Source organism: Mobula birostris, chromosome 25 (genome assembly GCF_030028105.1).
Source record: "Mobula birostris isolate sMobBir1 chromosome 25, sMobBir1.hap1, whole genome shotgun sequence".
In the NCBI taxonomy this organism is placed as follows: domain Eukaryota; kingdom Metazoa; phylum Chordata; class Chondrichthyes; order Myliobatiformes; family Myliobatidae; genus Mobula; species Mobula birostris.
This window is the reverse complement of record NC_092394.1, coordinates 1,285,176-1,429,354: the sequence shown is the minus strand read 5'-3', so window position 1 is coordinate 1,429,354 and position 144,179 is coordinate 1,285,176. Positions and strand designations below refer to the sequence as shown.

At 53.0% G+C, this 144,179-nt stretch overlaps 2 protein-coding genes and 1 long non-coding RNA gene across 5 annotated transcripts; 1 reads left to right on the top strand and 2 right to left on the bottom strand.

Annotated features, from left to right (window-relative positions):
* Window positions 1-25,051: 25,051 nt before the first annotated feature.
* Window positions 25,052-114,496, bottom strand: abr (ABR activator of RhoGEF and GTPase). Of its 3 annotated transcripts, XM_072243657.1 has the most exons (23): window positions 113,568-114,493; window positions 76,615-76,778; window positions 71,729-71,833; window positions 59,597-59,782; window positions 58,677-58,784; window positions 58,496-58,556; window positions 57,971-58,023; window positions 57,471-57,611; window positions 53,177-53,298; window positions 51,996-52,164; window positions 50,584-50,706; window positions 50,266-50,341; window positions 49,735-49,839; window positions 49,290-49,364; window positions 48,962-49,059; window positions 43,162-43,293; window positions 42,088-42,147; window positions 39,803-39,912; window positions 38,075-38,214; window positions 33,490-33,624; window positions 26,429-26,534; window positions 26,051-26,186; window positions 25,052-25,719 (listed from the first exon to the last, which is right to left on the bottom strand). In XM_072243657.1, exons 1-23 carry the CDS (start codon window positions 114,403-114,405, stop codon window positions 25,630-25,632), a joined length of 3,333 nt encoding a protein of 1,110 aa, XP_072099758.1. In that variant the 5' UTR covers window positions 114,406-114,493; the 3' UTR covers window positions 25,052-25,629. The 3 variants fall into 3 exon arrangements, with proteins under 3 accessions (XP_072099758.1, XP_072099761.1, XP_072099760.1); XM_072243660.1 differs by lacking the exons at window positions 76,615-76,778; window positions 113,568-114,493 and adding an exon at window positions 72,233-72,731; XM_072243659.1 differs by lacking the exons at window positions 25,052-25,719; window positions 26,051-26,186; window positions 26,429-26,534; window positions 38,075-38,214 and having other exon boundaries at window positions 33,496-33,624; window positions 113,568-114,496.
* LOC140187865 (uncharacterized) lies at window positions 75,787-112,101 on the top strand. Its single transcript, XR_011883163.1, has 3 exons — window positions 75,787-76,796; window positions 90,380-90,587; window positions 111,501-112,101. It is a non-coding gene; the product is annotated as an uncharacterized lncRNA (long non-coding RNA).
* Window positions 114,497-119,888: 5,392 nt separating the features above from the next.
* On the bottom strand, window positions 119,889-122,262 carry timm22 (translocase of inner mitochondrial membrane 22 homolog (yeast)). Its single transcript, XM_072243196.1, has 4 exons — window positions 121,981-122,262; window positions 120,975-121,171; window positions 120,482-120,554; window positions 119,889-120,225 (listed from the first exon to the last, which is right to left on the bottom strand). Exons 1-4 carry the CDS (start codon window positions 122,204-122,206, stop codon window positions 120,149-120,151), a joined length of 573 nt encoding a protein of 190 aa, XP_072099297.1. The 5' UTR covers window positions 122,207-122,262; the 3' UTR covers window positions 119,889-120,148.
* Window positions 122,263-144,179: the final 21,917 nt, after the last annotated feature.

Below are 144,179 nucleotides of genomic sequence, written 5' to 3'. Positions count from 1 at the left end.
AATCACCCCATCTCTATCACCATGTCCCCCATTCACCCATCTCTTTCACCATGTCCCCATTCACCCCATCTCTGTCACCATGTCTCCCATTCACCCCATCTCTATCAACATGTCCCCCAATCACCCATCTCTATCACCATGTCCCCCATTCACCTCATCGCTATCACCATGTCCCCATTCACCCCATCTCTATCACCATGTCCCCCAATCACCCCATCTCTGTCAGCACATCCCCATTCAACCATCTCTGTCACCATGTCCCCATTTCCCCATCTCTATCATGTCCCCCAATCACCCCAACTCTATCACCATGTACCCAATTCACCCCATCTCTATCTATCAAAATGTTTCCCATTCACACATCTCTATCACCATGTCCCCCATTCACCCCATCGCTATCACCATGTCATTATTCACCCCATCTCTATCACCATGTCCCCCATTCACCACATCTCTATCACCATGTCCCCCAGTCACCCCATCTCTATCACCATGTCCCCCATTCACCCCATCTCTATTACCATGTCCCCAATCACCCCATCTTTACTTCATCTGTCCCCCAATCACCCCATCTCTATCACCATGTCCCAATTCACCCCATCTCTATCTATCACCATGTTCCCCATTCACCCCATCTCTATTACCATGTCCCCCACTCACCCCATCGCTATCACCATGTCCCCATCCACCCCATCTCTGTCACCATGTCCTCCAATCACCCCATCTCTATCACCATGTCCCCCATTCCCCCCATCTCTATCATTATGTTCCCCATTCACCTCATCGCTATCACCATGTCCCCATTCACCCCATCTCTATAACCATGTCCCCCAATCACCCCATCTCTATCATGTCCCCATTCACCCCATCTCTATCACCATGTCCCCCATTTACCCCATCGCTATCACCATGTCATTATTCACCCCATCTCTATCACCATGTCCCCCATTCACCACATCTCTATCACCATGTCCCCCAGTCACCCCATCTCTATCACCATGTCCCCCAGTCACCCCATCTCTATCACCATGTCCCCAATCACCCCATCTCTATTACCATGTCCCCAATCACCCCATCTTTACTTCATCTGTCCCCCAATCACCCCATCTCTATCACCATGTCCCAATTCACCCCATCTCTATCTATCACCATGTTCCCCATTCACCCATCTCTATCACCATGTCCCCAATCACCCCATATCTATCACAATGTCCCCCATTCACCCCATCTCTATCACCAGGTCCCCCATTCACTCCATCGCTATCACCATGTCCCCCAATCACACCATCTCTATCACCCTGTCCCACAATCACCCCATCTTTACTTCATCTATCCCTCAAATACCCCATATCTATCACCATGTCCCCCATTCAAACCATCTCTATCACCGTACCCCAATCACCCCATATCTAACTATCAGCATGTCCCCATTCACCCATCTCTATCACTCTATTCCCCATTCACCCCATCTCTATCACCATGTCCCCATTCACCCGATCTTATCACCATGTCCCCCATTCACCGCTTACTTATCACCATGTTCCCCATTCACCCATCTCTATCCCCATGACCCCATTCACCCCATCTCTATCACCATATTCCCCATTCACCCCATCTCTATCACCATGTCCCCATTCACCCCATCTCTATCACCATGTCCCCCAATCACCCATCTCTATCATCATGTCCCCCAATCACCCATCTCTATCACCATGTCCCCATTCACCCCATCTCTGTCACCATGTCCCTCAGTAACCCATCTCTATCACCATGTCTCCCATTCATCCCACCTCTATCACCATGTCCCCAATCACCCATCTATCACCATGTCCCCATTCACCCCATCTCTGTCACCATGTCCCCCAATCACCCCATCTCTATCACCATGTCCCCATTCACCACATCTCTATCACCATGTCCCCCATTCACCCCATCGCTATCACCATGTCCCCCATTCACCCCATCTCTATCACCATGTCCCCATTCATCCCATCTCTATCACCATGTCTCCATTCACCCCCCATCTCTGTCACCATGTCCCCCAATCACCCCATCTCTATTACCATGTCCCCCATTCACCCCATCTCTATCACCATGTCCCCATTCACCCCATCGCTATCACCATGTCCCCATTCACTCCATCTCTATCACCATGTCGCCATTCACCCCATCTCTATCACCATGTCCCCCATTCACGCCATCTCTATCACCATGTCCCCCATTCATCCCACCTCTATCACCATGTCCCCCAATCACCCTTCTATCACCATGTCCGCATTCACCCCATCTCTGTCACCATGTCCCCCAATCACCCCATCTCTATTATCATGTCCCCCCATTCACTCCATCGCTATCATCATGTCCCCATTCACCGCATCGCTATCACCATGTCCCCAATCACCCCATCTCTATCACCATGTCCCCATTCACCCCATCGCTATCACCATGTCCCCATTCACTCCATCTCTATCACCATGTCGCCATTCACCCCATCTCTATCACCATGTCGCCCAATCACCCCATCTCTATCACCATGTCCCCCAATCACCCCATCTTTACTTCATCTGTCCCCCAATCACCCCATCTCCATCACCATGTTCCCCAATCACCCCATCTCATCACCTTGTCCCAATCACCCCATCTCTAACTATCACCCATGTCCCCCATTCACCCCATCTCTATCACCATGTCCCCCCATTCAACCCATCATTACTTCATCTGTCCCCATTCACTCCATCTCTATCACCATGTCCCCATTCATCCCGTCATTATTTCATCTGTCGCCATTCATCCCATCTCTATCACCATGTCCCCCATTCACCCCTATCTCTGTCACCATGTCCCCCAATCACCCCATCTCTATCACCATGTCCCCCATTCTCCCCATCTCTGTCACCATGTCCCCCAATCACCCCATCTCTATCACCACATCCCCATTCACCCCATCTCTGTCACCATGTCACCCATTCACCCCAGCTCTATCATGTCCCTCAATCACCCCATATCTAACACCATGTCCCCCATTCACCCCATCTCTATCACCGTACCCCAATCACCCCATCTCTAACTATCAGCATGTCCCCATTCACCACATCTCTATCACCATGTTCCCCATTCACCCATCTCTATCACCATGTCCCCCATTCACCCCATCTCTATCACTATATTCCCCATTCACCCCATCTCTATCACCATGTCCCCATTCACCCCATCTTATCACCATGTCCCCCAATCACCCATCTCTATCATCATGTCCCCCAATCACCCATCTCTATCACCATGTCCCCATTCACCCCATCTCTATCACCATGTCCCTCAATCACCCATCTCTATCATCATGTCCCCCAATCACCCATCTCTATCACCATGTCCCCTTCACCCATCTCTATCACCATGTCCCCAATCACCCAACTATCATCATGTCCCCATTCACCCCATCTCTGTCACCATGTCCCTCAATCACCCATCTCTATCACCATGTCTCCCATTCATCCCACCTCTATCACCATGTCCCCAATCACCCATCTATCACCATGTCCCCATTCACCCCATCTCTGTCACCATGTCCCCCAATCACCCCATCTCTATCACCATGTCCCCCATTCACCCCATCGCTATCACCATGTCCCCATTCACCCCATCTCTATCAGCATGTCCCCATTCATCCCATCTCTATCACCGTGTTCCCCAAACACCCATCTCTATCACCATGTCCCCATTCACCCCATCTCTGTCACCATGTCCCCCAATCACCCCATCTCTATTACCATGTCCCCCATTCACCCCATCTCTATCACCATGTCCCCATTCACCCCATCGCTATCACCATGTCCCCATTCACTCCATCTCTATCACCATGACGCCATTCACCCCATCTCTATCACCATATCCCCCATTCACGCCATCTCTATCACCATGTCCCCATTCATCCCACCTCTATCACCATGTCCCCCAATCACCCTTCTATCACCATGTCCCCATTCACCCCATCTCTGTCACCATGTCCCCCAATCACCCCATCTCTATTACCATGTCCCCCACTCACCCCATCGCTATCACCATGTCCCCATTCACCCCATCGCTATCACCATGTCCCCATCCACCCCATCTCTGTCACCATGTCCCCCAATCACCCCATCTCTATCACCATGTCCCCCATTCACCCCATCTCTATCACCATGTCCCCAATCACCCCATCTCTATCACCATGTCCCCCATTCACCACATCTCTATCACCATGTCCCCCAGTCACCCCATCTCTATCACCATGTCCCCCATTCACCCCATCTCTATCACCATGTCCCCAATCACCCCATCTTTACTTCATCTGTCTCCCAATCACCCCATCTCTATCACCATGTCCCAATTCACCCCATCTCTATCTATCACCATGTCCCCCAATCACCCCATCTCTATCACTATGTCCCCCAATCACCCCATCGCTATCACCATGTCCCCCATTCACCCCATCTCTATCTATCACCATGTTCCCCATTCACCCATCTCTATCACCATGTCCCCAATCACCCCATATCTATCACAATGTCCCCCATTCACCCCATCTCTATCACCATGTCCCCCATTCACTCCATCGCTATCACCATGTCCCCCAATCACACCATCTCTATCACCCTGTCCCACAATCACCCCATCTTTACTTCATCTATCCCTCAATCACCCCATATCTAACACCATGTCCCCCATTCACCCCATCTCTATCACCGTACCCCAATCACCCCATCTCTAACTATCAGCATGTCCCCATTCACCACATCTCTATCACCATGTTCCCCATTCACCCATCTCTATCACCATGTCCCCCATTCACCCCATCTCTATCACTATATTCCCCATTCACCCCATCTCTATCACCATGTCCCCATTAACCCCATCTTATCACCATGTCCCCCAATCACCCATCTCTATCATCATGTCCCCCAATCACCCATCTCTATCACCATGTCCCCATTCACCCCATCTCTATCACCATGTCCCTCAATCACCCATCTCTATCATCATGTCCCCCAATCACCCATCTCTATCACCATGTCCCCTTCACTCATCTCTATCACCATGTCCCCAATCACCCAACTATCATCATGTCCCCATTTACCCCATCTCTGTCACCATGTCCCTCAATCACCCATCTCTATCACCATGTCTCCCATTCATCCCACCTCTATCACCATGTCCCCAATCACCCATCTATCACCATGTCCCCATTCACCCCATCTCTGTCACCATGTCCCCCAATCACCCCATCTCTATCACCATGTCCCCCCATTCACCCCATCGCTATCACCATGTCCCCATTCACCCCATCTCTATCAGCATGTCCCCATTCATCCCATCTCTATCACCGTGTTCCCCAAACACCCATCTCTATCACCATGTCCCCATTCACCCCATCTCTGTCACCATGTCCCCCAATCACCCCATCTCTATTACCATGTCCCCCATTCACCCCATCTCTATCACCATGTCCCCATTCACCCCATCGCTATCACCATGTCCCCATTCACTCCATCTCTATCACCATGACGCCATTCACCCCATCTCTATCACCATATCCCCCATTCACGCCATCTCTATCACCATGTCCCCATTCATCCCACCTCTATCACCATGTCCCCCAATCACCCTTCTATCACCATGTCCCCATTCACCCCATCTCTGTCACCATGTCCCCCAATCACCCCATCTCTATTACCATGTCCCCCACTCACCCCATCGCTATCACCATGTCCCCATTCACCCCATCGCTATCACCATGTCCCCATCCACCCCATCTCTGTCACCATGTCCCCCAATCACCCCATCTCTATCACCATGTCCCCCATTCACCCCATCTCCATCATCATGTTCCCCATTCACCTCATCGCTATCACCATGTCCCCATTCACCCCATCTCTATAACCATGTCCCCCAATCACCCCATCTCTATCATGTCCCCATTCACCCCATCTCTGTCAGCATGTCCCCCATTCACCCCATCTCTATCAACATGTCCCCCAATCACCCATCTCTATCACCATGTCCCCATTCACCCCATCTCTATCACCATGTCCCCCAGTCACCCCATCTCTATCACCATGTTCCCATTCAGCCCATCTCTATCACCATGTCCCCATTCATCCATCTCTATCACCATGTCCCCCAGTCACCCCATCCCTATCACCATGTCCCCCATTCACCCCATCTCTATCACTATGTCCCCCAATCAACCCATCGCTATCACTATGTCCCCCTTTCACCCCATCTCTATCACCATGTCCCCCAATCACCCCATCTCTATCACCATGTCCCCATTCACCCCATCTCTATCACCATGTCCCCCAAACAACCATCTCTATCACCATGTCCCCCAATCACCCCATCTCATCACCATGTCCCAATCACCCCATCTCTAACTATCACCATGTCCCCCATTCACCCTATCTCTATCACCATGTCCCCCATTCACCCCATCTCTATCACCATGTCCGCATTCACCCCATCATTACTTCATCTGTCCCCATTCACCCTATCTCTGTCACCATGTCCCCCAATTACCCCATCTCTATCCCCATGTCCCCCATTCTCCCCATCTCTGTCACCTTGTCCCCCAATCACCCCATCTCTATCACCACATCCCCATTCACCCCATCTCTGTCACCATGTCACCCATTCACCCCATCTCTATCATGTCACCCATTCACCCCATCACTATCACCATGTCCCCCATTCACCCCATCTCTATCACCATGTCACCCAATCACCCCATCTCTATCACCATGTCCCCCATTCACCCCATCTCTGTCACCATGTCCCCCATTCACCCCATCTCTATCACCATGTCCCCATTCGCCCCATCTCTAACTATCAGCATGTCCCCATTCACCCCATCTCTATCACCGTACCCCAATCACCCCATCTCTAACTATCAGCATGTCCCCATTCACCACATCTCTATCACCATGTTCCCCATTCACCCATCTCTATCACCATGTCCCCCATTCATCCCATCTCTATCACTATATTCCCCATTCACCCCATCTCTATCACCATGTCCCCATTCACCCCATCTTATCACCATGTCCCCCAATCACCCATCTCTATAATCATGTCCCCCAATCACCCATCTCTATCACCATGTCCCCATTCACCCCATCTCTATCACCATGTCCCTCAATCACCCATCTCTATCACCATGTCTCCCATTCATCCAGCTCTATCACCATGTCCCCAATCACCCATCTATCACCATGTCCCCATTCACCCCATCTCTGTCACCATGTCCCCCAATCACCCCATCTCCATCACCATGTCCCCCATTCACCCCATCGCTATCTCCATGTCCCCATTCACCCCATCTCTATCACCATGTCCCCCATTCACCCCATCGCTATCACCATGTCCCCATTCACCCCATCTCTATGACCATGTCCCCCATTCACCCCATCTCTATCACCATGTCCCCCAATCACCCATCTCTATCACCATGTCCCCATCAACCCATCTCTATCACCATGTCCCCCAAACACCCATTTCTATCATCATGTCCCCCAATCACCCATCTCTATCACCATGTCCCCTTCACCCATCTCTATCACCATGTCTCCAATCACCCAACTATCATCATGTCCCCATTCACCCCATCTCTGTCACCATGTCCCCCAATCACCCCATATCTATCACCATGTCCCCCATTCACCCCATCGCTATCACCATGTCCCCATTCACCCCATCTCTATCACCATGTCCCCCATTCACCCCATCCTTATCTCCATGTTCCCCATTCACCCATCTCTATCCCCATGTCCCCCATTCACCCCATCTCTATCACCATATTCCCCATTCACCCCATCTCTATCACCATGTCCCCATTCACCCCATCTCTATCACCATGTCCCCCAATCACCCATCTCTATCATCATGTCCCCCAATCACCCATCTCTATCACCATGTCCCCATTCACCCCATCTCTATCACTTTGTCCCCCATTCACCCCATCGCTATCACCATGTCCCCATTCACCCCATCTCTATCACCACGTCCCCATTCATCCCATCTCTATCACCGTGTTCCCCAAACACCCATCTCTATCACCATGTCCCCATTCACCCCATCTCTGTCACCATGTCCCCCAATCACCCCATCTCTATTACCATGTCCCCCATTCACCCCATCTCTATCACCATGTCCCCATTCACCCCATCGCTATCACCATGTCCCCATTCACTCCATCTCTATCACCATGTCGCCATTCACCCCATCTCTATCACCATGTCCCCCATTCACGCCATCTCTATCACCATGTCCCCCATTCCTCCCACCTCTATCACCATGTCCCCCAATCACCCTTCTATCACCATGTCCCCATTCACCCCATCTCTGTCACCATGTCCCCCAATCACCCCATCTCTATTATCATGTCCCCCATTCACCCCATCGCTATCATCATGTCCCCATTCACCGCATCGCTATCACCATGTCCCCATTCACCCCATCTCTGTCACCATGTCCCCCAATCACCCCATCTCTATCACCGTGTCCCCCATTCACCCCATCTCTATCATCATGTTCCCCATTCACCCCATCGCTATCACCATGTCCCTATTCACCCCATCTCTATAACCATGTCCCCCAATCACCCCATCTCTATCATCATGTCCCCATTCACCCCATCTCTGTCAGCATGTCCCCCATTCACCCCATCTCTATCAACATGTCCCCCAATCACCCATCTCTATCACCATGTCCCCATTAACCCCATCTCTATCACCATTCCCCAATCACCCCATCTCTATCACCATGTCCTCCAATCACCCCATCTCTGTCACCATGTTCCCCATTCACCCCATCTCTATCACCATGTCCCCCATTCACCCCATCTCTATCAACATGTTCCCCATTCACCCCATCACTATCACCATGTCCCGATTCACCCCATCTCTATCACCATGTCCCCATTCACCCCATGTCTATCACCATGTCCCCATTCATCCCATCTCTATCACCATGTCCCCCAGTCACCCCATCTCTATCACCATGTCCCCCAGTCACCCCATCTCTATCACCATGTCCCCCATTCACCCATCTCTATCACCATGTCCCCATTCACTCCATCATTACTTCATCTGTCCCCATTCACCCCATCTCTATCACCATGTCCCCATTCACCCCGTCATTATTTCATCTGTCCCCATTCACCCCATCTCTATCACCACGTCCCCCATTCACCCTATCTCTGTCACCATGTCCCCCAATCACCCCATCTCTATCACCATGTCCCCCATTTTCCCCATCTCTGTCACCATGTCCCCCAATCACCCCATCTCTATCACCACATCCCCATTCACGCCATCTCTGTCACCATGTCACCCGTTCACCCCATCTCTATCATGTCCCCCAATCACCCCATTTCTATCACCATGTACCCCATTCACCCCATCCTTATCACCATGTTCCCCATTCACCCATCTCTATCAGCATGTCCCCTTTCACTCCATCTCTATCACCATGTCCCCAATCACCCCATCTCTATCACCCTGTCCCACAATCACCCCATCTTTACTTCATCTGTCCCTCAATCACCCCATCTCTATCACCATGTCCCCCATTCACCCCATCGCTATCACCATGTCCCCATTCACCCCATCTCTATCACCATGTCCCCCAATCACCCCATCTCTATCACCCTGTCCCACAATCACCCCATCTTTACTTCATCTGTCCCTCAATCACCCCATCTCTATCACCATGTCCCCCATTCACCCCATCGCTATCACCATGTCCCCATTCACCCCATCTCTATCACCATGTCCCCCATTCACCCCATCGCTATCACCATGTCCCCATTCACCCCATCTCTATCACCATGTCCCCCATTCACCCCATCTCTATCACCATGTCCCCCAATCACCCATCTCTATCACCATGTCCCCATCAACCCATCTCTATCACCATGTCCCCCAAACACCCATTTCTATCATCATGTCCCGCAATCACCCATCTCAATCACCATGTCCCCTTCACCCATCTCTATCACCATGTCTCCAATCACCCAACAATCATCATGTCCCCATTCACCCCATCTCTGTCACCACGTCCCCCAATCACCCCATATCTATCACCATGTCCCCCATTCACCCCATCGCTATCACCATGTCCCCATTCACCCCATCTCTATCACCATGTCCCCCATTCACCCCATCCTTATCTCCATGTTCCCCATTCACCCATCTCTATCCCCATGTCCCCATTCACCCCATCTCTATCACCATATTCCCCATTCACCCCATCTCTATCACCATGTCCCCATTCACCCCATCTCTATCACCATGTCCCCCAATCACCCATCTCTATCATCATGTCCCCCAATCACCCATCTCTATCACCATGTCCCCATTCACCCCATCTCTGTCACCATGTCCCTCAGTCACCCATCTCTATCACCATATCTCCCATTCATCCCACCTCTATCACCATGTCCCCAATCACCCATCTATCACCATGTCCCCATTCACCCCATCTCTGTCACCATGTCCCCCAATCACCCCATCTCTATCACCATGTCCCCATTCACCCCATCTCTATCACTTTGTCCCCCATTCACCCCATCGCTATCACCATGTCCCCATTCACCCCATCTCTATCACCATGTCCCCATTCATCCCATCTCTATCACCGTGTTCCCCAAACACCCATCTCTATCACCATGTCCCCATTCACCCTATCTCTGTCACCATGTCCCCCAATCACCCCATCTCTATTACCATGTCCCCCATTCACCCCATCTCTATCACCATGTCCCCATTCACCCCATCGCTATCACCATGTCCCCATTCACTCCATCTCTATCACCATGTCGCCATTCACCCCATCTCTATCACCATGTCCCCCATTCACGCCATCTCTATCACCATGTCCCCCATTCCTCCCACCTCTATCACCATGTCCCCCAATCACCCTTCTATCACCATGTCCGCATTCACCCCATCTCTGTCACCATGTCCCCCAATCACCCCATCTCTATTATCATGTCCCCCATTCACCCCATCGCTATCATCATGTCGCCATTCACCGCATCGCTATCACCATGTCCCCATTCACCCCATCTCTGTCACCATGTCCCCCAATCACCCCATCTCTATCACCGTGTCCCCCATTCACCCCATCTCAATCATCATGTTCCCCATTCACCCCATCGCTATCACCATGTCCCTATTCACCCCATCGCTATCACCATGTCCCTATTCACCCCATCTCTATAACCATGTCCCCCAATCACCCCATCTCTATCATCATGTCCCCATTCACCCCATCTCTGTCAGCATGTCCCCCATTCACCCCATCTCTATCAACATGTCCCACAATCACCCATCTCTATCACCATGTCCCCATTAACCCCATCTCTATCACCATTCCCCAATCACCCCATCTCTATCACCATGTCCTCCAATCACCCCATCTCTGTCACCATGTTCCCCATTCACCCCATCTCTATCACCATGTCCCCCATTCACCCCATCTCTATCAACATGTTCCCCATTCACCCCATCACTATCACCATGTCCCCATTCACCCCATCTCTATCACCATGTCCCCATTCACCCCATGTCTATCACCATGTCCCCATTCATCCCATCTCTATCACCATGTCCCCCAGTCACCCCATCTCTATCACCATGTCCCCCAGTCACCCCATCTCTATCACCATGTCCCCCATTCACCCATCTCTATCACCATGTCCCCATTCACTCCATCATTACTTCATCTGTCCCCATTCACCCCATCTCTATCACCATGTCCCCATTCACCCCGTCATTATTTCATCTGTCCCCATTCACCCCATCTCTATCACCATGTCCCCCATTCACCCTATCTCTGTCACCATGTCCCCCAATCACCCCATCTCTATCACCATGTCCCCCATTTTCCCCATCTCTGTCACCATGTCCCCCAATCACCCCATCTCTATCACCACATCCCCATTCACGCCATCTCTGTCACCATGTCACCCATTCACCCCATCTCTATCATGTCCCCCAATCACCCCATCTATATCACCATGTCCCCCATTCACCCCATCTCTGTCACCATGTCCCCCATTCACCCCATCTCTATCACCATGTCCCCCAATCACCCATCTCTATCACCATGTCCCCCAAACACCCATTTCTATCATCATGTCCCCCAATCACCCATCTCTATCACCATGTCCCCCAATCACCCCATATCTATCACCATGTCCCCCATTCACCCCATCGCTATCACCATGTCCCCATTCACCCCATCTCTATCACCATGTCCCCCATTCACCCCATCCTTATCTCCATGTTCCCCATTCACCCATCTCTATCCCCATGTCCCCCATTCACCCCATCTCTATCACCATATTCCCCATTCACCCCATCTCTATCACCATGTCCCCATTCACCCCATCTCTATCACCATGTCCCCCAATCACCCATCTCTATCATCATGTCCCCCAATCACCCATCTCTATCACCATGTCCCCATTCACCCCATCTCTATCACTTTGTCCCCCATTCACCCCATCGCTATCACCATGTCCCCATTCACCCCATCTCTATCACCACGTCCCCATTCATCCCATCTCTATCACCGTGTTCCCCAAACACCGATCTCTATCACCATGTCCCCATTCACCCCATCTCTGTCACCATGTCCCCCAATCACCCCATCTCTATTACCATGTCCCCCATTCACCCCATCTCTATCACCATGTCCCCATTCACCCCATCGCTATCACCATGTCCCCATTCACTCCATCTCTATCACCATGTCGCCATTCACCCCATCTCTATCACCATGTCCCCCATTCACGCCATCTCTATCACCATGTCCCCCATTCCTCCCACCTCTATCACCATGTCCCCCAATCACCCTTCTATCACCATGTCCCCATTCACCCCATCTCTGTCACCATGTCCCCCAATCACCCCATCTCTATTATCATGTCCCCCATTCACCCCATCGCTATCATCATGTCCCCATTCACCGCATCGCTATCACCATGTCCCCATTCACCCCATCTCTGTCACCATGTCCCCCAATCACCCCATCTCTATCACCGTGTCCCCCATTCACCCCATCTCTATCATCATGTTCCCCATTCACCCCATCGCTATCACCATGTCCCTATTCACCCCATCTCTATAACCATGTCCCCCAATCACCCCATCTCTATCATCATGTCCCCATTCACCCCATCTCTGTCAGCATGTCCCCCATTCACCCCATCTCTATCAACATGTCCCACAATCACCCATCTCTATCACCATGTCCCCATTAACCCCATCTCTATCACCATTCCCCAATCACCCCATCTCTATCACCATGTCCTCCAATCACCCCATCTCTGTCACCATGTTCCCCATTCACCCCATCTCTATCACCATGTCCCCCATTCACCCCATCTCTATCAACATGTTCCCCATTCACCCCATCACTATCACCATGTCCCGATTCACCCCATCTCTATCACCATGTCCCCATTCACCCCATGTCTATCACCATGTCCCCATTCATCCCATCTCTATCACCATGTCCTCCATTCACCCATCTCTATCACCATGTCCCCAATCACACATCTCTATCACCATGTCCCCATCCACCCCATCTCTATCACCAGGTCCCAATCACTCCATCTCTAACTATCACCATGTCCCCCATTCACCCCATCTCTATCACCATGTCCTCATTCACCCCATCATTACTTCATCTGTCCCCATTCACCCCATCTCTATCACCATGTCCCCATTCACCCCATCATTACTTCATCTGTCCCCATTCACCCCATCTCTATCACCATGTCCCCCATTCACCCTATCTCTGTCACCATGTCCCCCAATCACCCCATCTCTATCACCATGTTCCCTATTCACCCATCTCTATCAGCATGTCCCCTTTCACTCCATCGCTATCACCATGTCCCCCAATCACCCCATCTCTATCACCCTGTCCCACAATCACCCCATCTTTACTTCATCTGTCCCTCAATCACCCCATCTCTATCACCATGTCCCCCATTCACCCCATCGCTATCACTATGTCCCCATTCACCCCATCTCTATCACCATGTCCCCCAATCACCCCATCTCTATCACCCTGTCCCACAATCACCCCATCTTTACTTCATCTGTCCCTCAATCACCCCATCTCTATCACCATGTCCCCCATTCACCCCATCGCTATCACCATGTCCCCATTCACCCCATCTCTATCACCATGTCCCCCATTCACCCCATCGCTATCACCATGTCCCCATTCACCCCATCTCTATCACCATGTCCCCCATTCACCCCATCTCTATCACCATGTCCCCCAATCACCCATCTCTATCACCATGTCCCCATCAACCCATCTCTATCACCATGTCCCCCAAACACCCATTTCTATCATCATGTCCCGCAATCACCCATCTCAATCACCATGTCCCCTTCACCCATCTCTATCACCATGTCTCCAATCACCCAACAATCATCATGTCCCCATTCACCCCATCTCTGTCACCACGTCCCCCAATCACCCCATATCTATCACCATGTCCCCCATTCACCCCATCGCTATCACCATGTCCCCATTCACCCCATCTCTATCACCATGTCCCCCATTCACCCCATCCTTATCTCCATGTTCCCCATTCACCCATCTCTATCCCCATGTCCCCATTCACCCCATCTCTATCACCATATTCCCCATTCACCCCATCTCTATCACCATGTCCCCATTCACCCCATCTCTATCACCATGTCCCCCAATCACCCATCTCTATCATCATGTCCCCCAATCACCCATCTCTATCACCATGTCCCCATTCACCCCATCTCTGTCACCATGTCCCTCAGTCACCCATCTCTATCACCATGTCTCCCATTCATCCCACCTCTATCACCATGTCCCCAATCACCCATCTATCACCATGTCCCCATTCACCCCATCTCTGTCACCATGTCCCCATTCACCCCATCTCTATCACTTTGTCCCCCATTCACCCCATCGCTATCACCATGTCCCCATTCACCCCATCTCTATCACCATGTCCCCATTCATCCCATCTCTATCACCGTGTTCCCCAAACACCCATCTCTATCACCATGACCCCATTCACCCTATCTCTGTCACCATGTCCCCCAATCACCCCATCTCTATTACCATGTCCCCCATTCACCCCATCTCTATCACCATGTCCCCATTCACCCCATCGCTATCACCATGTCCCCATTCACTCCATCTCTATCACCATGTCGCCATTCACCCCATCTCTATCACCATGTCCCCCATTCACGCCATCTCTATCACCATGTCCCCCATTCCTCCCACCTCTATCACCATGTCCCCCAATCACCCTTCTATCACCATGTCCGCATTCACCCCATCTCTGTCACCATGTCCCCCAATCACCCCATCTCTATTATCATGTCCCCCATTCACCCCATCGCTATCATCATGTCCCCATTCACCGCATCGCTATCACCATGTCCCCATTCACCCCATCTCTGTCACCATGTCCCCCAATCACCCCATCTCTATCACCGTGTCCCCCATTCACCCCATCTCTATCATCATGTTCCCCATTCACCCCATCGCTATCACCATGTCCCTATTCACCCCATCGCTATCACCATGTCCCTATTCACCCCATCTCTATAACCATGTCCCCCAATCACCCCATCTCTATCATCATGTCCCCATTCACCCCATCTCTGTCAGCATGTCCCCCATTCACCCCATCTCTATCAACATGTCCCACAATCACCCATCTCTATCACCATGTCCCCATTAACCCCATCTCTATCACCATTCCCCAATCACCCCATCTCTATCACCATGTCCTCCAATCACCCCATCTCTATCACCATGTTCCCCATTCACCCCATCTCTATCACCATGTCCCCCATTCACCGCATCTCTATCAACATGTTCCCCATTCACCCCATCACTATCACCATGTCCCCATTCACCCCATCTCTATCACCATGTCCCCATTCACCCCATGTCTATCACCATGTCCCCATTCATCCCATCTCTATCACCATGTCCCCCAGTCACCCCATCTCTATCACCATGTCCCCCAGTCACCCCATCTCTATCACCATGTCCCCCATTCACCCATCTCTATCACCATGTCCCCATTCACTCCATCATTACTTCATCTGTCCCCATTCACCCCATCTCTATCACCATGTCCCCATTCACCCCGTCATTATTTCATCTGTCCCCATTCACCCCATCTCTATCACCATGTCCCCCATTCACCCTATCTCTGTCACCATGTCCCCCAATCACCCCATCTCTATCACCATGTCCCCCATTTTCCCCATCTCTGTCACCATGTCCCCCAATCACCCCATCTCTATCACCACATCCCCATTCACGCCATCTCTGTCACCATGTCACCCATTCACCCCATCTCTATCATGTCCCCCAATCACCCCATTTCTATCACCATGTCCCCCATTCACCCCATCTCTGTCACCATGTCCCCCATTCACCCCATCTCTATCAACATGTCCCCCAATCACCCATCTCTATCACCATGTCCCCCATTCACCTCATCGCTATCACCATGTCCCCATTCACCCCATCTCTATCACCATGTCCCCCAACCACCCCATCTCTATTACCACATCCCCATTCACCCCATCTCTGTCACCATGTTCCCCATTCACCCATCTCTATCACCATGTCCCCCAGTCACCCCATCTCTATCACCATGTCACCCAATCACCCCATCTCTATCAGCATGTTCCCCATTCACCCCATCGCTATCACCATGTCCACATTCACCCCATCTCTATCAACATGTCCCCCAATCACCCATCTCTATCACCATGTCCCCCATTCACCTCATCGCTATCACCATGTGCCCATTCACCCCATCTTTATCACCATGTCCCCCAATCACCCCATCTCTGTCACCACATCCCCATTCACCCCAACTCTATCACCATGTACCGAATTCACCCCATCTCTATCTATCAAAATGTTTCCCATATACCCATCTCTATCACCATGTCCCCCATTCACCCCATCGCTATCACCATGTCCCCCATTCACCCCATCGCTATCACCATGTCCCCCATTCACCACATCTCTATCACCATGTCCCCCAGTCACCCCATCTCTATCACCATGTCCCCCATTCACCCCATCTCTATGACCATGTCCCCCATTCACCACATCTCTATCACCATGTCCCCCAGTCACCCCATCTCTATCACCATGTCCCCCATTCACCCCATCTCTATCACCATGTCCCCAGTCACCCCATCTTTACTTCATCTGTCCCCTAATCACCCCATCTCTATCACCATGTCCCAATTCACCCCATCTCTATCTATCACCATGTTCCCCATTCACCCATCTCTATCACTATGTCCCCCAATCACCCCATCGCTATCACCATGTCCCCCATTCACCCATCTCTATCTATCACCATGTTCCCCATTCACCCATCTCTATCACCATGTCCCCAATCACCCCATATCTATCACAATGTCCCCCATTCACCCCATCTCTATCTATCACCATGTTCCCCATTCACCCATCTCTATCACTATGTCCCCCTTTCACCCCATCGCTATCATCATGTCACCATTCACCACATCTCTATCACCATGTCCCCCAGTCACCCCATCTCTATCACCATGTCCCCCAATCACCCCATCTTATCACCATGTCCCCCATTCACCCCATCTCTATCACTATGTCCCCAATCACCCCATCGCTATCACTATGTCCCCCAGTCACCCCATCTCTATCACCATGTCCCCCATTCACCCCATCTCTATCTATCACCATGTTCCCCATTCATCCATCTCTATCACCATGTCCCCAATCACCCCATATCTATCACCATGTCCCCCATTCACTCCATCGCTATCACCATGTCCCCCAATCACACCATCTCTATCACCCTGTCCCACAATCACCCCATCTTTACTTCATCTATCCCTCAATCACCCCATATCTATCACCATGTCCCCCATTCACCCCATCTCTATCACCGTACCCCAATCACCCCATCTCTATCAGCATGTCCCCATTCACCACATCTCTATCACCATGTTCCCCATTCACCCATCTCTATCACCATGTCCCCCATTCACCCCATCTCTATCACTATATTCCCCATTCACCCCATCTCTATCACCATGTCCCCATTCACCCCATCTTATCACCATGTCCCCCAATCACCCATCTCTATCATCATGTCCCCCAATCACCCATCTCTATCACCATGTCCCCCAATCACCCCATCTCTATCATGTCCCCATTCACCCCATCTCTGTCAGCATGTCCCCCATTCACCCCATCTCTATCAACATATCCCCCAATCACCCATCTCTATCACCATGTCCCCATTAACCCCATCTCTATCACCATTCCCCAGTCACCCCATCTCTATCACCATATCCCCATTCACCCGATCTCTGTCACCATGTCCCCCATTCACCCCATCTCTATCACCATGTCCCCATTCACCCCATCTCTATAACCATGTCCCCCAATCACCCCATCTCTATCATGTCCCCATTCACCCCATCTCTGTCAGCATGTCCCCCATTCACCCCATCTCTATCAACATGTCCCCCAATCACCCATCTCTATCACCATGTCCCCATTAACCCCATCTCTATCACCATTCCCCAGTCACCCCATCTCTATCACCATATCCCCATTCACCCGATCTCTGTCACCATGTCCCCCATTCACCCCATCTCTATCACCATTTCCCCATTCACGCCATCTCTGTTACCATGTCCCCCAATCACCCCATCTCTATCAGCAGGTCCCCCCTTCACCCCATCTCTGTCCCCATGTCCCCATTCACTCCATCTCTGTCATCATGTCCCCCAATCGCCCCATCTCTATCACCATGTCCCCCAATCACCCCATCTCTGTCACCATGTTCCCCATTCACCCCATCTCTATCACCATGTCCCCCATTCACCCCATCTCTATCAACATGTTCCCTATTCACCCCATCACTATCACCCAGTCCCCATTCACCCCATCTCTATCACCATGTCCGCATTCGCCCCATCATTACTTCATCTGTCCCCATTCACCCCATCTCTATCACCATGTCCGCATTCGCCCCATCATTACTTCATCTGTCCCCATTCACCCCATCTCTATCACCATGTCCCCATTCACCCCATCTCTATCACCATGTCCCCCAAACACCCATCTCTATCACCATGTCCCCCAATCACCCCATCTCATCACCATGTCCCAATCACCCCATCTCTAACTATCACCATGTCCCCCATTCACCCTATCTCTATCACCATGTCCCCCATTCACCCCATCTCTATCACCATGTCCGCATTCGCCCCATCATTACTTCATCTGTCCCCATTCACCCCATCTCTATCACCATTTCCCCATTCACCCCGTCATTACTTCATCTGTCCCCATTCACCCTATCTCTGTCACCATGTCCCCCAATTACCCCATCTCTATCACCATGTCCCCCATTCTCCCCATCTCTGTCACCATGTCCCTCAATCACCCCATCTCTATCACCACATCCCCATTCACCCCATCTCTGTCACCATGTCACCCATTCACTCCATCTCTATCATGTCCCCCAATCACCCCATTTCCATCACCATGTCCCCCATTCACCCCATCTCTATCACCATGTCACCCAATCACCCCATCTCTATCACCATGTCCCCCATTCACCCCATCTCTGTCACCATGTCCCCATTCACCCCATCTCTATCAACATGTCCCCCAATCACCCATCTCTATCACCATGTCCCCCATTCACCTCATCGCTATCACCATGTCCCCATTCACCCCGTCTCTATCACCATGTCACCCAATCACCCCATCTCTATCACCATGTCCCCCATTCACCCCATCTCTGTCACCATGTCCCCATTCACCCCATCTCTATCAACATGTCCCCCAATCACCCATCTCTATCACCATGTCCCCCATTCACCTCATCGCTATCACCATGTCCCCATTCACCCCGTCTCTATCACCATGTCCCCCAACCACCCCATCTCTATCACCACATCCCCATTCACCCCATCTCTGTCACCATGTTCCCCATTCACCCATCTCTATCACCATGTCCCCCATTCACCCCATCTCTATCACCATGTCACCCAATCACCCCATCTCTATCACCATGTTCCCCATTCACCCCCTCGCTATCACCATGTCCACATTCACCCCATCTCTATCACCATGTCCCCCAATCACCCCATCGCTATCACCATGTCCCCATTCACCCCATCTCTATCACCATGTCCCCAATCACCCCATCTCTATCACCATGTCCCCAATCACCCCATCTCTATCACCACATCACCATTCACCCCATCTCTGTCACCATGTTCCCCATTCACCCATCTCTATCACCATGTCCCCCATTCACCCCATCTCTATCACCATGTCACCCAATCACCCCATCTCTATCACCATGTTCCCCATTCACCCCCTCGCTATCACCATGTCCACATTCACCCCATCTCTATCACCATGTCCCCCAATCACCCCATCGCTATCACCATGTCCCCATTCACCCCATCTCTATCACCATGTCCCCAATCACCCCATCTCTATCACCATGTCCCCAATCACCCCATCTCTATCACCACATCACCATTCACCCCATCTCTGTCACCATGTTCCCCATTCACCCATCTTTATCACCATGTCCCCCATTCACCCCATCTCTATCACCATGTCACCCAATCACCCCATCTCTATCACCATGTTCCCCATTCACCCCATCGCTATCACCATGTCCACATTCACCCCATCTCTATCACCATGTCCCCCAATCACCCTATCGCTATCACCATGTCCCCATTTACCCCATCTCTATCACCATGTCCCCAATCACCCCATCTCTATCACCATGTCCCCATTCACCCCATCTCTGTCACCATGTCCCCCAATTACCCCATCTCTATCACCATGTCCCCCATTCACCCATCTCTTTCACCATGTCCCCATTCACCCCATCTCTGTCACCATGTCTCCCATTCACCCCATCTCTATCAACATGTCCCCCAATCACCCATCTCTATCACCATGTCCCCCATTCACCTCATCGCTATCACCATGTCCCCATTCACCCCATCTCTATCACCATGTCCCCCAATCACCCCATCTCTCTCACCACATCCCCATTCAACCATCTCTGTCACCATGTCCCCATTTCCCCATCTCTATCATGTCCCCCAATCACCCCAACTCTATCACCATGTACCAAATTCACCCCATCTCTATCTATCAAAATGTTTCCCATTCACCCATCTCTATCACCATGTCCCCCATTCACCCCATCGCTATCACCATGTCCCCCAGTCACCCCATCTCTATCACCATGTCCCCCATTCACCACATCTCTATCACCATGTCCCCCAGTCACCCCATCTCTATCACCATGTCCCCCATTCACCCCATCTCTATCACCATGTCCCCAATCACCCCATCTCTATCACCATGTCCCCAATCACCCCATCTTTACTTCATCTGTCCCCCAATCACCCCATCTCTATCACCATGTCCCAATTCACCCCATCTCTATCACCATGTCCCCAATCACCCCATCTCTATCACCATGTCCCAATTCACCCCATCTCTATCACCATGTCCCCCATTCACGCCATCGCTATCACCATGTCACCATTCACCACATCTCTATCACCATGTCCCCCAGTCACCCCATGTCTATCACCATGTCCCCCATTCACCCCATCTCTATCACTATGTCCCCCAATCACCCCATCGCTATCACTATGTCCCCCATTCACCCCATCTCTATCACCATGTCCCCCATTCACCCCATCTCTATCACTATGTCCCCCAATCACCCCATCGCTATCACTATGTCCCCCATTCACCCCATCTCTATCACCATGTCCCCCATTCACCCCATCTCTATCTATCACCATGTTCCCCATTCACCCATCTCTATCACCATGTCCCCAATCACCCCATATCTATCACAATGTCCCCCATTCACCCCATCTCTATCACCATGTCCCCCATTCACTCCATCGCTATCACCATGTCCCCCAATCACACCATCTCTATCACCCTGTCCCACAATCACCCCATCTTTACTTCATCTATCCCTCAATCATCCCATATCTATCACCATGTCCCCCATTCACCCCATCTCTATCACCGTACCCCAATCACCCCATCTCTAACTATCAGCATGTCCCCATTCACCACATCTCTATCACCATGTTCCCCATTCACCCATCTCTATCACCATGTCCGCCATTCACCCCATCTCTATCACTATATTCCCCATTCACCCCATCTCTATCAGCATGTCCCCATTCACCCCATCTTATCACCATGTCCCCCAATCACCCATCTCTATCATCATGTCCCCCAATCACCCATCTCTATCACCACGTCCCCATTCACCCCATCTCTATCACCATGTCCCTCAATCACCCATCTCTATCACCATGTCTCCCATTCATCCCACCTCTATCACCATGTCCCCAATCACCCATCTCTATCACCATGTCCCCATTAACCCATCTCTATCACCATGTCCCCCATTCATCCCACCTCTATCACCATGTCCCCCAATCACCCTTCTATCACCATGTCCCCATTCATCCCATCTCTATCACCATATCCCCCATTCACCCCATCTCTATCACCATGTCCCCCATTCACCCCATCGCTATCACCATGCCCCCATTCACCCCATCTCTATCACCATGTCCCCCATTCACCCCATCTCTATCACCATGTCCCCCAATCACCCATCTCTATCACCATGTCCCCATTCACCCCATCTCTATCACCATGTCCCCCAAACACCCATCTCTATCACCATGTCCCCCAATCACCCTTCTACCACCATGTCCCCATTCATCCCATCTCTATCACCATATCCCCCATTCACCCCATCTCTATCACCATGTCCCCCATTCACCCCATCGCTATCACCATGCCCCCATTCACCCTATCTCTATCACCATGTCCCCCATTCACCCCATCTCTATCACCATGTCCCCCAATCACCCATCTCTATCACCATGTCCCCATTCACCCCATCTCTATCACCATGTCCCCCAAACACCCATCTCTATCACCATGTCCCCCAATCATCCTTCTATCACCATGTCCCCATTCACCCCATCTCTGTCACCATGTCCCCCAATTACCCCATCTCTATCACCATGTCCCCCATTCACCCATCTCTTTCACCATGTCCCCTTTCACCCCATCTCTGTCACCATGTCTCCCATTCACCCCATCTCTATCAACATGTCCCCCAATCACCCATGTCTATCACCATGTCCCCCATTCACTTCATCGCTATCACCATGTCCCCATTCACCCCATCTCTATCACCATGTCCCCCAATCACCCCATCTCTATCACCATGTCCCCATTCAACCATCTCTGTCACCATGTCCCCCAAACACCCATCTCTATCACCATGTCCCCCAATCATCCTTCTATCACCATGTCCCCATTCACCCCATCTCTGTCACCATGTCCCCCAATCACCCCATCTCTATCACCATGTCCCCCAGTCACCCCATCTCTATCACCATGTCCCCATTCACCCCATCTCTATCACCATGTCCCCCAATCACCCCATCTCTGTCACCACATCCCCATTCAACCATCTCTGTCACCATGTCCCCCATTCACCCCATCTCTATCACCATGTCCCCCAATCACCCATCTCTATCACCATGTCCCCATTCACCCCATCTCTATCACCATGTCCCCCAAACACCCATCTCTATCACCATGTCCCCCAATCATCCTTCTATCACCATGTCCCCATTCACCCCATCTCTGTCACCATGTCCCCCAATCACCCCATCTCTATCACCATGTCCCCCAGTCACCCCATCTCTATCACCATGTCCCCCATTCACCCCATCTCTACCTATCACCGTGTTCCCAATCACCCTATCTCTATCTCCAATCAACCCATCACCGCACCTCCATCTGCCCTCAATTACCCCATCTCCATCTATCCACATCACCCCATCTTCATCTGCCCCTGAATCACCTCATCTCCATCTGCCCTGATCATCCCATAACCAGCTGCCACTGATCACCCCATCTACATCAAACCCCAATCACCACCTGCCCCATCACCTCATCCCACCACGTTCATCTTCCCCCAATCACCCCATCTCCATTTGTCCCTGATAACCCATCTCTATTGGCAACTGATCACCCCATCTTTATTCATCCCCAATCCATCAGTCCTTCCCATTAACCCATCTCCATCACCACCCAAATGTCATCTGTCCATCATCCCACCTCCATGTCTTACATCAACCCAACTCTGTTCCCCATCGCCCCATCTGCCTCCAATCCAGCTGCTTGTCCCCTAACCCTTCATCATTTTGCCCTGATCATTCCCTCAATTTGTACCCCCATCATCCCAGCTCCATCTGCCCCAGTCACACCATCTCTATGTGCTCTATCTCCATCTTCCCACACCCCCCGATCCACCCAGATCCATTTGTACCCCAATCACCCCATCTCCATCTCCCTGCCCTCCAATCACCCAACCCTCATCTGCCCCCATCACCCCACCCCACCCCAGATTAGTTGAGTTATCCCCTTTGGTTCAAAAGCCTGAAGGTTGAAGGGTGACTGTTCCTGGAACTGGTGGTGTGAGACCTGAGACTCTTATACATTGTTCCAGTGAGAAGAGAGCATGATGTGGGTCGTGCTTTCCTGTGTCCGTGCTTTGTGTCAATGTGCCCCACTAGTGGGGGTGGGGGGGGGGCTATGTCTGTTTATCTGTTCCTCTCCCTCTCCATAGGCACTGTTCAACATGTTTATTGCAGCAGTGTTTCGCTTGGTCTCGGTCTCAGACCAACTCTCCTCGTTCACCCTGAACCCCCTCCTCATTCAGTACTGTAATGATCATTTCCTCTCTTTCCAATTCTTTGCTGCATCTGTAAACCAATCCTTTGTGTTTTATATGGGCGTGAGGGAGGAGGTGGGGTGGATTGTGAGGAATTGTATACAAGAGGTGAAACAAACTGAATGGTTCATCTTTGTGCAAATATTTAATTTTTATTTAATTGAGGGTGGAGAGATGTACAGGCTGAAAACATTCATTCAGAAAAGTCACGATTAACCCGGGAAAAAGATGGAATGTTAAATACAGTTGACTGTTGCTGATTCACCCGACACGTCCAGCAGATTGGTGGCTCCTGTTGGGATTTCCACAGTAAGGGAGGGGGAGGGGAGTGGGAGGTGGGGGAGGGGGAGGGGCGGGGGATGAGTGGAGGGGGAGGGAAGTGGGAGGTGGGGAGGGAGGGGAGTGGGAGGAGGGGGAGGGGAGTGGGAGGAGGGGGAGGGGAGGGATGGGAGTGGGAGGTGGGGAGGGGATGAGTGGATGGGGAGGGAAGTGGGAGGTGGGGAGGGGTGAAGGGGTTCCTCTCAGGTCTGGGATCACACAATAAGGGAGGGGAGGGAGCAAAGAGAGGATGAAATGGGTGGGGAGGGGCTAGGTATTGGGGTCAGACACTCAGCTCTCTGACAGGGTGGAACAGAGTGATGGGGTTTGTTTGCTCTGTGGTGAGCAGACAAACATCTGTCCATGACGGGGAGCGAGTGTGCGTGCCAGATCTACATGTCGGGCGAACAGTAGATGGAGTCGCGATGCAGGTCGCTGCTGGAGATGGGGTGATGCTGCAGGTAATAGAGCAGCACCTGGACCTGAGGGAGAGAGACAATCAGACCTGAGGCACCAGCACCATCTCCATACACCGCAAACATCCCCCACCCTCACATTGACCCCAAACATAACCACAACCCCTCCCCCACAGACCTCAAACATCCCCAACTCCTCCCCCATAAACCCCAGACATCCTCCAATCCCTCCCCCACAGGCTCTTAACATCCCCAACCCATCCCCCATTGACCCCAAACATCCCCCAACCTCTCCATTCCTCCCTCCCACAGAACCCTACACATCCCAGAGATCCCACCCACAGCCTCCCCACAGAACTGCCCACCCCGCCGGAGGCCCTCTCTCCACTCCCTCTACCTGTGACATGACCTCCTGAGACCAGGACTGGTTGTTGCTGGGGGTGGTGCTCTCAGATGGCCGCAGTAGGGTGGGTCCAAACACCATCGCCAAGTTGTGCACCGACATCCGGTTCACCGGCTCCTTTGCTGCCACCCTGGGGGGAGCACAAGGGTGGGGGTTGCACAGGTCAGTTGGGGCACAGAGGGAACAGGGTGCAAGAAGCCAACACGGGGCAAGGGGGCACAAGTTCACTTGGGGATGGTGAGCAGAAGGGTCACTGGCAGGAGGGCCAGGAGAAAGGGGGGACCTGCGATTTGTCTTGGGGGTACCGTTTGAAGTGAGGGGAGAACATACGGTTTAACTTGGGGGAACGTACCATTGGAAGGGGGTACATACCGTCTGAGGTGGTCCAGCAGGAAGAGGAAGGTGCAGGAATTGGCCTCGGGCAGCGAGCGCAGCAGGTGCAGCATGCAAGTCTCCCTCGCTGCAGGGTCAGACAGCGCTGCAACGGTGCAGGGTAGAGTTACTCTGAGCAGTAGCACTCCTTCAAACCCCAGCCTCCCCCCACCTCCCTCATGTCAAAGACCTGTCCTCCCCCATTCCCAAGCTCACTCCTGACCTCCCTGCTCAGTACCCCACCCCAGTGATGGGCAAACGATCGGAAATTATTCTTAGAGATGGGATTTGAAGAAGCATAGTCTGATTACCGATAGTTAGCATGGCTCTGTGAGGGACAGGTGCCTTATTGGATTATTTTAGGATGTGACAAAACATTAATTCATGAAGGCAGAGCAGTTTATCTGGTGTATTAGTAAGGCCTTTGACAAGGTTCTCCATGGTAGGTTTTCAGGAAGTCAGGAAGCATGGGACCAGGAAAACTTGGATTCGGAATTGGCTTGCCCATCGAAGACAGAGTGGTTGTAGCTGGAGAGTGTTCTGCCTGGAGGTCAGTGACTAGTGGTGTTCCAGAGGGATCTCTTCTGTAACCCCTATTCGTGATTTTTATAAATGACTTGGATGAGGAAGAGGAAGGCTGGGTTAGTAAGTTTGCAAAGGATACAAAGTTTGGTGGAGATGTGGACTGTGTAGAACAGTGGTCCCCAACCTCCGGGCCGTGGACCGATACTGAGCCGCGAAGCATGCAGGGGTGCTGGGGTAGCCGGAACGCACCCAGCACATCTTTAAGAGAAAAGCCGAAATAAACAAGCTAATTAATTAGGTGCCGCCCGGCACGTAAATGTCAGCCCACCTCCTTGTAGGAAGGACATGGAGGCTTCAGAGAGGGAGCGGAGGAGATTTAGCAGGATGTTGGCTGGATTAGAGAGTATGTCTTATGAGGGCATGTTGAACTTTTCCTTTTGGAGTGAAGGAGGATGAGAGGTGATTTGATAGAGGTGTACAAGATAGTAAGAGGCATCAATCAAGTGGACAGCCAGAGATTTTTCCCAGGGTGGAAATGGCTAATACCAGGTGATTAGAAGAAAGTATGGGGATAATGTCAGAATTTGGATGTTTGCCCCCCACAGAGAACAGAACACACTGCCGGGGCGGCAGTGGAGGAGTAGAACACACTGCCGGGGTGGCGGTGGAGGAGCACAGGACACTGCCGGGGCGGGGGTGGAGGAGCACAGGACACTGCCGGGGTGGAGGTGGAGGAGTGGAGGACACTGCCGGGGCAGCGGTGCAGGAGCACAGGACACTGCCGGGGCGGCGGTGCAGGAGCACAGGACACTGCCGGGGCGGCGGTGGAGGAGCAGAGGACACTGCCGGGGCGGCGGTGGAGGAGTAGAGGACACTGCCGGGGTGGTGGTGGAGGAGCAGAGGACACTGCCGGGGCGGCGGTGGAGGAGTAGAGGACACTGCCGGGGTGGTGGTGGAGGAGTAGAGGACACTGCCGGGGTGGCGGTGGAGGAGTAGAACACACTGCCGGGGCGGCGGTGGAGGAGCAGAGGACACTGCCGGGGTGGCGGTGCAGGAGTAGAGGACACTGCCGGGGCGGCGGTGGAGGAGCAGAGGACACTGCCGGGGCGGCGGTGGAGGAGCAGAGGACACTGCCGGGGTGGCGGTGCAGGAGTAGAGGACACTGCCGGGGCGGCGGTGGAGGAGCAGAGGACACTGCCGGGGCGGCGGTGGAGGAGCAGAGGACACTGCCGGGGCGGCGGTGGAGGAGCAGAGGACACTGCCGGGGCGGCGGTGGAGGAGCAGAGGACACTGCCGGGGCGGCGGTGGAGGAGTAGAGGACACTGCCGGGGCGGCGGTGGAGGAGTGGAGGACACTGCCGGGGCGGCGGTGGAGGAGTGGAGGACACTGCCGGGGCGGCGGTGGAGGAGTGGAGGACACTGCCGGGGCGGCGGTGGAGGAGTGAAGGACACTGCCGGGGTGGAGGTGGAGGAGGAGAGGACACTGCCGGGGCGGCGGTGGAGGAGGAGAGGACACTGCCGGGGCGGCGGTGGAGGAGTAGAGGAAACTGCGGGGGCGGCGGTGGAGGAGTAGAGGACACTGCTGGGGCGGCGGTGGAGGAGTAGAGGACACTGCCGGGGCGGCGGTGGAGTAGAACACACAGTCGGGGCGGCGGTGGAGGAGTAGAGGACACTGCCGGGGTGGCGGTGCAGTAGAACACACTGTCTGGGTGGCGGTGGAGGAGTAGAGGACACTGCCAGGGCGGCGGTGGAGGAGTAGAGGACACTGCCGGGGCGGCGGTGGAGGAGTAGAGGACACTGCCGGGGCGGCGGTGGAGGAGTAGAGGACACTGCCGGGGCGGCGGTGGAGGAGTAGAGGACACTGCCGGGGCGGCGGTGGAGGAGTAGAGGACACTGCCGTGGCGGCGGTGGAGGAGTAGAGGACACTGCCGTGGCGGCGGTGGAGTAGAACACACTGCCGGGGCGGCGGTGGAGGAGGAGAGGACACTGCCGGGGCGGCGGTGGAGGAGCACAGGACACTACTGGGGCGGCGGTGCAGGAGTAGAGGACACTGCCGGGGCGGCGGTGGAAGAGTAGAGGACACTGCCGGGGCGGCGGTGGAGGAGCAGAGGACACTGCCGGGGCGGCGGTGGAGGAGCAGAGGACACTGCCGGGATGGCGGTGGAGGAGCAGAGGACACTGCCGGGGCGGCGGTGGAGTAGAACACACTGTCGGGGCGGCGGTGGAGGAGTAGAGGACACTGCCGGGGTGGCGGTGCAGTAGAACACACTGTCTGGGTGGCGGTGGAGGAGTAGAGGACACTGCCGGGGCGGCGGTGGAGGAGCAGAGGACACTGCCGGGGCGGCGGTGGAGGAGCGGAGGACACTGCCGGGGCGGCGATGGAGGAGTAGAGGACACTGACGGGACGGCGATGGAGGAGTAGAGGACACTGCCAGTGCAGCGGTGGAAGAGGAGAGGACACTGCCGGGGTGGTGGTGGAGGAGCAGAGGACACTGCGGGGTGGCGGTGGAGGAGCAGAGGACACTGCCGGGGTGGTGGTGGAGGAGTAGAGGACACTGCCGGGGTGGCGGTGGAGGAGTAGAGGACACTGCCGGAGCGGCGGTGGAGGAGCAGAGGACACTGCCGGGGTGGCGGTGGAGGAGTAGAGGACACTGCCGGGGCGGCGGTGGAAGAGTGGAGGACACTACCGGGGTGGCGGTGGAGGAGTAGAACACACTGCCGGGGGCGGCGGTGGAGGAGTAGAGGACACTGCTGCGGTGGCGGTGGAGGAGTGGTGGACACTGCCGGGGTGGCGGTGGAGGAGTGGAGGACACTGCCGGGGCGGCGGTGGAGGAGTAGAACACACTGCCGGGGCGGCGGTGGAGGAGTAGAGGACACTGCCGGGACGGCGGTGGAGGAGGAGAGGACACTGCTGGGGCGGCGGTGGAGGAGCAGAGGACACTGCCGGGGCGGCGGTGGAGGAGTAGAGGACACTGCCGGGGTGGCGGTGGAGGAGTAGAACATACTGCCGGGGTGGCGGTGGAGGAGCAGAGGACACTGCCGGGGTGGCGGTGGAGGAGCAGAGGACACTGCCGGGGCGGTGGTGGAGGAGTGGAGGACACTGCCGGGGCGGCGGTGGAGGAGTAGAGGACACTGTCGGGGCGGCGGTGGAGTAGAACACACTGCCGGGGCGGCGGTGGAGGAGGAGAGGACACTGCCGGGGCGGCGGTGGAGGAGGAGAGGACACTTCCGGGGCGGCGGTGGAGGAGTAGAGGACACTGCCGGGGCGGCGGTGGAGGAGCAGAGGACACTGCCGGGGCGGCGGTGGAGGAGCAGAGGACACTGCCGGGGCGGCGGTGGAGGAGCAGAGGACACTGCCGGGGTGGCGGTGGAGGAGTAGAACATACTGCCGGGGTGGCGGTGGAGGAGCAGAGGACACTGCCGGGGTGGCGGTGGAGGAGCAGAGGACACTGCCGGGGCGGTGGTGGAGGAGTGGAGGACACTGCCGGGGCGGCGGTGGAGGAGTAGAGGACACTGTCGGGGCGGCGGTGGAGTAGAACACACTGCCGGGGCGGCGGTGGAGGAGGAGAGGACACTGCCGGGGCGGCGGTGGAGGAGGAGAGGACACTTCCGGGGCGGCGGTGGAGGAGTAGAGGACACTGCCGGGGCGGCGGTGGAGGAGCAGAGGACACTGCCGGGGCGGCGGTGGAGGAGCAGAGGACACTGCCGGGGCGGCAGTGGAGGAGCAGAGGACACTGCCGGGGTGGCGGTGGAGGAGTAGAACATACTGCCGGGGTGGCGGTGGAGGAGCAGAGGACACTGCCGGGGTGGCGGTGGAGGAGCAGAGGACACTGCCGGGGCAGCGGTGGAGGAGTGGAGGACACTGCCGGGGTGGCGGTGGAGGAGCACAGGACACTGCCGGGGCGGCGGTGGAGGAGCAGAGGACACTGCCGGGGTGGCGGTGGAGGAGTAGAGGACACTGCCGGGGCGGCGGTGGAGGAGTAGAGGACACTGTCGGGGCGGCGGTGGAGTAGAACACACTGCCGGGGCGGCGGTGGAGGAGGAGAGGACACTGCCGGGGCGGCGGTGGAGGAGGAGAGGACACTTCCGGGGCGGCGGTGGAGGAGTAGAGGACACTGCCGGGGCGGCGGTGGAGGAGCAGAGGACACTGCCGGGGCGGCGGTGGAGGAGCAGAGGACACTGCCGGGGCGGCAGTGGAGGAGCAGAGGACACTGCCGAGGCGGCTGTGGAGGAGCAGAGGACACTGCCGGGGTGGCGGTGGAGGAGCAGAGGACACTACCGGGGTGGCAGTGGAGGAGTAGAACACACTGCCGGGGTGGCGCTGGAGGAGTAGAACATACTGCCGGGGCGGCGGTGGAGGAGCGGAGGACACTGCCGGGGTGGCGGTGGAGGAGCAGAGGACACTGCCGGGGTGGCGCTGGAGGAGGGGAGGACACTGCCGGGGCGGCGGTGGAGGAGGAGAGGACACTGCCGGGGCGGCGGTGGAGGAGGAGAGGACACTGCCGGGGCGGCAGTGGAGGAGGAGAGGACACTGCCCAGGTGGCGGTGGAGGAGTAGAGGACACTGCCGGGGCGGCGGTGGAGGAGCAGAGGACACTGCCGGGGCGGCGGTGGAGGAGGAGAGGACACTGCCCGGGTGGCGGTGGAGGAGTAGAGGACACTGCCGGGGCGGCGGTGGAGGAGCAGAGGACACTGCCGGGGCGGCGGTGGAGGAGCAGAGGACACTGCCGGGGCGGCGGTGGAGTAGAACACACTGCCAGGGTGGCGGTGGAGGAGTAGAGGACACTGCTGGGGTGGCAGTGGAGGAGTGGAGGACACTGCCGGGGCGGCGGTGGAGGAGCGGTGGACACTGCCGGGGTGGCGGTGGAGGAGCGGTGGACACTGCCGAGGCGGCGGTGGAGGAGCGGAGGACACTGGCGTGGTGGCGGTGGAGGAGAGGAGGACACTGCCAGGGCGGCGGTGGACACTGCCAGGGCGGCGGTGGAGGAGCGGAGGACACTGCCGGGGCGGCAGTGGAGGAGCGGAGGACACTGCCGGGGCGGCGGTGGTGGAGCGGAGGACACTGCCGGGACGGCGGTGGAGGAGCAGAGGACACTGCCGGGGTGGCAGTAGAGGAGTAGGACACATTGCCGGGCTGGCGGTGGAGGAGTGTTTAAGAGACTCTAGATGAGCATATGGATGATAGAAAAATGAAGGGCTATGTAGGAGGGAAGAGTTAGACTGATGTTAGAGTGCTATACTATCCCATCTTATATGTATTCCCCACTTTGAGCCTCCCCCCATCACACCACCCTGCACCACAGCCCCACCCTGTGGTTTTGGAATAGGCTGGATCTCCTGCAGTTCCAGCTTCACCCACCATCTCCCACTCTCCCTGGCACCTTCAGCCCACACACAGACTGGATTCTGACAGCTCCACACCTCCATAAAATCATAAGATATAGGAAAAGAATTAGGCCATTTGGCCCTTTGAGGCTGCTCCACCTTTTCATCACGGCTAATCCGATTTTCCTCTCAGCTCCAATCTCCTGCTTTCCCCTCCATATCCTTTCATACCCTGACCAATCAAGAATCTATCAACCTCTGCCTTAAATGTACGTAATGACTTGGCCTGCACTGCTGCCTGTGGCAAAGAATTCCACAGATTGACCACTCTTTTCCTCATCTGCATTCCAAAAGAATGTCCCTTCGTTCTGAGTCTGTGTTCCCCGGTCTTAGACTCTCCCACCATAGGAAACATCCTCTCCACATCCATTCTATCAAGGCCTTTCACCATTCGATAGGTTTCAATGACATCACCCACCCCCCAGTCTTCTGAATTCCAGTGAAGACAGGCCCAGAGGCATCAAATGCTCTTCATATGACAAGCCATTCAATCCTGGGGTCATGGGGAACAGGACTGACACACACTCCCTGGGGGAGTGATTGGGAGAGTGCATTAATGTGTTCTACTGCAGACTCCTGCAATATTCATGGACAGAGTCTCCGATTTTTTTTGTGTGTGACTGAATTATACTGATATCTGATGTGTGCCTTGTGCTGTGTGTGACTGTTGGTACTGTGTTTTGCACCCTGGCTCTTTCCTTTCGCTGTATTCATGGGTAATCATATATGGTTGAATGAGAATTAAACTTCAATTTGAACGGGAGCAGGTGGGAGTGTGAGGCTCCAATGTTGGTGTGAATACTGGTGGGCATGAGGGCTCTTCGCCCCCCCCCCCCCCCCACTCATTGGGGGCTGCATTCCTTTACGGTGAGCTAAAACACCCAGCACCTATTGGTCAGCTGACAATCAATCCCGGCTGGTGATTGTTCTCATGGAAACTACTTAAATAGTCCCGTTTTGGGATGTACGGTTAAGTTTTGAGATTTTTGCAGTGGCATGATTTTACTCAGCAAATATTTATTTACAGTTGCCGCTTGGTTCGATCTCCTGGCTTTGCATCTCATCAGCAGCTATAAGCAAGTAAACATAACACATCTGTCAGGGGGTGAGGTACCCTCATGGGGGGGCTTCCTTGTAGAAGGAGGGTACTCACCAATGCCCTCGAGGAAGGCGGGGTAGAAGCGGTCGGTGAGCAGGGGCTCTGGCAGTTGCCTGAAGTAGAGTTTAAGGGTCCCGGCGATTGCATTAATGTCCAGGTCTGACAGCAACACCAACACATCTTTCGCATCTGAAGGCAGAGGGTAGAGGGCAGGGGTCAGGGGTCAGGCAGATGATGGTGAGACATGGCGGGACAGGTGGGTGTGGAAGGGGGTCACTCACAGGAGTTGAAGTGGCCCGCAGGGAGTGGATATTTGTGGGAGCGATATGATTTGGGGATGAGGGGGTACGGGAGGGGTGGGGGGGATGTACAGACTGGGTAGGGGGTTACATTGCTGTTGAAGGCGGCCCGCAGGGAATGGACATCTGTGGGAGGGGATAGGGAGCGATGTGGTTCGGAGATGGGGGTACAGGAAGGGTGGATATACAGACGAGGTAGGGGGTGAGGGTCACTCATTGGTGTCGAAAGAAGCCTGTGGGAGGGGACGAGGGTATGGAAGGGGTATTCAGGGGTGGGTGGGTATATAGATTTCTCCGTGGATTGTCAACCTTGTCGTGGTGGAGAGGCTTGTGTGGTCCTGAGATCCCGAGAGCAATGCCGTCTGGAGCTATGCTCCTAGTAGGGTCACCCATGGCGGCAAGGTCGAGGGTGAGGTCCCTGACAAAGAACAATCCAACCAAGACCTCAACGGTGGAACAGGCGGATGAAGTTACTTCGAACTCAATGGTTGTGAAGGCGGATGAAGGCTGCGACAACCATCAGCTCCAATCGTCGTGGTTTCCATGCCATTGGAATCAGTTGGTTGATTTGTGAAGTATCATGTGTTTCTTGGAGTGCAACATCAAGTACACGTTAAACAAATACACACAGGCGTCTTCACTCTGTGGGCCACTTCTTCAAGTCTTTCAGCAATCGGGGGAGGGCGATGGGAGCAGGCGATGTGATGGCTGGAAACTCCTAGTCAATAACCGGCACGAAAGCGGTGAATACTTGATTCAGTCACTCAACTTTTGGACAGAAGCAGGGAAGTTGTTGGGCAGCAGTATTCACATCTGAGCAGCCCTATTTAGGATCCAGTCTGCTCACCCTGAACTGGGAAGGGGCTAGAAAAGGTGCCCTAAAAATAGTCTGCTTCACCCTATCCTGTCTGGAAAGCCACGTCCAGAGGGATCACCATCATGAGATCCAAAAACATCGAGAAGTGAAACTATGAAATTTGGAACCTGGAATATACGAACTCTGATGGATAACCCAAACTCGGACCGACCAGAGAGGAGAACTGCCTTTGTTGCCCAGGAACTCCAAAAATTCAGCTTTGACATTGTTGCTCTGAGTGAGACCCGCAGAGCTGGAGAAGGGCAACTAAAGGAAGAGCAAGGTCAATACACCTTTTTCTGGAAAGGACTTGATCCTGAACAACCGAGGATCCATGGAGTAGGTTTTGCCATCCGAAACAGCCTACTTCAGAAGCTGACAGAGCAACCACTGGGAATCAACGAATGTCTCATGACTCTGCGAATCCAGCTTGTCAAGAACCAACACGTTACCATCATCAGTGCCTATGCTCCAACTCTGGATGCTGAAGATGAAGTAAAGATGAAATTCTACGCCCAACTTGACCACGTCCTTTCTTCTGTTCCCAACAATGACAAGATCATTCTCTTGGGAGACTTCAATGCCAGAATCGGGAAAGATCATAGGCTCTGGACTGGAATAATAAGCAAGGAAGGAGTTGGCAGGGTCAATGCCAATGGAACACTCCTCCTCACCAAATGTGCTGAACACAACCTGGTGATTACAAACACCCAATTTCGCCAGAAAAACAGGCACAAAGTCTCCTGGCAGCATCCACGCTCCAAACACTGGCACCTCATCAACTACATCATCGTACGATCTCGGGACCAACAAGATGTACTGATAACAAGAGCTGTTACCGGTGCCAATGAGTGCTGGACAGACCATCGACTCATCTCGTCCACCATGAGAATGAAGATTCAGCCCAAAAGGAAACACCAAAATCAGAACACTATTAAGAAGTTTAATGTTGACATCCTTCAAGACATCAGCCATGTACAGAAGTTCCAACAAAATCTTCAAGAACAACTGCCTCAACAAATCCCACCATCTGTAGAAGAACACTGGAATCAATTGAAGAACACTATCATCACCTCCTGCAAAGAAACAATTGGGTTCAAGACGAAAAAACATCAGGATTGGTTTGATGATAACGACAAACTACTCCAACAACTCATCAACGAAAAGAGAAAAGCTTTCATTATCTTACAAAATGACCAACAATCGGCTACCAAAAAGAAACACTATCAGGAATGCAAGGCTGCAGTCCAGAAGAGCACCTGAAACCTGAAAAACCAATGGTGGAGGAAGAAAGCTCAGGAAATCCAACAACTAGCAGACACCAACGACACCCGAGGCTTTTTCAACACAACTAAAGCTATTTTTGGCCCATCCACTCACGGTCAAGCCCCTCTCAAAAGCAAAGATGGTTCAACCATCCTGAAGAGCAATGCTGACATCAATTCTGGATGGAGGGAGCTCTTTGAAGATCTTCTAAATCAAACTGTCTCATTTGACAGGAATGTGATTAACAACATTCCAAAACAGCCCATTGACGACTCCTTAAGCAAAATACCAACATTTGAGGAAGTCAAGGAAGCCATCAAAACCTTGAAAAACAACAAGGCCGCTGGACTTGATGGAATACCAGCCAAGGTCTACAAAATTGGAGGTAACCTGCTTCATTATCAACTGCATCAACTTCTCATCAAGATCTGGATAAATGAAGACGTACCAGCAGACTTTAGAGACTCAGCAATCGTTACCATCTACAAAAGGAAAGGCGATCGATCCGAATGTGGAAACTATCATGGAATTTCCCTGTTAGCAACAGCAGGAAAGATCCTCACCCGCATCATGAACACTGGCTCAAGCCTTTAGCTGAGAAGATCCTTTTGGAGACACAAGCTGGTTTTAGACCATCACGTGGAGCAATCGACATGATCTTCATAATGTGACAACTACAAGAAAAATGTCGTGAACAACTTCAACCTTTGTACATGGCATTTATTGACCTCACCAAAGCCTTTGACTCAGTATCAAGGGAACTCCTATGGGATGTCCTATCCATCTACAGATGCCCTGAAAAGTACATTAGAATCCTGAGACTCCTCCATAATGGCATGCTTGCCACAGTCATGGTCAGCAACAGTAACTGTGAGTCTTTTCAAGTTAGATCAGGAGTAAAACAAGGATGCGTGATTGCCCAACTTTGTTCACCATCTTCATTGCGACAATCATCCACATTATCAAGGACGACCTACCCCCAGGAATTGAAATTGTCCATAGAACAGATGGCAGACTTTTCAACCTTGCCCATCTCAAGTCCAAAACGAAGACATCCATGAGCTCCGTCATCGTGTTCCAATACACAGATGACAACAGTGTTGCAGCTCTCTCAGAAAACCACCTACAGCAGATTCTGACTGCCTTCAACCGTGCGTACATGAAACTTGGACTTACCATCAATTCCAAGAAGACTCAGATCATCTATCAACCGTCACCAACTGAGACAAATTGGATAGAACCATCAATTCCTTGGCGAAACAACTCTGGAAAACGTGGACCACTTTCTGTATCTTGGAAATCACTTCTCCTCCAATGTCGACCTTAATGACGAGAACCAACATCGTCTTAAATGCGCTGGAACAGCTTTTGGACGTCTCCGAACAAGAGTTTTTCATGATCGTGACATCCGAACAGACACCAAAATGTTAGTGTACAAAGCAGTGGTAATCCCAATGCTCCTGTATGCATCAGAAACCTGGACAACACACGGACGACATCTGAAGCCACTTGAAAAGTTCCATCAACGCTGTCTTCGAAACACCTTAAATATCAGCTGGGAAGATAGAAAAACCAACGTCAGAGTGCTAAATGAAGCAAAAACAACAAGCATTGAAGCCTACATCATCAAGAACCAACTAAGATGGAGCGGTCATGTTGTTTGGATGAAAGATGAACGTCTGCCGAAACAAATCTTCTACTCCCAGATTAAAGAAGGCAAATGTAAAAGAGGCGGACAACAGAAGAGATTCAAAGACGTCTTAAAAGCTAACATGAAGAAATGTAACATTGACATCAACAATTGGAAACTCTGGCAAACCATCATCCGAGAAGGAACAGCAACTTTCGAAGCCAACAGATGTGCAGAATTAGAAGAAAAGAGAAGAAAATGGAAAGAGAGGCAGCAACAACCAAAGCCCGATCTGCCATCTGGAACTACCTGTCCTGAATGCGGAAGAACTTTCAAAGCCAAGATTGGACCCATAAGCCACTTGAGAGCCCATAAATAGATCAGCAGAACAAAGATCATCATCGTCGACCTCGAGGGATCGCCACGACGACAACGAGGGGTATATAGACCAAGTGGGGGCGGTCACTCACTGGTGTGGAAGTCCACCCGGAGGGATTGGATGTCTGTGGGAGGATATGGAGAACGGTATGATTATGAAATGGGTATTCGGGGTGGGTGGGTATACAGACTAATGGGGGGGTCACTCACTGGTGTCGAAGGCCGCCCGGAGGGACTGGATGTCCGTGGCCACACCAGAGATGCGGTAAATTCCAACCTCGTCAATGCCGCGTTTCTCTACCTCCTCCACACACTGACGCACGACATACGGAACCTTAGAGCGCTCTCTCCTGTAACACAGACAGTAGCAGCATGGGGGGGGGGGCGAGAGAGAGAGGCTGGAGAGTGTAAGGGAGAGGGGTGTGAGAGGGGCGAGAGGGAGGGAGAGGGGTGTGGGTGAGTGAGGGAGAGGGGTGCGAGTGGGCGAGGGAGAGGGGTGTGGGTGAGTGAGGGAGAGGGGTGTGGGTGAGTGAGGGAGAGGGGTGTGGGTGAGGGAGAGGGGTGTGAGTGAGTGAGGGAGAGGGGTGTGGGTGGGTGAGGGAGAGGGGTGTGAGTGAGTGAGGGAGAGGGGTGTGAGTGAGCGAGGGAGAGGGGTATGGGTGGGCGAGGGAGAGGGGTGTGGGTGAGGGAGAGGGGTGTGGGTGAGTGAGGGAGAGGGGTGTGGGTGAGTGAGGGAGAGGGGTGTGGGTGAGTGAGGGAGAGGGCTGTGGGTGGGTGAGGAAGAGGGGTGTGGGTGAGTGAGGGAGAGGGGTGTGGGTGGGCGAGGGAGAGGGGTGTGAGTGGGCGAGGGAGAGGGGTGTGAGTGGGCGAGGGAGAGGGGTGTGAGTGGGCGAGGGAGAGGGGTGTGGGTGAGGGAGGGAGAGGAGTGTGGGTGAGGGAGAGGGGTGTGAGTGGGTGAGGGAGAGGGGTGTGAGTGGGCGAGGGAGAGGGGTGTCAGTGAGTGAGGGAGAGGGGTGTGAGTGGGCGAGGGAGAGGGGTGTGAGTGGGCAAGGGAGAGGGGTGTGGGTGAGGGAGAGGGGTGTGGGTGAGTGAGGGAGAGGGGTGTGGGTGAGGGAGAGGGGTGTGGGTGAGGGAGAGGAAGGGGAGGGTGAAGGGGAACAGGAGCTGGCATGGGTGAGTGGGGGGGATGAGGGAGAGGGATGGAGACAGAGGGTGAAGGAGATTGGAAGGTGAGGAGGAGGGTTGGGGGGAAAGGACCTGGGGGAAGGGGAAGGGGGTTAAGAGGGCAGGGGCAGAAGGGCATGGGGGTTAAGAGGGCAGGGGCAGAAGGGCATGGGGGATGAAGGGCAGGGAAGAAGTGAGGTTAAGGGGGAGAGATTGAGGGGTGAGACATTGAGGGGTGAGGGGTGAGACATTGAGGGGTGAGGGGAGAGGCAATGGGGAGTGGCAAGGGCTGAGGGAGAGTGAGAGAGGGAGAGGGAGAGGTGGGTGGAGTGTAGAGGAAAGGTGGGGTGAGAGGAAAGGTGGGGTGAGGGGAAGGTGGGGTGAGGGGAAGGTGGGGTGAGGGGAAGGTGGGGTGAGGGGACGGTGGGAGGAGGGGAGGGGACAGTGAAGGGAGGGAGGGTAGAGGGTGGAGGAGGGGAGGGAAGGCATGGGGGAAGGTGAGGGGAGGGGTAGGGGAAGGTGGGGTAGGGGGACGGTGGTGGGAGGGGAGGGGGACGGTAGGGAGAAGGGAGAGCGATGGTGGGAGGAGGGGAGGGGGACAGTAAGGAGAGGGGAGAGAGACGGTGGGAGGAGGGGACAGGAGTGAGGGGACAGGGGTGAGGGGACAGGGGTGAGGGGACAGGGGTGAGGGGACAGGGTGAAGGTGAGGAAAGGATTGCGAAAGGGGGTGGGGACCTCAATGGATGGGGTCAGGCTTCTGGCTGTCGGACTTACTTGGTGACGATGCCGATCTTGACACCGAAAACTCCGTGTTGCCGGCGCGACGGGGTTCGCCGGAGACTCAGGTCCCGGCTGCTGAACTTGAGCGAAAGCAGCACCTCCACCTGCCGTCACCAGGGAGTGGGGTGAGGACCTGGAACCCGATCCCCTCACACCCCATACTGATCTGACCCCAACCCAACCCCCCAACCCTTGACCCTTCACCCCACCCCAACTGCTGACCTCTTCCTAAACCAACCCACCCCAATACATGGCAAATTGAGCATGGTTTTCTTCAGGGAAAATCCTGCCTGACGAACCTGTCGGAATTCTTTGAGGAGATTACAAGTAGGATAGATAAAGAGGATGAAATGGATGTTGTACATTTGGACTTTCAGAAGGCCTTTGACAAGATTACACACGTGAGGTTACTTACCAAGTTAAGAGCCCATGGTATTACAGGAAAGTTACTAACATGGTTAGAGCATTAGCTGATTAGTAGGAGGCAGTGAGTGGGAATAAAGGGATCCTTATCTGGTTGGCTGCCAGTAGCTAGTGGTGTTCCGCAGGGGTCAGTGTTGGGACTGCTTTTTATGCTGTATATCAGTGACTTTTGGAGAAGAGGAGTTCGGTGGGTAATACCGTTCCGCCTGACCGGAAGTGCACCGAGAGCGGTAAGCGTAAAGGAGTGGGGTGCTTACTGATCTGGTTAACAACGGATGGTGCAATCTGGGGTATATTACGATTGAGGAACGTGTTTGCAGACTGGATATTGAACTTTTTACTGTTGAACTTCGGCCACATTCCACCGAGATACAACACTTGGCAGCACGGGAGGTCGTTCCTGCCTGTGGCCATCGAACGTGCAGCTCCTCCTGTGGAGGGTCAGACACCCTGAGCCAATAGACTGGTCCTGGACCTATTTTCCATCTGGCATAGTTTGCATTTTGTTGTTTGATTGTTTGTGGGTTTTGTATTGCTATATTTATGCTCTATTCTTGGTTGGTGCGGCTGTAACGAAACCAAATTTCCCTCGGGATTAATAAAGTATATCTATCTATTTATCTATATCTATCTATCTATTTAGATGATGGAATAAGTGGCTTTGTTGCCAAGTTTGCAGATGATACAAAGATTGGTGGAGGGGCAGGTAGTGTTGAGGAAACAGGTAGGCTGCAGTGGAGCTTAGACAGATTAGGAGAATGGGCAAGAAAGCAGCAAATGAAATATAGTGTTGGAAAATGCATGGTTGTGCACTTTGGTAGTAGAAATATATGTAAAGACTACTTTCTAAACAGGGAGAAAATCCAAAAATCTGAGATGCAAAGGGACTTGGGAGTCCTTGTGCAGAACACCCTAAAGGTTAACTTGCAGGTTGAGGTGGTGGTGAGGAAGGCAAATGCCATGTTAGCATTCATTTCAAGAGGTCTAGAATACAAGAGCAAGGATGTGATGCTGAGGCTTTATAAGGCACTGGTGAGGCCTCACCTTGAGCATTGTGAACAGTTTTGGGCCCCTCATTTTAGAAAGATGTGCTGGCATTGGAGAGGGTCCAGAGGAGGTTCACAGGGATGATTCTGGGAATGAAAGGGTTATCGTACGAGGAACGTTTGATAGCTCTGGGTCAGAAGGATGGCGGGGAGGGGATCTCATTGAAACCTTTCGAATGTAGAAAGATTAGACAGAGTAGACGTGGAAAGGATGTTTCCCATGGTGGGGGAGTCTAGGACAAGAGGGCACAGCCTCAGGATAGAGGGGTGCCCTTTCAAAACAGAGAGGTGGAGAAATTTCTTTAGCCAAAGGCCGGTGAATTTGTGGAATTTGTTGCCACATGCAGCTGTGGAGGCCAGGTCGTTGGGTGTATTTGACAGGTTCTTGACTGGACATGGCATCAAAGGTTATGGGGAGAAGGCCGGGAACCGGGGTTGAGGAGAAGATTAAAAAGAGAGGATCAGCCATGATTGAGTGGCAGAGCAGACTTGATGGGCCAGATGGCCTAATTTTGCTCGTGTCTTATGGTCTAATTTCTGATTCCATCCCGAACTGAACCCGGTCTGACCCATATCTAACATCACCTCAACCTGACTCCCTCCCGACCACTGTCCCGACCTGACCCCTGACCCACAGCCCGACCTGACCCAGATCCAGCCTGACCACTTCCTAAAACTCACCTCCAACCCGAGGCTGACCCTGATCCCTCAACCTGCCCTGCGACCCCAGCAGAAACCTCAACCTGACCACAGACACAGCCACTGTCCCCACTCCCTTCCTCACCCCACTATCTCTAGTGTCAGACTCACCCCATTCATCTCCAGGGTTGCCGGCTGCCAGTTGCGACTCTGGGCCAATGTGGCGTCCAACTGTGAGCAACAGGGTGGGTCAGACAGGGAGCATCAGAGAACAGTCTCAACCTCCGACACTGACACACAGACACTCACACACCCTCTTGTACACTCACTCACACACACACACTCATACTCACACTAACACACACTCACTTATACTCACACTGATATAGACACACACACGTGCACTGACAGACACACTCATACTCACGGGTGTGAGGTGTCGGGTGACACTGTGGAGGCGACGGGTGACGCCCGGGGGGGGAGAATGAATGCTGGGGGGGACAGATGACGCTGGGGGGGGGGAAACGGATGTGGGATGACGGGTGAAGCTGGGGGGGGACGGGTGACGCTGGGGAGGGATGGATGACGCTGGGGGGGGACGGATGGATGACGCTGGGGGGGACGGATGGATGACGCTGGGGGGGACGGATGGATGACGCTGGGGGGACGGATGTGACGCTGGGGGGGACGGATGACGCTGGGGGGGACGGATGTGGGATGATGGGTGACGCTGGGGTGGGACGGATGACGCTGGGGGGGACGGATGACGCTGGGGAGGGACGGATGACGCTGGGGGGGGACGGATGATGCTGGGGGGGGACGGATGACGCTGGGGGGGGGACATGGGATGATGGGTGACGCTGGGGAGGGATGGATGACGCTGGGGGGGACGGATGACGCTGGGGGGGACGGATGTGGGATGACGGGTGACGCTGGGGGGGACGGGTGACGCTGGGGGGGACGGGTGACGCTTGGGGGGGACGGGTGACGCTGGGGGGGGACGGGTGACGCTGGGGGGGGAACGGGTGACGCTGGGGGGAACGGGTGACGCTGGGGGGGACGGGTGACGCTGGGGAGGGATGGATGACGCTGGGGGGAGACGGATGACGCTGGGGAGGGACGGATGAGGGATGACGGGGAGGGACGGATGAGGGATGACGGGGAGGGACGGATGAGGGATGACGGGTGTGGCGGGTGAGTGGTGAGGGTTGGGGAGACCCTGGGGGGTGCAGGGCTGTAACTCACCTGCACCTGCCCTTTACCCATGATGGTGTCGACGATTTCGTTGTCGCCCTTGTTGAGCTTCAGTTTGTCGAGGGATTTCTCGTAACAGAGAACGCGGAGCCACTGTGAACCTTCCAGCTCGATCTCAAACTCCTGCAGGGGGATGAGGGAAAGTCACATCCACACCCCCATCCCTCAAACTACCCCACCCCTCCTCCTGCCCCTCACCTCCACCCCTCCTCCCTCCCCGCAACCCTCACTCCCCCCGACTCCCCGACCCTCACTCCTCCCAACTGTCTGACCCTCACTCCTCCCAACACCCCGACCCTCACTCCCCCGACTGCCCGAACCTCACTCCTCCCAACACCCCAACCCTCACTCCCCCGACTCCCCGACCCCCACTCCCCCGACTCCCCGACCCTCACTCCTCCCAACACCCCGACCCTCACTCCCCCGACTCCCCGACCCTCACTCCCCCCGATTCCCTGACCCTCACTCCCCCCGATTCCCCGACCCTCACTCCTCCCAACACCCCGACCCTCACTCCTCCCAACACCCTGACCCTCACTCCCCCGACTCCCCGACCCTCACTCCTCCCAACTGTCTGACCCTCACTCCCCCAACACCCCGACCCTCACTCCCCCGACTCCCCGACCCTCACTCCCCCGACTCCCCAACCCTCACTCCTCCCAACACCCCGACCCTCACTCCCCCGACTCCCCGACCCTCACTCCTCCCCGACTCCCGACCCTCACTCCCCCGACTCCCCGACCCTCACTCCTCCCAACACCCCGACCCTCACTCCCCCGACTCCCCGACCCTCACTCCCCCCCGATTCCCCGACCCTCACTCCTCCCAACACCCCGACCCTCACTCCTCCCAACACCCTGACCCTCACTCCTCCCCGACCCTCACTCCCCGACTCCCCGACCCTCACTCCTCCCAACTGGTCTGACCCTCACTCCTCCCAACACCCCGACCCTCACTCCTCCCCGACTCCCTGACCCTCACTCCTCCCAACACCCCGACCCTCACTCCCCCGACTGCCCGACCCTCACTCCTCCCAACACCCCAACCCTCACTCCCCCGACTCCCCGACCCCCACTCCCCCGACTCCCCGACCCTCACTCCTCCCAACACCCCGACCCTCACTCCCCCGACTCCCCGACCCTCACTCCCCCCCGATTCCCTGACCCTCACTCCCCCCCGATTCCCCGACCCTCACTCCTCCCAACACCCCGACCCTCACTCCTCCCAACACCCTGACCCTCACTCCCCCGACTCCCCGACCCTCACTCCTCCCAACTGTCTGACCCTCACTCCCCCAACACCCCGACCCTCACTCCCCCGACTCCCCGACCCTCACTCCTCCCAACACCCCGACCCTCACTCCTCCCCGACTCCCCAACCCTCACTCCTCCCAACACCCCGACCCTCACTCCCCCGACTCCCCGACCCTCACTCCTCCCCGACTCCCGACCCTCACTCCCCCGACTCCCCGACCCTCACTCCTCCCAACACCCCGAACCTCACTCCCCCGACTCCCCGACCCTCACTCCCCCGACTCCCCGACCCTCACTCCTCCCAACACCCCGACCCTCACTCCCCCGACTCCCCGACCCTCACTCCCCCCCGATTCCCCAACCCTCACTCCTCCCAACACCCCGACCTTCACTCCTCCCAACACCCTGACCCTCACTCCTCCCCGACTCCCCGACCCTCACTCCCCCGACTCCCCGACCCTCACTCCTCCCAACTGTCTGACCCTCACTCCCCCGACACCCCGACCCTCACTCCCCCGACTCCCCGACCCTCACTCCTCCCAACACCCCGACCCTCACTCCTCCCCGACTCCCCAACCCTCACTCCTCCCAACACCCCGACCCTCACTCCCCCGACTCCCCGACCCTCACTCCTCCCCGACTCCCGACCCTCACTCCCCCGACTCCCCGACCCTCACTCCTCCCAACACCCCGAACCTCACTCCCCCGACTCCCCGACCCTCACTCCCCCGACTCCCCGACCCTCACTCCTCCCAACACCCCGACCCTCACTCCCCCGACTCCCCGACCCTCACTCCCCCCCGATTCCCCAACCCTCACTCCTCCCAACACCCCGACCTTCACTCCTCCCAACACCCTGACCCTCACTCCTCCCCGACTCCCCGACCCTCACTCCCCCGACTCCCCGACCCTCACTCCTCCCAACTGTCTGACCCTCACTCCCCCGACACCCCGACCCTCACTCCCCCGACTCCCCGACCCTCACTCCTCCCAACACCCCGACCCTCACTCCCCCGACTCCCCGACCCTCACTCCTCCCAACACCCCGACCCTCACTCCCACGACTCCCCGACCCTCACTCCTCCCTGACTCCCCGACCCTCACTCCTCCCCGACCCTCACTCCTCCCAACACCCCGACCCTCACTCCCCCCCAACTCCCCGACCCTCACTCTCCCGACTCCCCGACCCTCACTCCCCCCCAACTCCCCGACCCTCACTCTCCCGACTCCCCGACCCTCACTCCTCCCAACACCCCGACCCTCACTCCTCCCTGACCCTCACTCCTCCCAACACCCCGACCCTCACTCCTCCCCGACACCCCGACGCTCACTCCCCCCAACACCTCGACCCTCACTCCCCCCGACTCCCCGACCCTCACGCCTCCCAACACCCCGACCCTCACTCCCCCCCGACTCTCACTCCCCCCCGACTCCCCGACCCTCACTCCCCCCCGACTCCCCAACCCTCACTCCTCCCAACTCCCCGACCCTCACTCCTCCCCGACACCCTGACCCTCACTCCTCCCAACTGTCTGACCCTCACTCCCCCCAACAACTCGACCCTCACTCCCCCCAACACCTCGACCCTCACTCCTCCCAACACCCCGACCCTCACTCCCCCCGACTCCCCGACCCTCACTCCTCCCAACACCCCGACCCTCACTCCCCCGACTCCCCGACCCTCACTCCTCCTAACACCCCGACCCTCACTCCCCCGACTCCCCGACCCTCACTCCTCCCAACACCCCGACCCTCACTCCCCCGACTCCCCGATCCTCACTCCTCCCTGACTCCCCGACCCTCACTCCCCCGACTCCCCGACCCTCACTCCTCCCAACACCCCGACCCTCACTCCCCCGACTCCCCGACCCTCACTCCTCCCAACACCCCGACCCTCACTCCCCCCGACTCCCTGACCCTCACTCCTCCCAACACCCCGACCCTCACTCCCCCGACTCCCCGACCCTCACTCCTCCTAACACCCCGACCCTCACTCCCCCGACTCCCCGACCCTCACTCCTCCCAACACCCCGACCCTCACTCCGACTCCCCGACCCTCACTCCTCCCCGACTCCCCGACCCTCACTCCTCCCAACACCCCGACCCTCACTCCGACTCCCCGACCCTCACTCCTCCCCGACTCCCCGACCCTCACTCCCCCGACTCCCCGACCCTCACTCCTCCCAACACCCCGACCCTCACTCCCCCGACTCCCCGACCCTCACTCCCCCCCGATTCCCCGACCCTCACTCCTCCCAACACCCCGACCCTCACTCCTCCCAACACCCTGACCCTCACTCCCCCGACTCCCCGACCCTCACTCCTCCCAACTGTCTGACCCTCACTCCCCCGACACCCCGACCCTCACTCCCCCGACTCCCCGACCCTCACTCCCCCGACTCCCCGACCCTCACTCCTCCCAACACCCCAACCCTCACTCCTCCCAACACCCTGACCTTCACTCCCCCCCGACTCCCCGACCCTCACTCTTCCCAACACCCCGACCCTCACTCCCCCCCGACTCCCCGACCCTCACTCCTCCCAACACCCCAACCCTCACTCCCCCGACTCCCCGACCCTCACTCCTCCCAACACCCCGACCCTCACTCCGACTCCCCGACCCTCACTCCTCCCCGACTCCCCGACCCTCACTCCTCCCAACACCCCGACCCTCACTCCGACTCCCCGACCCTCACTCCTCCCCGACTCCCCGACCCTCACTCCTCCCAACACCCCGACCCTCACTCCCCCCGACTCCCCGACCCTCACTCCTCCCAACACCCCGACCCTCACTCCCCCCGACTCCCCGACCCTCACTCCTCCCAACACCCCGACCCTCACTCCCCCGACTCCCCGACCCTCACTCCTCCTAACACCCCGACCCTCACTCCCCCGACTCCCCGACCCTCACTCCTCCCAACACCCCGACCCTCACTCCCCCGACTCCCCGATCCTCACTCCTCCCTGACTCCCCGACCCTCACTCCCCCGACTCCCCGACCCTCACTCCTCCCAACACCCCGACCCTCACTCCCCCGACTCCCCGACCCTCACTCCTCCCAACACCCCGACCGTCACTCCTCCCAACTGTCTGACCCTCACTCCCCCCAACACCCCGACCCTCACTCCCCCAACACCTCGACCCTCACTCCCCCCGACTCCCCGAACCTCACTCTTCCCAACACCTCGACCCTCACTCCCCCGACTCCCCAACCCTCACTCCTCCCAACACCCCTACCCTCACTCCCCCGACTCCCCGACCCTCACTCCTCCCAACACCCCAACCCTCACTCCTCCCTGACTCCCCGACCCTCACTCCTCCCAACACCCCTACCCTCACTCCCCCGACTCCCCGACCCTCACTACCCCCCGACTCCCCGACCCTCACTCCCCCCCGACTCCTCGACCCTCACTCCTCCCAACACCCCGACCCTCACTCCTCCCCGACTCCCCGACCCTCACTCCTCCCAACACCCCTACCCTCACTCCCCCGACTCCCCGACCCTCACTACCCCCCGACTCCCCGACCCTCACTCCCCCCCGACTCCTCGACCCTCACTCCTCCTAACACCCCGACCCTCACTCCTCCCCGACTCCCCGACCCTCACTCCTCCCAACACCCCTACCCTCACTCCCCCGACTCCCCGACCCTCACTACCCCCCGACTCCCCGACCCTCACTCCCCCCCGACTCCTCGACCCTCACTCCTCCCAACACCCCGACCCTCACTCCTCCCAACACCTCGACCCTCACTCCTCCCAACACCCCGACCTTCACTCCCCCCCGACTCCCCGACCCTCACTCCTCCCAACACCCCGACCCTCACTCCTCCCAACACCTCGACCCTCACTCCTCCCAACACCCCGACCTTCACTCCCCCAACACCTCGACCCTCACTCCCCCCGACTCCCCGACCCTCACTCCTCCTGACACCCCGACCCTCACTCCCCCGACTCCCCAACCCTCACTCCTCCCAACACCCCGACCCTCACTCCCCCCGACTCCCCGACCCTCACTCCTCCCAACACCTCGACCCTCACTCCCCCCCGACTTCCCGACCCTCACTCCTCCCAACACCCCGACCCTCACTCCCCTGACTCCCCGACCCTCACTCCTCCCAACTGTCTGACCCTCACTCCCCCGACACCCCGACCCTCACTCCCCCGACTCCCCGACCCTCACTCCTCCCATCTGACCCTCACTCCACCCCGACTCCCCGACCCTCACTCCTCCCCAACGCCCCGACCCCCACTCCTCCCCGACGCCCCGACCCTCACTCCTCCCAACACCTCGACCCTCACTCCTCCCAACATCTCGACCCTCACTCCCCCCCGACTCTCACTCCTCCCAACACCCCAACCCTCACTCCTCCCCGACTCCTCGACCCTCACTCCTCCCAACACCCCGACCCTCACTCCTCCCAACTCCCCGACCCTCACTCCTCCCAACTCCACTCCATCCACCCATCAAGCCTCTCCACTGTCCTTCTCCAAACACACCTCAACCCTCCATCTACCTCGCTCTGCCCCGGCCACACACCTCATTCCATTGAGGCTCGGTCGTGTCCCGGAATACCCTCGTCTTCGCTTTACTAACAAAGTAGCCAAAGGAATCAACTTCCAGAGTGCAATACAGACCTACAGGCAGAGAGTGTGGAGAGACAGAGAGGATGTGTGAGAGCGAGGGTGGGGAGAGCGAGGGTGTGGATACCGAGGGCTCAGGGAGAGAGCACACGGGGAGAGTGAGAGTGGGGGAATGAATGGGTGTAGTGTGTGAGTCTCGGGAGTGGGGACAGGTAACCGGGATGAATCAGGTGGAGTAGGGGGATTTGTGGGGAGCGGCTGGGGAAAGAGGACTTCACACTCACTGGCTGAGCTCTTGAATCCTTTTGCTGATCGAACGATGACGTGAAGAAACCCGTACAGGCCCGTGGGTTCATCACCTGAGCAGTGAGGGAGGTGGTAGGAGGGTGAGGGTGGGTGTGGTAGGAGGAGGGTGAGGGTGTGTGTGGTAGGGAGGGTGAGGGTGTGTGTGGGTGGGGAGGGGAGATGTGGGAGGGGAGGGGATGAGTGGGTGGGGGGGAGGTGTGGGAGGGGAGGGGAGGAGTGGGTGGGGAGGGGAGGAATGGTAGAGAATAAATTATTTTTCAGCTGTTCTGTGAACAAAGTTCCCCTCTTCCCCTCTGCCTCCCCCCATATCCAACACGCAAGTAAACACCCCACCAACTCCGTTACAAAGTCAGTGACCCCGCCAAGTACTCAAACATCCAACTGCCCATCGCCCAGCCCCAGTGCAGACCCTGGGGGACTTACCCTCCTTGTGGCTGGTGACAGGAAGGCTGTGGACGGTTCTCAGCTTCACACACGAACCCATCAGCATCTGCAGTTCCAGAGAACTCAGCACAAAACCCTGTAGATCTGCGGAGGTGTGAAGACATGACTGACTGAGGAGCTGGTTGACCGTAGCAGGGGAGGTGTTTGACTGTAGCGGTGGAGTTGTTGACTAGCGGGAGCAGACAAGTTGTTGACTGTAGCAGGGGGAGGGGTTTCATTGACTGTAGCAGGGGCAGGATTTAGTTGACTGTAGCGGGGAGCAGGGTATGGTTGACTGTAGCAGGGGTGGGGGCTGGTGGATTGTAGCAGGGGTGGGGGCTGGTGGATTGCAGCAGGGGTAACAATAGTGGGGACAACTGTAGAAGTGAGGGTGAGACTGAGACAGTTATGTGGTGCCTGCCGAACTGAGAGAACAAGCCAACAACTGTTTGGAGACAGTGGTTGATGGGTCGGTGTGTAGTGTTTCAGAGTTCAGAACGTGGGGTTTCAAAGGCTGGGGCAAGAGCATACCTTTCCTCTGCAGCTTCTCAATGGCCTCTCTCCACTCACAGCGCTCATAGTCGGACGACAGCAGGAACTGGAAGCTCTGGACCGGAGGGACACAGTCAGACATCAATCCCAACCTCCCAAGCCCCCTCCCTCTCATCCTTGAGCCCTGATCCTTAACTCTGACCTTTGACCCATCATCAGACATCCTCCCCCTCGCCCCTGAACATTGACTGCTGTCCTTGCACATCATCCTTCTGACTCCTGATCACTGAAATTTTCCATGGAAACCCCCCCATTAACCCCTCCCCAAATGCCCTGAGTGTTGCCCAAGGCACTGACCTTGCCGTTCTTGTTGTGGATGCGGAAGGGGATGTTGGGTGAATGCATCAGCAGCCAGGACTCTAACTCAAACACCTTCCTCCTCAGACGCTCCACCGCTCGGTTCTGTGCCTTCGGCAGTTTCTGCAATGTTGGAGGATAGGTCAGTCCTGGCCACCGCAGGTCGGCGTTGGCCGGTCCTGGCCGCCGCAGGACGGTGTTGGCCGGTCCTGGCCGCCGCAGGATGGCATTGGCCAGTCCTGGTGAATGCCCCTGCCCCCAATACTGTCAACCAGCCCACCCCCCCCCCCCCACCCCCACTACTGGTAAACAGTCAATGTTTCAGGCTGAGACCCTTCAGAATCCTGCTGAAGAGTCTTGGCCCAAAACATCGACTGTACTTTTTTCCGTAAATGCTGCCTGGCCTGCTGAGTTCCTCCAGCATTTTGCGTGTGCTGCCAGCATTGGTCAGTGCTGGTCAACGCCGGTCTGTACTAGTTGATACTGATCAACACAAGTCGGTATTGGTCAGTGCAAGTCAGTATTAGTTAATGCTGGTCAAACCAGCTTGGTAGTGGTCACTGCTGATCAACACAGTTTAGTATTGGTGAGAACTGGTCAACACAGGTCAGTATTGGTCAATGTTGATCAAGGCAAGTCTGTAGTGGTCACTAATGGTCAATGCAGGTCAGAATAGGTCCACATTGATAAATACTGGTAAGTACTAGTGAGTATTTGTCAGTACTACTCTCTGCAGGTCACTGCTGGTCAGTACTGATCTGTGCAGGTCAATATTGGTCAATGTTAGTCAGAGCAGGTCTGTATTGGTTAATATTGGTCAGTGCAGGTCAGTATTGGTCAGTGCTGGTCAGTACTGGTAAATACTGTTACCCCAATGGTCATCGAATAGGTCTGTGTTGATCAATACTAGTCAATGAAGATCAAAATTTGTTAGTATTGGTCAACGCAGGTTGGTATTTGACAGTACTAGTCAACATAGGTTGGTATTGTTCAGGACTGGTCAATGCAGGTCAATTTTGGAAAGCTCTGGTCAGAACAGGTTAGTATTGATCAACCCAGGTAGGTACTGGCAAATGCTGTCCCCCCCACTGGTCATTGAACATCGATATTGATTAATACTGGTCAACACAGATCTGTGTTGGTCAATACTCGTCAATGCAGATCAGAATTGGTTAATACTGGTCAGTACTGGTTAACGCTGTTCCCTCCACCGGGAGACCATGGGAACACGCGATGATCCTTCACCAACAGAGGGGACACTCAGTTATCCCTCACTGAAGGAGAGACCCAGCAGTCTGTCTGAAAGGCCGCTGATGGAATCTGGGGGGAGTGAGTGTGGTGGAGCTGAGGCCTTGGGTCAGCACTGGGAGTGATGGGGGGTAAGGGGTCCAGGGATTGCCACACACACTGACCTTCTCTCGCTGGATCTCGTTCCTGGCGTGGGAGATCTTCACCTTGGCCTCGTCGAGCTCGCGGTCTGGGATGGGTGGGAGCTGGGGTCCCGTCTCGCGGTCCTCGGCTGACACCAGCACCAGCTCCCACAGCGGCACGTACCATTTACACTCATACTGTGGCACCTTCCTGCCCACACACACCCTGTCAGGCTTTTTGGACTATTTCTCCAAACCCAAACTCCACCCAAATGCCCCCCCTACACCACCCCATCAGGCCTTTTGGCTTGCTGCCCCCCACCCAAGCCCACTGGCATGTGCTGGGACCATTTCATCCAAAGATCATCCACCCACTGCCCCTCAGACTGTCTAATTGGGGAGTAACCGAGGTGATACGCTGCCCCCGTACTCCCCAACCCCAAACCTCCCCAAACCCACCTGGAGAAAAGCCCACTCACACCACCCAGTCTCTTTCTTTGTTACCCGGTGACCCCCCCACCCAAATTTTCCTTAGCCACCCCGGGGTTGGGGCGGAGGGCTGGTGTGACGGACCTTTCCACACACAGGCCAACCACTCCATCCAAAACATCCCCTTTCCCACAACAGCCTGAAGAGTGAAGGAGGGGGAGGGGAGAGTGAGGGGTGGGAGGGGAGAACGAGGGGTGGGAGGGGAGAACGAGGGGAGGGAGGGGAGAGCGATGGGATGGGAGAGTGAGGGGACGGGAGAGCGAGGGGACGGGAGGGGAGAGCGAGGGGGAGGGGAGGGGAGAGAGAGGGGAGGGGAGGGGAGAGAGAGGGGAGGGGAGAGTGAGGGGAGGGAGGGGAGAGCGAGGGGACGGGAGAGCGAGGGGACGGGAGGGGAGAGCGAGGGGGAGGAGAGGGGAGGGGAGAGTGAGGGGTAGAGTGAGGGAAGAGGGCAGAATGAAGTAGGGAGGACAGACAGTAAGTGAGGGAGGAGGGATGAGAGAGAGAGGGAGGACAAACAGGATTTGGGGAGAGGAGTAATTGCTGAAGGAAGTAGTGAAGGATTGAGGAGTGAGGTGTGAGAGGTTAGGGGTGAGAGATGTGGGGGTGACGGGGTCAGAGTTGGGAGAGGTGGGGGTCAGTGGATAGGGGTTGAGGCAAGTGAATCAGGACGTGTGAGCGAGTGAAGACATGGGGAAATGTGGCGTCAGGGACGGGGGTGAGTGTTGATAACTTACACGGCGATGGGTTTCTTCAGCTTGGCGCACAGCAGCAGGTCAGTGAAGAGGAAGAGATGTCTCAGCTTCCTCACCCCCTCCGACACCTCGACCAGGAACCCGTCCTTCACCAGCTGCCGGTTCTGGGACCAAAGGGGTGGATTCACTGACAGGAGACTGACCCACCGGACGACCACCCCTGCCCCACCGCAAAATACCGACTGTCCAGTTCCCTCCAGCCATTCCTGTGTTCACATCCTCACAAATATTAATTCACCAGTCGGGTTTCAGATCACGTGAACCATTATTAGTGTTAACTGAACACAAGGTTTCAAAAGCAAGCGCAGCCTGTTGGGACCTCCAGCAAAGCCTGAAATGATTGGGTAATTCAGCACTTGGCAAGGACCAATAAAACGTTGCGTTAAAGTAGAGGTGCCATTGCTGGAGTGGGCCAAGGTTAGAATGGGGGAGCTTGAGACTTCGGCTCAAGATGATTCGGCGAGAAGAGGCAGAGGGTAAGGTTCATTCTTTCTATCTTTCATTCTCATTGCATAGTTAGAGTAGAGGAAATACAGGGAGACCTCCATGACCCTGATGACTTCACCTGCAAGAAGTGCATCCAGCTGCAGCTTCTCACACTCCACGTTGACTCCCAGAAGGTTAATTTACAGGTTGAGTCTATGGTAATGAAGGCAAATGCAATGTCGGCTTTTATTTCAAGGAGGATAGAATATAAAAGCACTTGGAGTGTTGCCAATAGTTCTGGGCCCCCTATCTCAGAATAGATGTGTTGTTCTTGGAGAGAGGTTCACGAGGATGGTTCCAGGAATGAAAGGGTTAACATATGAGGAGCATTTGGCAGCTTTGAGCCTGTACTCACTGGAATTTAGAAGAATATGGGGGATGGGGTGGATCTCATTGAAACCTACTGAATGTTGAAAGGACTAGACAGGGTGGATGTGGAGAGGATGTTTCCTACGCTGGGGGTATCCAGAACTAGGGAGCGCAGAGTCAGAATTGAGGGACAACCTTTTAGGACAGAGGTAAAGAGGATTTTTTTAGCCAGAGAGTCGTGAATCTGTGGAATGCTCTGCCACAAACTGAGGCCACGTCCATGGGTATATTTAAGGTGGAAATTGATCGTTTCCTGCCCTGTCAGGACATCAAAGGATATGGCGAGAAGGCAGATGTATAGGGTTGGGTGAGATCTGGGATCAGTCATGATGAAATGTCAGAGCAGACTCGATGGGCTGAATGGCCTAATTCTGCTCCTGTGTCGTACTGGCTCATGCTGCAAGAGTTGGACCTTGAACTTGATGAACAGCAGGGCTTTCTGGAGGGCGAGGGGGTGAAAGGCAAGACATTCAGAGAGGGAGATACACCCAAGGTGCGGGACACAGGTAACTGGGTGACCATCGGGAAGGGGCAAGGCGAGAGGCAGCCAGTGCAGAACACCCCTGTGGCCATTCCCCTCAACAACAGGTATACTTGGATACTGTTGGGGGGGGGGAGGGGTTAGTAGAAATGACCGAGCTGTCTGGAGGAAAATTAGAATATAAGAAATAGGAGCAGGAGTAGGCCATCTGGCCTGTCGTGCCTGCTCCGCCATTCAGGAAAACTGTCAGAGGATTGCAGCAGGATCTGGACCAGCTGGAAAAATAAGCTGAAAAATAGTAGATGGAATTTAAAACAGACAAGTGCGAGGTGTTGCACTTTGGTATGTCAAACCAGGGTAGGACTTGCAGGCTGAGCGAAAGGGCACGGAGGAGCGTGGCAGAACGGAGGGACCAGGGAATACAGGTCCATAATTTCTTGAAAGTGGTGCCGCAGGTAAACAGGATTATCAGAAAAGATTTTGGCTCATTGGCTTCATAGATCAAAGTTTGAGTACTGCCCAGAAGTTAGGGCGTTACGTTGAAGTTGTATAGGATGTTGGTGAAGGCTAATATGGAGTTTTGGTCACCTAACTACAGGAAAGATGTAAATAAGATTGAAAGAGTGCAGAGAAAATCTACGAGGATGTTGTTGGGACTTGAGGACCTGAGTTACAGGGAAAGGTTGACCAGGTTAGGACTTAATTCCCTAAGTAGGAGAATGAGGGGAGATCTCAAAGTTCAAAGTACAGTTATTATCACTGTGTGTACACTATTTACAACTGTGATATTCATCTCCTTACAGGCAGCCACAAAGAAACCCAATAGAACTCCTCCATCCTGATCAAAAAGGTGCAACAGCGCCTTTATTTCCTGCAGAACATCAAAAAAGCTCACCTCTGTCCCAGGATACTGACGGACTTTTACCGCTGTACCACTGAGAGCATACTCACCAACTGCATCTCAGTGTGGTATGGCAATTGTCCCGTATCGGACCGCAAAGCACTCCAGCATGTGGTGAAAACTACCCAGCGGATTATCGGCACCCAATTGCCCACCATTGAGAATATCTACCATAAACACTGCCTGGGCAGGGTGAAAAGCATTATCAAGGATGCATCTCACCCTAACCATGGACCTTTTAACTCTCCTCCCATCCGGTAGGCGCTACAGGAGCCTCCGCTCCCGCACCAGCAGGCACAGGAAGAGCTTCTTCCCTGAGGCTGTGACCCTGCTGAACCTCACATCACAGCGCTAAGCAGTATTGCACCCATATTGTACTGTCTCAGTACTTTTATATTTGTGTGCTGTAGCACTTACTTTTTATTCTCAATTATTTTGTAAATACCACTACTCTTTGCATTTCTGGTCAGATGCTAAATGCATTTCATTGGCTTTGTAACTGTACTCAGCACAATGACAATAAAGTTGAATCTAATCTAATCTGATCTAAAAAAGACCCATCATACACCTAATGTGCAGAAAAAAAAAAAATTGTGTTAACAATAAAAGTAAGCAAATAACATTTAGAACTGAAGTTCACGAGAGTGAGTCCACAGCCAATCCAGGAGACCATTAGTTGCAGGCCACAGCCTCAGTTCAGCGCAGCGATGAGCAAACCTTGGAGGGAACAGGCCCATCCCTTGCCTCTGGCCTGGTGGTTAAATCATCCAAATGTTGGGTCTTCCCTTGCTCTCAGACCCAGGGCCTGCCCTTTCAATACGTGTTTGGGCCTGGACCTCATACCCAACCTTCCCAATTTGTCCCGACATTTAGATCAGGCAAAGCTCAGGTCTTCCCTTGGCCTGGTACTCGGGCCTGGGCCCAGCGCCTCAGCTTGGCGTCACCTCGCCTCAGTTCTGCCGCATCGAATTGGGTCCAAGTCTGCTTCAGCAACAGCCAAACATTGGCTCATTTCCTGCTCTCAGGCCCAGGGCCTGCTGTCTTGGTTTGGTCCATACACGCCACACCACAACCATTCTGCACCTCCAAGACTTCAGTTCACACCTCAAAAATGGCAGGTCGTAGAGGCGGTTCAACAGCTCAACTCCAAAAGAGAATTTACAGGCTATTGATAGCAGTGATTGTATCCGTAAGACCATAAGATATACAAGAGCAGAAGTAGGCCATTCGGCCCATTGAGTCTCCACCATTCAATCATGGGCTGATCCAATTCTTCCAGTCATCCCCACCCACCTCGCCTTCGCCCCATACCCTTTGATGCCCTGGCTAATCAAGAACCTGTCTATCTCTGCCTTAAATGCACCCAATGACTTGGTCTCCCCAGCCACTCATGGCAAAAAATTCCACAGATTTACCACCCTCTGACTAAAGTGATTTCTCCGTATGTCTATTCTAAATCGACATCCTTCAATCCTAGACTCCCCTACCATCCCATAAAAGTGTGATTAACACAGTCAGTTGTTTGTTACCAGAAAGTCATCGCTGTGCCGTCTTAAACTAGAAGGGGTATACAGAATGATAAGGGGTATAGGTGGGGTAAAAGCAAGCAGGCTTTTTCCACTGAAGTTGGGTGAGACTACCACTGGAGGTCATGGGTTAAGGGTGAAAAATAAAATGTTTAAAGGTAACATGAGGGGAAACTTCACTCCGAGGAAGATGAGAGTGTGGAATGAGCCACCAGCACAAGTGGTGATGGGGGTTTGATTTCAGCATTTCGGAGAACTTTGGATAGGTACGTGAATGGAGGCCTATAGTCCGAGTGCAAGTCGATGGGGCTATTTACAATAATAGTTTGGTACAGACTAGATGGGCTGAAGGGTCTGTTTCTATGCTGTAGTGTTTAATGGCCCTCTGACCCCTGCATCCATCTGCTGAGACCCCTTTTCCAACACCAAACCTCTCGCCCTTCTTCCGTCACCCATACTTCCACCTCATCCCTTCAGCCTTCCCACTCCACTTCTCCGGCCCCTCGCCCTCACCTCGCCCTTGGCCAGTCCAACCGGTGTGGGTCGCTCTGCGATTTCCTGGTTGATGCTGGACAGGAGATTGTGGGAGATACGAAGAGCGTCCTCCAGCAGCGGGTAGTCAGGGTGATCAGCCGGGGTGTGTTTCAGAAGGTCCTGCAACACACAGCAGAGACAGATCACGGAGTGGTTCTGGGGGGGCAAGGGTCAGGAGGGGTCACAGATTGGTTCTGGGGGGGCAAGGGTCAGGACAGGTCACAGAGTGGTTTGGGGGGGCAAGGGTCAGGAGGGGTCACAGAGTGGTTCTGGGGGGCAAGGGTCAGGACAGGTCACAGAGTGGTTCTAGGGGGGCAAGGGTCAGGAGGAAAGGAAATAATGGGTTGGGGGGCCACATTCACCCACCTGGTCGGGAGGTGTGGTATTGAGGGATTCACAGGGGTGGGGAGTGGGGAGCGGATTCAGGGGCGGGGGGAGGTAGGTCAGTTATGTCTGTGCCACTTGGTCCCTCTACTCACGTGCAACACCAGCGTACTTCGGGTGACACGGTCAATGGGCTTGTAGAGAAGGGCTGGAACACAGAAGAGAATTGTGTCTGAGACCGAGACTCACCGCACTACACACACACACACCACAGTCTGCCTGTCCCAAACCCAATCACTCCACCATCCCCCACCACCGCGGGAGAGTAATGACCTCAACTCACCCCCTCTTCACACACGGTTCCCGTTCTGGTGGGCAGATCTGAACCCCTCTCCAGCCCTCCCATGCAGTAGCACACAGAGATACACGCCAGCCCCTGGCCCAGGGAGCAGAGATTCAACATGCAGCGGGGACGGGTGGAGAGCGGGATCAGCGTTGAGGTGTGCAGGTGAGGCGGGGGGGGGTCATGGGATGAGAGGGGTCGAGGGTGAGGGGTGTGTCAGGGACGGGGGCAGGGGAGGTCCGGAACGAGGGTGGGGGCAATTGGGGACAAGAGCAAGAGTGATTGGGGACAAGGGAGAGGGCGAGAGGGGCCGAGGTCTGGGTCAGAACTATCCTACCTTCCAGTGTGACGGAGGTGGAGGTTTCCTTCGAATCTTTGCAGCTTTTGACCTTGATGTCCTGGGGGGACACAGGGAGACTTTCAGCACCAGACGACACCCCCAACCCCTCGTGAGGTAGCACCCCTCACCAACCCCCACCCACCCAAACCGCTCCAAGCTTCGAAAGCTGAACTCTGACCTCAGAGATCTTCCTGAAGTTGTTGTTGGCTGAACTGCAGTGCTCCACCATCTCGATGGCCAACTTGTAATTGTCGACAAACTCCTTGTACACACCCAGACTCTCCGCCTGGGGCGGTGGGACCAGACAGAGGTGGGGGTGAGGAGGGAGTGAGGAGGGGCGAGGTATGGGGTGAGGTAGGGGGTGAGGAGGGGCAAGGTAGGGGGTGAGGAAGGGTGAGGAAGGGGGGTGAGGGGGGGAGGTGTGAGGGGGAGGGGGGGAGGTGTGAGGGGGAGGGGTGGGGTGAGGTAGAGGGGTGAGGAGGGGGGTGTGTGGGGTGGGGGGGTGAGGAGGGGAGTGAGGAGGGGCAAAGAGAGGTGAGGTAGGGGTGAGGAGGGGTGAGGTAGGGGTGAGGTAGGGGTGAGGAGGGGCAAGGTAGGGGGTGAGGGGGCAAGGTGGGGGTTGAGGAGGGGCAAGGAGGGGATGGGGGGGTGAGGTGAGGGTGAGGAGGGGGTGTGGTGTGGGGTGGAGGGGTGAGGAGGGACATTAGTTACACCAGATAACATAAACCTGAATCCATCCCCGACCCCCATTGATACAGGTCTGATTCTTGAGCTCTCACTGTAGCCTTCCCTCACACACCCACCCTCCTCACTGCCCACACACTTTCCACCTTCCTCTCACCCCACCCAGTGTCTCCACGCCCCTCTCTCTGTCCTCCCTACTCCTCCGTCCCCTCCCCTACATCGCAACTTCCCTCTTCCTCAGTCTCCTCCCCTTATTGCCCTATCTCTCCCTGTCAATTCCCCCAGCTCCTATCCGCCACTCCCACCTCCTCCTCCCCCTTGCCTCTCCTCCTACCCCCGCCTCTCCGTCCCCCCCACCTCTCTCCCCACAGCCCTTGCCTCTTTGTCCCGCTGCCAGCTGTGGGTCAGACTCACCAGTGTGTGGAAGAGGTGTCCCACGGTGGGGTGGGCATCGCAGTGCTGGATGTGAGCTCTCAGTCCGTCAGTGAATTGTTGGTGGACCTGGTGGATCTCGGTGACCCTATAGAAAATGGTGTCGATCTGCTGGTGGGTCAGGACAGGTTGTGACGTGGTGGCCGCTGCCTTCAGTGGCTTCAGTGGCTACACAGGGTCCAGAGCGCTGTGGGTTAGATGGCCTGAAGTCTCCCTCCTACCCAGCTCCCACCCACCTCCGCCAAGTGCTCATCCCCATTCCTCTCCTGTCCGGCTCCCACCCACCTCCGCCAAGTGCTCATCCCCATTCCTCTCCTGTCCGGCACCCACCCACCTCCGCCGAGTGCTCACCCCCTACCCAGCCCCCACCCCCTACCCAGCCCCCACCCCCTCCCCCGCATGCCCACTCCCAACCCCCTACCCGGCTCCCACCCACCTCCCCCGAGTGCCCACCCCCAACCCCTCCCTACCAGGCAGTAGTGGGTAAGGGTATCAGGAAAGATCTGGACATGGGTCAAGAATGGAAGTAGGGCTTGAAAGGTTAGTGAGGGGAGATGGGGAGACAAGAAGGGGGAAATGGGGAGAAGGGCAAGGGTGAAGGGGGGGTCAGAGGGATGGGTGTAATGCCCTGGTAAAGATTTTACTGCTAATATTGTAGGGTATTTCATTTCATGGTTTTCTGTATAAGCTGTGCGTTCTGCTGGTAGTGTTTGGGTTACTGTTAAAGATAAGGGAATTTAGGAATGTTGTGTCATCCAATCAGGATGGTGGAACTGGGAGAAGGTTCTAGAGAATGCTGGAGGAGAGGTTTTGTGACAGACATTGAGGTGGGTTGAAGGTCTTTTTCGGGGATGGAGGTGCAATGGAGAGAGAAGATGCTTGAGAGAACTGGCTGTTGGATTCGATCTGGCAGGAATGTGCAATTTGATGGAGCCCGAGGGGATCGGTGACTAGGCGTTGGTGCCGTGATTACATTGGAGATTTGAGCTCCAACCTGCACACGTTTGACTCTTTGACTATGATGGGCCTTTTGTTTTTTTTTTTTCCTTTCTTTTCTTTAATAACTGCTTGGTTAAGCTAACATTCATAAATATGCTTTCCTTATAATTGTATGCAGATTAAAAGAGGAGTTGAGTATAGGATCAAAGAGGTCCTTCTGCAGTTGTACGGGCCCTGGTGATACCACACCTGGAGTACTGTGTGCAGTTTTGGTCTCCAAATTTGAGGAAGGACATTCTTGCTAGTGAGGGAGTGCAGCGTAGGTTCATGAGGTTAATTCCCGGGATGGCGGGACTGTCATATGTTGAAAGATTGGAGCGACTGGGCTTGTATACTCTGGAACTTAGAAGGATGAGAGGGGATCTGATTGAAACATATAAGATTATTAAGGGATTGGACACGCTAGAGGCAGGAAACATGTTCTCAATGTTGGGGGAGTCCAGAACCAGAGGCCACAGTTTAAGAATAACAGGTAGACCATTTAGAATGGAGTTGAGGAAAAACTTTTTCACACAGAGGGTTGTGGATCTGTGGAATGCTCTGCCTCAGAAGGCAGTGGAGGCCAATTCTCTGGATTCTTTCAAGAAAGAGTTAGATAGAGCTCTTAAAGATAGTGGAGTGAAGGGATATGGGGAGAAGGCAGGAACAGGGTACTGATTGTGGATGATCAGCCATGATCACAGTGAATGGTGGTGCTGGCTCAAAGGGCTGAATGGCCTACTCCTGCACCTATTGTCTATTACGGTCTGTTATGTCTTGCCACAGGGCAATTAGATGGGAGCAGTACGTTACACAGTATTCACACAAAGCGAGGTTTGGATGGGCAAGACATTGCAACCTCATGGATTTGGTGGGACCCAAGTCACACCCTAGACATACTAAGTCTGATAAAGGTTTTCTTATCACTGAGTCTGGTGGCTGTTAGTGAGGGACCAACGATCCACATCTTTAGAGATGCCCAGTAACCGTTCTAGATTGAGTTTGTTGAATACTGTGTAATTTCTCTAAGAACTGATTAAGTGGGTTTCTGTTTAAGCCTGTGTTAAACTTTTGACCAAGTGTTGGCACGTGGCCAAGTGGTTAAGGCGCTGGTCTAGTGATCTGAAGGTCACTAGTTCGAGCCTTGGCTGAGGCAGCATGTTGTGTCCTTGAGCAAGGCACTTAACCACATATTGCTCTGCGATGACATCGGTGCCAAGCTGTATTGGCCCTAGTGCCCTTCCCTTGGACAACATCGGTGGCGTGGCGAGGGGAGACTTGCAGCATGGGCAACTGCCGGTCTTCCATACAACCTTGCCCAGGCCTGCGCCCTGGAAACCTTCCAAGGCGCAAATCCATGGTGTCATGAGGCTAACGGATGCCTATTTTAAACTTTTGACCAAGAAAGTGATAAAGATATGTGGTTACGGACGCTGCAAGGATTAGGCGTTGGTGTGATTCAAAGAGATCATCTGTAATGATTGCTTGTGTTCTGAGCGGGGTGGATGTCTGCAGCCCAGATGAACGGCTATTTCGGGTTTTAAGTATCGTTGAAGAACTAGGGGAAGTTGTCATCACAGAATGACAGTTTGACCAAATGGAGGGCAAAGATGTTGTTTTAGTTCAGACCAGCGACGGCGTAACAGGAATGGATCTGCCTGTTACCTCTGGGGTCCTGGGAGAGGCCACGGGCCATCCATACTTTCAGAGAAGAGAGGAGTGTAGGCAAGATGATGAATTGCAAGCTGAGTTTCCCGTAGCTGAGGGTGGAAACTTTAAAGACAAGTTATTCTCATTTCTGCGGAGTGAGAGGAAGGAGTTGTCTGACGTGTAAGGTCTAATGAGTGCTCCAGCAAGGGGTAAAAATTCTGTAGTGGTATTGCCAATTACGTCCCTGGTGCATAAATGGCAAAGTGCACTGATAGAGTCGAAGTTATCTTAGGCTGAGAATGTTGTCGGGAGTGAAGCCAGCCCCCGACTGGGAGAAGGAAAATGAGACTTGGGTGGAGCAGACCTCTCAGACGCTGGATGATGTGAAAGGACAGTGCTGGTAGAGAGCCTAAAATGTCCAGTTGCTGAGGCAGTGACATCCTCAAAGACAGAGAACCCCTTTGCTGCTTCTACAGGCTAAATGCAAGAGCTGTTAGCAGGGGACCAACAACCCACATCTTTGCATTTTTGGCGATGGAGCTTATGGTGGGGTTTAGAAACATGTTTCAGGAGAAGGGGAGAAACGTTCTGCCTACATTTTTCAGCTAAAGAGACAGCTGCTTTGCTTATGGCGTAAAGGGGCCATTCCACAGGCCGATATGAGTCAATTAAGGATGAACCAAGTGGCGAAGGGTACACAGTCACGTGACATGATTGCCTTAAGCCTCCCAGTGTCTTGTAAGATCGTCCCTCTCCCTAGCTTTATACTTCATTGTCGCCAAACAGTTGATACTAGAATGTACAATCATCACAGCGATATTTGATTCTGCGCTTCCTGCTCCCTGGATTACAAATATTAAATATTAAAAATAAAATTAGTAAATATTAAAAATTTAAATTATAAATCATACATAGAAAATAGAAAAATGGAAAGTAAGGTAGAGCAAAAAAACCGAGAGGCAGGTCCGGATATTTGGAGGGTACGGCCCAGATCTGGGTCAGGATCCGTTCAGCAGTCTTATCACAGTTGGAAAGAAGCTGTTCCCAAATCTGGTCGTACAAGTCTTCAAGCTCCTGAGCCTTCTCCCGGAGGGAAGAGGGACTAAAAGTCTGTTGGCTGGGTGGGTCGTGTCCTTGATTATTCTGGCAGCACTGCTCCGACAGCGTGCGGTGTAAAGTGAGTCCACGGACGGAAGATTGGTTTGTGTGATGTGCTGCGCCGTGTTCACGATCTTGTTGAGCTGATCAGAGAAGTAAGAGGAGGAAAAAGCGATGGAGGAGTGGGAGGCCTCCGTCAGCAGGGCACAGTCCTCAGTCGTTGCCTCTGTTGCTGAAGGGACCCCCGATGTCACACAGGCGGGGGTTTTACAGGATTTTGTGAAAGAATTGAGAGTCGAGATATCTCTGTTGATATCGACTAGCACTGTCACCGAGCATGACAAGGTCGATAGGTAGTCAGACCCACTGGTAGGACACGCTAAGCAGGCCCTCTGGATTGCTCCCCTCACCACAGTTGTAACAGACAATACTGGTCTCATAGTAAAGGGCTGCTGTTAAACGGGGAGCGACCGGTATTGATGGTTACAACTGTGGTGAGGAGAGACATTTCAGACAGGACTGAGAAGGACATGAAAACCTTTGGAAAGTGAACCAACAGTTATTTAAATAGGAGGGGAAGTCAGGAAACCTCGGAGAGACCCAGCGACGGGACAGACTGGCATTTCAGAGGGAACACATCCCAATCAATGTATCAAGGAAAACACCAGAGAGCAAAGCACTATTCCTGAAGGCTTGGCAGGGCCAAGCTCCAAGCTCCATGGATCGGGGTGTTTATGCTAGAGCCATACTTGATAGAGGTTCTCAGGTTACTCTGCTGTACGGATCCTTCTGCAACCGGTATCTGACGCATTTACCATTGATGTCAATCAGTGCGCTAAGGATCTGGGTGATGACTACCCGTACGATGATTACTTGTCGTTGAAGCTGGAGGTTTCGGAGGCAGATGTGGGAGCATCTGAGGCCCTTGATATGTTAATGTTGGTCCATTCATCCTGTCTTTAGAGTTGCTTTTCAGAAAGTGCAAGCCCATCCTGGACTGGATGATGAGCACAAACAAGGAACTGTGTGGTACACCCCATCCAAATCTATTGTGTTACAGCCTGGGGAAGTAGCAAGAGTGACGGGAAATCCCAAATTTCCCGGAATGCCTGATGCCAAGGCCTCCCGGTGGATGTTCCTGAGGACAACAAAGAGGAGTCATGCTTACCTGCTGGGGTACTGGTGAGGCCCAAACTGCAGAAGCCTTTGGTAGTACACGTAAACAGGGCGACAGTGAGTGTCAGGAACATCTCAGAGAGGGAGGTCACCCACAGGCAGGGGGTGCCGATGGCACATCTTTCTCTAGTGACTGTAATGTCTAGTTTTCCTGTGTGAAAAGCAGGAGAGAGAGACCATCTCCTGGATCAGGACAGTTGACAGTCAAGTCATTCAACTTTGGTGACTCCCTTGGTACCTGGAGGTTGGAAAAGAAGACTGACAGAAGCTCTCAGGATGAGGCTTTTCATTCCAGAATGAAGGAGATGTCTTTCTTCAAAGAAAGGGTTTCCGTTCCTCCACCATCAACACTACCCTCAACCGCATCTCTTCCATTTCATGCACATCTGCTCTCATCTCATCCTTCCATCACCCTACCAGGGATAGGGTTCCTCTTGTCCTCACCGACCACCCCACAAGCCTCTGCATCCAGCACACAAGTCTCCTCAACTTCTGTCATCTCCAATGGGATCCCACTACCAAGCACATCTTTCTCTCCCCCCACTTTCTGCTTACCACAGGGATCATACCCTACACGACTCCTTGTCCATTCATCCCTCCCCACTGATCTCCCTCCTGGCACATACCCTTGCAAGCAGAACAAGTGCTACACCTGCCCCTACACCTCCTCCCTCACTACCATTCAGGGCTCCAAACAGTCCTTCCAGGTGAGGTGACACTTCACCTGTGAGTCTGTTGGGGTCATATATTGTGTCTAGTTTTCCCGGCGTGGCCTCCTGTATTTCGGCAAGACCCACCGTAGATTGGGAGACCACACTGCCGAGCACCTATGCTCTGTCTACCAGGAAAAGCGGGATCTCCCACTGGCCTCCCATTTTAATCCCTCTTCCCATTCCCATTCTGATCCTTGGCCTCCTTACTATCATGATGAGGCCACACTCAGGGTGGAGGAACAACTAATTATTTTCTGTCTGAGCAGCCTCCAACCTGATGACGTGAACATCGATTTCTTGAACTTTCGGTAGTTGCCCCCTCCCCCCTTCACCAGTCCTCATCCCCCTTTCCCTTTCTCACTTTATCTCCTTGCCTGACCATCACCTTTCGATAGTGTTCCTCCCCCCTTTTCTTTTTTCCATGACGTTCTGTCCTCTCCTATTAGATACCTCTTTCTCCAGCCTGTATCTCTTAGAAACATAGAAATAATACAGCATAATACAGGCCCTTCGGCCCACAAAGCTGTGCCGAACATGTCCTTACCTTAGAACTACCTAGGCTTTACCCACAGCCCTCTATTTTTCCAAGCTCCATGCAGCCATCCAGGAGTCTCCTAAAAGACCCTATCGTTTCCGCCTCCACCACCACCGCCAGCAGCACATTTCACACACTCACTACCCTCTGAGTAAAAAACTTACCCCTGACATCTCCTCTGTACCTACTTCCAAGCACCTTAAAACTGTGTCCTCTCATGCTAGCCATTTCAGCCCTGGGAAAAAGACTCTGACTATCCACATGATCAATGCCTCACATTATCTTGTATACCTTTATCAAGTCACCTCTCACCTCCATTGCTCCAAGGAGAAAAGGCCAAGTTCACTCAACCAATTCTGATAAGGCATGCTCCCCAATCCAGGCAACATCCTTGTAAATCTCCTCTGCACCCTTTCTATGGTTTCCACATCCTTCCTGTAGTGAGGCGACCAGAACTGAGCACAGTACTCCAAGTGGGGTCTGACTAGGGTCCTATATAGCTGCAACATTACCTCTCAGCTCCTAAACTCAATTCCATGATTGATGAAGGCCAATACACCGTATGCCTTCTTAACCACAGAGTCAACCTGTGCAGCAGCTTTGAGTGTCCTATGGACTCAGACCCCAAGATCCCTCTGATCCTCCACACTGCCAAGAGACTTACCATCAATTCTATATTCTGCCATCATATTTGACCTACCAAAATGAACCACCTCACACTTATCTGGGTTGAACTCCATCTGCCACTTCTCAGCCCAGTTTTGCATCCTATCAATGTCCCACTGTAACTTGACAGCCCTCCACGCTATCCACAACACACCCAACCCTCCACTTCCTCAACCAGGTCATTTATAAAAATCATGAAGAGTAGTGTCCCAGAACAGATCCCTGAGGCACACCACTGGTCACCGGCCTCCATGTAGAATATGACCTGTCTACAACCACTCTTTGCCTTCTGTGGGCAAGCCAGTTCTGGATCCACAAAGCAATGTCCCCTTGGATCCCATGCCTCCTTACTTTCTCAGTAAGCCTTGCATGGGGTACCTTATCAAATGCCTTGCTGAAATCCATATACACTACATCTACTGCTCTACCTTCATCAACGTGCTTAGTCACATCCTCAAGAAATTCAATCAGGCTCCTAAGGCACAACCTGTCTCTGACAAAGCCACGCTGACTATTCCTAATCATATTATGATTCTCCAAATGTTGATAAATCCTGCCTACAGGATCTTCTCCATCAACTTACCAATCACTGAAGTCTTTCACCAACCAACTTCCCAGCTCTTTAGTCCACCCATCCCCCTACCAGTTTCACCTATCACCTTGCCTTTCTCCCTCCCCTCCCCTCACTTTCTTACTCTGGCGTCTCATCTTTTTTTCTCCAGCCCTGTTGAAGGGTCTCGGCCTGAAATATCGACTGTACGCTTTTCCATAGATGCTGCCTGGCCTGCTGAGTTCCTCAAGCATTTTGTGTGTGTTGCATGTGTTTTCTACTGACGAATTTAACGTGGGTTGTTCCAAGAGTACTCAGCACACAATCTGAGAGAAAGAAGACACCCCTTTCAGAGAGAGGTCTCGGTGAATAGCACCTGCTGATGTGGAGGAAGTTTGGCAGCATCTGTTGAAGCTGAAGGAAGCTGGGATTATCACTGAGTCACCGAGTCCCTTATGCGTTTCTCATAGGGGTGGGGAGGAAGAAGAATGGGAAGGAACGGATGTGTGTTGACTATGAGACACTGAACCGACGTACGGTCCCTGACCATGAATTGAGGTCACGCTAGCCTGCCTGAGTGCAGTGAAATGCTTCAGTGTGCTGGGCCTAAGGAGTGGGTATTATCAGACCCCCATGAGTGAGACTAACAAGGAGAAGACGGCATTCACAAGTCCACTTGGATTCTTTCAGTTTGAAAGGAGGCCCCAGGGCATCTCAGGAGCACTGGCTACCTTCCAGCATGTCATGGAGACTGTTGGGGATATTAACTTGCTTGAGGTACTGGTGTACCTGGATGATCTCACAGTGTTTAGGTCCACCCTGGAAGATCATGAGATGGGGCAACTGAAGGTGCTAAACTGCCTGAAAGCTGAAGGGTTAAAACTGTCTCTGGACAAGTGCCAGTTCTGCAAGATGTCTGTCACCCGACGTTGACACATAGTCTCATGGGATGAAGTAACTACAGATCCAAAGATAGAGGCAGTGACCATGTGGCCAAGGCCCAAGAATGTGAGTACTCTATGCTCGTGCCTTGGGCTCTGTAGGTACTATCAGAGGTTCGTGAAGGACTACTCCAACGTGAGTCACCCTTTGAATCAGGCTCTGTGCAGTTACTCTTCTTTGGGGAAGAAAGGGAGGAGGTCGAAAGGAGACGATGGTAAAGTTTATTGTAGCCCTTCAGAGCCCTTTGGAGCAAGATGGGATGCAAAATATGAAGAAACCTTTCAGTTGCTAAAGGAGCTGCTGAAGAAAATACCTGTGTTGGCTTTTACAGACCCCCAGTTGCCATACGTACTGCATACAGTTGCCAGCCGAGAGGGCTTAGGGGGCGTTCTGTATGAGGATCAGGGCAAGGGTTGAAGCCCGTCACTTTTGTCAGCCGGAGTCTGAGCAAAACTACCCCAATAACAAATTGGAGCTTTGGCATTGAAATGGGCTGTAGTGGGTAGTGATTATCTATATGGTGCCACGTTCAAAGTGAGGACTGACAACAATCCATTATCCAGACCTCGATGAAAACGGATGCCACAGGCCATCAGTAGTTGGCAGTGTTGTCTGCCTAAGTGCTGGCCGGGCAGCCGGTACACTGAGCCGACGCATTGTCCCGGCATGTGCACAAAGGGCCAGAAATGGACAGAGTGGGAGAGCATTCCTGCACTTGGAGTTAAAGCAATGTGCCTGTTTTCTGCCACGGGGAAATCAGAGCGAGGCAAGGGCAGAATAGAGCTGGGGATCGTGTGGGAGCTTCTGGTTGCGCCATTCCACAAGTTTATTGCAACTTGACCGTTCTGAATACAAAGCAGTTGCCTGCACTGGGTCCTGGGGCAGTGGACGCTGCTCAGCGAGATGACCCCTCTATAGCTACCATTTGGTCAGCCATTGCAAGAGGGGATATGGCACAAATTGAAAAGATGAAACACCTTGCCATACCTCTGTACTGCTGAGAGAATGGAAGAAAATGGAGTTGAGGAACCAGGTTCTATACTGGGTCCAGATGGGCCTCGGCGGTCCCAGTTGTTTCTGCCAGAGAAGTATCAGAGGATTGCATTGAAATCACTGCATGATCACTCGGGTCATTTGGGGTTTGACAAGACCTGTGGATTGGTCCGAATTTGGTTCTACTGGTCCCAAATGAAGCCTGAGGTCAAACAGTACTGTAAGTTGTGCATTCAGTGTATTCAGGAGATGCTGCCTACGAAGGCTGCTCCTTTATCCCATTTGGAGAGTGCAGGCCACTTGATCTAGTATGTATGGATTTCCTCTCCATAGAGCCTGATTCCAGCAACACTGCAAATGTCTTGGTTATTATTGATCACGACACCTGATATGCTCAAGCCTTCTCTACAAAGGATCAGAGGGCATCCACCATGGCCAAAGTGTGATGTGAAAAGCATTTAGTTCATTATGGCCTTCCAAGACAGCGATCAGGGAAGGGATTTTGAGAGTATGCTAATACATGAGTTACTAGGCATGCTTGGAGTTGAGAAATTGAGGACTACACCTTATCAGTCTCAGGGTGATCTCCAGCCTGAGAGGTTCAACTGGACATTGCTAGGCATGCTCAGAACCCTGGATATCAGCAAGAAGAACAAATGGAGTCAGCATATTGGGCATTTGGTCCGCTGTTACAACTGTACACAGAATGAAACTACTAGATACTCACCATATTATTCGATGTTTGGACACAAAGTGAGATTGCCTGTTTTGGGACCGGTGGGGAAGACTTGAAACAGAAGACCTATCTCAAGTATGTGTCTGACATGAGGAAGGAATTGCAAGTCGCTTACAAACTAGCAGAGCTCTCTGATATCAAGCAGAATTAAGGAAATGAGGAGATATGATCAAAAGATAAGGTTCTCCAAACTGATGGCTGCAGACAGAGTTCTAATAAAGAATTTGGACCTACCAGGGAAGCACAAGTTGGGTGACCGATGGGTGGTTATGCCTTAGGTAGTGGAGAGTCAGATGCCAAATGTGCTAGTTTTTTGGGTGAAGCCAAAAGAGGGAAATGGGTCTGTCAAAGTTCTCCATCAGAACCACCTTTTACCTCTAGAACAAGAGGTACGTGTTGACCCAGAGCTCGACATGGCCCCTACACCTAGAAGAAGGACTCAGTGCTGAAGTGGGAGAACAGAAAGACAATCAGTGGAGAGACCTGAAAGAGGCATAACTGCTGAGAGCTGTACGGATTCAGAGAACGAGGAAATGGTGGTGTGGTATACATTACCTTATGCGAACTCCCCAATAATTGATGAAGAAATTCCTGAACCTCCCCACGCTGATGTGGGGGTAACTAGGCTCAAAGTAACTGGGAATGAAGCTGAGCTCAGTCAAGTGATAGAGGGACCTGAGTTGCTGGAAGGGATGAATAATGGACAGAGGGAGACTTCACCAAGTAGACAGGAAAGACCCCACCAAGAAGTGTCTGAGACTGAAGAAGTGAATGAGAGGATAAGGAGGTTTCAAAGAGTGAGGAAACCCCTAAGTATGCTGGCCTACGTGGCACTGGGGAACAGAGTGTTGCACCTATCCCTCTAGTGAGATACGTCACTACCATTTACAAGTGGATTGGAGGTTCTGATATCATGAACTTCCTTTGAAAACTGTGTTATTAATGATGAGGACATGACTATTTTTGGTGGGGGGAAGAACATAATGCCCTGGTAAAGATTTTACTGCTAATGTTGTAGGATATTTCATGTAATGGTTTTCTGTAGAAGCTGTGTGTTCTGCTGGTAGTATTTGGTTTACCATTAAAGATAGGGATGCTTAGGGATGTTGTGTCATCCAATCAGGAGGGTGGAATTGGGAGAAGGTTCTAGAGAATGCTGGGGTGAGGTTTTGTGACAGACACTGAGGTGAGTCGAGGTCTTTTTCAGCTGAGGATGGAGAAAGAAGCTCGAGAGGACCGGCTGTATGATTTGATCCGGCAGGAATGCACAATCCAAAGGAACCCAAAAAGGGGAATTTCTACTACGGATCGGTGAATAGGAGCTGGCGCCATGAGTACATTGGATACATTGAGCTCCAATCTCTGCACATGTGACTGTTTAATTATGATGAGCCCTTTGGTTTTTATCTTTCTTTACTTTAATACTGTTTGGTTAAGCTAACATTCATAAATATGCTTTCTTCAAAATTGTATGCAGTGTACGGTCTGTTATTCTTGCTGACGGCTGATTACATGGGAGCAGTAAGTTACACAGTGTTCACACAAACCGAGGCTTGGGTGGATGAGACATCCCAACCTCACGGGTTTGGTAAGACCCAAGTCATATCTACCCTAGACATACGGAGATGAGAATGGTGGTTTTCTCACGGCTGAGTCCAGTGCCTGTCAGCGAGTGGTCAACGAGCCGCAGCCCTAGAGATGCCCAGTAAAGAAGGGGTTCACAGGGAATGGGGGAGATGGGGGTGGGGGAGATGGGGGGGATGGGGGTTGGGGAGATGGGGAGATGGGGGGATGGGGGGGAGATGGGGGGATGGCGGGGGGGGGAGATGGGGGGATGGCAGTGGGCGGAGATGGGGGGATGGCAGTGGGGAGATGGGGGGAGATGGGGATGGGGGAGATGGGGGGAGGGAGATGAGCAAGGTGACTTTGGGACAGGGGTAGGAGAAGGTGGACCACACCCAGTGAGAACACAGCCCTTACCAACTCCTGCCCGTGAGAATACAGTCCCGTGAGAGAACAACAAACCTCACTTGAGACCCAGTAACCAGAGTGAGACAGCCACACCCTCCATCCATACCAGTAGCAGGGCCTCCAGCTGGTTGAGATAGAGCTCTTCACTGGTCAGGATGCCCGACAGAACCAAACTCCTCATCTCCAGTCGCTTCTCCGGCCTCGACACACCCTGGGGAGACAGTCACACCGGTCAGTCTCAACGTCCCCACACCCTGGGGACACAGTCACACCGGTCAGTCTCAATGTCACCACACCCTGGGGAAACAGTCACACCGGTCAGTCTCACAGTCCCCACACCCTGGGGACTCAGACACACCGTGCACGCAGCCTGGGGAGACAGTCACACCGGTCAGTCTCACAGTCCCCACACCCTGGGGAGACAGACACACCGTGCACGCAGCCTGGGTAGTCAACAGTCATCCCGCTGCCATTTCTGCACTCCAGGGGAAACACGACCTCTTGTGTCTCCCTTGCCACATCGTGGTCACAGCTGCATCCACCCCCACTGACCCTCCCTCACCCTCACCTTCTGCAGCCCCAGATCAGAGTCGAGGTCTGCATCATGTACCTCACATTCGTCCTGGTCCGAGACGTCCGCTCCCTCCAACACCTCATCCAAGAACGAAAGCACCTCCTCCTCTCCCATTGCTGCGAGCGGCGGCCGATACTTCTGCGAGAAGACCCCTCCCTCCAAGACCAAACTGAACCTTCCCTCCTCTTGCTTCTCCTGAGAGTCGTCCGAGGGTACGATCTCTCCTTTTCCCTTACCCCCGAAAGGGGTTCGAGGGTGCGTGCTCTCCCCACTTCCGAGGGGAGACTGAGGGTGCAATTGTCCCTCTGCTCTGCGTGCGAGATTTCCCAATCTCTCCCTGCTCCTTCGAGATCAGACCCAGGGTGGGATCTCTCCCCCTCCGCTTCAGTCTCCACCAACCTCTCCCTTCCTCCTCTGAGAGCAGGGTGAGGGAGGGACCTCTCAATCTATCCCAGCCTCTCCCCTCCTCCTCCTCCTCCTCCGACAGCAGACCGATTGTGGGATCTCTCCCAGCCCAACTCTGGGATGACACCAGTCTCTGCCCTCACCCCCCTTCCCCCACCCTCTGGCTCTCTCTGGGAAGTCACCTTGCACCTCTCCCACTCACCTCCACCCTGCCCAACTCACTCCTCTCTGGATAAGAGCCTCGACTTGTCCCTCTTCCCCTCTCCCTCCACCTACCTTCTCATCCCTCCCTCCCTCCTCTTGTCCTCCCTGCCACTCTCCTCTCCTCTTCCTGTCCTACTTCCCCTCCCCCGCTCTCTCCTCCCTCCCTCGCTGAGATACTCCTTCCACTCCTTCCCTCTCCACCCTCGCTGCCCCTCTCCCTCTCCTCCTCGCCCTCCCCACCTCTCCCTCCCCGTCCTTCTCCCCCCCTGCCTCTCCCCTTCGTGGGACAAAACCTGCCCCTGGGTCTTGCAAGTCACAACTTCCTTGTTGAGGCTCGTCCTCCCCGGCTTCCCGCTGCAGGAAGGCAGGCTTTGCCTGGAACGCTGAGCGAGCAGGAACGCGGCAACACAGCAGGTAGGGGTGAGGGGGGACAGTGAGGCCCCCACACTGCACCTCCCTGGGGTCCGAGGAGCTGATGCAGGGAACAGCCCGAGGCATAAACAACAGGCCCGACACTCCCCCACTGAGTCAGCAAGTGGTCACAGTAACCACAAAGCTGTGACTCGCGTAGCAGGGCCCAGAAACAGCGGTATCGTCACCTGGTGTTACACAGTGACAGACCCGTCCCCACCGGTACCGTACCCCGGTGTTACGCACTGACAGACCCGTCCCCACCGGTACCGTACCCCGGTGTTACGCATTGACAGACCCGTCCCCACCGGTACCCTACTCCGGCGTTACACAGTGACAGACCTGTCCCCACCGGTACCGTACCCTGGTGTTACGCACTGACAGACCCGTCCCCACTGGTACCGTACCCCGGTGTTACACAGTGACAGACCCGTCCCCACTGGTACCGTACCCCGGTGTTACACAGTGACAGACCCATCCCCACCGGTACCGTACCCCGGTGTTGTACAGTGACAGACCCGTCCCCACCGGTACCGTACCCCGGTGTTGTACAGTGACGGATCTGTCCCCACCGGTACCGTACCCCGGTGTTGTACAGTGACGGATCTGTCCCCACCGGTACCGTACCCCGGTGTTGTACAGTGACAGACCCGTCCCCACCGGTACCGTACCCCGGTGTTGTACAGTGACAGACCCGTCCCCACCAGTACCGTACCCCGGTGTTGTACAGTGACAGACCCGTCCCCACCGGTACCGTACCGTGGTGTTCTACACTGACAGAGCTGAATCCCGTTTTGGCACATGCCCTCCAGTCCCATCGGCATCCTGGTGTACATATTCTGCACCACCTCCCTATAACTGGGCAATCGGACTGTCAGCCACACTCCAGAATCAGCCTGACTCGAGTTTTATAAAGCTGTAATGTAACTTCCTACCCTTTCAACTCAAAGCTTTGAGTAATAAACACCAGCATGCCCCATGCCTCTTTGCCCACCCGAGCAACCCCTGTAGCCATGTTCAGTCAACGCTGCATCTTCAAGATGCCTCCGTGCATCCACATTGTTAAAGGTGTTTCACTGACATGCTTTTGCATTTGATCTAGCAGAGTGCAACAGCTCACACTTGGCCCAGTGCTGGAATTGTACTCCCACACTCTCACCAGGGACCTTACAAACTGCTCCTGTCCAGAGGAGTCCATCACATCAAGCAAACTCACTGACATCCACAGAGTCTCCAGTCCACCCTGGAAACACGACTTCCCTTCCCACAGTCAATACCAGCTTTCCCCCAGCCTCCCGTTCACTCCTTCCCTCACCCTCCTCCCTCCCTGTTCACTCACTCCCTCACCCTCCTGTTCACTCCCTCCCTCACCTTCCTCCCTCCCTGTTCACCCCCTCCCTCACCCTCCTCCCTCCCTGTTCACTCCCTCCCTCTCCCTCCCATTCACTCACTGCCTCACCCTCCTCCCTCCCTGTTCACTCACTCCCTCACCCTCCTGTTCACTCCCTCCCTCACCCTCCCATTCACTCACTCCCTCACCCTCCTCCCTCCCTGTTCACTCACTCCTTCACCCTCCTCCCTCCCTGTTCACTCACTGCCTCACCCTCCCGTTCACTCACTGCCTCACCCTCTTGTTCACTCACTCTCTCACCCTCCTCCCTCCCTGTTCACTCACTCCCTCACCCTCCCTGCTCACTCACTCCCTCACCCTCCCGTTCACTCACTCCCTCACCCTCCTCCCTCCCTGTTCACTCACTCCCTCACCCTCTCGTTCACTCCCTTCCTCACCCTCCTCCCTCCCTGTTCACTCACTCCCTCACCCTCTCGTTCACTCCCTCCCTCACCCTCCTCCCTCACTGTTCACTCACTCCCCCACCCTCCCGTTCACTCACTCCCTCACCCTCCTCCCTCCCTGTTCACTCACTCCCTCACCCTCCCATTCACTCACAGCCTCACCCTCCCTGTTCACTCACTCCCTCACCCTCCCCATTCACTCACTGCCTCACCCTCCCGTTCACTCCCTCCCTCACCCTCTTCCCTCCCGTTCACTCACTCCCCACCCTCCTGTTCACTCACTGCCTCACCCTCTTGTTCACTCCCTCCCTCACCGTTCACTCACTCCCCCACCCTCCCGTTCACTCACTCCCTCACCCTCCTCCCTCCCTGTTCACTCACTCCCTCACCCTCCCGTTCACTCACAGCCTCACCCTCCCGTTCACTCACTCCCCACCCTCCTGTTCACTCACTGCCTCACCCTCCCATTCACTCCCTCCCTCACCCTCCTCCCTCCCGTTCACTCACTCCCCACCCTCCTGTTCACTCACTGCCTCACCCTCCCATTCACTCCCTCCCTCACCCTCCTCCCTCCCGTTCACTCACTCCCCACCCTCCCCATTCACTCACTGCCTCACCTTCCCGTTCACTCACCAACCCACCCTCCCCATTTCAGTCACTCCCTCACCCTCCCGTTCACTCACTCCCTCACCCTCCCCATTCACTCACTCCCTCACCCTCCCCATTCACTCCCTCCCTCACCCTCCTCCCTCCCTTTTCACTCACTCCCTCACCCTCCTCCCACCCTGTTCACTCACTCCCTCACCCTCCCGTTCACTCACTGCCTCACCCTCCCGTTCACTCAACCCCCACCCTCCCCATTCACTCACTCCCTCACCCTCCTCCCTCCCTGTTCACTCACTCCCTCACCCTCCTCCCTCCCTGTTCACTCACTGCCTCACCCTCCCGTTCACTCACTCCCTCATCTTTCTCCCTCCCGTTCACTCACTCCCTCATCTTTCTCCCTCCCGTTCACTCACTCCCTCACCCTCCCCATTCACTCACCCCCCACCTTCCCGTTCACTCACTGCCTCACCCTCCTCCCTCCATGTTCACTCACTCTCTCACCCTCCCGTTCACTCACTCCCTCACCCTCCTCCCTCACGTTCACTCACTGCCTCACCCTCTCATTCACTCCCTCACCCCATTCACTCACTCCCTGACCCTCCCCATTCACTCACTCCCTCACCCTCCCGTTCATTCACTCCCTCACCCTCCCCACTCACTGCCTCACCCTCCTCCCTCCCGTTCACTCACTGCCTCACCCTCCTCCCTCCATGTTCACTCACTCTCTCACCCTCCCGTTCACTCACTCCCTCACCCTCCCGTTCACTCACTCATCTTCCCCCTCCCCATTCACTCACTCCCTCACCCTCCCGTTCACTCACTCATCTTCCCCCTCCCCATTCACTTACCCTCTTTCTCCCTCCTCCTCACTCACCCCTCCTCCCCGTTCACTCACCTCCCACCCTCTGCGTACACTTACGCGCGCACCTTCCCCACCCGTTTACTGACTCCCTTCCCCCCTCGCCGCTCACTGCCCCTCCCCACCCTGCGGTACTCACCCCGGCTGCAGGACCCTGAGGGGTGGTGAGTAGCGCAGGCCCCGTGCTCAGCTGTGGTGATACGGCGGGCGATTCATCGATAAAGGGCAGCGTGTCCGATACCTCGTCCCCGGGCCGCGTCTCCTCTCCGGACTCACCGTCAAAACCCTCGGCAAAGCTGAAATCTGAGAGGCGGGAGAGAGGTAAGCACAACAGCCTTTCATCTCCCGATCTGCTGAGCACAGCCCAGTCCTCTACCCGCCTCCGACAACAGCTGAGGCATGGGCGGAGGGGAGGGGAGGCTTGGGGGGGGAGGGGAGGGGAGGCATGGGAGGAGGGGAAGGGAGGCATTGGGGGAGGGGAAGGGAGGCATGGGGGGAGGGGGAGGGGAGGCATGAAGGGGCAGGGGAGGGGAGGCATGAGGGAGTGGGGAAGGGAGGCATGAGGGGGCGGGGAGGGGAGGCATGAGGGGGCAGGGGAGAAGGAAGAGTAGATTCTAGGAGAAGGGTGTGAGGAGGCTGAGGGGTGGGGAAAGGGGTGAGGAGAGTGAGGCTGTAAGGAGAGTGAGGGAGTGAGGATGTGAGGAGAGCGGGGGTGTGAGGAGAGTGAGGGGTGAAGAGAGTGAGGGGTGAGGGGAAGGGTACAAGGAGAGTGAGGCTGTGAGGAGAGCGAGGGTGTGTGAGGAGAGTGAGGCTGTAAGGAGAGTGAGGGAGTGAGGAGAGTGAGAGAGTGAGGATGTGAGGAGAGTGGGGGTGTGAGGAGAGTGAGGGGTGAGGGGAAGGGTACAAGGAGAGTGAGGGTGTGTGAGGAGAGTGAGGGGTGAGAGGAAGGGTGTGAGGAGAGTGAGGGGTGAGGGGAAGGGTGTGAGGAGAGTGAGGGGGTGAGGAGAGTGAGGGGGTGAGGAGAGTGAGGGAGCGAGGAGAGTGAGGGAGCGAGGAGAGTGAGGGTGTGTGAGGAGAGTGAGGGAGCGAGGAGAGTGAGGGTGTGTGAGGAGAGTGAGGGAGTGAAGAGAGTGAGGGGTGTGAGGAGAGTGAGGGTGTGAGGAGAGTGAGGGTGTGAGGAGAGTGAGGGTGTGAGGAGAGTGAGGGTGTGCGAGGAGAGTGAGGGTGTATGAGGAGAGTGAGGGTGTACGAGGAGAGTGAGGGTGTGCGAGGAGAGTGAGGGGTGTGAGGAGAGTGAGGGAGTGAGGAGAGTGAGGGGGCGAGGAGAGTGAGGGGGCGAGGAGAGTGAAGGAGCGAGGAGAGTGAGGGAGCGAGGAGAGTGAGGGTGAGTGAGGAGAGTGAGGGTGAGTGAGGAGAGTGAGGGGTGCGAGGAGAGTGAGGGGTGCGAGGAGAGTGAGGGGGTGAGGAGAGTGAGGGTGTGCGAGGAGAGTGAGGGGGCGAGGAGAGTGAGGGGGCGAGGAGAGTGAGGAGGTGAGGAGAGTGAGGGAGTGAGGAGAGTGAGGGTGTGAGGAGAGTGAGGGGGCGAGGAGAGTGAGGGGGCGAGGAGAGTGAGGGAGCGAGGAGAGTGAGGGTGTGTGAGGAGGCGAGGAGAGTGAGGGGGTGAGGAGAGTGAGGGGGTGAGGGTATGTGAGGAGAGTGAGGGGGTGAGGAGAGTGAAGGGGTGAGGAGAGTGAGGGTGTGGGAAAGGGGTGAGGGGTTGAGGGGGTTAGGACAGTGAGGGCAGAGTTTGAGGAGGGAGGGTGGAGTTTGGAGGTGGAGTTTGAGTGGGGAGGTTGGGGGAGTTTGAGGCGGGAGGGTGGAATTTGAGGGGGGGGGTTGAGGGAGGCGCATTCGGGGGAGGGAGAGGGAAAGTTCGGGAGAACTTCAGAGGGGTACTGAAGAGTGCGGGGGTACAGGGAGGTTTGTTAGTGCTATTGGGGAGGCTTTAAACTAGATTTGCAATGGGATGGGAACCAGAGTGCCAGAGCTGACAGTGTGGCTGGGGTGAAAATAAATGATGTTAAAAGTTCATGCAAAGTCACAAATAGAAAGGTTGTGTGTGGTGGCAATAGTCTTCTGAGGCGTGTCTATTTCAGTGCAAGGTGTATTGTGGGGAAGGCAGACGAGCTGAGGGCGTGGATTGACACATGGAATTACGACATTATAGCCATTAGTGAAACTTGGCTGCAGGAGGGGCAGGACTGGCAGCTTAATATTCCAGGGTTCCGATGTTTCAGATGTGATCGAGGCAGAGGAATGAAGGGTGGGGGGGTGGCATTGCTAGTCAGGGAAAATATTACAGCAGTGCTCAGGCAGGACAGATCAGAGGGTTTGTCTACCGAGGCCATATGGGTGGAGCTGAGAAACAGGAAAGGTATGGCCACATTAGTGGGGTTGTATTATAGACCACCCAATAGTCAGCGAGAATTGGAGGAGCAAATCTGCAGAGAGATAGCAGGCAACTGCAGGAAACATAAAGTTGTGATAGTAGGGGATTTTTTTAATTTTCCACATATTGATTAGGACTCCCATATGTTAAAGGTCTAGACGGGTTAGAGTTTGTAAAATGTGTTCAGGAAAGTTTTCTAAATCGATATATAGAGGTACCAACTAGAGAGGATGCAATATTAGATCTCCTATTAGGAAACGAGTTAGGACAAGTGACAGAAGTGTGTGTAGGGGAACATTTTGGTTCCAGTGATCATAACACCATTAGTTTCAACTTGATCATGGACAAGGATAGATCTGGTCCTAGGGTTGAGGTTCTAAATTGGAAAAAGGCCAGATTTGAAGAAATGAGAAAGGATCTAAAAAGCGTGGATTGGAACAGGTTGTTCTCTGGCAAGGATGTGATTGGTAGGTGGGAAGCCTTCAAAGGAGAAATTTTGAGAGCGCAGAGTTTGTATGTTCCTGTCAGGATTAAAGCCAAAGTGAATAAGAATAAGGAACCTTGGTTCTCAAGGGATATTGGAACTCTGATAAAGAAGAAGAGAGAGATGTATGACATGTATAGGAAACAGGGAGCAAATAAGGTGCTTGAGGAGTATAAAAAGTGCAAAATAATACTAAGAAAGAAATCAGGAGGGCTAAAAGAAGACATGAGGTTGCTTTGGCAGTCAAAGTGAAGGATAATCCAAAGAGCTTCTACAGGTATTTTAAGAGCAAAAGGATAGTAAGGGATAAAATTGGTCCTCTTGAACATCAGAATGGTCAGTTATGTAGGGTACCAAAAGAAATGGGGGAGATCTTAAATGGGTTTTTTGTGTCTGTATTTACTAAAGAAACTGGCATGGAGTCTATGGAAATAAGGCAAACAAGTAGTGAGGTCATGGAACCTGTACAGATTGAAGAGGAGGAGGTGCTTGCTATCTTGAGGCAAATCAGAGTAGATAAACCCCAGGACCTGACAGGGTATTCCCTCGGACCTTGAAGGAGACTAGTGTTGAAATTGCAGGGGCCCTGGCAGAGATATTTAAAATGTCGCTGTCTACGGGTGAGGTGCCGGAGGACTCGAGGATAGCTCATGTTGTTCTGTTGTTTAAAAAAGGCTCTAAAAGTAACCCGGCAAATTATAGGCCGGTAAATTTGACGCCGGTTGTATGTAAATTATTGGAAGGAGTACTAAGAGATAGGATCTATAAGTATTTGGATAGACAGAGACTTATTAGGGAGAGTCAACATGGCTTTGTGCGTAGTAGGTCATGTTTAACAAATCTATTAGAGTTTTTCGAAGCGGTTACCAGGGAAGTGGATGAAGGGAAAGCAGTGGATATTGTCTACATGGACTTCAGTAAGGCCTTTGACAAGGTCTCACGTGGGAGGTTAGTTACAAAGATGCAGTCGCTAGTTATACATGGAGAGATGGTAAATTGGATTAGACATTGGCTCAATGGAAGAAGCCGTAGAGTGGTAGTAGAGAATTGCTTCTCTGAGTGGAGGCCTGTGACTAGTGGTGTGCCACAGGGATCAGTGCGGGGTCCATTGTTATTTGTCATCTATATCAATGATCTGGATGATAATGTGGTAAACTGGATCAGCAAATTTGCTGGTGATACAAAGACTGGAGGTATAGTGGACAGTGAGGAAGGTTTTCGAAGCTTGCCAAGGGATTTGGACCAGCTGGAAAAAATGGCAGATGGAGTTTAATACAGACAAGTGTGAGGTATTGCACTTTGGAAGGACAAACCAAGGTAGAACATACAGGGTAAACAACAGGAATTCTGCAGATGCTGGAAATTCAAGCAACACACATCAAAGTTGCTGGTGAACGCAGCAGGCCAGGCAGCATCTGCAGGAAGAGGTGCAGTCGACGTTTCAGGCCGAGACCCTTCGTCAGGACTAACTGAAGGAAGAGTGAGTAAGGGATTTGAAAGTTGGAGGGGGAGGGGGAGATCCAAAATGATAGGAGAAGACAGGAGGGGGAGGGATGGAGCCAAGAGCTGGACAGGTGATTGGCAAAAGGGGATACGAGAAGATCATGGGACAGGAGGTCCGGGAAGAAAGACAAAGGGGGGGGGGGCCCAGAGGATGGGCAAGGGGTATAGTCAGAGGGACAGAGGGAGACAAAGGAGAGTGAGAGAAAGAATGTGTGCATAAAAATAAGTAACAGATGGGGTACGAGGGGGAGGTGGGGCCTCAGCGGAAGTTAGAGAAGTTGATGTTCATGCCATCAGGTGGAGGCTACCCAGACGGAATACAAGGTGTTGTTCCTCCAACCTGAGTGTGGCTTCATCTTTACAGTAGAGGAGGCCGTGGATAGACATATCAGAATGGGAATGGGACGTGGAATTAAACTGTGTGGCCACTGGGAGATCCTGCTTTCTCTGGCGGACAGAGCGTAGATGTTCAGCAAAGCGGTCTCCCAGTCTGCGTCGGGTCTCGCCAATATATAAAAGGCCACATCGGGAGCACCGGACGCAGTATATCACCCCAGTTGACTCACAGGTGAAGTGTTGCCTCACCTGGAAGGACTGTTTGGGGCCCTGAATGGTGGTAAGGGAGGAAGTGTAAGGGCATGTGTAGCACTTGTTCTGCTTACACGGATAAGTGCCAGGAGGGAGATCAGTGGGGAGGGATGGGGGGGACGAATGGACAAGGGAGTTGCGTAGGGAGCGATCCCTGTAGAATGCAGAGAGAGGGGGGGAAGGGAAAGATGTGCTTAGTGGTGGGATCCCGTTGGAGGTGGCGGAAGTTACGGAGAATATGTTGGACCCGGAGGCTGGTGGGGTGGTAGGTGAGGACCAGGGGAACCCTATTCCTAGTGGGGTGGCGGGAGGATGGAGTGAGAGCAGATGTGTGTGAAATGGGGGAGATGCGTTTAAGAGCACAGTTGATAGTGGAGGAAAGGAAGCCCCTTTCTTTAAAAAATGAAGACATCTCCCTCGTCCTAGAATGAAAAGCCTCATCCTGAGAGCAGATGCGGCGGAGGCGGAGGTATTGCGAGAAGGGGATGGCGTTTTTGCAAGAGACAGGGTGAGCAGAGGAATAGTCCAGATAGCTGTGAGAGTCAGTAGGCTTATAGTAGACATCAGTGGATAAGCTGTCTCCAGAGACAGAGACAGAAAGATCTAGAAAGGGGAGGGAGGTGTCGGAAATGGACCAGGTAAACTTGAGGGCAGGGTGAAAGTTGGAGGCAAAGTTAATAAAGTCAACGAGTTCTGCATGCGTGCAGGAAGCAGCGCCAATGCAGTCGTCGATGTAGCGAAGGAAAAGTGGGGGACAGATACCAGAATAGGCACGGAACATAGATTGTTCCACAAAGCCAACAAAAAGACAGGCATAGCTGAGACCCATATGGGTGCCCATAGCTACACCTTTAGTTTGGAGGAAGTGGGAGGAGCCAAAGGAGAAATTATTAAGAGTAAGGACTAATTCCGCTAGACGGAGCAGAGTGGTGGTAGAGGGGAACTGATTAGGTCTGGAATCCAAAAAGAAGCGTAGAGCTTTGAGACCTTCCTGATACATACAGAACATACAGGGTTAATGGTAAGGCACTGAGGAATGCAGTAGAACAGAGGGATCTGGGAATACAGATACAAAATTCCTTAAAAGTGGTGTCACAGGTAGATAGGGTCGTAAAGAGAGCTTTTGTTACATTGGCCTTTATAAATCAAAGTATTGAGTATAAGAGCTGGAATGTTGTGATGAGGTTGTATAAGGCATTGGTGAGGCCGAATCTGGAGTATTGTGTTCAGTTTTGGTCACCAAATTACAGGAAGGATATTAATAAGGTTGAAAGAGTGCAGAGAAGGTTTACAAGGATGTTGCCGGGACTTGAGAAACTCAGTTACAGAGAAAGGTTGAATAGGTTAGGACTTTATTCCCTGGAGCGTAGAAGAATGAGGGGAGATTTGATAGAGATATATAAAATTATGATGGGTATAGATAGAGTGAATGCCAGCAGGCTTTTTCCACTGAGGCAAGGGGAGAAAAAAAACCAGAGGACATGGATTGAGGGTGAGGGGGGAAAAGTTTAAAGGGAACATTAGGGGGGGCTTCTTCACACAGAGAGTGGTGGGAGTATGGAATGAGCTGCCAGACGAGGTGGTAACTACGGGCTCACTTTTAACATTTAAGAAAAACTTGGACAGATACATGGATGGGAGGTGTTGGAGGGATATGGTCAGTGTGCAGGTCAGTGGGACTAGGCAGAAAAATGGTTTGGCACAGCCAAGAAGGGCCAAAGGGCCTGTTTCTGTGCTGCAGTTTCTATGGTTCTATGGGAGTGAAGTCGAGGGAAAGAAGGGAAGTTGAGGGGCTGTGGGGAAGCGGAAGGGGGTCTGGGAAACTTTCACCCCGGTGTTACACAGTGACAGACCCGTCCACACCGGTACCGTACCCCGGTGTTACACAGGGACAGACCCGTCCCCACCAGTACCGTACCCTGGTGTTGTACACTGACAGACCCGTCCCCACCGGTACCGTACCCCGGTGTTGTACAGTGACAGACCTGTCCCCACCGGTACCGTACCCCGGTGTTCCACAGTGACAGACCCGTTCCCACCGGTACCGTACCCCGGTGTTGTACAGTGACTGACCTATCCCCACCGGTACCGTACCCCGGTGTTACACAGTGACAGACCCATCCCCACCGGTACCGTACCCCGGTGTTCCACAGTGACAGACCCGTCCCCACCGGTACCGTACCCCGGCGTTATACACTGACAGACCCGTCCCCACCGGTACCCTACCCTGGCGTTATACACTGACAGACCCATCCCCACCGGTACCCTACCCCGGTGTTGTACAGTGACTGACCCATCCCCACTGGTACCCTACCCCGGCGTTACACAGTGACAGACCCGTCCCCACCGGTACCGTACCCCGGTGTTCCACAGTGACAGACCCGTCCCCACCGGTACCGTACCCCGGCGTTATACACTGACAGACCCGTCCCCACCGGTACCCTACCCTGGCGTTATACACTGACAGACCCGTCCCCACCAGTACCCTACCCCGGTGTTGTACAGTGACTGACCCGTCCCCACTGGTACCCTACCCCGGCGTTACACAGTGACAGACCCGTCCCCACCGGTACCGTACCCCGGTGTTACACACTGACAGACCCGTCCCCACCGGTACCCTACCCCGGTGTTATACACTGACAGACCCGTCCCCACCGGTACCGTACCCTGCTGTTACACAGTGACAGACCTGTCCCCACTGTTACTGTATCCCTGTTATACAGTTAGAGACCTGTACCCTGGTGTCATACATTTAGGGAGAGGAAGGGAGAAATGGAGGATGGTGAGAAAGAGAGAGAACAGAGAGGGGGTGTGGATGGTGGACGGAGGGAGAGAGGTATAGAGGGAGATGACATACTGCTGTAAAGGGTGTCGATCCAGGATAGTTGGGGGAGGGCCTGCTGACTGACCGGTTCCATGTTGGGCCTGACCGTTCAGTTTCGAACACCCGCCAGCCGGTGAACTCGGTTACAAAGGCCGTGGCTGCCGCAGACACAGACTCCCTGTGTGTGCACTGCAAAGGCTTTGTCAATGAGAGTGCTGGCTCCTGCCGCTCCTCACTGCAGGCAAAATCCATTAAAGGGCAGCGCTTCTCCCAGCTGCCCCAACTCACGATTCCCGGTAGTCCCGACCTGACTGGGGTCGGCCCGACACTCACAGGCAGACCAGGGTTCAGTCCTGCAGCACATCAGCAGCACCCGGCTCTCAGACAGACGGCTTCGGGCTTTTGAAATGCAAATCAATCCTGCACAGCTGTCTGCTTGCTGCACCCACACACAGGTCGGAGTTACAACGTATTCAGTACATCCCCACTACGTCTACACAGACAATACACTGCATCACATACACACACACACACACACACCTCAAACCCCATGTACACACACAACGTATTTAATACACCCCCACTACGTCTACACAGACAATACACTGCATCACATACACACACACACCTCAAACCCCACGTACACACACACCGCAAACACACAACGTATTCAATACATCCCCACTACGTCTACACAGACAATACACTGCATCACATACACACACACACACACACCTCAAACTCCATGTACACACACAACGTATTTAATACACCCCCACTACGTCTACACAGACAATACACTGCATCATATACACACACACACCTCAAACACCACGTACACACACACCGCAAACACACAACGTATTCAATACATCCCCACTACGTCTACACAGACAATACACTGCATCATACAGTATATAATTAGCATTATCATGGAAAAGGATAGAATCAGAGAGGACAGGAAAATTTTTAATTGGGGAAGGGCAACTTAAGAGGCTATAAGGCTAGAACTTGCAGGTGTGAATTGGGATGACGTTTTTGCAGGGAAATGTACTATGGACATGTGGTCGATGTTTAGAGATCTCTTACTGGAGGTTAGGGATAAATTTGTCCCAGTGAGGAAGATAAAGAATGGTAGGGTGAAGGAACCATGGGTGACAAGTGAGGTGGAAAATCTAGTCAGGTGGAAGAAGGCAGCATACATGAGGTTTAGGAAGCAAGGATCAGATGGGTCTATTGAGGAATATACGGAAGCAAGAAAGGAGCTTAAGAAGGGGCTGAGAAGAGCAAGAAGGGGGCATGAGAAGGCCTTGGCGAGTAGGGTAAAGGAAAACCCCAAGGCATTCTTCAATTATGTGAAGAACAAAAGGATGACAGGAGTGAAGGTAGGACCGATTAGAGATAAAGGTAGGAAGATGTGCCTGGAGGCTGTCGAAGTGAGCGAGGTCCTCAATGAATACTTCTCTTCGGTATTCACCAATGAGAGGGAACTTGATGATGGTGAGGACAATATGAGTGAGGTTGATGTTCTGGAGCATGTTGATATTAAGGGAGAGGAGGAGTTGGAGTTGTTTAAATACATTAGGACGGATAAGTCCCCAGGGCCTGACGGAATATTCCCCAGGCTGCTCCACGAGGCGAGGGAAGAGATTGCTGAGCCTCTGGGTAGGATCTTTATGTCCTTGTTGTCCACGGCAATGGTACCGGAGGACTGGAGGGAGGCGAATGTTGTCCCCTTGTTCAAAAAAGGTAGCAGGGATAGTCCGGGTAATTATAGACCAGTGAGCCTTATGTCTGTGGTGGGAAAGCTGTTGGAAAAGATTCTTAGAGATAGGATCTATGGGCATTTAGAGAATCATGGTCTGATCAGGTACAGTCAGCATGGCTTTGTGAAGGGCAGATCGTGTCTAACAAGCCTGATAGAGTTCTTTGAGGAGCTGACCAGGCATATAGATGAGGGTAGTGCAGCGAATGTGATCTATATGGATTTTAGTAAGGCATTTGACAAGGTTCCACACGGTAGGCTTACTCAGAAAGTCAGAAGGCATGGGATCCAGGGAAGTTTGGCCAGGTGGATTCAGAATTGGCTTGCCTGCAGAAGGCAGAGGGTGGTGGTGGAGGGAGTACATTCAGATTGGAGGACTGTGACTAGTGGTGTCCCACAAGGATCTGTTCTGGGACCTCTACTTTTCGTGATTTTTATTAACGACCTGGATGTTGGGGTAGAAGGGCGGGTTGGCAAGTTTGCAGACGACACAAAGGTTGGTGGTGTTGTAGATAGTGTAGAGGATTGTCAAAGATTGCAGAGAGACATTGATAGGATGCAGAAGTGGGCTGAGAAGTGGCAGATGGAGTTCAACCCGGAGAAGTGTGAGGTGGTACACTTTGGAAGGACAAACTCCAAGGCAGAGTACAAAGTAAATGGCAGGATACTTGGTAGTGTGGAGGAGCAGAGGAACCTGGGGTACATGTCCACAGATCCCTGAAAGTTGCCTCACAGGTAGATAGGGTAGTTAAGAAAGCTTATGGGGTGTTAGCTTTCATAAGGCGAGGGATAGAGTTTAAGAGTTGCGAGGTAATGATGCAGCTCTATAAAACCCTGGTTAGGCCACACTTGGAGTACTGTGTCCAGTTCTGGTCGCCTCACTATAGGAAGGATGTGGAGCATTGGAAAGGGTACAGAGGAGATTTACCAGGATGCTGCCTGGTTTAGATAGTATGCATTATAATCAGAGATTAAGGGAGCTAGGGCTTTACTCTTTGGAGAGAAGGAGGATGAGAGGAGACATGATAGAGGTATACAAGATATTAAGAGGAATAGATAGAGTGGATAGCCAGCGCCTCTTCCCCAGGGCACCACTGCTCAATACAAGGGGACATGGCTTTAAGGTAAGGGGTGGGAAGTTCAAGGGGGATATTACAGAAGGTTTTTTAACTCAGAGAGTGGTTGGTGCGTGGAATACACTGCCTGAGTCAGTGGTGGAGGTAGATACACTCGTGAAGTTTAAGAGATTACTAGACAGGTATATGGAGGAATTTAAGGTGGGGGCTTATATGGGAGGCAGGGTTTGAGGATCAGCACAACATCGTGGGCTGAAGGGCCTATTATGTGTTGTACTATTCTATGTTCTATACACACACACCTCAAACCCCACACACACATACACCGCAAAAACACAACAATAGACAATAGACAATAGGTGCAGAAGTAGACCATTCGGCCCTTCGAGCCTGCACTGCCATTCTGAGATCATGGCTGATCATCTACTATCAATACCCGGTTCCTGCCTTGTCCCCATAACCCTTGATTCCCCTAGCCATAAGATACCTATCTAGCTCCTTCTTGAAAGCATCCAGAGAATTGGCCTCCACTGCCTTCTGAGGTAGCGCGTTCCACACCTCCACAACTCTCTGGGAGAAGTAGTTCCTCCTCAACTCTGTCCTAAATGACCTACCCCTTATTCTTAAACTATGCCCTCTGGTACTGGACTCTCCCAGCATCTGGAACATATTTCCTGCCTCTATCTTGTCCAATCACTTAATAATCTTATATGTCTCAATCAGATCCCCCCTCAATCTCCTTAATTCCAGCGTGTACAAGCCCAGTCTCTCTAACCTCTCTGCGTAAGACAGTCCAGACATCCCAGGAATTAACCTAGTGAACCTACACTGCACCTCCTCCACAGCCAGGATGTCCTTCTTTAACCCTGGAGACCAAAACTGCACACATTACTCCAGGTGTGGTCTCACCAGGGCCCTGTACAAATGCAAAAGGATTTCCTTGCTCTTGCACTCAATTCCCTTTGTAATAAAGGCCAACATTCCATTAGCCTTCTTCACTGCCTGCTGCACTTGCTCATTCACCTTCAGAGACTGATGAACAAGTACTCCTAGATCTCTTTGTATTTCACCCTTACCTAACTCCACACCGTTCAGATAATAATCTGCCTTCCTGTTCTTGCTCCCAAAGTGAATAACCTCACACTTATTCACATTAAACGCCATCTGCCAAGTTTCTGCCCACTCACCCAGCCTATCCAAGTCACCTTGAATTCTCCTAACATCCTCATCACATGTCACACTGCCACCCAGCTTAGTATCATCAGCAAACTTGCTGATGTTATTCACAATGCCTTCCTCTCAATCATTGACATAAATCGTAAACAGCTGTGGTCCCAATACCGAGCCCTGTGGCACCCCACTAGTCACCACCTGCCATTCCGAGAAACGCCCATTCACTGCTACCCTTTGCTTTCTATCTGCCAACCAGTTTTCTATCCATGTCAATATCCTCCCCCCAATGCCATAAGCTCTGATTTTACCCACCAATCTCCTATGTGGTACCTTATCAAATGCCTCCTGAAAGTCAAACTACACCACATCCACTGGATCTCCCACGTCTACCTTCCTGGTTACATCCTCGAAAAACTCCAATAGATTAGTCAAGCATGATTTGCCCTTGGTAAATCCATGCTGGCTCGGCCCAATCCTATCACTGTTATCAAGATATGCCACTATTTCATCTTTAGTAATGGACTCTAGCATCTTCCCCACTACTGATGTTAGGCTAACAGGGTGATAGTTCTCTGTTTTCTCCCTCCCTCCTTTCTTAAAAAGTGGGATAACATTAGCCATTCGCCAATCCTCAGGAACTGATCCTGAATCTAAGGAACATTGGAAAATGATCACCAATGCATCCACAATTTCCAGAGCCACCTCCTTTAGTACCCTAGGATGCAGACCATCTGGACCTGGGGATTTGTTAGCCTTCAGTCCCATCAGTCTACTCATCACCATTTCCTTCCTAATGTCAATCTGTTTCAGTTCCTCTGTTACCCTATGTCCTTGGCCCATTCATACATCTGGGAGATTGCTTGTGTCTTCCCTAGTGAAGACAGATCCAAAGTACTTATTAAATTCGTCTGCCAGTTCTCTGTTTCCCATAACGATTTCTCCCAATTCATTCTTCAAGGGCCCAACATTGTTCTTAACTATCTTCCTTCTCTTCACATACCTAAAAAACTTTTGCTATCCTCCTTTATATCCCTAGCTAGCTTGCGTATTCAATACACCCCCACTACGTCTACACAGACAATACACTGCTTGATACACGCACACCTCAAACCACAAGCACACCACTCCCCATTCACATACAACATACTACGTGTGCACCTACCACACCGCACACACATGCTACACGTGTATACGACAGTGAACAGTGTGTACACACAAGGTGCTACATGTATGCTCCTACCATGCTACAGATATCGCAACATGCTATACCATGCCCCACATGTACATAACATGCCAAACTCCACAGAGTCACAGAGAAGTACAGCACAGAAACAGGCTCTTTGGCCCATCTACTCCATGCCAAACCATTTAATCTGCCTACTCCCATTGACCATATCCTTACCATCCATGTACCTACTCAACCTTCTCTTAAATGTTGAAACCGAGCTCGCACGCACCCATCACTTGTGCTGCAGTTTGTCCACACTCTCATGACCCTCTGGGTGAAGAACTTGCCCTTCTTGTTCCTGTTAAACTTCTCACCTTTCACCCTTAACTTGTGACGTCTGCTTGCAGTCCCACCCAACCTCAGTAGAAAAAGCCTGCTCGCATTTACCCTATCAATAGCCCTCATAATTTCGTATACCTCCGTCAAATCTCCCCTCAATCTTCTACGTTCTGAAGATACAGTTCTAACCAATTCAATCTTTTCTCAGATACAGTAAATCAGTCCTCCACAGCTGGCAATATCCTTGCAAATTTTCTCTGTACTCTTTCAATCTTGTTTACATCTTTCCTGTAGGCAGGTGACCAAAACTGCATACATACTGTAAACTGGGCCTCACCAACGTCTTATACAACTTCAGCATAACATCCCATCTCCTGTACTCATTACAGTGATCTATGAAGGCCAAAAGCTTTCTTTACAACCCACTTTCAGTGAATTATGGACCTGTATTCTCTGATCCCTTTGTTCTACCACACTTTTCAGTACCCTACCAGCTGCACCAACTCCTTAGTCACGTGTTAAACTCTACTCTTCCTGTTTCTGGCCTCACTAACAGGTAGCACAGGTAACAATCCTGAGATCAATAGACCCTGGAGGTCTTGACCTTTAACTTAGCACCTAACTCCCTGACACGAAGAAATCTGCAGATGCTGGAAATTCAAGCAACACACATCAAAGTTGCTGGTGAACGCAGCGGGCCAGGCAGCATCTCTAGGAAGAGGTACAGTCGACGTTTCGGGCCGAGACCCTTCGTCAGGACCCACGTAAGTGGCTGACAGTGTGGAAATGTATAGAAAGTAATGGTAATGTCTGTAAAGGATTGCGAGTCATTGAATGGTTTGATGTAAATAATTTTATTTTGAGTAAAGTATATTTTGTTTAAAAAACTACTAACACTGTCCACTCCAACAAAGGCCACTCCACCTGTCCACCTTATTTTAATTTGTTCTTGCCTATCAATTCCAATCGCTGATTGGCCACTGCATAAAACACTAAATTGCCATGAAATTCCCGTCTCCCCTTCCCCCACCAATACTCTGCAACCCTGTCTCCTTCAGATCCCATTGTCAGCTCCTGGGTCCTCAGAGGCTCCATCTTCCTCTCACCCCAACCCTCCCCTCTCCATTGACACTCCCAGCCTCCGCCCTCCCCCCTCTGATCCCAGCTCTCAAAATTCCAGCCTTGAACTCCGGGCCGGATCTTTATGTGCTGCTGTTGTGACACCTGTCTCCCCTTCCCCCACCACCACTCTGCAGCCTCGTCTTCCTCAGATCCCACCGTCAACTCCTGGGCCCTCGGAGGCTCCATCTTCCTCTCACCCCAACCCTCCCCTCTCCATTGACACCCCCAGCCTCCGCCCTCCCCCCTCTGATCCCAGCTCTCATCCGTGCCGGGTCTTTACCATCCCCTCCGACCTTCAACTGTCGGAGGCAGAACGCTCGGTCCTAAGTAAGGGCCTCACCTTTGTCCCCCTTCGCCCACACCTCAGCGAGTTCCGTGTTCACCACGATGCGGAATTTTTCTTCTGCCGTCTCCGTCTCCGAGCCTACTTCTTCGGCAGGGACTCTTCCACCCCCACCGATGACCCCTTCTCCCGTCTTCAACCCTCCTCTTCTTCACGAACACCCCGTTCTGGTCTTCTGCCTGCTCTGGATCTCTTTATCGCTAATTGCCAACGGGACATCAACCGTCTCGACTTCACCGCACCTTGTCCCCATTCCAACGTCACTCCTTCGGAACGCTCTGCTCTCCGCTCCCTCCGCACTAATCCTAACCTTATTATTAAACCCGCCGATAAGGGGGGTGCTGTTGTAGTCTGGCGTACTGACCTCTACCTTGCCGAGGCACAGCGACAACTCGCAGATACCTCCTCTTATTTACCCCTCGATCGTGACCCCACTAAGGAGCACCAGGCCATTGTCTCCCACACCATCACCGACTTTATCCGCTCAGGGGATCTCCCATCCACTGCTACCAACCTTATAGTTCCCACACCCCGCACTTCCCGTTTCTACCTCCTACCCAAGATCCACAAACCTGCCTGTCCTGGCCGACCCATTGTCTCAGCTTGCTCCTGCCCCACCGAACTCGTTTCTGCATACCTCGACACGGTTTTATCCCCCCTTGTTCAATCCCTTCCGACCTATGTTCATGACACTTCTCACACTCTTAAACTTTTCGATGATTTTAAGTTCCCTGGCCCTCACCGCTTTATTTTCACCATGGATGTCCAGTCCTTATATACTTCCATCCCCCATCAGGAAGGTCTCAAAGCTCTACGCTTCTTTTTGGATTCCAGACCTAATCAGTTCCCCTCTACCACCACTCTGCTCCGTCTAGCGGAATTAGTCCTTACTCTTAATAATTTCTCCTTTGGCTCCTCCCACTTCCTCCAAACTAAAGGTGTAGCTATGGGCACCCGTATGGGTCCTAGCTATGCCTGCCATTTTGTTGGCTTTGTGGAACAATCTATGTTCCGTGCCTATTCTGGTATCTGACCCCACTTTTCCTTCGCTACATCGACGACTGCATTGGCGCTGCTTCCTGCACGCATGCAGAACTCGTTGACTTTATTAACTTTGCCTCCAACTTTCACCCTGCCCTCAAGTTTACCTGGTCCATTTCCGACACCTCCCTCCCCTTTCTAGATCTTTCTGTCTCTGTCTCTGGGGACAGCTTGTCCACTGATGTCTACTATAAGCCTACTGACTCTCACAGCTATCTGGACTATTCCCCTTCTCACCCTGTCTCTTGCAAAAACGCCATCCCCTTCTCGCAATTCCTCCGTCTCCGCCGCATCTGCTCTCAGGATGAGGCTTTTCATTCCAGGACGAGGGAGATGTCCTCCTTTTTTTAAAGAAAGGGGCTTCCCTTCCTCCACCATCAACTCTGCTCTCAAACGCATCTCCCCCATTTCACGTACATCTGCTCTCACTCCATCCTCCCGCCACCCCACTAGGAATAGAGTTCCCCTGGTCCTCACCTACCAGCCCACCAGCCTCCGGGTCCAACATATTCTCCGTAACTTCCGCCACCTCCAACGGGATCCCACCACTAAGCACATCTTTCCCTCCCCACCTCTCTCTGCATTCCGCAGGGATCGCTCCCTACACAACTCCCTTGTCCATTCGTCCCCCCCATCCCTCCCCATTGATCTCCCTCCTGGCACTTATCCGTGTAAGCGGAACAAGTGCTACACATGCCCTTACACTTCCTCCCTTACCACCATTCAGGGCCCCAAACAGTCCTTCCAGGTGAGGCAACACTTCACCTGTGAGTCGACTGGGGTGATATACTGCGTCCGGTGCTCCCGATGTGGCCTTTTATATATTGGCGAGACCCGACGCAGACTGGGAGACCGCTTTGCTGAACATCTACGCTCTGTCCGCCAGAGAAAGCAGGATCTCCCAGTGGCCACACATTTTAATTCCACATCCCATTCCCATTCTGACATGTCTATCCACGGCCTCCTCTACTGTAAAGATGAAGCCACACTCAGGTTGGAGGAACAACACCTTATATTCCGTCTGGGTAGCCTCCAACCTGATGGCATGAACATCGACTTCTCTAACTTCCGCTAGGCCCCATCTCCCCCTCGTATCCCATCTGTTACTTATTTTTATGCACACATTCTTTCTCTCACTCTCCTTTTTCTCCTCCTGTCCCTCTGAATATACCTCTTGCCCATCCTCTGGGTCCCCCCCACTTGTCTTTCTTCCCGGACCTCCTGTCCCATGATCCTCTCGTATCCCCTTTTGCCTATCACCTGTCCAGCTCTTGGCTCCATCCCTCCCCCTCCTGTCTTCTCCTATCATTTTGGATCTCCCCCTCCCCCTCCAACTTTCAAATCCCTTACTCACTCTTCCTTCAGTTAGTCCTGACGAAGGGTCTCGGCCTGAAACGTCAACTGCACCTCTTCCTACAGATGCTGCCTGGCCTGCTGTGTTCACCAGCAACTTTGATGTGTGTTGCTTGAATTTCCAGCATCTGCAGAATTCCTGTTGTTTGCCATGAACTGATGTCTTATGCACTCAATTGGCAAACCTGAGTGAGCTACAGCTTCTCATCCTTCCGATCACAGATTGGCAACAACACAACCCAGGAACAGGCCCTTCGGCCCATCTGGTATATGCTGCCCATGATGCCCCACCCAAGCTAGAAACATTTGCCAGCATTTTATGCATACCCTTATAAACCTTTCCAATCCACCTAACTCTCCAAGTATCTTTTTATGTTCTTGCACCTGCCTCAACCACTTCCTCCTGTATCCCGTTCCACTTACAGACCACTTTCTGTGTAATGAAGTTGTTCCTCAAGTTCCTCTTGAACCTTTCCCTTCTCACTATCCTGTGAGAATCTACCCTGTGGTTCTTGATTCCCCAACCCTGGGGAAATGACTGAGAGCACTTTGTGATTTACTTAGCTCCATAAGATCGCCTCTCATTCTCCTGTGCTTTAAGCAATAAAGAACTAGCCAGTCTAACCCCTCCCTATTACTCAGTCCCTTGAGTACTGTCAGAGTCCTTGTCAATCTTTTCTTCACTTTTTCAATTTCATATCTCTCCATTGCAGAACGACCAAAACTGAAAACAATTCTCCAAGTGTGGCCTCACCAGCGTGCATGGCATCCCAACTTTTATACTTCATGCCCTGACAAGTGAAAGCCAATGTGACAAAGGCCTTTTTCACCACCCTGTCTACCAGTGACTCTATTTCCACTCTCGTCAGTGAAGTGGCCACACAGGTTGCTAGTGTGGTTAAGAAGGCATATGACATGCTCGCTTTTACTAGTCAAGGTATTGAGTTCAAAAGTCAGGAAGTCATGTTGCAGCTTTATAAAACTCTGGTTAGGCCGCATCTGGTGTATTGCATGTAGTTCTGGTACCCCCACTATAGGAAGGACGTTGAGGCTGTGGAGAGGGTGCAGAAGAGGTTAGGATGTGGCCTGGGTTAGAGGGCATGTGCTGCAAACAAAAGATTGGAAGATGACAGGAGACCTGATATTGGTTTACAAGTTCAAAGTTTAAAGGTAATTTATTATCAAAGTAGATATATGTCACCATATACAATCCTGCGATTCATTTTCTCATGGGCATACTCAATAAATCCACAACAGAATGATAAACATGACAGAATCACGGGAAGACCACACCAACTTGGGCGTTCGACCAGTGTGCAGAAGACAAAAGACTGTGCAAATACAAAAAGAAAGACACAATAAATATCAAGAGGAGTCTTTGAAAGTGAGTCCATAGGTTGTGGGAACAGTTCAGTGATGGGCCAAGCAAAGCTGAATGAAGTTATCCCCCTTGGTTCAGGAGCCTGATGGTTGAGAGGTAATAACTGTTCCTGTACCTGATGTTTGAGGGGTAATAACCATTCCTGAACCTGATGGTGCGAGTCCTGAGGCTCCCGATGACAGCAGTGAGAAGAGAGCATGTCCTGATTGATGAGGGTCTCTGCTGGATGCTGCTTTCCCGTGACAACATTTCGTATTGATGTGTTCAATGGTGGGGAGAGCTTTACCTGGATTGGGCTGCATCTTATGAGAGGCATAGACCGAATAGACTGACACTATTTTTTTCCAAGGATTTAAATGTTTAATACCAAAGGGAAAATTTTTAAGGTAAGAGCGGGTAAGTTCAGGGGGTTTGTGAGGGTCAAGTTTATTTTTTTTTAAAAAACACTTTTTTTTTTAAAAAGAGTGGTGGGCTCCTGGGTGGTAGTGGTAGAGCCATCTCTGTTTCCTGAGGAGACTGAGGTCTTTTAACATCTGCCGGACAATGCTGAGGATGTTCTACGAGTCTGTGGTGGCCAGTGTGATCATGTTTGCTGTTGTGTGCTGGGGCAGCAGACTGAAGGTAGCAGACACCAACAGAATCAACAAACTCATCCGTAAGACCAGTGATGTTGTGGGGATGGAACTGGACTCTGTCACGGTGGTGTCTGAAAAGAGGATGCTGTCTAAGTTGCATGCCATCTTGGTCAATGTCTCCCATCCACTACATAATGTACTGGGTGGGCACAGGAGTACATTCAGCCAGAGACTCATTCCACCGAGATGCAACACAGAGTGTCATAGGAAATCATTCCTGCCTGTGGCCATCAAACTTTACAACTCCTCCCTTGGAGGGTCAGACACCCTGAGCCAATAGGCTGGTCCTGGATTTATTTCCTGGCATAATTTACATATTACTATTTAATTATTTATGGTGCAACTGTAATGAAAACCAATTTCCCCTGTGATCAATAAAGTATGAGTATGACTATGACTAGAAGGCAAATGTGATAGAGGCGTGTTAAGATAGTCACATGAATGTGCAGGAAATGGGAGGATATGGACATTATGTAGTAGACGGGATTAGTTTAGCAGGTGTGTATTGAGTTCAACACAACATGGTGAGCCTCAGGGCACATTCCTGTGCTGTACAGATGAATAATCTTCTAATTCCTTCAATCTGTTCTCAAATCAACCCCTCCCCCCACCCACAGACTCTCTGGGCAATGTTAATTTAGAGATACAACACAGAACAGGCCCTTTCGGTCAAATGACCCACCCTGCCCAGCAACCCTGGTCAATTCACAGAACAATTTATCATGGCAAATTGACCTACTACCACTTTGGACTGTGGGAAGAAACCAGAGCGCCTGGGGGAAATCCACATGCTTACAAGAAGGACGTACAAACTTCTTACAGAGGATCCAGAATTGAGGTCCAAACCCCGACACCCTGAGTTGCAATCGCATTGTGCTAACGGCTACACACAGTGGCATCCTCACTTTAAAGGAACACGCCCTTCCTGCCGAACAAATCTGTGTTGTCCAATTACCTACTAACGTCTACATCTTTGAAATGTGGGAGAAAAACATATTCCTACACCGGACTGAGCGACCACATGACCATAGAGTCATATAGCATGCAACCAGACCGTTCGGCCCATTGTGACCATGCCAGCCAACACCGATCCCATTCTGAGTTCATGGCCTGCAGCTTTCGGTGCAGGGCACTTCAGCTAACCGTGTGTTGACATTGAGGGAGTACCGGCCTCCACCACTCCTTCAGATACTCTGCTCCAGATTGCACCAAAATATTCTTACTCACATCATCGAAATTTAAATAATCTCCCTCAAAAGATAATTAGCAGGTCAGCTTTTGAACTACGCTCCTAAACTGTGGAACTCAATACCTAACTCATAGAAACATAGAAAATCTACAGCACAATACAGGCCCTTCAGCCCACAAAGCTGTGCCGAACATGTCCCTACCTTAGAAATTACTAGGCTTACCCAAAGCTCTCTATTTTTCCAAGCTCCATGTAGCCATCCAGGAGTCTCTTAAAAGACCCTATCGTATCCGTCTCCACCACCGTCGCCGGCAGCCCATTCCACACATTCACCACTCTGCATAAAAAACTTACCCCTGACATCTCCTCTGCACCCATTTCCAAGCACATTAAAACTGTGCCCTCTCGTGCTAGCCATTTCATCCCTGGGGAAAAGCCTCTGACTATCCACACGATCAATGCCTCTCATTATCTTATACACCTCTATCAGGTCACCTCTCATCCTCTGTCGCTCCAAGGAGAAAAGGCCGAGTTCACTCAACCTGTCTTCATAACGCATGCTCCCCAATCCAGGCAACATCCTTGTAAATCTCCTCTGCACCCTTTCTATGGTTTCCACATCCTTCCTGTAGTGAGGCGACCAGAAATGAGCACAGTACTCCAAGCGGGGTCTGACCAGGGTCCTATATAGCTGCAACATTACCTCTCGGCTCTTAAACTCAATCCCACGGTTGATGAAGGCCAATGCACCGTATGACTTTTTCTCAGCAATATTTTATCATTTTTTTTAAATAAAGAGAGCATAGTATAAAGGAGATTTGTGCAGTGCATAACAGATGTATCAAATGTACAATTCACATTTATGAAAGAGATGCACCCATAGTACAATCATGCTTTGATTATCTCCTCACCCCTCCCAGTCCCCAACTCCAAACCATCATTGCATTAGCACAAAGGGTTAAACAGAACCTGTGTCCCCACAGAGCTGCATTGGTATAGAGAAGGTGCGGTGGTGCCAGCCAAGTCTCTGTAATGGCCACTACATCATAATTCCATATATGGATCCAAGCTCTCAGTTCATCACCTTTGTTCCTGAAGCTTCTTGCATTGAGGTACACACATTTCAGCCCTTCTACCTTACTGTCTTTACACCATTTATTCTGCTTCTCTTTCCTCAAAGCCTCTCTGTATGTTAGATCTGGCTTTACTCCATGCACTTCTTTCACTGCTCTATCGCTCTGGGTCCCATCCCCCTCGCAAATTAGTTTAACCCCTCCCGAACCATGCTAGCAAACCTAGCTGCAAGGATATTGCTCCCCCTCGAGTTCAGGTGCAACCCATCCAATCTGTACAGGTCCCACCTTCCCCAGAAGAGATCCCAATGATCCAAAAATCTAAAACCCTGCTCCCTGCACCAACTCCTCAGCCACGCATTCAACTGCCATCTCCTCCAATTCTTACCATCACTGTCACGTAGCACTGGCAGCAATCCTGAGAACGTTACCCTTGAGGTCCTGCTCTTCAGCCTTCTGCCTAGTTCCCGAAACTCACACTTCAGGACCTCATCCCTCTTCCTGCCTATGTCGTTGGTCCCAACATGTATCACGACTTCTGGTTGCTTTCCCTCTCGTACCAGGATGTCGTGCACCCGGTCAGAGACATCCCGGACCCTGGCACCCGGGAGGCAACAAACCATGCGGGTGTCCTTCTCACGTCCACAAAATCTCCTGTCTGCTCCCCTGACTATAGAGTCTCCAATGACGACAGCTCTCCTCTTCTCCGTCCCACCCTTCTGTACCACAGGGTCAATATTTGGGACAGAGTTTGGAAAACATCTTTCCAGTATTTTTCCAAGCTAGGGCATGTCCAGTACACGTGGATAAGGGAAGCCTCGCCCCTTTTGCATTTGTCGCAGCAGGAATTAACATCTGGATAAATGTGAGATAATTTAGTTTTAGACATATGGGCCCTATGTATGACCTTGAACTGTTACAAGCAGTGGCGGGCACATAAAGAGGTTGAGTTAACTAACTTAAGAACTGAATCCCATACATCGTCTGACAGTGAGGAATTTAAATCTTGCTCCCAGGCAGTTTGAATTTTGTCAAGGCGGGCTGGCCTCAGAGCCGCTAGCTTGTCGTAAATAGTAGATATTAGACCTTTGTGCAATGGATTCATGCAGAGAATCATATCAACGATGTTTGTGTCGGATGTCTCAGGGAAGTTTGGTATCAGAGGGCTGATAAAGTGTCTAATTTGCAAATATCTGAAGAAGTGGGTGTTGGGTAAGTTAAACGTTGCAGACAGTTGTTCAAATGATGCAGAACAGTTGTCTATAAAAAGATCTTTAAAGCGCCTGATGTCCTTTCTATACCAGTCTTGAAACGTTGGATCATGTATAGAAGGCTGGAAGAGATGATTATGTAGAATAGGACTTGAATGAGAGAAGCCATGGAGACCACTATGCTTTCTGAACTGAGCCTATACTCTCAGGGTGTGCCTGATAACAGGATTAACAACTGGTTTAGGCGTAAGAAAAGGGAGTCCCGATCCAAGAAGTGTGGAGATGGAGAAATTCTGAATAGAGTTCAGCTCCATTGCCACCCATATTGGGCAGTCAGATTGGTTGTAAAAATGAGACCAAAAGATGAGACAGTGTATGGGCAGAGCCATGCCTCCAACACCTTTATAGATTTTTGAAGATGGACTTTATTCAGTCGGGGACGCTTGCCCTTCCATAAGTAGGACGATATGACTGTGTCTAGCAAGTCAAAGAAGTCTTTAGGAATGAAAGTTGGTATGGATTGAAAAAGGTATAAGAATTTAGGAAGGATGTTTATTTTGACGACATTGATTCGGCCCATCAGGGATATGGACAGGGGTGACCACTGTGCTAGGCTCTGTTTTGTATGATTTAAAAATTAATGAAATTTTCTCCAAACAGACGCTTATATTTCCTTGTTACTGTGATGCCAAGGTAAGTAAGTTGGTTATTCACTTCCTTAAAAGGGAGGTTATGGAACCCCAATGTTTGTGCTTCTCCATTTATTGGAAAAAGTTCGCTCTTGTGTAAGTTAAGCTTGTATCCTGAAAACTGGCTAAATTTGCTAAGGAGTGAGAACATGGAGGGTAAGGAGGTGATCGGGTTTGATATAAAAAGTAAAAGATCATCAGCATAAAGGGAGACTTTGTGCTCAATTCCCTCCCTCCAAATCCCCGTCAGGTCCACACAACTGCGGAACACAATCGCCAGTGGCTCTATGGCCAGATCGAAAAGTAAAGGGCATAAAGGGCACCCTTGGCGGGTTCCACGTTTGAGGTTGAAAGGTTGAGATTGCTGAGAGTTGGTCAAAACAGAAGTGGTGGGACGCGAATATAACAGTTTAATCCATGTGATAAAATTTGGTCCGAAATCAAATTTTTCTAAAACAGCAAAGAGGTAATTCCATTCCACACGGTTGAATGCTTTCTCTGCGTCTAAAGAAATGACACATTCAGAGATCCCAACTGATGGTGAGTATAAAATATTTAAGAAGCGGCGTATGTTTAAAAAGGGGAGGCGGTTTTTGACAAAGCCGGTTTGGTCTTCAGAAATAATTGAGGGTAAGATGTTCTCCAGTCTATGGGCCAAAACTTTAGCTAAAATTTTGACATTGCCATTTAACAGAGAGATTGGCCTGTATGACAAGCACTCTGTTGGATCTTTGCTTCTCTTTGCTAAAAGAATGATGCATGCCTCATTAAATGATGCTGGCAATTTACCTTGTTTAAATGAGTCAGATAGAACCAAGGAGTTCAGGGAGGCGGGACCGTGCAGGCGTGTGACGTCGGGCAATGAAGTGCGAAAAGGAACACAGCCATATGCAGCGGGCAGCGGAGTGAGCTGGGAGCAGAGTGAAGGCTTAAGGGCTTTGGCTCAATGGGCTTAGGCGGAAACGGGCGAGGCAAAGTAGGTTTGGTTTTCAATTTTCCCTGTTATTTGAGGAGAGGGGCAGTATGAGTGTGAGGGCAGCTTGCTGTTCTCGGTGCCGGATGTGGGAGGCCCTGGAGTCTCCAAGCCTCCCGGATGTCCACATCTGCACCAGGTGCGCCGAGATGCAGCTCCTAAGGGACCGCGTTAGGGAACTGGAGCTGCAGCTCGATGACCTTCATCTGGTCAGGGAGAGCGAGGAGTTGATAGAGAGGAGTTACAGGCAGGTGGTCACACCGGGGACATGGGAGGCAGACCAGTGGGTCACGGTTAGGAGGGGGAAGGAGAAGTGTCAGGTACTAGAGAGTACCCCGGTGGCTGTGCCCCTTGACAATACGTACTCCTGTTTGAGTACTGTTGGGGGGGGGAACAGCTTACCTGGGGTAAGCAACAGTGGCCGTGCCTCTGGCACAGAGTCCGGTCCTGTAGCTCAGGAGGGTAGGGAAAGGAAGAGGAGGGCAGTAGTAATAGGGGACTCGATATTTAGGGGGTCAGATAGGCGATTCTGTGGATGCAGTCCAGAGACTCGGATGGTAGTTTGCCTCCCTGGTGCCAGGGTCTGGGATGTTTCTGATCGCGTCCAAGATATCTTGAAGTGGGAGGGTGAGGAGCCAGAGGTCGTGGTACATATAGGTACCAATGACATAGGTAGGAAAAGGGAAGAGGTCCTGAAAGAAGAATATAGGGAGTTAGGAAGGGAGTTGAGAAGAAGGACTGCAAAGGTAGTAACCTGGGGATTACTGCCTGTGCCACGCAACAGTGAGAGTAGGAATACAATGAGGTGGAGGATAAATGCGTGGCTGAGGGATTGGAGCAGGGGGCAGGGATTCAAGTTTCTGGATCTTTGGGACCTCTTTTGGTACAAGTGTGAACTGTACAAAAAGGACGGGTTACACTTGAATCCTAGGGGGACCAATATCCTGGCGGGGAGATTTGCAAAGGCTACTGGGGAAACTTTAAACTAGAATGGTTGGGGGGTGGAAATCAAATTGAAGAGACTAGGAGAGAGGAGGCTAGTTCACAAATAGAGAAAGCTAGTAGACAGTGTGTGAGGGAAGATAGGCAGGGGACAGAGAATGGGAGCACTCAGACCCAAGATGTAGGGGAGAAAGAAGAAAAAGATAACAAAGTTGTTTGCTCCATTAAGGATAAACAGAGAGTAAGAGGTGGAGAGTTTCTTAAATGCATCTATTTTAATGCTAGGAGAATTGTAAGAAAGGTGGATGAGCTTAGAGCATGGATTGATACCTGGAAATATGATGTTGTAGCTATTAGTGAAACATGGTTGCTGGAGGGGTGTGATTGGCAACTAAATACCCCTGGATTTCGTTGCTTCAGGTGTGATAGAATCGGAGGGACAAGAGGGGGGAGGTGTTGCATTGCTTGTCAGAGAAAATATTACAGCGGTGCTCTGGCAGAATAGATTAGAGGACTCATTTAGGGAGGCTATTTGGGTGGAATTGAGGAATGGGAAAGGTGTAGTGACGCTTATAGGGGTGTATTATAGACCACCTAATGGGGAGCGAGAATTGGAAGAGCAAACTTGTAAGGAGATAGCAGATATTTGTAGTAAGCACAAGGTTGTGATTGTGGGAGATTTTAATTTTCCACACATTGTCTGAGAAGCCCATTCTGTAAAAGGGCTGGATGGTTTGGAGTTGGTAAAATGTGTGCAAGATAGTTTTTTGTGGCAATACATAGAGGTACCAACTAGAGAAGGGGCAGTGTTGGATCTCCTGTTAGGGAATGAGATAGGTCAGGTGATGGAGGTATGTGTTGGGGAGCACTTCGGGTCCAGTGATCACAATGCCATTAGTTTCAATATAATTATGGAGAAGGATAGGACTGGACCTAGGGTTGAGATTTTTGATTGGAGAAGGGCTAACTTTGAGGAGATGCGAAAGGATTTAGAAGGAGTGGATTGGGTCAATTTGTTTTATGGAGAGGATGTAATAGAGAAATGGAGGTCATTTAAAGGTGAGGGTACAGGATCTTTATGTTCCTGTTAGGTTGAAAGGAAAGGTTAAAAGTTTGAGAGAGCCATGGTTTTCAAGGGATATTGGAAACTTGGTCCGGAAAAAGAGAGGGAGCTACAATAAATATAGGCAGCTTGGAGTTAATGAGGTGCTCGAGGAATATAAAGAATGTAAAAAGAATCTTAAGAAAGAAATTAGAAAAGCTAAAACAAGATACGAGGCTGCTTTGGTAAGTAAGGTGAAAATAAATCCAAAGGGTTTCTACAGTTATATTAATAGCAAAAGGATAGTAAGGGATAAAACTGGTCCCTTAGATAATCAGAGTGGACAGCTATGTGCGGAGCCAAAAGAGATGGGAGAGATTTTGAACAATTTCTTTTCTTCAGTATTCACTAAGGAGAAGGATATTGAATTGTGTAAGGTAAGGGAAACAAGTAGGGTAGTTATGGAAAGTATGACGATTAAAGAAGAGGAAGTACTGGCGCTTTTTAGGAATATAAAAGTGGATAAGTCTCCAGGTCCTGACAGAATATTCCCTAGGACCTTGAGTGAAGTTAGTGTGGAAATAGCAGGGGCTCTGACAGAAATATTTCAAATGTAATGAGAAACGGGGATGGTGCCGGAGGATTGGTGTATTGCTCATGTTATTCCATTGTTTAAAAAGGGTTCTAAGAGTAAACCTAGCAATTATCGGCCTGTTAGTTTGACGTCAGTGGTGGGTAAATTGATGGAAAGTATTCTTAGAGATGGTATATATAATTATCTGGATAGACAGGGTCTGATTAGGAACAGTCCACATGGATTTGTGCGTGGAAGGTCATGTTTGACAAACCTTATTGAATTTTTTGACTAGGAAAGTTGACGAGGGTAAAGCGGTGGATGTTGTCTATATGGACTTCAGTAAGGTTTTTGACAAGGTCCCACACGAAAGGTTAGTTAGGAAGGTTCAATCGTTAGGTATTAATATTCAAGTAGTAAAATGGATTCAGCAGTGGCTGGATGGGAGACGCCAGAGAGTAGTGGTGGATAACTGTGTGTCAGATTGGAGGACTGTGTCTAGTGGTGTGCCTCAGGGATCTGTACTGGGTCCAATGTTGTTTGTCATATATCTTAATGATCTGGATGATGGGGTAGTAAATTGGATTAGTAAGTATGCAGATGATATTAAGATAGGTGGCGTTGTGGATAATGAAATAGGTTTTCAAAGCTTGTAGGGAGATTTAGGCCAGTTAGAAGAGTGGGCTGAAAGATGGCAGATGGAGTTTAATGCTGAAAAATGTGAGGTGCTACATTTTGGTAGGACTAATCAAAATAGGACATACATGGTAAATGGTAGGGCATTGAAGAATGCAGTGGAACAGAGGGATCTAGGAATAATGGTGCATAGTTCCCTGAAGGTGGAATCTCATGTGGATAGGGTGGTGAAGAAAGCTTTTGGTATGCTGGCCTTTATTAATCAGAGCATTGAGTATAGGAGTTGGGATGTAATGTTGAAATTGTATAAGGCATTGGTGAGGCCAAATTTGGAGTATTGTGTACAGTTCTGGTCACCGAATTATAGGAAAGATGTCAATAAAATTGAGAGAGGAGATTTACTAAAATGTTGCAACACACATCAAAGTTGCTGGTGAACGCAGCAGGCCAGGCAGCATCTGTAGGAAGAGGTGCAGTCGACGTTTCAGGCCGAGACCCTTCGTCAGGACTAACTGAAGGAAGAGTGGGTAAGGGATTTGAAAGTTGGAGGGGGAGGGGGAGATCCAAAATGATAGGAGAAGACAGGAGGGGGGAGGGATAGAGCCAAGAGCTGGACAGGTGATTGGCAAAGGGGATACGAGAGGATCATGGGACAGGAGGTCTGGGAAGAAAGACGGTGGGGGGGGAGACCCAGAGGATGGGCAAGAGGTATATTCAGAGGGACAGAGGGAGAAAAAGGAGAGTGAGAGAAAGAATGCGTGCATAAAAATAAGTAACAGATGGGGTACGAGGGGGAGGTGGGGCCTTAGTGGAAGTTAGAGAAGTCGATGTTCATGCCATCAGGTTGGAGGCTACCCAAACGGAATATAAGGTGTTGTTCCTCCAACCTGAGTGTGCCTTCATCTTTACAGTAGAGGAGGCCGTGGATAGACATGTCAGAATGGGAATGGGATGTGGAATTAAAATGTTGCCTGGGTTTCATCTCCTAAGTTACAGAGAAAGGTTGAACAAGTTAGGTCTTTATTCTTTGGAGCGTAGAAGATTGAGGGGGGACTTGATAGAGGTGTTTAAAATTATGAGGGGGATAGATAGAGTTGACGTGGATAGGCTTTTTCCATTGTGAGTGGGGGAGATTCAAACAAGAGGACATAAGTTGAGAGTTAAAGGGCAAAAGTTTAGGGGTAACATGGGGGGGAACTTCTTTACTCAGAGAGTGGTAGCTGTGTGGAACGAGCTTCCAGCAGAAGTGGTTAAGGCAGGTTCGATGTTGTCGTTTAAAGTTAAATTGGATAGCGATATGGACAGGAAAGGAATGGAGGGTTATGGCCTGAGTGCAGGTCAGTGGGACTAGGTGAGAGTAGGAGTTCGGCACGGACTAGAAGGGCCGAGATGGCCTGTTTCCATGCGGTAATTGTTATATGGTTAGTTGAGGTAAGAGCAGTGTCAAAAATGATTTAAAGAATTCTGCAGGGAACCCGTCGGGTCCTGGAGATTTACCAGTCTGCTTTAATGAGATGGCTGAGGATATTTCCTCTAATGACCGTATGACTTCTTAACCACAGAGTCAACCTGCATAGCAGCTTTCGGTGTCCTATGGACTCGGACCCCAAGATCCCTCTGAACCTCCACATTGCCAAGAGTCTTACCATTAATACTATATTCTGCCATCTTATTTGACCTACCCAAAGGAACCACTTCACACTTATCTGAGTTGAACTCCATCTGTCACTTCTCAGCCCAGTTTTGTATCCTACCAATGTCCCGCTGTAGCCTCTGACAGCCCTCCACACTATCAACAACACCTCCAACCTTTGTGTCATCAGCAAATTTACTAACCCGTCCCTCCACTTCCTCATCCAGGTCATTCATAAAAATCACAATGAGTAGGGTCCCAGAACAGATCCCTGAGGCACACCACTGGTCACCAACCTCCATGCAGAATATGAACCATCTATAACCACTCTTTGCCTTCTGTGGGCAAGCCATTTCTGGATCCACAAAGCAAAGTCCCCTTGGATCCCATGCCTCCTTACTTTCTCAATAAGCTTTGCATAGGGTACCTTATCAAATGCCTTGCTAAAATCCATATACACAAAATAATCTGCAGGTGCTGGGGTCAAAGCCACACTCGCAACACACTGGAGGAACTCAGCAGGTCGGGCAGCATCTGTGGAAAAGATTGGGCGACGTTTCAGGCCGGAACCTGACGAAGGGAACCTGACCTCAGTCCCGACGAAGGGTTCCGGCCCAAAACGTCGACCGATCTTTTCCAAGGATGCTGCCGACCTGCTAAAATCCATATACACTACATCTACGGCTCTACCTTCATCAATGTGTTTAGTTACATCCTCAAAAAATTCAATAAGGCTCGTAAGACACAACCTGTCTTTGATAAAGCCATGCTGACTATTCCTAATCATATTATATCGCTCCAATCTTTCAACATACGACAGTCCCGCCATCCCGGGAATTAACCTTGTGAACCTACGCTGCACTCGCTCAATAGCAAGAATGTCCTTCCTTAAATTTGGAGATCAAAGCTGCACACAGTACTCCAGGTGTGGTCTCACCAGGGCCCTGTACAACTGCAGAAGGACCTCTTTGCTCTTATACTCAATTCCCCTTGTTATGAAGGCCAGCATGCCATTAGCTTTCTTCACTGCCTGCTGTACTTGCATGCTTGCTTTCAGTGACTGATGTACAAGAACACCTAGATCTCGTTGTACTTCCCCTTTTCTTAACTTGACTCCATTTAGATAATAATCTGCCTTCCTGTTCTTACCACCAAAGTGGATAACCTCACATTTATCCACATTAAACTGCATCTGCCATGCATCTGCCCACTCACCCAGCCTGTCCAAGTCACCATGAATTCTCACAACATCCTCCTCACATTTCACACTGCCACCCAGCTTTGGTCATCGGCAAATTTGCTAATGTTACTTTTAATTCCCTCATCTAAATCATTAATATATATTGTAAACAGCTGCGGTCCCAGCACTGAACCCTGCAGTACCCCACTGGTCACTGCCTGCCATTCTGAAAGGGACCCATTAATCACTACTCTTTGTTTTCTGTCAGCCAGCCAATTTTCAACCCATGTCAGTACTCTGCCCCCAATACCATGTGCCCTAATTTTGCCCATTAATCTCCTATGTGGGACTTTATCAAAGGTTTTCTGAAAGTCCAGGTACACTACATCAACTGGCTCTCCCTTGTCCATTTTCATAGTTACATCCTCAAAAAATTCCAGAAGATTAGTCAAGCACGATTTCCCCTTCGTAAATCCATGCTGACTCGGAGTGATCCTGTTACTGCTATCCAGATGTGTCATAATTTCATCTTTTATAATTGACTCCAGCATCTTTCCCACCACCGACGTCAGGCTAACTGGTTTATAATTCCCTGTTTTCTCTCTTCCTCCCTTCTTGAAGAGAGGGACAACATTAGCCACCCTCCAATCCACAGGAACTGATCCTGAATCCATAGAACATTGGAAAATGATTACCAATGCATCCACGATTTCTAAAGCCACCTCCTTAAGTACCCTGGGATGCAGACCATCAGGTCCCAGGGACTTATCAGCCTTCAGACCCAACAGTCTATCCAACACCATTTCCTGCCTAATATAAATTTCCTTCAATTCATCCATTAACCTAGGTCTTTTGGCCACTATTACATCTGGGAGATTGTTAGTGTCTTCCCTAGTGAAGACAGATCCAAAGGACCTGTTCAACTCGTCTGCCATTTCCTTGTTCCCCATAATAAATTCACCTGCTTCTGTCTTCAAGGGCCCAATTTTGGTTTTAACTATTTTTTTCCTTTTCACATACCTAAAAAAGCTTTTACCATCCTCCTTTATATTCTTGGCTAGTTTACCTTCGTACCTCATTTTTTCTCTGTGTATTGCCTTTTTAGTTACCTTCTGTTGCTCTTTAAAAGTTTCCCAATCCTCCGGCTTCCCACTTGTCTTTGCTATGTTATACTTCTTCTCTTTTATTTTTATACTGTCCATTACTTCCCTTGTCAGCCACGGCCTCCCCTTAGGATCTTTCTTCCTCTTTGGAATGAACTGATCCTGCACCTTCCGCATTATTCCCAGAAACACTTGCCATTGCTGTTCCACTGTCATCCCTGCTAGGGAATTGTTCCATTGAACTTTGGCCAGCTCCTCCCTCATAGCACCATAGTTCCCTTTGTTCAACTGTAATACTGACACTTCCGAGTTTCCCTTCCCCCTCTCAAATTGTAGATTAAAACTTATCATATTATGGTCACTACCTCCTAATGGCACCTTTATCTCGAGGTCCCTGATCAAATCCGGTTCATTGCACAACACTAAACCTAGAATTGCGTTCTCTCCAGGTAGGCTCCAGTACAAGCTGTTCTAAGAATCCATCTCAGAGGGACTTCACAAACTCCCTTTCTTGGGGTCCAGTACCAACCTGATTCCTCCAGTCTACCTGCATGTTGAAATCCCCCATAACAACTGTAGCATTACCTTTGCAACATGCCAATTTTAACTCTTGATTCAACTTACACCCTACATCCAGACTACTGTTTGGGGGCCTGTAGATAACTCCCATTAGGGTCTTTCTACACTTAGAATTTCTCAGTTCTATCCATACTGACTCTACATCTCCTGATTCTATGTCCCCTCTTGCAAGGGACTGAATATCATTCCTCACCAACAGAGTCACCCCACCCCCTCTGCCCATCAGTCTGTCCTTTCGATAGGACGTATACCCTGAATATTCATTTCCCAGGCCCTGTCCACTTGAAGCCATGTCTCTGTTATTCCCACAACATCATACTTACCAATTTCCAACTGAGCCTCAAGCTCATCCACTTTATTTCTTACACTCCGTGCATTCATATATAATACTTTTAATTCATTACTCCCCTCACCTCCCATATCCATTCCTATTTCACTTGGCCATACTGTACGATCCCTTCTTGAGCTTTCTGCTGTGTTGATTCTGCTGTCTTTCTTAACTTTTCTTATTCTCACTTTCACTTTATCTCCATCCTTATGTTTCCAGTTCGTCCCCTCTCCCCCGCCCCACTACTTAATTTAAACACACCCGTGTTGCAGAGGCAAACCTGCCTGCCAGAATGCTGGTGCGCCGCTTATTAAGGTGCAACCCGTCCCTTTTGTACAATTCATCCTTACCCCGAAACATACCCCAGTGGTCCAAGAATGTAAATCCTTGCTTCCTGCACTAGTTCCTCAGCCACACATTATCCCCCTGTGTTGACTGAAATTTGCCACATTTCAGTCAACACTTTTAAACAACCAGCTCAAAACCTCTTTATTTAATCTTACTTTTAACTAACATCTTGTTGTCTTTTATTTTCATTTTTTTTGTATTATTTTCATGTTTGCATTTTTATCCCATTGTAAAGCACTTTGAACTGCATTGTCTGTAAGTGTTCAATAATTAAGTTGTTATTATTATCTAATCTCCCTTTGCTTACCTTAGAACATACAACAAACAGTCCAGCAGAGTACAGGCCCTTCAGCCCACAATGTTGTGCCAGCCCTTTACAAGATCATTTGAACCTTTCCCTCCCACACAGAACTCCACTTCCCAGGTCCATTAACCTTCACTCGATTCCCACTGGTAGATACCTCTTCCAAGGGGAAATGGAGCTCACTCTGCCCTGCCTATATTCCTCAACCTCCTCGGCTCCAGGGAGCACAGCCCAGCCCAGCCTCCCCACCCATGGGGGTGAATGCCCCAGCATCTTTCCCATATCAGGTACCCAGTCCCCTGGCAGTGAGGTGGGAGTAATGATGCCCACACCATCGAGCTGATGGTGATGGTGAATGTCAGTTATAGGAGCCTCCCACCCCCAGTGACAGCAGGGCCCAGTGTGGGTGCTGCAGATCAGGCTAAAGCATCCACAACTACTGATCCAGCAGTGGCAAAGGAATGGTTAAAGAGACCCACACCAGATTCTCCAGGTATGCCTTGCTGGATTAATCACTTCCACACCCTCCTCTTTGATGAACACAGAGTATAGATTAGCCTTTTATGTCTGAAGGGGCCCAGTATTTCCCTCTTGCTCCTGATATACGCTTACAGAACACATACCTGCTTCAAATCTCTCGGTTTCCGTTTTTACTAAGTTTAACCCAGGCAACATTACACACATTTCCTGTCTAACAACATCACTCACATTTCCCACCTTAATAAAGACAGCCGCAAAGAATTCATTCAGAACTTCACCCACATCCTCTCCCTCCACACACAGGTCACTCAGACTTTCTTGCTCCTCAACTATACCCTACGTTCATTTAATTAATACATTATAGTCTTTGTGCTTTTATTTACCAGTATTTTGTCTAATCATTGCTTTGACTTCATAATAAAATGAGGGCTTTTCCCTTCGGAGAGGAGATTGAGTGCTGCTGATGGAGCTGTACAAAATGTAGAGAGGCATTGATCGAGTGGACAGACAGAGATGGTGGGCACCTGGGCAAGGAGCTGGTTGAGCCGGGCACACTAGCATCATGGAAAGGGTATCCAGATAAGTACATTGTGTGTGAAGAAGCTGTTCCTGATGCCCCTTTTAAATCTCTCACTTCAGATCTTACCCTCATGCACTCGTGCTTTTAATGCCCTCCTTGTGAAAATGCCCAGAAGATACAGGAGGGTTAGGCCATTTGGCCCGTCGAGTCTGCTCCGTCATTTCACCATGGCTGATCCATTTCTCTCTCAGCCCCAATCTCCTGCCTTCTCCCTGTATCACTTCAAACCCTGATTAATCAAGACATCTTCAATGAATTGGTGCTTTAATCCTGTTTATGTCCCTCATCATCTTATATACGTTTTTTAGGTGACCAAGATTGTACACAGCGCTCCGTGTGACCTCATCAGCACCTTATCTGACTGTACCCTAATTTCCCAACTCCCATACACAGTACCCTGACTGATGGTCAAACACCCTCACCACCTTGTCTACCTCTAATGCTACTCTCAGTGAACTACACAGGTCCCTCTGTTCTACAACACTCCTCAGAGCCCTACCATTCCCTCTACAAGTCCTACCCTAGTTTATTCTTCCAAATCGAAACACCCCATACTGATCTGGATTGAAATCTGGTCCTCAGCCCACACACCCAGCTGATCAAACACCCCCTGTAATTTTTCACAACACCAACTATTTGAGTACCAATAACATGAATATCCAAAAACATAGAGTTTGATAGTGTGGGGGAAAAAGCTTCTTGGCCCAACTGGCCCATACTAACCAAAATGTCCCATCCAAGTCCCATTGGCCAGCATTTGGTCCATAATCTTCTAAATATTCCCTGCAATCCTGATAATATTATGCCCAACTCTGTTAAAAGTCAAATCAGACCAACGAGAGTCACACTTGTACCACAAGATGAAACTTTAACTCTGTTTCTCTACAGATGCTGCCTGACCTGTTGAGTATTTCCAGCATTTTCTCTTTTTGTTTCAGATTTTCAGCTTCTGCCATTGCTTTGATTTCCACAGAGAAACTCTGTGTTCTCCTGTGTCCCTAAAGTTTACTGAAACAGTTCACGTACAGAGAGCAGCTATCTCGTGAAGTTTGCTACCTGGATTTAGAAAGGAAGTAGAAGACGAAACTGAGACACAGCAGAATAACTGACCAAGTCAGCTACTGGTGAAGATGTTTCAGGTTGCCTGAAAATGCAGTTCTGGAGTCAGAGTACTACAGCACAGAAACAGGCTCTTCGGCCCATCCAGGGCATGCTGAATTGTTATTCCACTTAGTGCATTTTTCTGCTATGCTAGTATATTATTCTAGCATTCTAATCTATTATGAAATATTTGCATATTATTCTAGTATTCTGAAAACTACTGTACATCTCCAAAATCATTTCAGCCAAGCAATCTGAATGTGGGTTTGTCTTTGTCCAGGCCACAGGACTGCACGGCGATGACCCATGAATGGTATAGAGTGGAGTAGACGCTGCAAATTCTCCACACACAAAGCCAAGTGAGGTGTACTGCAGATGCAGGTCTGAGAGGAGAGGGACAGGACAAAAGGCACATGCAAAACTGAGTAGCAACAATTGGTGGGAACAGCTACAAGAATGGACAATCTTCTCTGTTGAAACTGATTTTGGATTTGGGATCAGGGTATTACTGGCAACCCCAGATTTCATGCCCTCCCCCCGGGAAAGGTGGGAGTGGTGGCAGCCGTCCTTCTGGTGAACAAGCTCTCAGTGCTGAAGGGCAGCAGGGCTGGTGAAGGCATCTGCACACTTGCCTTTATGTAAAATTATAGAGCACAGGCCCTTCGGCCCTCAATGTTATGCTGACCTTTTAACCTGCTTTAAGATCGATCCAACCTTTCCCTCCCACAGAGCCCACCATTTGTCTTTCATCCATGTGCCTATCTAAGAGTCTCTTAAATGTCCCTGTTCTACCATCACCCCGGCAGCGCGTTCCACACACCCAACCCACCTCTGACATTCCCCCCCCTCCGGTATTTTCCTCCAATCAGCTTAAAATTATGTCTTCTTATATTATACATTTCCACCCTGGGAAAAAGTCTCTGGCTGTCCACTTTGTTAATGCCTCCCATCATCTTGTACACCTCTATCAAGTTGCCCCTCATAAACAGCTCTTACAAACAACAATGGTCCCAGCTACGACCCACATGGCAGATCATAAGACACGGACTTCCAGTCCAAGAAACAATCCTCAGCTATCACTCTTTTCACCATTCTGTCGTGCCAATTATGAATGCAATATGCTATTTCCCCTGGATCCCATGCAATTCAAACTTCCAGGCTAGATGCCATCAGGGATTTGTCAAAGTTCTTGCTGAAGTCTGAAGAGACAACAGCCACTGCCCTACCCTCTTTGTTACCTGCTCAAAAAACTCCAAGAGACTATCCCAAATCAGATCGAGTCACTGCAAATGTTGATAGGTCCTGTCCCTCAGAATTCCCTCCAGAAAAGTACCCACCACCAAAGCCAGACTTTGCTGACCGTTGTTTCCCGGTTTGCTTTTGCGGTTGAGACGCATATCCCCAGTGCCTGATCAGACAATGTTGTGGGAAACAAGGGAGGAATTTGGTGGGTGTTCCCGGAGTGAAGGAAGCTAAGGGGTGCGAATCACAACATCTAAACTGAGAGGCAGAGCTTGAAGGTGAAAGGGGAAAGATTTTTTAAAAATTGAGAACTAGACTTTTTCACAAGTTCACTGCTGGGTAGCTGCAACCAGCTGTCAGAGGAAGTGGTTGAGGCACCTGAGACAATAGGTAGGAAATGGACAGCAAGGTACAGGACCGGTGGATACAGGTTGTCTCTGTATTACACGGGGGAGGGGGGCGAGCATACACTGTCTATAAACCACCCCCCCTCCCCCAGTGAAATACAGAGACAACCAGTCCCCGCCGCTGCTGTATCCTGGTGTTATACAAAGGCAGACCCGGACCCTGGTGTTAGACAGTGATGGCCACACCGGTACCGTATCCCGGTGTTACACAGAGACAACCCCATACCCCGGTGTCACACAGCGCCGGACTCTCACCTGTCGAATCCCGGTCCGAGCTGTACTCGCGGTCGCTTCCTTCGCTCGGCGAAGCCTCCCTGTGCCACCTGGGCAATACTGACAGAAGTTGGCGCCGCCGCTGTCCCGGTGAATCGCCGCCGTCCTTAACTCGCTTCTTCGGTATCATCCTGAACTTGGGGAAGATCAGGTGCCGTGCGAGGCCGGGTGACAACGATTCCCGGTCTCGCTGCTGCGTCTCCGTCTCCCCTTCGTCCTCATTGTCCTCATCCGGCGCCTGCTCCAGGCATGGGGCGTCGGATTCATGACCCGAGGCGTCTGGTTGTCCCGGGCTGTCTACTTTTTGGTCATGGGTGTCTGCTCCCTGTTGCGGACTGTCCAGTGTGTCTGGTCCCTTATCGGAGGTGCCTGGTCCTTCTCCCGGAGTCTCGGCTCCCTGGCTCGGACTCGTTTCTTCATCCGGTCTCTCGGCTGCCTGGTCCGGATTCGTTGCTTCTTCGTCTGGCCTCTTGGCTTCCTCTCCCGGGCCAATACTTTGTTTCTCCGAGTTGTTACTTTGTTGCTCCGAAACGATACTTTGTTGCGCTCCCCGGAGTCCGACGCTACATTCGTCTTGGCGCCGCTCTGACTTGCTCTGGGCCCGGAGCGACCCACGCTGGGGCTCACGGCCCAGCGCTGTCTCCAGGTAAATCACTTTGAACTTCTCCCGGGCCAAGCGCTCCTGGCCGACCCGCAGCCGCTCTCGGCACCGCTCCAACTCGGCCTCCAGTTCGGCTACCGAGTTTAGTTCCATCTGCGGGACTTCGCTGCCCGGGAACTCCCGACGCCAGTGCTCCTCAAACTCGGCTGGGTTCCACATCGCAGCCGCAGCCTGGCCTCGGAGCCGGAGCCCGAGTTCAACAGGTGCCTTCCCTCACCGCCTCTCCCTCCCTCCCAGGCACACACGCACGCTAGCTCACCCTCAACCCGGCTTCTCCCTCCCACGCTCTCTCGTTCCCCCTCCCCCTCTCCTCTTTCTCTTTCGCTTTCTGCCAGGCCCTCCCCCTGGTTTCTCTCACTCTCTACCTGGCCCCGTCTCTCCCCTGACCCTTTCCTCCCAGGCTCTGACTTCTCTGTCGGGGTGAAGGAGACCCCGCTCCACACACCCAATCCACAGTAGTACTAGTTAGCCCTGGCAGTGTAGAGGGTTAGTCCGTTAGCCTGATGGGCCAAACGGCGTCTGTGTTTCTGCCCTCCTGCCGCCTTAACACCCTGGGAGGCCCCTGGTCCAGTCTCTCCCGGAATTGTTCAGTCCACCTCAGGGAAAGGCTGAACCGATGTCCGTGTCTAACCCTCGGACACCCAGCGGTGCTCCTCTGAAGGTCCCACTACTCAACCTGTGCTGAGGGCATGCTTGTCTCCCACGCTCAGATCAGAATCAAACTGAACATCACTGACACAGTAGCAGAATTAGGCCATTTGGCCCATCGAGTCTGCTCCACCATTCAATCATGGCTGATCCTTTTTTTTTAATCTTCTCCTCAACCCCAGTTCCTGGCCTTCTCCCAGTAATCCTTGATGCCATGTCCAGTCAAGAACCTATCAATCTCTGCCTTAAATATGCCCCACGACCTGGCCTCCACAGGTGCATGTGACAACAAATTCACCACCCTTTGGCTAAAGAAATTTCTCTGCATCTGTGTTTTGAAAGGGCACCCCTCTATCCTGAGGCTGTGCCCTCTTGTCCTAGACTCTCCCACCATGGGAAATATCCATTCCACATCTACTCTGTCTAGGCCTTTCAACATTTGAAAGATTTCAATGACATTCCCCCTCATCCTTCTGAATTCTAGAGAGTACAAACACAGAGCCATCAAACGTTCCTCATATGATAACCCTTTCATTCCTGGAATCATCCTTGTGAACCTCCTCTGGACCCTCTCCAATGCCAGCACATCTTGTCTTAGATGAGGGGCCCAAAACTGTTCACAATAATCAAGGTGAGGCCTCACCAGTGCCTTATAAAGCCTCAGTATCACATCCTTCTTGTGTTCTAGACCTCTTGAAATGAATGCTAACATTGCATTTGCCTTCCTCACCACCGACTCAACCTGCAAGTTAACCTCCAGGGTGTCCTACACGAGGACTCACAAGTCCCATGGCATCTCAGATTTTTGGATTTTCTCCCTGTTTAGAAAATAGTCTGCACATTTATTTCTACCACCAAAGTGCACGACCATGCATTTTCTAACATTGTATTTCATTTCCCACTTTCTTGCCCATTCTCCTAATCTAAGTCCTTCTGCATCCTACCTGTTTCCTCAACACTACCTGCCCCTCCACCAATCTTTGTATCATCTGCAAACTTGGCAATGAAGCCATCTATTCCATCATCTAAATCATTGATATACAGCGTAAAAAGAAGTGGTCCCAACACCAACCTCTGCGGAACACCACTAGTCACTGGCAGCCAGACAGAAAAGGATTCCTTTATTTCTACTGGCTGCCTCATACCAATCGGCCAAATGTTGTGAAATTTGTTTTGTAGCAGCAATACATAATATATAAAACTATAAATTACAGTAATTATATATATATATATATATATATATATATATATATATATAGACACACACACACACATATACCAGTGGTTTGGGCACCTCTGGTCAAAATCTCTATTACTGTGAATAGCTAAGCAAGATGAACTGATTTCCCAAAGGCATAAAGTTAAAGATGACACACTTCTTCAATATTTCAAGCCAGAAAACTTTTTTTATTTCCTTCTTTTAGTTTCAAAATAACAAAAAAGGAAAAGGGCCTGAAGCAAAAGTTTGGGCACCCTGAATGGTCAGTACTTAGTAACACCCCCTTTGGCAAGTATCACAGCTTGTAAATGCTTTTTGTAGCCAGCGAAGAGTCTTTCAATTCTTGTTTGGGGGATTTTTGTCCATTCTTCCTTGCAAAAGGCTTCTAGTTCTGCAAGATTCTTGGGTCATCAGTCAGTTTTTATGTTCCCTGCCAGCTTTCTCTGATAATCTTTTTTCACTTTCCTAATTAAGTCCTTTGTCCTCCTCTGCTGGACTCTGAATTTCTCCCAGTCCTCAGGTGTGCTGCTTTTTCTGGCTAATTTGTACCTTTCTTCTTTGGAATTGATACTATCCCTAATTTCCCTTGTCAGCCACGGGTGCACTACCTTCCCTGATTTATTCTTTTGCCAAACTGGGATGAACAATTGTTGTAGTTCATCCATGTGATCTTTAAATGCTTGCCATTGCATATCCACCGTCAACCCTTTAAGTGTCATTTGCCAGTCTATCTTAGCTAATTCTTATCTTTTACCTTCAAAGTTACCCTTCTTTAAGTTCAGAACCTTTGTTTCTGAATTAACTATATCACTCTCCACCTTAATGAAGAATTCCACCATATTATGGTCACTCTTATCCAAGGGGCATCACACGACAAGATTGCTAACTAACCCTTCCTCATTGCTCATGGGTTCATTGTCCATTCAGAAATCAGATGGCAGGGGGGAAGAAGCTGTGCCTGAATCATTGTGTGTGTGTCTGTGTGTCTTCAGGCTCCTTGATGGCAGAGGGGAAGAAGCTGTTCTTGAATCATTGAGTGTGTGTCTTTGGGCAAAGAGAAAATGGGATGTCTTGGGCGATGCAGGTCCTTCGTGATGCATGCTGCCTTCTTCAGGCATTGCCATTAGAAAATGTACTGAATGCTGGGGAGATTAGTGCCCATCACATACATGAGAAAATCTGCAGATGCTGGAAATACAACGCAAAACACAGAATATCTCAGGTCAGGTCGCACCTATGGAAGAGTAAACAGTGAACAGCCCTTCATCAGGACTGGAAAGAACGAGGTCAGTGCCCGTGATGGCGCTGACTAAATTTACAACTTTCTGCAGACCAGCCCTGTACACAACATTCTAGATGTGGTCTCAGTACAATCGCAAGAAGGCATCTCTGTTTCCCTGCGATAGGTCACATTTAAGTCCATGAGATGAGGTTTTTGTACTAACGAACCAGGGGTTAATGAGTGTAATTCACTGATATATAAATGGATTTCAAATGCCTTGCCAAGAAAGCAGCAAAACATAATGGATACACTGGCGAGATTTTTGGATATTAAAGGAAAAGTGGAACATGGGGGGGTGGGGGGCAGGAAGTGGCTCCAAGGTTAAAAAAAAAAATTCAGCCTGATCTGGATGCTAGGGTGGACCTGACAGGCCGAATGGCCTCCTGCCATTCCAGAATCGTGTTTATTATCACTGACACACTGTCGTGAAACTTTGTAGTTTTGCAGCAGTACATTAAAAAATAAATAATTGGTGCAGAAACAGAGCAAAGTAGTGAGGTGGTGGTGATGGGTTGAGAGCGAGAGAGCGAGGAGGCCCTGACGGTTTCCACATTCATTCATATGGGCTTCAGACTGCAGCGGCGTGAAACTGCCTACGCCTGCGTTCCTGGACAGGTGGCTTCTTCAGCCACTGGCTGGGTTCCAGGTGCCAGTCCATCCACAGTGCTGTTAGGGAGGGAGTTCCAGGATTTTCACCCAGTGACAGTGAAGGAATAGGGATTTTTTTTCTGGAATAAAAGCAAAAGCAGCCACACATTGAGTCCTTGCCTTTACTTTTATCCCAATATAACATCTGCCGGACGATGCTGAGTATGTTCTACGAGTCTGTGGTGGCCAGTGCGATCATGTTTGCTGTTGTGTGCTAGGGCAGCAGACACCAACAGAATCAACAAACTCATTCGAAAGGCCAGTGATGTTGTGGGGATGGAACTGGACTCTCTGATGGTGGTGTCTGAAAAGAGGATGCTGTCCAAGTTACATGCCATCTTGGTCAATGTCTCCCATCCACTACATAATGTACTGGGTGGGCACAGGAGTACATTCAGCCAGAGACTCATTCCACCGAGATGCAACACAGAGCATCATAGGAAGTCATTCCTGCCTGTGGCCATCAAACTTTACAACTCCTCCCTTGGAGAGTCAGACACCCCGCGCCAATAGGCTGGTCCTAGACTTATTTCCTGGCATAATTTACATATTACTATTTAATTATTTATGGTCTTATTACTATTTATTATTTATGGTGCAACTGTAATGAAAACCAATTTCCCCCAGGATCAATAAAGTATGACTATGACTATATTAACGGTGGAGCGATTGGATGGGGTGGACATCAAGGGGCCAATGTGGCCTGGACAGTGTGGGGGTTTTGAGTTTTCCTTAAGTTGCATTCACTCAGGCAGGCAGGGGTGGGGGGTGGTGTTCCATCACACTCCTGACTGAGATTCCCAGCCTCTGAGGCCACACTGTGTGTACGTGATGACTCCAGTGGTCCTCTGGTCAATGGGAACCCCCAGGGCATTGTGACAGGGGGGGACAGTGCTGTGGAGTGTCAGGGGGTGAGGGCTGGATTTCTTTTGTTGAGCACCATTATCCAGCACTGGTGTGGGATTACGGTTACTGTCACCAGCAGACCCGGCCTGGATATTGTCCAGGGCTGGCTGCTTCACTACCCGAGGAGCTTCTGAACCCTGTGCAGTCATCAGCCAACTTTCCCCTCCTCAGCTGAATGAAGGTCAATCACTAGTGAAGCTAGTTGGGCCCAGGACACTGAGAAACCCTTGCAGAGATGATCGACCTCCCAACCACCACAACTCCATCACAAAATGCTGGAAGAAATCAGCAGGTCAGGCAGCATCTAAGGAAGAGGGTAAACAGTCAACGTTTTGGGCCGAGACCCTTCATCCTGAATGTTCACCCTTTTTCCACAGATGCTGCCAGACCTGAGTTTCTCCATTTTGTGTGTTGCTTTGAATTCCAGAAACAGATTTCTCTTGTTTGCGATTGGACTCCATTCTTTGTACAGGGTACGATTTCAGCAGGCGGAGAGTTTATCCTCTGGTTGGATCAAGTGCTGCCCTGATGTCAAGAGCACTAAATCTCATTTCATCTCCGAGTTCGGCTCCTTTGCCCATGCTTGGAGAACGGCTGTGATAAGTCAGGGACATTGCTGGAACCCAGAGAATGGTGCAGAGCAAAGGAGAGCATTATTTAGGAAGGGGAAGAAGAGCAGGAATGGATTGTACGAAGGGATAAGGGGGAAGAGGGGTAAAGAGAGGGAGGGAGGGAAAGAGGAGGAGGAATGAGAGAGACACGTGGTGTAGGGAGGGAGTGGAGAGGGGGATGAGGGAGAGGGGTAGGGGGAGGCACATACACACACACAAAGTGTGGATGAGAGTACAAATTGGGCCTGTTATACAGGTGCAAGAATTCAATCCTAAGACTGTATTCAGTGTTGAATTAGAACCCTCTCTGCGAATACACAGCCACTCCTTTCATACAGTTCAGTACTTTAATAGACTCCTCTCAATGGAAACACGATCGACAGTACAGAATGACCAAGACCGGTAAAGGCACATCACTCTTAGTCCGCTCCATTTCCCGGCCCCATGTAGTCATCTCCTTCTGATTAACCATTCAGATCTCAGCTGGTGGCTGCCGTTTCCAATCCACTGACGGCGTGTCCGTCCTGCAGCCGTGGAGCCACTCTGTCTGTCTGTGTCTGCAGTCTTGCCTGCTCACTCCCCACCAGCTCAGCGCAGATAGTAATCGATGACTGCGGAGAAAGCGGCAAAGCCCGCACATCCCACTGCTCCTGCTTTCAGACCAGCTGCAGGACAGATGAGGGGGTTAATCACGGCAGAGGGGCCTGTGCGCGCTGGTGTGCGTGGGGAGTGGGTGGGGCCCCCTTGGGGCATGGGGAGGGGTGGGGTAGGGCCGACGGGAGGGGTGTGGCCCACTTGGGGCGCAGGGAAGGAGGTGGGGGCCGTTGGGGGGGGGGGATGGCTTGGGGCACGGAGGTGGTGGGGTCTGGACGTGAACGAGGTCCAGAGGCAAAGCCAATCTGAACAAGGGAGTGAACTTACCCCGGAAGCCGATCGCACCTCCCGTCACGCAGCCACTTAGTACACTGTTCTTCCAGTCTGACTTTCCCCGGTACTTGAAGGAAAGGAGGGAGAAATGTTACAAACTCCAACTCCAGTCGTAATTCTGGAACAACTCAAATGCATAGTGACCATTCATCCCAACCAGACTGTGCTAGCCCTTGATCATGAATGGACCTAATTACATTCCACCTCTCCATTCTGATATCCACTGACGTCCAATCTCAATGGTGAATATTTACATCATTGCAACCAGGGAGTGAACCCGACTGTCTGAAGCCCCCACCAAATCTCTTGTCTGCCTCCTTAAAAATCAAGGAATTCTGGTAATCTTTTGTCCCTTCATTTCAAAAACAAGAACCAGGAGGAGCCTTGCCTTCTTCCAAACCCACCTTTCCTAAGCTGTGATTTCTCTTATTCCACTGAGGAACACAAATTGTTCTTGCACTAATTCACGGAGAGACACACAACATACCGACTCGATAATGCATTCTGTACAGGAGAACATGGCGCCGACAATAGCAAAGTTCTTGGCGTACGACATCCCGCGCTGGCCCATATCCTTCAGAACTTCCTTTGCAGTTGGTGTCCTGAGAGGATCCTTGGGGTCAAAGCCAACGTTGGTGTCGATACCAGCGGTGAAAATGCCAAATGCCCCACCCAACACAAATCCTGAGGGAGAGACAAAACAGTCCTGAGAGGAAAAACAACAACCACAGAGTGGGGGGGGGGGGGGGGGGGAGGGGCAGAGGTTGGGATGAGGGGAAAGGGCAGCAGAGGCAGTCTCCAGCTCTGGGTCTCATGGTATTTAGTTTCTGTCCAGGATATTGGTATCAGAAAATACAGCAGAGGAGTTCCTCACACTCTCACCCAACCAGCCCTCCTGACCCCTCACCCCATCCTTACACCCCCAACCAGCCCTACTCACCCTCAACCTGCCTTCCTCACACTCACTCTATCCTTACACCCTCAAAATACCCTCCTGACCCCCACTCCATCCTTCTACCCTCAACCTGCCCCCCTGACCCTCACCCCACACCCTCAAACTGCCCTCCTGACCCTCACCCCACCCTACACCCTCAACCTGCCCTCCTGACCCTCACCCCACCCTACACCCCGCCCTCCTGACCCCCTACCCCGTTACTCTCTCAATCTAACCAACAAACCCAACAATTTACTCATCCAACAGGAAATCTGCAGGTGCTGGAAATTCAAGCAACACATATAAAAGATGCTGGTGAACGCAGCAGGCCAGGCAGCATCTGTAGGAAGAGGTACAGTCGACGTTTCAGGCCGGGACCCTTCGTCAGGACTGTACCTCTTCCTAGAGATGCTGCCTGGCCTGCTGCGTTCACCAGCAACTTTGATGTGTGTAACTTATGCAACCTGCGCTCCTGACACCTGAACCCTGATCTTACTCCCAAGCTTTCCCTGTTGACCCCCGAGCTCGAGGACCTGCTCTCCCACTCCTGACCGCTGACCTCCTACACAGGCCAGCGCCGCCTTGAAGCCGCAGCTCTCCATCGCTCGCTCCACCATCTTCTGCTCGTCGGACTTGTTGGGTGCGGGGAAGCCGCCGAGCACGGACGGACTGAGAGGTCGCGGCTGCCGCTGCTCTCCCACCAGATGCGGCAGGAGCTGTGAGTAAATGAGGCCGCCGGACGGTTCTGGGGAGGCGGCGGCTGCACGACCCCGAGCCGCCGCCATCGCGCCCGTCCACTCAGTTAAACGTCACTCCATCGCAGCTGCGTCAACGCGTCCGCCGCTGCGTCTTGCGTCACCGCGTAGCTACGGGGATGTGTGATAATGAGGAAGACCGCTGCCATCCGATTTAATGTGATATTTCAACGACTAACCTGCTGAGGGAGCGGCGCAGTGGGAGGGGCTGTGAGGGAGCATCGCACACTGGGAGGGGTGGTACTGAGGGAGGGTCACACTGTGGGAGGGGTGGTACTGAGGGAGGGTCACACTGTCGGGGGTGGTACTGAGGGACGGTCACGCTGTGTGGCGGTGGTACTGAGGGAGGGTCACACTGTGGGAGAGGTGGTACTGAGGGAGGGTCACACTGTGGGAGGGGTGGTACTGAGGGAGGGTCACACTGTGAGGGGTGGTACTGAGGGAAGGTCACACTGTGGGGAGGGGTGATACTGAGGGAAGGTCACACTGTGGGAGGGGTGGTACTGAGGGAGGGTCACACTGTCGGGGGTGGTACTGAGGGACGGTCACACTGTGTGGCGGTGGTACTGAGGGAGGGTCACACTGTGAGGAGGGGTGGTACTGAGGGAAGGTCACACTGTGGGAGGGGTGGTACTGAGGGGGGGGCACTCTGTGGGAGGGGTGGTACTGAGGGAAGGTCCACTGTGGGAGGGGTGGTACTGAGGGGGGGGCACTCTGTGGGAGGGGTGGTACTGAGGGAAGGTCACACTGTGGGAGGGGTGGTACTGAGGGAAGGTCACACTGTGGGGAGGGGTGATACTGAGGGAAGGTCACACTGTGGGAGGGGTGGTACTGAGGGAAGGTCACACTGTGGGAGGGGTGGTACTGAAGGAGGGTCACACTGTGGGAGGGGTGGTACTGAGGCGGGATCACACTGTGGGAGGGGAGGTACTGAGGGAGGGTCACACTGTGGGGGGTGGTACTGAGGGAGGGTCACACTGTGGGAGGGGTGGTACTGAGGGAAGGTCACATTGTGGGAAGGGTGATACTGAGGGAAGGTCACACTGTGGGAGGGGTGGTACTGAGGGAGGGTCACACTGTGGGGGGGTGGTACTGAGGGAGGGTCGCACTGTGGGAAGGGTGGTACTGAGGGAAGGTCACATTGTGGGAGGGGTGGTACTGAGGGAGGGTCGCACTGTGGGAGGGGTGGTACTGAGGGAGGGTCGCACTGTGGGGGCGTGGTACTGAGGGAGCATCGCACTGTGGGAGGGATGGTACTGAGGGAGCATCGAATTGCGTGAGGGGTGGTACTGAGGGCAGGTCACACTGTGGGAGAGGTGGTACTGAGGGCAGGTCACACTGTGGGAGGGGTGGTACTGAGGGAAGGTCACACTGTGGGGAGGGGTGATACTGAGGGAAGGTCACACTGTGGGAGGGGTGGTACTGAGGGAAGGTCACACTGTGGGAGGGGTGGTACTGAGGGAGGGTCACACTGTGGGGGGGTGGTACTGAGGGAGGGTCGCACTGTGGGAAGGGTGGTACTGAGGGAAGGTCACATTGTGGGAGGGGTGGTACTGAGGGAGGGTCGCACTGTGGGAGGGGTGGTACTGAGGGAGGGTCGCACTGTGGGGGCGTGGTACTGAGGGAGCATCGCACTGTGGGAGGGATGGTACTGAGGGAGCATCGAATTGCGTGAGGGGTGGTACTGAGGGCAGGTCACACTGTGGGAGAGGTGGTACTGAGGGCAGGTCACACTGTGGGAGAGGTAGTACTGAGGGAGGGTCACACTGTGGGAGGGGTGGTACCGAGGGAGGGTCACACTGTGGGGGGGGGTGGTACCGAGGGAGGGTCACACTGGGAGGGGTGGTACCGAGGGAAGGTCACACTGTGAGAGGGGTGGTACCGGGGGAGAGTCATACTGTGGGAGGGGTGGTACTGAGGGAGGATCACACTGTGGGAAGGGTGGTACTGAGGGAGCATCACACTCTGGGAGGGGTGGTACTGAGGGAGAGTCACACTGTGGGAGGGGTGGTACTGAGGGAGCATCGAATTGCGCGAGGGGTGGTACTGAGGGCAGGTCACACTGTGGGAGAGGTGGTACTGAGGGAGGGTCACACTGTGGGAGGGGTGGTACTGAGGGAGGGTCACACTGTGGGAGGGGTGGTACTGAGGGAGGGTCACATTGTGGGAAAGGTGGTACTGAGGGAAGGTCACATTGTGGGAGGGGTGGTACTGAAGGAGGGTCACACTGTGGGAGGGGTGGTACTGAGGCGGGGTCACACTGTGGGAGGGGTGGTACTGAGGGAGGGTCACACTGTGGGAGGGGTGGTACTGAGGGAGGGTCACATTGTGGGAAGGGTGGTACTGAGGGAAGGTCACATTGTGGGAGGGGTGGTACTGAGGGAAGGTCACACTGTGGGAGGTGTGGTACTGAGGGAGGGTCACACTGTGGGAGGGTGGTACTGAGGGAGGGTCACACTGTGGGAGGGGTGGTACTGAGGGAGCGTCACACTGTGGGAGGGTGGTACTGAGGGAGGGTCACACTGTGGGGGGGGTTGGTACTGAGGGAGGGTCACACTGTGCGAGGGGTGGTACTGAGGGCGGGTCACACTGTGGGAGAGGTGGTACTGAGGGAGGGTCACACTGTGGGAGGGGTGGTAGTGAGGGAGGGTCACACTGTGGGAGGGGTGGTACTGAGGCGGGGTCACACTGTGGGAGGGGTGGTACTGAGGGAGGGTCACACTGTGGGAGGGGTGGTACTGAGGGAGGGTCACACTGTGGGAGGGGTGGTAATGAGGGATGGTCACACGGTGGGAGGGGTGGTACTGAGGGAAGGTCACATTGTGGGAGGGGTGGTACTGAGGGAGGGTCGCACTGTGGGAGGGGTGGTACTGAGGGAGGGTCGCACTGTGGGAGGGGTGGTACTGAGGGAGGGTCACACTGTGGGGGTGGTGGTACTGAGGGAGCATCGCATTGCGCGAGGGGTGGTACTGAGGTCAGGTCACACTGGGAGAGGTGGTACTGAGGGAGGGTCGCACTGTGGGAGGGGTGGTACTGAGGGAGGGTCGCACTGTGGGGGCGTGGTACTGAGGGAGCATCGCACTGTGGGAGGGATGGTACTGAGGGAGCATCGAATTGCGTGAGGGGTGGTACTGAGGGCAGGTCACACTGTGGGAGAGGTGGTACTGAGGGCAGGTCACACTGTGGGAGAGGTAGTACTGAGGGAGGGTCACACTGTGGGAGGGGTGGTACTGAGGGAGGGTCACACTGTGGGAGGGGTGGTACTGAGGCGGGGTCACACTGTGGGAGGGGTGGTACCGAGGGAGGGTCACACTGTGGGAGGGGTGGTACCGAGGGAGGGTCACACTGTGGGGGGGGGTGGTACCGAGGGAGGGTCACACTGGGAGGGGTGGTACCGAGGGAAGGTCACACTGTGAGAGGGGTGGTACCGGGGGAGAGTCATACTGTGGGAGGGGTGGTACTGAGGGAGGATCACACTGTGGGAAGGGTGGTACTGAGGGAGCATCACACTCTGGGAGGGGTGGTACTGAGGGAGAGTCACACTGTGGGAGGGGTGGTACTGAGGGAGCATCGAATTGCGCGAGGGGTGGTACTGAGGGCAGGTCACACTGTGGGAGAGGTGGTACTGAGGGAGGGTCACACTGTGGGAGGGGTGGTACTGAGGGAGGGTCACACTGTGGGAGGGGTGGTACTGAGGGAGGGTCACATTGTGGGAAAGGTGGTACTGAGGGAAGGTCACATTGTGGGAGGGGTGGTACTGAAGGAGGGTCACACTGTGGGAGGGGTGGTACTGAGGCGGGGTCACACTGTGGGAGGGGTGGTACTGAGGGAGGGTCACACTGTGGGAGGGGTGGTACTGAGGGAGGGTCACATTGTGGGAAGGGTGGTACTGAGGGAAGGTCACATTGTGGGAGGGGTGGTACTGAGGGAAGGTCACACTGTGGGAGGTGTGGTACTGAGGGAGGGTCACACTGTGGGAGGGTGGTACTGAGGGAGGGTCACACTGTGGGAGGGGTGGTACTGAGGGAGCGTCACACTGTGGGAGGGTGGTACTGAGGGAGGGTCACACTGTGGGGGGGGTTGGTACTGAGGGAGGGTCACACTGTGCGAGGGGTGGTACTGAGGGCGGGTCACACTGTGGGAGAGGTGGTACTGAGGGAGGGTCACACTGTGGGAGGGGTGGTAGTGAGGGAGGGTCACACTGTGGGAGGGGTGGTACTGAGGCGGGGTCACACTGTGGGAGGGGTGGTACTGAGGGAGGGTCACACTGTGGGAGGGGTGGTAATGAGGGATGGTCACACGGTGGGAGGGGTGGTACTGAGGGAAGGTCGCATTGTGGGAGGGGTGGTACTGAGGGAGGGTCGCACTGTGGGAGGGGTGGTACTGAGGGAGGGTCGCACTGTGGGAGGGGTGGTACTGAGGGAGGGTCACACTGTGGGGGTGGTGGTACTGAGGGAGCATCGCATTGCGCGAGGGGTGGTACTGAGGTCAGGTCACACTGTGGGAGAGGTGGTACTGAGGGAGGGTCACACTGTGGGAGGGGTGGTACTGAGGCGGGGTCACACTATGGTGGGGGTGGTACTGAGGGAGGGTCACACTGTGGGAGGGGTGGTACTGAGGGAGGGTCGCACTGTGGGGGGTGGGACTGAGGGAAGGTCACACTGTGGGAGGGGTGGTACTGAGGGAGGGTCACACTGTGGGAGGGGTGGTACTGAGGGAGGGTCACACTGTGGTGGGGGTGGTACTGAGGTGGGGTCACACTATGGTGGGGGTGGTACTGAGGGAGGGTCACATTGTGGGGGGTGGTACTGAGGGGGGTCACACTGTGGGAGGGGTGGTACTGAGGGGGATCACACTGTGGGAGGGGTGGTACTGAGGGAGGGTCACACTGTCGGGGGTGGTACTGAGGGACGGTCACACTGTGTGGCGGTGGTACTGAGGGAGGGTCACACTGTGAGGAGGGGTGGTACTGAGGGAAGGTCACACTGTGGGAGGGGTGGTACTGAGGGGGGGGCACTCTGTGGGAGGGGTGGTACTGAGGGAAGGTCACACTGTGGGAGGGGTGGTACTGAGGGGGGGGCACTCTGTGGGAGGGGTGGTACTGAGGGAAGGTCACACTGTGGGAGGGGTGGTACTGAGGGAAGGTCACACTGTGGGGAGGGGTGATACTGAGGGAAGGTCACACTGTGGGAGGGGTGGTACTGAGGGAAGGTCACACTGTGGGAGGGGTGGTACTGAAGGAGGGTCACACTGTGGGAGGGGTGGTACTGAGGCGGGATCACACTGTGGGAGGGGTGGTACTGAGGGAGGGTCACACTGTGGGGGGTGGTACTGAGGGAGGGTCACACTGTGGGAGGGGTGGTACTGAGGGAAGGTCACATTGTGGGAAGGGTGATACTGAGGGAAGGTCACACTGTGGGAGGGGTGGTACTGAGGGAAGGTCACACTGTGGGAGGGGTGGTACTGAGGGAGGGTCACACTGTGGGGGGTGGTACTGAGGGAGGGTCGCACTGTGGGAAGGGTGGTACTGAGGGAAGGTCACATTGTGGGAGGGGTGGTACTGAGGGAGGGTCGCACTGTGGGAGGGGTGGTACTGAGGGAGGGTCGCACTGTGGGGGCGTGGTACTGAGGGAGCATCGCACTGTGGGAGGGATGGTACTGAGGGAGCATCGAATTGCGTGAGGGGTGGTACTGAGGGCAGGTCACACTGTGGGAGAGGTGGTACTGAGGGCAGGTCACACTGTGGGGAGGGGTGATACTGAGGGAAGGTCACACTGTGGGAGGGGTGGTACTGAGGGAAGGTCACACTGTGGGAGGGGTGGTACTGAGGGAGGGTCACACTGTGGGGGGGTGGTACTGAGGGAGGGTCGCACTGTGGGAAGGGTGGTACTGAGGGAAGGTCACATTGTGGGAGGGGTGGTACTGAGGGAGGGTCGCACTGTGGGAGTGGTGGTACTGAGGGAGGGTCGCACTGTGGGGGCGTGGTACTGAGGGAGCATCGCACTGTGGGAGGGATGGTACTGAGGGAGCATCGAATTGCGTGAGGGGTGGTACTGAGGGCAGGTCACACTGTGGGAGAGGTGGTACTGAGGGCAGGTCACACTGTGGGGAGGGGTGATACTGAGGGAAGGTCACACTGTGGGAGGGGTGGTACTGAGGGAAGGTCACACTGTGGGAGGGGTGGTACTGAGGGAGGGTCACACTGTGGGGGGGTGGTACTGAGGGAGGGTCGCACTGTGGGAAGGGTGGTACTGAGGGAAGGTCACATTGTGGGAGGGGTGGTACTGAGGGAGGGTCGCACTGTGGGAGGGGTGGTACTGAGGGAGGGTCGCACTGTGGGGGCGTGGTACTGAGGGAGCATCGCACTGTGGGAGGGATGGTACTGAGGGAGCATCGAATTGCGTGAGGGGTGGTACTGAGGGCAGGTCACACTGGTACTGAGGGCAGGTCACACTGTGGGAGAGGTAGTACTGAGGGAGGGTCACACTGTGGGAGGGGTGGTACTGAGGGAGGGTCACACTGTGGGAGGGGTGGTACTGAGGCGGGGTCACACTGTGGGAGGGGTGGTACCGAGGGAGGGTCACACTGTGGGAGGGGTGGTACCGAGGGTGGGTCACACTGTGGGGGGGGGTGGTACCGAGGGAGGGTCACACTGGGAGGGGTGGTACCGAGGGAAGGTCACACTGTGAGAGGGGTGGTACCGGGGGAGAGTCATACTGTGGGAGGGGTGGTACTGAGGGAGGATCACACTGTGGGAAGGGTGGTACTGAGGGAGCATCACACTCTGGGAGGGGTGGTACTGAGGGAGAGTCACACTGTGGGAGGGGTGGTACTGAGGGAGCATCGAATTGCGCGAGGGGTGGTACTGAGGGCAGGTCACACTGTGGGAGAGGTGGTACTGAGGGAGGGTCACACTGTGGGAGGGGTGGTACTGAGGGAGGGTCACACTGTGGGAGGGGTGGTACTGAGGGAGGGTCACATTGTGGGAAAGGTGGTACTGAGGGAAGGTCACATTGTGGGAGGGGTGGTACTGAGGGAGGGTCACACTGTGGGAGGGGTGGTACTGAGGCGGGGTCACACTGTGGGAGGGGTGGTACTGAGGGAGGGTCACACTGTGGGAGGGGTGGTACTGAGGGAGGGTCACATTGTGGGAAGGGTGGTACTGAGGGAAGGTCACATTGTGGGAGGGGTGGTACTGAGGGAAGGTCACACTGTGGGAGGTGTGGTACTGAGGGAGGGTCACACTGTGGGAGGGTGGTACTGAGGGAGGGTCACACTGTGGGAGGGGTGGTACTGAGGGAGCGTCACACTGTGGGAGGGTGGTACTGAGGGAGGGTCACACTGTGGGGGGGGTTGGTACTGAGGGAGGGTCACACTGTGCGAGGGGTGGTACTGAGGGCGGGTCACACTGTGGGAGAGGTGGTACTGAGGGAGGGTCACACTGTGGGATGGGTGGTAGTGAGGGAGGGTCACACTGTGGGAGGGGTGGTACTGAGGCGGGGTCACACTGTGGGAGGGGTGGTACTGAGGGAGGGTCACACTGTGGGAGGGGTGGTACTGAGGGAGGGTCACACTGTGGGAGGGGTGGTAATGAGGGATGGTCACACGGTGGGAGGGGTGGTACTGAGGGAAGGTCACATTGTGGGAGGGGTGGTACTGAGGGAGGGTCGCACTGTGGGAGGGGTGGTACTGAGGGAGCGTCGCACTGTGGGAGGGGTGGTACTGAGGGAGGGTCACACTGTGGGGGTGGTGGTACTGAGGGAGCATCGCATTGCGCGAGGGGTGGTACTGAGGTCAGGTCACACTGTGGGAGAGGTGGTACTGAGGGAGGGTCACACTGTGGGAGGGGTGGTACTGAGGGAGGGTCACACTGTGGGAGGGGTGGTACTGAGGGCAGGTCACACTGTGGGAGAGGTGGTACTGAGGGAGGGTCACACTGTGGGAGGGGTGGTACTGAGGGAGGGTCGCACTGTGGGAGGGGTGGTACTGAGGGCAGGTCACACTGTGGGAGAGGTGGTACTGAGGGAGGGTCACACTGTGGGAGGGGTGGTACTGAGGGAGGGTCACACTGTGGTGGGGGTGGTACTGAGGCGGGGTCACACTATGGTGGGGGTGGTACTGAGGGAGGGTCACATTGTGGGAGGGGTGGTACTGAGGGAGGGTCGCACTGTGGGGGGTGGTACTGAGGGAAGGTCACACTGTGGGAGGGGTGGTACTGAGGGAGGGTCACACTGTGGGAGGGGTGGTACTGAGGGAGGGTCACACTGTGGTGGGGGTGGTACTGAGGTGGGGTCACACTATGGTGGGGGTGGTACTGAGGGAGGGTCACATTGTGGGGGGTGGTACTGAGGGGGGTCACACTGTGGGAGGGGTGGTACTGAGGGAGGGTCACATTGTGGGGGGTGGTACTGAGGGGGGTCACACTGTGGGAGGGGTGGTACTGAGGGGGGTCACACTGTGGGAGGGGTGGTACTGAGGGAGGGTCACACTGTGGGGGGGTGGTACCGAGGGAGGGTCGCACTGTGGGAGGGGTGGTACTGAGGGGGGTCACACTGTGGGAGGGGTGGTACTGAGGGGGGTCACACTGTGGGAGGGGTGGTACTGAGGGAGCATCACACTGTGGGAGGGGTGGTACCGAGGGAGGGTCACACTGTGGGGGGGTGGTACCGAGGGAGGGTCACACTGTGGGGGGGGTGGTACCGAGGGAGGGTCACACTGAGGAAGCAGTGGTATAGGGGACGGGTCACACATAACATGCTGTATTGTGGGGATGCTCATTGTGCCTTTTTGTGGTGCACCGAGGAAGTTCATTTCCTTTCCTTCATCAAGCAAAAGGGGGTGGGGAATAGTGAAGGGGGCCATTATCGGAATGGGAATGGGAAGTGGAATTAAAATAGCTGGCGACTGGGGGATCCCACTCCAATATGTCTATCCATGGCCTCCTCTATTGTCGCAATGAGGCCACACTCAGGTTGGAGGAACAATTTGTATTCGCTCTGGGCAGCCTCCAACCTGATGGCATGAACATCCATTTCTCGAACCACCAGTAATGGAGAATGGTGAAACCCAGGGCTGGGTCCCCTGGGCTGGAGGCCCTGATGGGCCCCTGCCGACACCGTAAAATGCTGCTGTACCAAGCAAAAAAAAGGCAAGAACAAGAGCAAAGGTCGTATTGGTCTAAATATTAAAGCTGTGGACCAAGACACTGGTTTAGTACAATACGTAGGCTATAAGCTTTCAGGCCTTAAGAGGGAGGACAGAAAGTAATACAGATTCTTAGCTTGAAGGACAGCATCTAAAGCACTCAAAAATTGACCTAGGGTTAGTTGGCTTAGTAAAGTTACGAGGGAGATGAAGTATGATGTGCCCAATCTTAAATCTTTATTTAGCTATTGCTGCACATACCATAGGCCTTATTTCTCTAACAATGCCAAAGCATTTTTATCTAGTTTATTTTTCTCAACCGTGTGTTCTGAGAAAATAAAATGGAAATGAGAAACAAAAAGGCCAAGAGAGATGGTACTATGGCAAACTAGGAAACTTTGCAATACTCCAACAATCTTTTTGAAAAATGAGATCTAGCACATACTAACCTATTGCTGTGCTGTGTGGCTTGCAGAGTAAAGACCACTTATTACTCACTAGGTTTGTAAACTGTCAACTATTAGCCTATTGCCACAAAAACAGGAACAGCACTGACACAAAAGCCTAGATATTTACAAAGTCAGATGCTTGTTTTTCAAAATTAAAGCCTGGTTCTTCTGGATTTCTTCACAGCAAAGTCCTTGATCAGATCATTAAAATCCAGTTTCTGAACAAGATCACTTTCAAGTGACATCAGAGTAAGATGATTCAGCCTGTCCTGTCCCATTGTGGGTCTGAGCCTATACTTCACTAGCTTGAGCTTGGAGAAAGATTGCTCACCACTTGCACTTGTGACAGGGAGAGTCAGGTAAAGCCTCAAAGCAATCTTTACATTTGGGAAGATGACCTGCAAGTTTTTTTCTCTGAGGAAGCATAAAAACTCTGTGTCTACTCTTCCGCTGTCAGATGCTAGTGTAACGCAGGTCAGTATCGTTTTCCTGTGGTGTTCGCTATTTTCATGCTCTCCTATGCGCTCAGCTAAAGCCAGTTTTGAAGATGGACTGATGGATGCGGCATGCAAAACAAACCACACAGCCGGTGGAAGGGGAATATAAGAGCCATTGCCCATTTACCAGCTTGCGTTTGAAGTGAAATTTGGAGAAAAAACGTCTCTGCTGTTTGTATACTCGTTCTGAAGCTTTGATATCCACATCCTTATTCTGGCAAGGACTCAGGCCCTTTCTTAGCCCAGTATGCTCAGACTGAATCATCAAATGTTTCCTTCCCCCAGCGAGCAGGATCAGTGCTGTAAGGATCCTCAGTAGCGGTAATGTTAACATTAGTAGCGGCCCAACTTGGTTGTTCTGAGGCCTCCGTGGTCGGGAATCCCAAAGTCATGCTCTCTGCCTCTTCAACGTTAGCTGCTGACTGTGGCAAGGACGGTGGTCCTGTGCTAACGCTGGTGCTAGCGCTAGCTGTTGAACAAGCCTCCATTTGTCCACCGGTCTCAGACTGTGACAAGAGCGATGGTACTGCTGCACCATCGAGAACAGGTTTAATAAATTCTGTCAATTTCAATGTCTCTTTTAATGCTTCTTTCTCACGCTCCTCTTTTTCTTGTTCCTTTTCTCTTTTCTGTGCTCCACTCTCATATTTTTTTTTGTCCTCCATGATGATAGCTCCCTATTTCGGGCCCCTGGGCTGCAGCCCAGCCTAGCCCTGCCTAAAGTCCGGCCCTGGTGAAACCTTTCTTTCATCATTCCCCATCCCCTTTTCCCTCTCTCACTTTATCTCCTTGCCAGCCCATCTCCTCCCTCTGGGGCTCCTCTCCCACCCCTGCCCTTTTCTTTCTTCCATGACCTTCTGTCCTTTTCCATTAGATTCCCCTTCTCCAAACCAGTATCTCTTTCACCATTCAACTTCCCAGCTCTTCAGTTCATCACTCCCTCTCCTGATTTCACCCACCACCTTGTGTTTCTCCCTCCCCTCCCCTCCCCCACTTTTTAAATCTACCCCCCCCCCCACTTCTTTCTTCCTTCAATTCTGCTAAAGGGTCTTGGCCCAAAACATCTTTTCCACAGATGCTGCCTGACCTACTGAGTTCCTCCAGCATTTTGAGTGCGCTGCTCGGAACTCCTGCACCTGCAGATGTCCTGTTGCTTGTGGTTGGGTTTTGAGCAGGGTCACTGCCACCGGATCCATTCCGTGCCTGGGAGCAGTCAGGACCATGCTGAGATGGAGATGGAGAGGGAGAGGTTGCAGCCACTGTCTGATGTCTGATATCTGAAAGGTCTGCTCCTCAGGTTCTGGGGGCACTTCAGACCCTCTCACCATAAATATAGTGTGGAAGTGGCTAGGGCACGAGGTGAGCTAGGCCAATACAGCAAAGAGTCTGTTGGGGCCGTAGGTCTGCTCCGCTTCCGAGGACACAATCCGGCCGACAGCCTGCTCCTCTTCCATGTTGCTGAGGGAGAGTCTCATTGTGGGGGGAGTGTTAGTGAGGGAGGGTCTCACTGTGGGGGGAGTGTTAGTGAGGGGGGGTCTTACTGTGGGGAGAGTGTTAGTGAGGGAGGGTCTCACTGTGGGGGAGTGTTGATGAGGGAGAGTCTCACTGTGGGGGCAGTGTTGGTGAAGGAGAGTCTCACTGTGGGGGAATGTTGGTGAGGGAGAGTCTCATTGTGGGGGAGTGTTGCTGAGGGAGAGTCTCACTGTGGGGGAGTGTTGGTGAGGGAGAGTCTCACTGTGAGGGAAGTGTTGCTGAGGGAGAGTCTCACTGTGGGAGGGGTGTTGCTGAGGGGGAGTCTCACTGTGGGGGAGTGTTGGTGAGGGAGGGTCTCACTGTTGGAGGAGTGTTGGTGAGGGAGAGTCTCACTGTGAGGGAGTGTTGGTGAGTGAGAGTCTCACTGTGGGGGGAGTGTTGCTGAGGGAGAGCCTCACTGTGGGGGAGTGTTGCTAAGGGAGGGTCTCATTGTGGGGGGAGTGTTGCTCAGGGAGAGTCTCACTGTGAGGGAAGTGTTGCTGAGGGGGAGTCTCACTGTGGGGGGAGTGTTGCTGAGGGAGAGTGTTCGTGAGGGAGAGTCTCACTGTGGGGGGGAGAGTTGCTGAGGGAGAGTCTCACTGTGGGGAAGTGTTGGTGAGGGAGAGTCTCACTGTGAGGGAAGTGTTGCTGAGGGAGAGTCTCACTGTGGGGGAGTGGTGGTGAGGGAGAGTCTCACTGTGGAGAGAGTGTTGGTGAGGGAGAGTCTCACTGTGGAGGAGTGTTGCTGAGGGAGAGTCTCACTGTGGGGAAGTGTTGCTGAGGGAGAGTCTCACTGTGGGGGGATTGTTGCTGAAGGGGAGTCTCACTGTGGGAGAGTGTTGCTAAGGGAGAGTCTCACTGTGGGGAGAGTGTTGGTGAGGGAGAGTCTCACTGTGGGGGAGTGTTGGTGAGGGGGAGTCTCACTGTGGGGGAGTGTTGGTGAGGGGGGAGTCTCACTGTGGGGAAGTGTTGCTGGGGGAGAGTCTCACTGTGGGGGAGTGTTGCTGAGGGAGAGTCTCACTGTGGGGGAGTGTTAGTGAGGGAGGGTCTCACTCTGGGGGAGTGTTGGTGAGGGAGAGTTTCACTGTGGGGGAGTGTTGGTGAGGGGGAGTTTCACTGTGGGGGGAGTGTTAGTGAGGGAAGGTCTCACTGTGGGGGAGTGTTGGTGAGGGAGAGTCTCACTGTGGGGGAGTGTTGGTGAGGGAGAGTCTCACTGTGGGGGAGTGTTAGTGAGGGAGGGTCTCACTGTGGGGGAGTGTTGGTGAGGGAGAGTTTCACTGTGGGGGAGTGTTGGTGAGGGGAGTTTCACTGTGGGGGGAGTGTTAGTGAGGGAAGGTCTCACTGGGGGAGTGTTGGTGAGGGAGAGTCTCACTGTGGGGGGAGTGTTAGTGAGAGAGGGTCTCACTGTGGGGGAGTGTTGCTGAGGGAGAGTCTCACTGTGGGGGGAGTGTTGCTGAGGGAGAGTCTCACTGTGGGGGAGTGTTGCTGAGGGAGAGTCTCACCAAGGGGTAAGTGCTGCTGAGGGAGAGTCTCACTGTGAGGGAAGTGTTGCTGAGGGAGAGTCTCACTGTGGGAAGGGTGTTGCTGAGGGGGAGTCTCACTGTGGGGGAGTGTTGGTGAGGGAGGGTCTCACTGTTGGAGGAGTGTTGGTGAGGGAGAGTCTCACTGTGGGGGAAGTGTTGGTGAGGGAGAGTCTCACTGTGAGGGAGTGTTGGTGAGTGAGAGTCTCACTGTGGGGGGAGTGTTGCTGAGGGAGAGTCTCACTGTGGGGAGAGTGTTGGTGAGGGAGAGTCTCACTGGGGGAGTGTTGCTGAGGGAGAGTCTCACTGTGGGGGAGTGTTGGTGAGGGGGAGTCTCACTGTGAGGGAGTCTCACTGTGGGGAAGTGTTGCTGGGGGAGGGTCTCACTGTGGGGGAGTGTTGCTGAGGGAGAGTGTTGGTGAGGGAGAGTCTCACTGTGGGGGGAGTGTTGGTGAGGGAGAGTCTCACTATGGAGGAGTGTTGCTGAGGGAGAGTCTCACTGTGGGGGGATTGTTGCTAAGGGGGAGTCTCACTGTGGGAGAGTGTTGGTGAGGGAGAATCTCACTGTGGGGGAATGTTGCTAAGGGAGAGTCTCACTGTGGGGAGAGTGTTGGTGAGGGAGAGTCTCACTGTGGGGGAGTGTTGCTGAGGGAGAGTCTCACTGTGGGGGAGTGTTGGTGAGGGGGAGTCTCACTGTGAGGGAGTCTCACTGTGGGGAAGTGTTGCTGGGGGAGGGTCTCACTGTGGGGGAGTGTTGCTGAGGGAGAGTCTCACTGTGGGGGGAGTGTTGCTGAGGGAGAGTCTCACTGTGGGGGAGTGTTGCTGAGGGAGAGTCTCACCAAGGGGTAAGTGCTGCTGAGGGAGAGTCTCACTGTGGGGGAGTGTTGGTGAGGGAGAGTCTCACTGTGAGGGAAGTGTTGCTGAGGGAGAGTCTCACTGTGGGAGGGGTGTTGCTGAGGGGGAGTCTCACTGTGGGGGAGTGTTGGTGAGGGAGGGTCTCACTGTTGGAGGAGTGTTGGTGAGGGAGAGTCTCACTGTGGGGGAAGTGTTGGTGAGGGAGAGTCTCACTGTGAGGGAGTGTTGGTGAGTGAGAGTCTCACTGTGGGGGGAGTGTTGCTGAGGGAGAGTCTCACTGTGGGGGAGTGTTGCTAAGGGAGAGTCTCATTGTGGGGGAAGTGTTGCTGAGGGAGAGTCTCACTGTGAGGGAAGTGTTGCTGAGGGGGAGTCTCACTGTGGGGGGAGTGTTGCTGAGGGAGAGTGTTGGTGAGGGAGAGTCTCACTGTGGGGGGGGAGAGTTGCTGAGGGAGAGTCTCACTGTGGGGAAGTGTTGGTGAGGGAGAGTCTCACTGTGAGGGAAGTGTTGCTGAGGGAGAGTCTCACTGTGGGGGAGTGGTGGTGAGGGAGAGTCTCACTGTGGGAGAGTGTTGGTGAGGGAGAGTCTCACTGTGGGGAAGTGTTGCTGAGGGAGAGTCTCACTGTGGGGGGATTGTTGCTGAGGGGGAGTCTCACTGTGGGAGAGTGTTGCTAAGGGAGAGTCTCACTGTGGGGAGAGTGTTGGTGAGGGAGAGTCTCACTGTGGGGGAGTGTTGCTGAGGGAGAGTCTCACTGTGGGGGAGTGTTGGTGAGGGAGGGTCTCACTGTTGGAGGAGTGTTGGTGAGGGAGAGTCTCACTGTGGGGGAAGTGTTGGTGAGGGAGAGTCTCACTGTGAGGGAGTGTTGCTGAGGGAGAGTCTCATTGTGGGGGGAGTGTTGCTGAGGGAAAGTCTCACTGTGAGGGAAGTGTTGCTGAGGGGAAGTCTCACTGTGGGGGGAGTGTTGCTGAGGGAGAGTGTTGGTGAGGGAGAGTCTCACTGTGGGGGGAGTGTTGGTGAGGGAGAGTCTCACTATGGAGGAGTGTTGCTGAGGGAGAGTCTCACTGTGGGGGGATTGTTGCTAAGGGGGAGTCTCACTGTGGGAGAGTGTTGGTGAGGGAGAATCTCACTGTGGGGGAGTGTTGCTAAGGGAGAGTCTCACTGTGGGGAGAGTGTTGGTGAGGGAGAGTCTCACTGTGGGGGAGTGTTGCTGAGGGAGAGTCTCACTGTGGGGGAGTGTTGGTGAGGGGGAGTCTCACTGTGGGGGAGTGTTGCTGAGGGAGAGTCTCACTGTGGGGGAGTGTTGCTGAGGGAGAGTCTCACTGTGGGGGAGTGTTGGTGAGGGGGAGTCTCACTGTGGGGGAGTCTCACTGTGGGGAAGTGTTGCTGGGGAGAGTCTCACTGTGGGGGAGTGTTGCTGAGGGAGAGTCTCAGTGTGGACGTGTGTTGGTGAGTGAGAGTCTCACTGTGGGGGGAGTGTTGGTGAGGGAGAGTCTCACTGTGGGGGAGTGTTGCTGAGGGAGAGTCTCACTGGGGGAAGTGTTGCTGAAGGAGAGTCTCACTGTGAGGGAAGTGTTGCTGAGGGGGAGTCTCACTGTGGGGGGAGTGTTGCTGAGGGAGAGTGTTGGTGAGGGAGAGTCTCACTGTGGGGGGAGTGTTGGTGAGGGAGAGTCTCACTGTGGGGGAGTGTTGCTGAGGGAGAGTCTCACTGTGGGGGGAGTGTTGCTGAAGGAGAGTCTCACTGTGAGGGAAGTGTTGCTGAGGGGGAGTCTCACTGTGGGGGGAGTGTTGCTGAGGGAGAGTGTTGGTGAGGGAGAGTCTCACTGGGGGAAGTGTTGCTGAGGGAGAGTCTCACTGTGGGAAGGGTGTTGCTGAGGGGGAGTCTCACTGTGGGGGAGTGTTGGTGAGGGAGGGTCTCACTGTTGGAGGAGTGTTGGTGAGGGAGAGTCTCACTGTGGGGGAAGTGTTGGTGAGGGAGAGTCTCACTGTGAGGGAGTGTTGGTGAGTGAGAGTCTCACTGTGGGGGGAGTGTTGCTGAGGGAGAGTCTCACTGTGGGGGAGTGTTGCTAAGGGAGAGTCTCATTGTGGGGGGAGTGTTGCTGAGGGAGAGTCTCACTGTGAGGGAAGTGTTGCTGAGGGGGAGTCTCACTGTGGGGGGAGTGTTGCTGAGGGAGAGTGTTGGTGAGGGAGAGTCTCACTGTGGGGGGAGTGTTGGTGAGGGAGAGTCTCACTATGGAGGAGTGTTGCTGAGGGAGAGTCTCACTGTGGGGGGATTGTTGCTAAGGGGGAGTCTCACTGTGGGAGAGTGTTGGTGAGGGAGAATCTCACTGTGGGGGAGTGTTGCTAAGGGAGAGTCTCACTGTGGGGAGAGTGTTGGTGAGGGAGAGTCTCACTGTGGGGGAGTGTTGCTGAGGGAGAGTCTCACTGTGGGGGAGTGTTGGTGAGGGGGAGTCTCACTGTGAGGGAGTCTCACTGTGGGGAAGTGTTGCTGGGGGAGGGTCTCACTGTGGGGGAGTGTTGCTGAGGGAGAGTCTCACTGTGGGGGGAGTGTTGCTGAGGGAGAGTCTCACTGTGGGGGAGTGTTGCTGAGGGAGAGTCTCACCAAGGGGTAAGTGCTGCTGAGGGAGAGTCTCACTGTGGGGGAGTGTTGGTGAGGGAGAGTCTCACTGTGGGGGAGTGTTGGTGAGGGGGAGTCTCACTGTGGGGGAGTGTTGCTGAGGGAGAGTCTCACTGTGGGGGAGTGTTGCTGAGGGAGAGTCTCACTGTGGGGGAGTGTTGGTGAGGGGGAGTCTCACTGTGGGGGAGTCTCACTGTGGGGAAGTGTTGCTGGGGAGAGTCTCACTGTGGGGGAGTGTTGCTGAGGGAGAGTCTCAGTGTGGACGTGTGTTGGTGAGTGAGAGTCTCACTGTGGGGGGAGTGTTGGTGAGGGAGAGTCTCACTGTGGGGGAGTGTTGCTGAGGGAGAGTCTCACTGGGGGAAGTGTTGCTGAAGGAGAGTCTCACTGTGAGGGAAGTGTTGCTGAGGGGGAGTCTCACTGTGGGGGGAGTGTTGCTGAGGGAGAGTGTTGGTGAGGGAGAGTCTCACTGTGGGGGGAGTGTTGGTGAGGGAGAGTCTCACTGTGGGGGAGTGTTGCTGAGGGAGAGTCTCACTGTGGGGGGAGTGTTGCTGAAGGAGAGTCTCACTGTGAGGGAAGTGTTGCTGAGGGGGAGTCTCACTGTGGGGGGAGTGTTGCTGAGGGAGAGTGTTGGTGAGGGAGAGTCTCACTGGGGGAAGTGTTGCTGAAGGAGAGTCTCACTGTGAGGGAAGTGTTGCTGAGGGGGAGTCTCACTGTGGGGGGAGTGTTGCTGAGGGAGAGTGTTGGTGAGGGAGAGTCTCACTGTGGGGGGAGTGTTGGTGAGGGAGAGTCTCACTGTGGGGGAGTGTTGCTGAGGGAGAGTCTCACTGTGGGGGGAGTGTTGCTGAAGGAGAGTCTCACTGTGAGGGAAGTGTTGCTGAGGGGGAGTCTCACTGTGGGGGGAGTGTTGCTGAGGGAGAGTGTTGGTGAGGGAGAGTCTCACTGTGGGGGGAGTGTTGGTGAGGGAGAGTCTCACTGTGGGGGAGTGTTGGTGAGGGAGAGTCTCACTGTGAGGGAAGTGTTGCTGAGGGAGAGTCTCACTGTGGGGGGAGTGTTGCTGAAGGAGAGTCTCACTGTGAGGGAAGTGTTGCTGAGGGGGAGTCTCACTGTGGGGGGAGTGTTGCTGAGGGAGAGTCTCACTGTGGGGGAGTGTTGGTGAGGGAGAGTCTCACTGTGAGGGAAGTGTTGCTCAGGGAGAGTCTCACTGTGGGGGAGTGTTGCTGAGGGAGAGTCTCACTCTGGGGGAAGTGTTGCTGAGGGAGAGTCTCACTCTGGGGGAGTGTTGGTGAGGGAGAGTCTCACTGTGGGGGAGTGTTGCTGAGGGAGAGTCTCACTGTGGGGGAGTGTTGGTGAGGGAGAGTCTCACTGTGAGGGAAGTGTTGCTGAGGGAGAGTCTCACTGTGGGAGGGGTGTTGCTGAGGGGGAGTCTCACTGTGGGGGAGTGTTGGTGAGGGAGGGTCTCACTGTTGGAGGAGTGTTGGTGAGGGAGAGTCTCACTGTGAGGGAGTGTTGGTGAGTGAGAGTCTCACTGTGGGGGGAGTGTTGCTGAGGGAGAGCCTCACTGTGGGGGAGTGTTGCTAAGGGAGGGTCTCATTGTGGGGGGAGTGTTGCTGAGGGAGAGTCTCACTGTGAGGGAAGTGTTGCTGAGGGGGAGTCTCACTGTGGGGGGAGTGTTGCTGAGGGAGAGTGTTCGTGAGGGAGAGTCTCACTGTGGGGGGGAGAGTTGCTGAGGGAGAGTCTCACTGTGGGGAAGTGTTGGTGAGGGAGAGTCTCACTGTGAGGGAAGTGTTGCTGAGGGAGAGTCTCACTGTGGGGGAGTGGTGGTGAGGGAGAGTCTCACTGTGGAGAGAGTGTTGGTGAGGGAGAGTCTCACTGTGGAGGAGTGTTGCTGAGGGAGAGTCTCACTGTGGGGAAGTGTTGCTGAGGGAGAGTCTCACTGTGGGGGGATTGTTGCTGAAGGGGAGTCTCACTGTGGGAGAGTGTTGCTAAGGGAGAGTCTCACTGTGGGGAGAGTGTTGGTGAGGGAGAGTCTCACTGTGGGGGAGTGTTGGTGAGGGGGAGTCTCACTGTGGGGGAGTGTTGGTGAGGGGGGAGTCTCACTGTGGGGAAGTGTTGCTGGGGGAGAGTCTCACTGTGGGGGAGTGTTGCTGAGGGAGAGTCTCACTGTGGGGGAGTGTTGGTGAGGGAGAGTCTCACTGTGGGGGAGTGTTGGTGAGGGAGAGTCTCACTGTGGGGGAGTGTTAGTGAGGGAGGGTCTCACTGTGGGGGAGTGTTGGTGAGGGAGAGTTTCACTGTGGGGGAGTGTTGGTGAGGGGAGTTTCACTGTGGGGGGAGTGTTAGTGAGGGAAGGTCTCACTGGGGGAGTGTTGGTGAGGGAGAGTCTCACTGTGGGGGGAGTGTTAGTGAGAGAGGGTCTCACTGTGGGGGAGTGTTGCTGAGGGAGAGTCTCACTGTGGGGGGAGTGTTGCTGAGGGAGAGTCTCACTGTGGGGGAGTGTTGCTGAGGGAGAGTCTCACCAAGGGGTAAGTGCTGCTGAGGGAGAGTCTCACTGTGAGGGAAGTGTTGCTGAGGGAGAGTCTCACTGTGGGAAGGGTGTTGCTGAGGGGGAGTCTCACTGTGGGGGAGTGTTGGTGAGGGAGGGTCTCACTGTTGGAGGAGTGTTGGTGAGGGAGAGTCTCACTGTGGGGGAAGTGTTGGTGAGGGAGAGTCTCACTGTGAGGGAGTGTTGGTGAGTGAGAGTCTCACTGTGGGGGGAGTGTTGCTGAGGGAGAGTCTCACTGTGGGGGAGTGTTGCTAAGGGAGAGTCTCATTGTGGGGGGAGTGTTGCTGAGGGAGAGTCTCACTGTGAGGGAAGTGTTGCTGAGGGGGAGTCTCACTGTGGGGGGAGTGTTGCTGAGGGAGAGTGTTGGTGAGGGAGAGTCTCACTGTGGGGGGAGTGTTGGTGAGGGAGAGTCTCACTATGGAGGAGTGTTGCTGAGGGAGAGTCTCACTGTGGGGGGATTGTTGCTAAGGGGGAGTCTCACTGTGGGAGAGTGTTGCTGAGGGAGAGTCTCACTGTGGGGGAGTGTTGGTGAGGGGGAGTCTCACTGTGAGGGAGTCTCACTGTGGGGAAGTGTTGCTGGGGGAGGGTCTCACTGTGGGGGAGTGTTGCTGAGGGAGAGTCTCACTGTGGGGGGAGTGTTGCTGAGGGAGAGTCTCACTGTGGGGGAGTGTTGCTGAGGGAGAGTCTCACCAAGGGGTAAGTGCTGGTGAGGGAGAGTCTCACTGTGAGGGAAGTGTTGCTGAGGGAGAGTCTCACTGTGGGAGGGGTGTTGCTGAGGGGGAGTCTCACTGTGGGGGAGTGTTGGTGAGGGAGGGTCTCACTGTTGGAGGAGTGTTGGTGAGGGAGAGTCTCACTGTGGGGGAAGTGTTGGTGAGGGAGAGTCTCACTGTGAGGGAGTGTTGGTGAGTGAGAGTCTCACTGTGGGGGGAGTGTTGCTGAGGGAGAGTCTCACTGTGGGGGAGTGTTGCTAAGGGAGAGTCTCATTGTGGGGGAAGTGTTGCTGAGGGAGAGTCTCACTGTGAGGGAAGTGTTGCTGAGGGGGAGTCTCACTGTGGGGGGAGTGTTGCTGAGGGAGAGTGTTGGTGAGGGAGAGTCTCACTGTGGGGGGGGAGAGTTGCTGAGGGAGAGTCTCACTGTGGGGAAGTGTTGGTGAGGGAGAGTCTCACTGTGAGGGAAGTGTTGCTGAGGGAGAGTCTCACTGTGGGGGAGTGGTGGTGAGGGAGAGTCTCACTGTGGGAGAGTGTTGGTGAGGGAGAGTCTCACTGTGGGGAAGTGTTGCTGAGGGAGAGTCTCACTGTGGGGGGATTGTTGCTGAGGGGGAGTCTCACTGTGGGAGAGTGTTGCTAAGGGAGAGTCTCACTGTGGGGAGAGTGTTGGTGAGGGAGAGTCTCACTGTGGGGGAGTGTTGCTGAGGGAGAGTCTCACTGTGGGGGAGTGTTGGTGAGGGAGGGTCTCACTGTTGGAGGAGTGTTGGTGAGGGAGAGTCTCACTGTGGGGGAAGTGTTGGTGAGGGAGAGTCTCACTGTGAGGGAGTGTTGCTGAGGGAGAGTCTCATTGTGGGGGGAGTGTTGCTGAGGGAAAGTCTCACTGTGAGGGAAGTGTTGCTGAGGGGAAGTCTCACTGTGGGGGGAGTGTTGCTGAGGGAGAGTGTTGGTGAGGGAGAGTCTCACTGTGGGGGGAGTGTTGGTGAGGGAGAGTCTCACTGTGGGGGGATTGTTGCTAAGGGGGAGTCTCACTGTGGGAGAGTGTTGGTGAGGGAGAATCTCACTGTGGGGGAGTGTTGCTAAGGGAGAGTCTCACTGTGGGGAGAGTGTTGGTGAGGGAGAGTCTCACTGTGGGGGAGTGTTGCTGAGGGAGAGTCTCACTGTGGGGGAGTGTTGGTGAGGGGGAGTCTCACTGTGGGGGAGTGTTGCTGAGGGAGAGTCTCACTGTGGGGGAGTGTTGCTGAGGGAGAGTCTCACTGTGGGGGAGTGTTGGCGAGGGGGAGTCTCACTGTGGGGGAGTCTCACTGTGGGGAAGTGTTGCTGGGGAGAGTCTCACTGTGGGGGAGTGTTGCTGAGGGAGAGTCTCAGTGTGGACGTGTGTTGGTGAGTGAGAGTCTCACTGTGGGGGGAGTGTTGGTGAGGGAGAGTCTCACTGTGGGGGAGTGTTGCTGAGGGAGAGTCTCACTGGGGGAAGTGTTGCTGAAGGAGAGTCTCACTGTGAGGGAAGTGTTGCTGAGGGGGAGTCTCACTGTGGGGGGAGTGTTGCTGAGGGAGAGTGTTGGTGAGGGAGAGTCTCACTGTGGGGGGAGTGTTGGTGAGGGAGAGTCTCACTGTGGGGGAGTGTTGCTGAGGGAGAGTCTCACTGTGGGGGGAGTGTTGCTGAAGGAGAGTCTCACTGTGAGGGAAGTGTTGCTGAGGGGGAGTCTCACTGTGGGGGGAGTGTTGCTGAGGGAGAGTGTTGGTGAGGGAGAGTCTCACTGGGGGAAGTGTTGCTGAGGGAGAGTCTCACTGTGGGAAGGGTGTTGCTGAGGGGGAGTCTCACTGTGGGGGAGTGTTGGTGAGGGAGGGTCTCACTGTTGGAGGAGTGTTGGTGAGGGAGAGTCTCACTGTGGGGGAAGTGTTGGTGAGGGAGAGTCTCACTGTGAGGGAGTGTTGGTGAGTGAGAGTCTCACTGTGGGGGGAGTGTTGCTGAGTGAGAGTCTCACTGTGGGGGAGTGTTGCTAAGGGAGAGTCTCATTGTGGGGGGAGTGTTGCTGAGGGAGAGTCTCACTGTGAGGGAAGTGTTGCTGAGGGGGAGTCTCACTGTGGGGGGAGTGTTGCTGAGGGAGAGTGTTGGTGAGGGAGAGTCTCACTGTGGGGGGAGTGTTGGTGAGGGAGAGTCTCACTATGG

Bases quoted from the DNA above. Each gene is read 5' to 3' on its own strand.
- abr (XM_072243657.1), bottom strand. From the start codon at position 114,405: ATGTGGAACCCAGCCGAGTTTGAGGAGCACTGGCGTCGGGAGTTCCCG. The intron at 58,557-58,676 runs GTCAGAGTTCAG...GTGTCCCCCCAG, and splicing joins ACTTCAGGAAGATCTCTGAG to GACATCAAGGTCAAAAGCTG. The intron at 52,165-53,176 runs GTAAGTTATCAA...GTGTGTGGGCAG, and splicing joins CTGAAGAAACCCATCGCCGT to GAAGGTGCCACAGTATGAGT.
- timm22 (XM_072243196.1), bottom strand. From the start codon at position 122,206: ATGGCGGCGGCTCGGGGTCGTGCAGCCGCCGCCTCCCCAGAACCGTCC. The intron at 120,555-120,974 runs GTATGTTGTGTG...CTTTCCTTCAAG, and splicing joins CAGAATGCATTATCGAGTCG to TACCGGGGAAAGTCAGACTG. The intron at 120,226-120,481 runs GTAAGTTCACTC...TCTGTCCTGCAG, and splicing joins AGGTGCGATCGGCTTCCGGG to CTGGTCTGAAAGCAGGAGCA.